The 130,939-nt window shown below is 35.8% G+C and overlaps 6 protein-coding genes and 1 pseudogene across 12 annotated transcripts; 1 reads left to right on the forward strand and 6 right to left on the reverse strand.

Annotated features, from left to right (window-relative positions):
* Nucleotides 1-8,268: 8,268 nt before the first annotated feature.
* Nucleotides 8,269-9,498, reverse strand: LOC148690956 (UPF0481 protein At3g47200-like; annotated as a pseudogene).
* Nucleotides 9,499-14,322: 4,824 nt separating this feature from the next.
* LOC148690957 (UPF0481 protein At3g47200-like) lies at nucleotides 14,323-15,896 on the reverse strand. Its single transcript, XM_088685057.1, has 2 exons — nucleotides 15,059-15,896; nucleotides 14,323-14,411 (listed from the first exon to the last, which is right to left on the reverse strand). Exons 1-2 carry the CDS (start codon nucleotides 15,894-15,896, stop codon nucleotides 14,323-14,325), a joined length of 927 nt encoding a protein of 308 aa, XP_088541183.1.
* Nucleotides 15,897-39,171: 23,275 nt separating this feature from the next.
* Nucleotides 39,172-43,382, reverse strand: LOC148690958 (UPF0481 protein At3g47200-like). Its single transcript, XM_088685058.1, has 2 exons — nucleotides 42,981-43,382; nucleotides 39,172-40,676 (listed from the first exon to the last, which is right to left on the reverse strand). Exons 1-2 carry the CDS (start codon nucleotides 43,380-43,382, stop codon nucleotides 39,396-39,398), a joined length of 1,683 nt encoding a protein of 560 aa, XP_088541184.1. The 3' UTR covers nucleotides 39,172-39,395.
* Nucleotides 43,383-60,432: 17,050 nt separating this feature from the next.
* On the reverse strand, nucleotides 60,433-63,976 carry LOC148690959 (uncharacterized). 5 transcript variants are annotated; one of them, XM_088685188.1, is made up of 5 exons: nucleotides 63,854-63,976; nucleotides 63,592-63,728; nucleotides 62,323-62,394; nucleotides 61,814-61,871; nucleotides 60,433-60,792 (listed from the first exon to the last, which is right to left on the reverse strand). In XM_088685188.1, exons 2-5 carry the CDS (start codon nucleotides 63,719-63,721, stop codon nucleotides 60,537-60,539), a joined length of 516 nt encoding a protein of 171 aa, XP_088541314.1. In that variant the 5' UTR covers nucleotides 63,722-63,728; nucleotides 63,854-63,976; the 3' UTR covers nucleotides 60,433-60,536. The 5 variants fall into 5 exon arrangements, with proteins under 5 accessions (XP_088541314.1, XP_088541315.1, XP_088541313.1 ...); XM_088685189.1 differs by having other exon boundaries at nucleotides 63,859-63,877; XM_088685187.1 differs by lacking the exon at nucleotides 61,814-61,871 and having other exon boundaries at nucleotides 60,433-61,016; nucleotides 63,651-63,728; nucleotides 63,854-63,869.
* Nucleotides 63,977-65,877: 1,901 nt separating this feature from the next.
* On the reverse strand, nucleotides 65,878-72,731 carry LOC148690960 (UPF0481 protein At3g47200-like). Its single transcript, XM_088685059.1, has 3 exons — nucleotides 72,714-72,731; nucleotides 72,153-72,221; nucleotides 65,878-67,152 (listed from the first exon to the last, which is right to left on the reverse strand). The coding sequence occupies exons 1-3, from the start codon at nucleotides 72,729-72,731 to the stop codon at nucleotides 65,893-65,895; spliced, it is 1,347 nt and encodes a 448-aa protein (XP_088541185.1). The 3' UTR covers nucleotides 65,878-65,892.
* A 16,815-nt stretch (nucleotides 72,732-89,546) lies between these two features.
* On the forward strand, nucleotides 89,547-91,695 carry LOC148690961 (uncharacterized). Its single transcript, XM_088686830.1, has 2 exons — nucleotides 89,547-91,074; nucleotides 91,248-91,695. Exons 1-2 carry the CDS (start codon nucleotides 90,327-90,329, stop codon nucleotides 91,289-91,291), a joined length of 792 nt encoding a protein of 263 aa, XP_088542956.1. The 5' UTR covers nucleotides 89,547-90,326; the 3' UTR covers nucleotides 91,292-91,695.
* Nucleotides 91,696-99,496: 7,801 nt separating this feature from the next.
* LOC148690962 (UPF0481 protein At3g47200-like) lies at nucleotides 99,497-104,067 on the reverse strand. 3 transcript variants are annotated; one of them, XM_088686869.1, is made up of 4 exons: nucleotides 103,858-103,982; nucleotides 103,373-103,453; nucleotides 99,837-101,053; nucleotides 99,497-99,798 (listed from the first exon to the last, which is right to left on the reverse strand). In XM_088686869.1, exons 2-4 carry the CDS (start codon nucleotides 103,412-103,414, stop codon nucleotides 99,768-99,770), a joined length of 1,290 nt encoding a protein of 429 aa, XP_088542995.1. In that variant the 5' UTR covers nucleotides 103,415-103,453; nucleotides 103,858-103,982; the 3' UTR covers nucleotides 99,497-99,767. The 3 variants fall into 3 exon arrangements, with proteins under 3 accessions (XP_088542995.1, XP_088542992.1, XP_088542994.1); XM_088686866.1 differs by having other exon boundaries at nucleotides 99,497-101,053; nucleotides 103,858-104,067; XM_088686868.1 differs by having other exon boundaries at nucleotides 99,497-101,053; nucleotides 103,854-103,960.
* Between the last annotated feature and the right edge of the window lie 26,872 nt (nucleotides 104,068-130,939).

Raw genomic sequence — 130,939 nt, forward strand, 5'->3', positions numbered from 1 at the left:
TTGAAAGCCTAAGGTACCTTACAATCACAAGACCTGATATAGTTTATGGTGTTGGACTCGTGAGTCGATACATGGAAACACCAAGGGAGTCTCATTGGCTGGCCGCCAAGAGAATTTTGAGGTACATAAGAGGTACTCTAAACTATGGTCTATTTTATAATTTTGGTGAAGATGCAAAATTATTTGGTTATTCAGATAATGATTGGGGAGGTGACCAAGATGAAAGGAAAAGCACAACTGGCTATGTGTTTTTTCTAGGATCAACAGCTTTCTCATGGACTTCAAAGAAGCAATCAATTGTTGCTTTGTCATCATGTGAAGCCGAGTATGTTGCTGTAGCCTCAACCGTGTGTGAGGCAATTTGGTTAAGAAATCTGTTGAAGTCAGTGTGTCATCCACAAGTGGAATCGACTGTGATTCATGTAGATAACGTGTCTGCAATCAAACTTGCAAAGAATCCTGTTCAACATGGAAGGAGCAAGCACATTGATACCAGGTTCCATTTTCTAAGGGACCATGTGAAGCAAAAGACAATTGAACTTGTCTACTGTCACACCAAGAAACAAGTGGCAGACATCTTCACAAAGCCATTGCCAATTGAAACATTCCGGCTACTGCGTGAAATGCTAGGAATGAAGGCGTTTTGATTTGAGGAGGTGTGTTGGAAATTCAACTCAAAACAAGTTGGTGCTAGCCATTGTTGAAAAACAATGTCAAAGTTAGGCATGGAAAGTTAGGCAATATTAGGTATGGTTGAATAAAAATTATTAGGTGCAATTAATGTGTTTTGTGTGGTAATAAATAATCTTAGTTTAATCATTTGGTTTGCTATAAATACCCAAGTTCTCAAGCATTGTAAATCATCCCATCCAAATCCCACTTCCAATTGTGAAGAAGCTTGTAAGCTTTCTTATTCCAATAGTTTGTAAACCTTTTCATATATCAAAGTTCAAGTGTTTTGCCAAAGCTTGTTGCTTCCCTCCTTTCTCTATTTCTTTCTTTGTCCAATTTTATTTGAGAGTGCAAAGAGAAAGAGGTGTGATAGAGTTTGTAAACTTATCACCCACATATTTTGGTATTGAGTTAGTAAACTGTCAAATACCAACATAAACGATAGTATATTCCAAAATTAGCAGGTTATAGAGAAATATAAATATTGTTTTCAAGGAATTAATATGATTGCAAATGTAATAGCTCCATATATAGTGAGATAGGAGAAATGATGGAAGACACACTGAAATTTTGAGGACCATAGGTTGAGAAGAGAATGAAGAGTCCATAGCATTGATCCATATATGGATATCTTGCACAGATCTTCAGTTCAAGCTCCAAACAAAGTATTAATTTATCAGCAATTGTGACATTCATTATTCCTAAAGAAGTTATTGATTCACAAATAAACAAATGAAAGTAATCGGAAAAGAAACGCTTACCACATGCTGGCTGAATTCGAGCTCAAAACGAACATGATATTTTCTCGGCGATGATTACAGAGAGATTGCTCCCTCGGACTTCTGTCCATCCCCTAAAAACAATGTCATGAACTTATTTATTGGATAAATGTGTGTGTACCCAAGAACTACACTGAAACAACCACAAAGATTCAAACTTCCACAGTAAATATGATTTGCAACTAATAAAAAAATAATCGACTCGAAATCAAATATAAACCCAAATGAATCTGAACCCACCAAGCAAAACTAAAAAACACCCTAAATAGACAATCAATCAAACAGAACCAAATGAAGGCTTAGTAGCTTCAAAAATTTCGTATTAAAGCCAATTATGAAGCACAAAACGTTACCTAAAATTGGAAAGAAAAAAAAAAGGTAAAAACGAAGCAAAAGTCGAATAAAAAGATATTGATAACTTTCTTTTCCACTTCAGATTTTTGGGTACTGTGGATTTCTACGTACAAACCAATAATATCAATCCAATTTTTCCTGTGTATTTATAGTAATTTCAGCCCAAAAAGCGACATACCAAACCAGCATCCATAGCGTACTCATAAGAATATATAACTTCTGTAGCTAAGAGCAGTTCCATCGGGAGGTGGTTAGGTCGGCAGTCAGCCAAAACAAGGCTGGCACTCAACCAATCCACTCCAGCCCGTTCCATTGCCTGGCACCCAGCCAAAGTTGGTCTCCAGGCCAGCCCAAAATTGACAGACCTTGAGACCGGTCCATTTGCGTTGTTGCGCCTGGCGCATGGCGCGTGGGCGTGAGTAGCAGACAACAAAATCAGAGGCGGGGCCCAACGGCGCAGGAGCACTAACATCTCCCTCGGGTGGGCGACGTGGCCCAATTTCTGCCTTTGGATTTCCAACGCCTAGTTATTCTAAACCGTTGGATTTTCAACGGTAAAAAAAATTTGGATTTTCCAGGAGAGAAGGAGAGAGAACAAGAGTGAGAGATGAGATGAGAGCAGAGAGGGGGCTCCCCTTCTGAGATCAGTGAATGGAAATAACCGGAAAAAACACAGCTTCTCCTTCCCTTTTCACGATGATAACACGCGTCCCTTCGAATTTTTTATTTTTTTACAGTGATGGCATGGCCGTAAATAAACTGAAATTCCCCCAATCAATGTTCAGTTGAACTGAGAGAGGGAGAGAGAGTCGGGACTCCGGAGAGAGAAAGAGGGAAAGAAAAGGCGGTGGCAATTTTGTAAATACAGTGAAATGATCACGAGGACTGCAGCACCCGCAACGATAAAAAGTAGAGAGCATGGAGATTGAAAGCGTGTTGTTTCAACATTGCCTTCCACTTCTGTGTTATGCATTGATGTCTTTAATAAGATCGTGAAGAGATTTCTTCAGAACAATTTACTTCTTCGGATTAATAAGGTTTGTTAACCTCGTCCCTCTCAAGCATTGAGTTTCAACTATTACATTTTTGAACAAACAATTCCATATCCTTGAGAGTGATGCTTAAAGCAACATTTTTAATGGAAATGTTCACATCGTGGGGGAAAAAACAAGAAACATGATACAAGTTCGCATTTTTTTCTTTAAACATACATAAGCATAGGCCCATGAACATCAAATTGGTACGACATAAGAAGCTATGCAAACTCTGTACTCTCTCAAAGACTAGCAAGACTTCTAGGATTCGGAGAGAGGATACAGCAAAGGAGAGACTAGCGGATCCTCTAGAGAACGACACACTTGCGGTTGTTGATGCCTAAGCAATAGATTTAATAGAGCAGATAGTTTGTATGAAAGTGAATATGAGGAGAATAACAGCAGGGACAGAAGAAATAGTGAACCAAGGCGTGATAGCATAAGTTTGTAGGAACACGTGGAAAATTTCCTTAAATTTGTGCCAGGGACTTGTTGTTGGAAATTCAACTCAAAACAAGTTGGTGCTAGCCATTGTTGAAAAACAATGTCAAAGTTAGGCAATATTAGGTATGGTTGAATAAAAATTATTAGGTGCAATTAATGTGTTTTGTGTGGTAATAAATAATCTTAGTTTAATCATTTGGTTTGCTATAAATACCCAAGTTCTCAAGCATTGTAAATCATCCCATCCAAATCCCACTTCCAATTGTGAAGAAGCTTGTAAGCTTTCTTATTCCAATAGTTTGTAAACCTTTTTCATATATCAAAGTCCAAGTGTTTTGCCAAAGCTTGTTGTTTCCCTCCTTTCTCTATTTCTTTCTTTGTCCAATTTTATTTGAGAGTGCAAAGTGCAAGAGGTGTGATAGAGTTTGTAAACTTATCACCCACATATTTTGGTATTGAGTTAGTAAACTGTCAAATACCAACAATTGGTATCAGAGCCAGAATACCATTCTGGCAGGTGCAGCAGTTATGGCGTCCAACTTAGTGCAACTCCAAGTTCCCACATTGAAGAAAGAAAATTATGAAAGATGGTGCATCCAATTCAAAGCATTGTTTGGATCACAGGAGCTATGGGAAGTTGTCAGTAGTGGGTATGTTGTACCCACTGCCGAGCAAGAAGCCGTATATACTGCGGATCAAAGGAACACTCTCAAGGACTTACGAAAGAAGGACCAAAAGGCGCTGTATCTTCTATACCAGGGTTTGGAAGATTCAACGTTCGAGAAGGTTGCAGAAGCAACAACGAGCAAGCAAGTATGGGATACACTCAGTACAATCTACAAAGGAGTAGATCGAGTCAAGAAAGTGAGGTTACAATCACTTCGAGCAGATTTTGAAACTGCTCATATGAATGAAGGGGAGAGCATCTCCGACTATCACTCAAGGCTCATTGTGATAGTAAATCAGATGAGGAGAAATGGCGAGAGACTCGATGAAGTACGAGTTGTGGAGAAGATACTCCGGTCACTCACATCTAAGTTTGAGCATGTGGTGACTGCCATTGAGGAATCCAAGGATTTGGAGGTGATGAGCGCAGAAGAGCTACTAGGATCCCTCCTAGTTCACGAGCAACGCATTCAGAAGAATGCAAGTCCCACAACGCTAGAGCAAGCTTTGGAGTCAAAGTTGAATATTGACAAACCAAATAAAGGTCGTGGGCAGTGGAACTCACGTCGTGGGAGCTCATCCAACCGTAGCCGAGGACGAGCCCGAGGAAGAGGTCGAGGCTATGCACAAAATCAAGGTCAGTCTCAGGAGTGGAGATCTACTCGAGGAAAGGCGCATATCCAGTGTCACAACTGTAAGCAATATGGACATTATGCCAATGAATGTTCACATAAAAATGGTGAGCATGTCAACATGGCAGAATCAAGTGGAAATACTGATGAAGAACTTACAGTCTTACTAGCACACCATGATTCCAGTAGCCAACAAGATGTTTGGTATTTGGACTCTGGTGCAAGCAATCACATGTGTGGAAAGAAGGAGTTTTTTGCCGAACTCAAAAAAGGGGCCTATGGATCTGTAAGTCTTGGTGACTCCTCAAAGTTGCCAGTTGAAGGCAAAGGGAAGATCAAGATCATCCAGAATGATGGAAGAGAAGAATACATCTCCGATACCTACTACATACCAGGTATGAAAAGCAACATTCTGAGCATTGGTCAACTGCTCCAGAAAGGGTACATTATACATATGGAGAACATGCTTCTCACTCTCAGGAATGCAAGGAGAAAGCTTATTGCACGTGTTCGAATGTCAAAGAACCGGATGTTTCCGTTGAATTTGAACACAAAGATTGGAAGCTACAACATCAGTGTAATGGAAGATGAGTCATGGAAATGGAATCTTCGATTTGGCCATCTTAATTTCAATGGCCTAAAGTTGCTGTCAAGTGGAGGAATGGTTCGTGGTCTACCCCAGATTGAAGCCACACGCCAAGTATGTGAAGGTTGTGTGCTTGGCAAGCAAGCACGACTATCGTTCCCTGTTGGTGATACATGGAGAGCAAAGGCACCACTGCAGTTGGTGCACACAGATATATGTGGTCCATTGGATCCCATGTCTTATGGAGGTAATAGGTATTTTATTACCTTCATTGATGATTTCAGTAGAAAGACTTGGGTCTATTTTCTCAAGGAGAAGTCAGCTGCCCTAAAAATTTTCAAGGAGTTCAAGGCACTCACAGAGGCAGAAAGTAACCACAAGCTTGTGGCTGTGAGATCAGATAGAGGTGGAGAGTACACCTCCAATGCTTTCCAAGCATACTGCAAGAAGCAAGGAATTAGGCATCAACTTACTGCTGCCTATACCCCACAGCAAAATGGGATAGCCGAAAGAAAGAATCGAACCATCCTTGACATGACAAGGTCCATGCTTAAGGAGAAGAATTTGCCAAAAGAGTTATGGGCAGAAGCTGTAGCTTGTTCGATTTATTTGTTGAATCGATGTCCAACAAAGAGTGTCAAGAGGATGACACCACAAGAGGCTTGGAGTGGATACAAGCCGAATGTTACACACCTAAGAATTTTTGGGTGTGTTGCATATGCTCAAGTTCCAGAAGCCAAGAGGAGGAAACTTGATGATAGAGGTGAGAAGTGTGTGTTTGTGGGCTATAGTGAAGAGTCCAAGGCATACAAGCTCTACAACCCACTAACTGGCAAACTAGTGGTTAGTAGAGATGTCATCTTCAGTGAGGAAGAGACATGGACGTGGAACAACAAAGAAGTCAGTAAAGAGAAGATCGTCTCCACTGATTTTGAAGAACCAGAAGTTGTACCACCGATTGAGCAACAGCCTGCTCAAACAATCACAACAACTCCAGTGCACAGAATTGCAATGAGTGGTCCTACATCTAGTGAGGAAAGCAGCTCCTCAACTCCAGTGAGGTTAAGGAGTCTCACAGAGATTTATGGACAAGAAGAAGAAGAAGAAACCAACCTTTTCTGCTTGTATGCAGACCACGAGCCTTTCTCATTCAATGAAGCTGTGGAAGAAGATTGTTGGAAGAAAGCCATGGAAGAAGAGATCCATGCCATCGAGAAGAATGACACTTGGGAGCTGACAAAGCTCCCACCAAATCAGAAGGTTATTGGTGTCAAGTGGGTTTACAAGATCAAACGCACTGCAGATGGGAGTGTGGATCGATACAAATCAAGGCTTGTAGCAAAGGGCTACAAACAGAAGTATGGAGTGGACTATGATGAAGTCTATGCTCCAGTTGCGAGACTTGACACGGTAAGATTGCTAATCTCTCTTGCCGCACATCATAAATGGAAAATTTATCAACTAGATGTCAAGTCAGCCTTCCTTAATGGAGTACTTGAGGAAGAAGTGTACGTGGAACAACCGGAAGGCTTCCAAGTACAAGGAGAAGAAGATAAGGTGTATCGTTTGAAGAAGGCTTTGTACGGCCTCAAGCAAGCACCACGAGCTTGGAACTCAAGGATCGACAACTACCTTCACCAAAATGGATTTCAGAAATGTCCATACGAGCATTCAGTTTACATGAAGAATGGTGAAAAAGGGGAGTTCTTAATTATTTGTCTCTATGTAGATGATTTATTGTTTACAGGAAACAATGAGGCAATGTTCCATGAGTTCAAGCAATCCATGTTCAGTGAATTCGAGATGACTGACAATGGATTAATGTCATACTTTCTTGGCATAGAAGTGAAGCAAGAAAGTGATGGTATCTACATCTCTCAACAAAGGTACATGAGAGACATATTGAAGAAGTTCAATATGGACAAGTGCAACACTGTCAATACCCCAGTCGCAACTGGATTGAAGCTGTCCAAAGGAGGAGAGGGTGAGTTTGTAAACTCAACAGTGTACAAAAGCCTCGTTGGAAGCCTAAGGTACCTTACAATCACAAGACCTGATATAGTTTATGGTGTTGGACTCGTGAGTCGATACATGGAAACACCAAGGGAGTCTCATTGGCTGGCCGCCAAGAGAATTTTGAGGTACATAAGAGGTACTCTAAACTATGGTCTATTTTATAATTTTGGTGAAGATGCAAAATTATTTGGTTATTCAGATAGTGATTGGGGAGGTGACCAAGATGAAAGGAAAAGCACAACTGGCTATGTGTTTTTTCTAGGATCAACAGCTTTCTCATGGACTTCAAAGAAGCAATCAATTGTTGCTTTGTCATCATGTGAAGCCGAGTATGTTGCTGTAGCCTCAACCGTGTGTGAGGCAATTTGGTTAAGAAATCTGTTGAAGTCAGTGTGTCATCCACAAGTAGAATCGACTGTGATTCACGTAGATAACGTGTCTGCAATCAAACTTGCAAAGAATCCTGTTCAACATGGAAGGAGCAAGCACATTGATACCAGGTTCCATTTTCTAAGGGACCATGTGAAGCAAATGACAATTGAACTTGTCTACTGTCACACCAAGGAACAAGTGGCAGACATCTTCACAAAGCCATTGCCAATTGAAACATTCCGGCTACTGCGTGAAATGCTAGGAATGAAGGCGTTTTGATTTGAGGAGGTGTGTTGGAAATTCAACTCAAAACAAGTTGGTGCTAGCCATTGTTGAAAAACAATGTCAAAGTTAGGCAATATTAGGTATGGTTGAATAAAAATTATTAGGTGCAATTAATGTGTTTTGTGTGGTAATAAATAATCTTAGTTTAATCATTTGGTTTGCTATAAATACCCAAGTTCTCAAGCATTGTAAATCATCCCATCCAAATCCCACTTCCAATTGTGAAGAAGCTTGTAAGCTTTCTTATTCCAATAGTTTGTAAACCTTTTTCATATATCAAAGTCCAAGTGTTTTGCCAAAGCTTGTTGCTTCCCTCCTTTCTCTATTTCTTTCTTTGTCCAATTTTATTTGAGAGTGCAAAGTGCAAGAGGTGTGATAGAGTTTGTAAACTTATCACCCACATATTTTGGTATTGAGTTAGTAAACTGTCAAATACCAACACTTGTGCGGTATTTTATCAGGTTTTCACAAAGACAGGCATAATACCAGTTGTCAACTATCATCCCGGTGCCAAGGTCATGAAGCAAAGTAGATATCTTCTGGGTATCACCTAGCCAATTTTCAATAATTCCCTTCTCAACAAGCAATTCCACATCCTTTGAGGTTTTCGCGAGCTTCATAAGGAAAACATAATTAGTAGCTAGATCCTCCTCTCTGTGATGGCATTGTTCAAAAGCAAGGAGATTTCTGAATGTCAGATCTGTGGAATCGTCCACTGTTAACTTCGGAATTTCGAGGATCCCCCCACAAGAATTTTATGTCAAATAAGCTGCTGTCTTTTCCTACCTTAAACTTGACTCCAGCCTGGAGTAGCTCTGTCACGTTGGCTGTGATGTTGGCTTTGTCTGTGGTTTCGGGTGTGTCTGTGGTGTTGGGTGTGTACCCAGACGTCAGAAAGATGAGCGAGATAAGCACACTAGGATCCGGTGGCACCAAGTGGTTTTGGGTGTGTCTGTAGTTTCGGGTGAGGCTGTGGTTTTAGGTTTCTTTTTTGGTTCCAACGGTAGGTATAGAATTCTTATCAGATCAACAAAATGTTGTACTTCTACTCCAGAAGAACATATCTTGTCAATTTTCGCTTTCTTCCCTTCTGTATCGCTTTGGAAAAGATTGTAGGAAATTTGAAGTAACGAAGGCAGCTGATGTGTAGAAGGTAAAAGTGTGAAAAGACCTTGAAGAATGAAGAATGGCAGCTGATTTTCAAGCAACTTCAAATCTCGAGACACATCCCATATCATCGTAGGTTTGCTGAATACGTAATCATATTCGTCCTCTCGATAATTGGAGTAATGAAACCTCAGTAAGAAATCAATGACGAAGGCGGCATCCACTGAAACAATTCTTACAAATTCATCCTTGTCAAACACAATGGGTTCTGCATAAAAACCTCGCAACCTTTCCTCTTGGTCCTGTATCTTTTGTATATAATCAAACAATCTTACCCCGGTTTGACTTAGAAAATGTCGTAGGTACCTTATTTTGTGCTCTTCCATGGCTTTTAAGGGTTCCTCGCCATGGTGAAGTGGGCCTATAGAGACTACATGGGGTGTATATGCTTTCTCATTTACTTGCCGTAGTCGCTCAGGAACTCTGTAGATACACCGCTCACGGGACAGGTCAGACAAGTTATCCAACTGGTTTTCTATGTCACGTGCCATTTTACAGGCTATCTATATCTGCATTGATTCAAATATTTTATTAGGCACACAATCAACTAAGATACTTCGAGCAAACTTTTGTAAGAAACAAAAAAATACCCAGCCAAATGCCTTCGGAGTTATTGTGGAATGTTGCCACTAAATATTCATATGAACCCTGATTGTATGTGGTTCAATATCCTAATAGATATGATATTGAGTTTTTACCCATATGTCTTGGGTCGAAACTCCCTTCTTTCCTGAATTATTGTAAGATTTTCGAATTATCCTCATGCTCTTAATAATAATAAAATTAATACAAAAAAAAAAAGATTTCATATTGACCCTGACGAGGCATGGACAAGTAGAAAAGGGAATCGAACTCAAAATCTTGTGAGAATGAGTGCCGTGATAATTTTTTTAGTGTTAATAACAGTACTTCCCATCAAAAATGGAAAAAAAAAAATGAAGTGACTTCGCATTTGCTTTGTATATGGAAAACAAACAAGTTTGTACAGTTAATTTGCCTCCCATATATAACCAAGAAAACTCAATAATATTACTTGCTCTCCTTTGGTATATGAAAAATAAATTTTCTTTTAACAATAGCACAATGATAGGCTGCCTATATATAACCATTTTTTCTTCAATATGTTTTTGTAGAAGGTGTTTACTTGGCTTAATTAAATTAATGTCATGATTCATGCAGCTACCTAACCTTATCTTTCTTCGCACTGATGGCTGTTGTCCTGGTTATGAAAATTCCCAGTTCCTTAAAAAAAAAAAACCATAAGTGGTTGATACTAATTCTTCAATTAATAGGATGATGATCCTCACCGGATACTTTTTGTGGAAATTTAGGAAATCCTTACATCTTAGTCGTTCATCGTACATTGTACGGTCAGTTTTCGTTAGGTACTATTTTTGTTTAATTTTAAATAAAGAAATTCAAAATGATTTCTAATCGCACAATGTACGATGAACGGCTAGGATATGAGGATACCTAGAATCCCCACAATTTGAATCCAGATAGAATCCAAATCCCAATTAATATAGTGAGTTTGACATAATGTAGATTTGGAAGAGTCTCGAAATTGTGCTAGCCAAATTTATCTCAATTTAAAAAAGTAATCGTTGAAACTACGACATAAGAAGCTACGTACACATTAATTTAAAAAAATGATTTCCGCACGATTGTTTGAATCTAAGACCAGAAGATATAAAAGTGCAGAAGACATAAGGATCTACAAAACTCACTTCCCTTTATTTACAACACACACTTGAATGAAAGTCATTACAAGTAGACACTGCTTCCCTATCAAATATAAAATCACACTCTTCAATACTTGATTTTGTTGAAACATCTATTACACTCACTTCAAGGAAACCTTAGATTGCTAATGCAAACTCTGCACTCTCTCAAAGACTAGCAAATGGATGCACTTATGCCTAATTCTTTTTGACTTGATGAGAGGCCTTTGGCCTATAAAAGGAGGTGTAGGCATAACTCAAAAACAACAAGGAAGAAAGAAAAATAGCAAGAAGCCATTCGGCATAGAGAAGAATTTTCTCAAATTGTCTTGCTTTGTATTTTTGGTTTTCTCTTTCTATTGTAAGTGTGAGAGTTTGGGTTATTCGGGTCTTTGGGAAATTGAGTGATAAACACTATTGTATGTTCTCATTGATTATAGTGGAATACTCCGTCGTCTCCAAACTGGATGTAGGCATTGCCGAACCAGTATAAATCTTGGTGTTCTTGTTGGTATTGTTCCATTTATCTTTTGTCAGTTATTGTGGTTTATTTTCACTCACACTTGGTTGACGCTTCCGCACAACAAGTGGTATCAGAGCCTAGTTTTTCGACTAGGCGTTCTCGTGGGAGTGAAAAATTTGCTGGCGCTACAGTCCTGTGAATAGTGCCGAGTAGATGGGTGGAGATAAAGATGAATCTGTGAAGGGGAAGGAGTCGGCATCGTCTTCGTCGGCATCTACATCCAATAGACATCAAATTGCTACTACAAGGTTAGAGGTTGATCAATTCAATGGCTCTAATAATTTTGGTATGTGGCAATGTGAAGTTATGGATGTGTTGTATCAACAAGAGTTGGATATGGTTCTGGAAGATAAACCAGAAGATATTGATGACAAGCAGTGGACACGAATTAATCTTCATGCTTGTGCTGCTATTCGATCGTTCCTTGATAAGGAGTTGAAATACCCGTATATGAAAGAAACTTCTGCTAAGGAGTTATGGACAAAATTGGAGGAGAAGTATATGACCAAGAGCGCAGAAAATCGGCTCTTCTTGAAGAAGCGACTCTTCCGATTTCAGTATCGTCCAGGTATTACTATGCACGAACACCTCAATGATTATAATAAAATACTTGCTGATTTAGCAAACCTTGATGTGAAAATTCCTGACGAGGATAAGGCACTATGTTTGTTAAATTCATTGCCTGATGATTATGATCATTTGACAGCTACTTTGTTGTATGGAAAATCCGAGGTGAAACTTGATGAGGTGTCTGCGGCATTGGTGAATCATGAGTGTCGTAAGAAGGAACTGAAGACTCACAATTCACAAACCGAGGCATTTGTTGCAAGGGGTCGAACAGAGGAAAGAAAATCTGGGAAGCGGGGAAAATCTCGTTCAAAGTCACGAGGGAAGTTTCCTGCTAAAGATGAATGTGCCTTTTGTCGCCAAAAGGGTCATTGGAAGAAAGACTGCCCCAAATTGAAGAACAAAGAGAAGGAGAAAGCGGGTTCTGAAGCAAATATTGCAAAATCTGGAGATGATGATTTTGAGTTTGCTTTGGCTAGTTCATCTGCTGATGGTCACTCCAAGGAGTGGATTTTGGATTCAGGTTGCACCTATCATATGTGTCCCATTCGAGAATGGTTTTCTAATTTCGAGGAGCTGGATGGTGGAGTTGTTTTGATGGGTAATGATAATGCCTGCAAAACCCAAGGGATAGGCAAAATCTGTTTGAAGATGCATGATGGAACAGTCAGAGAATTAAGTGATGTTCGGTATGTACCAGATATGAAGAAAAATCTTATCTCACTGGGTGCATTGGAATCCAAGGGTCTCAAGATCACCATGAAGGGTGGAGTTCTTAAAGCTGTTTATGGGGCACTAGTGGTGATGAAAGGTACAAGATGAAATAACTTGTATTTCTTGCAGGGGAGTACAGTTATTGGTGAAGCAGCTATCACCGAAGCTGCTGACGCAGATAGCACAGACACCACGAGGTTATGGCATATGCGTCTTGGGCATGCTGGTGAAAAAGCGTTGCAAGGATTGGTGAAGCAAGGCTTATTGAAAGGTGCAAAGGCATGCAAATTGGAATTCTGTGAGCATTGTGTGTTGGGTAAGCAAACTAGAGTAAAATTTGGCACTGCTATTCACCACACTAAAGGCATTCTTGATTATGTTCACACTGATGTTTGGGGACCTTCCAAGAATGCATCTTGGGGAGGTAGCCATTATTTTGTCTCTTTTGTTGATGACTTCTCTAGAAGAATATGGGTGTACATCATGAAGCGTAAAGAAGAAGTCTTGAAGATATTCCTGAAGTGGAAAAAGATGATTGAAACGCAAAGCGGTCGAAAGATCAAGACTCTCAGATCAGACAATGGGGGTGAATATAAGTCTGATCCTTTCTTGAAATTTTGTCAAGATAAGGGTATTGTGAGGCACTTCACGGTTAGGGAGACACCGCAACAGAATGGGGTGGCGGAGCGCATGAACCGTACTTTGCTTGAGAAAGTTCGGTGTATGTTGTCTAATGCTGGATTAGGCAAGGCATTTTGGGCTGAGGCACTCACTTATGCAAGCCATCTCATTAATCGATTGCCAGCTGCTGCGAATGAGGGCAAAACGCCCATGGAGGTATGGTCTGGTAAATCTTGTACTGATTACAAGTTTTTACATATATTTGGTTGTCCTGCTTACTATTATGTCAGAGAAAGCAAGTTGGATCCAAGAGCAAAGAAAGCTCTATTTATGGGCTTTAGCACTGGCGTGAAGGGATACCGACTCTGGTGTCCAGATGAGAAGAAATTTGTTGTAAGCAAAGATGTGACCTTTGATGAGGCTGCTATGGTTAATCAGAACAAGCATGAAGGTGAAACTGAAACAACCGAGACCATGAGTAGCTCAAAGCAGGTGGAGTTACTGAAGACTCCAGTTGTTCCAGTAAGGTCTGATGTTACAAACACTAGTCCTACAGTTAATCATGATGATGAGGACGAGGATGATGAAGAAGAGGCACCTACCCAAGAGCCTCCACAACAACAAGACTATATTGCAACCAGAAGATCGAGAAGGGAAATTCGAAAGCCTGCTCGATTTACTGATATTGTGGCATACGCACTTCCCGTTATTGAAGATGATATTCCATCCACCTACAAAGAAGCTGTCATGAGTTCAGAGTACGAGTTGTGGAAGAAATCTATGGATGAGGAGATGAAATCTCTTCATAAAAATAAGACTTGGAAGCTGGTTCAGTTACCAAAGGGGAAGAAAGAAATTGGTTGTAAATGGGTGTATGCCAAAAAGATGGAATCTTTGGGAAAAGACAATGTAAGATTCAAAGCCAGATTGGTAGCTAAAGGCTATGCTCAGAAAGAAGGCATTGACTACAATGAGGTATTTTCTCCTGTAGTAAAACATCTTATATTCGTATTCTGTTGGCTTTGGTTGTGCAGTTTGATCTTGAGTTGGCCCAACTTGATGTCAAGACTGCGTTCTTACATGGTGATTTGGAGGAAGAGATTTATATGTCTCAGCCAGAAGGTTTTAAGGTTGCTGGAAAGGAAAATTGGGTTTGCAAATTGGAAAAATCATTGTATGGCTTGAAGCAGTCTCCAAGACAATGGTACAAGCGATTTGATCGATTTACGATCGGGCTTAAGTTGCTCAAGTTTAAGCACTGCTTAGACTTGATTGGCATTTGTAAAATTTGTTGATTGCCCCATAGGGGAGTGGGAGACGACTATTGGGAATTCTAATTAGAGGGTTTGCGCCAAGGTGGAGATTGTTGAATATTGGCTCAAACAAAGTAGTCTAAAACCAACAAATGATGTTGGCTACTTTTGTGGTCAAAATTGATGGTTGCGATGCTACATGTGGGAAACAAAAAATGGATGCTCTTATGCCTAATTTGTGGTCAAAGAATGGATGCACTTATGCCTAATTCTTTTTGACTTGATGAGAGGCCTTTGGCCTATAAAAGGAGGTGTAGGCATAACTCAAAAACAACAAGGAAGAAAGAAAAATAGCAAGAAGCCATTCGGCATAGAGAAGAATTTTCTCAAATTGTCTTGCTTTGTATTTTTGGTTTTCTCTTCCTATTGTAAGTGTGAGAGTTTGGGTTATTCGGGTCTTTGGGAAATTGAGTGATAAACACTACTGTATGTTCTCATTGATTATAGTGGAATACTCCGTCGTCTCCAAACTGGATGTAGGCATTGCCGAACCAGTATAAATCTTGGTGTTCTTGTTGGTATTGTTCCATTTATCTTTTGTCAGTTATTGTGGTTTATTTTCACTCACACTTGGTTGACGCTTCCGCACAACATCCCCTCGTGAATTTTATGTCAAATAAACTGCTGTCTTTTCCTACCTCAAACTTGACTCCAGCCTGGAGTAGCTCTGTCACGTTGGGAGTGGCTCTGATGATCCGTCTGTCAATTGGGCGTAGCTCTGTCACGTTGGGAGTAGCTCTGGTTATAGGTTTCTTTTCTGGTTCCAACGGCAGGTATAGAATTCTTATCAGATCAACAAAATGTTGTACTCCAGAAGAACATATCTTGTCAATTTTCTCTTTTTTCCCTTCTGTATCGATTTCGCTTTGGAAAAGAAAGTAGGAAATTTCAAGTAACGGAGGCAGCTGAAGTTGAAGTTGAGGAGGAATAAGTTTGAAAAGATCTTGAAGAATGAAGAATGGCAGCTGATTTTCAAGCAACTTCAAATCTCGAGACACATCCCATATCATCATAGGTTTGCTGAATACGTAATCATATTCGCCATCTCCATAATTGGAGTAATGAAACCTCAATAAGAAATCAATGATGAAGGCGGCATCCACTAAAACAATTCTCACAAATTCGTCCGTGCCAAACACAATGGGTTCTGCATAAAAACCTCGCAACCTTTCCTCTTGGTCCTGTATCTTTTGTATGCAATCAGACAATCCTACCCCGGTTCGAGATAGAAAATGTCGTAGGTACCTTATTTTGTGCTCTTCCATGGCTTTTAAGGGTTCCTCGCCATGGTGAAGTGGGCCTATAGAGACTACATGGGGTGTATATGCTTTCTCATTTACTTGCCGTAGTCGCTCAGGAACTCTGTAGATACACCCCTCAGGGGACAGGTCAGACAAGTTATCCAACATGTTTTTTATGTCACGTGCCATTTTACAGGCTATCTATATCTGCATTGATTCAAATATTTCATTAGGCACACAATCAACTAAGATACTTCGTGCAAATTTTGTAAGAAACATAAAAAAACCCCGCCAAATGCCTTCGGAGTTATTGTGGAATGTTGCTACTAAATATTTATATGAACCCTGGTTGCATGTGGTTTAATATCCTAGTAGATTTAGTATTGAGTTTTTACCTATATGTCTCGGGTCGAAACTCCCTGCTTCCCTGAATTATTGTAAGAGTTTCAAATTCTCCTACTTCTCTTAATAATAATAAAATTAATAAAAAAAAAGTTTTCATATTAACCCTGACGAGCCATGGACAAGTAGGAAAGGGAATCGAACTCAAAATCTTGTGAGAATGAGTGCCGTGATAATTATTTTAATGTCAATAACAGTACTTCCCATCGAAAATGGAAAAAAAAAAAAATGAAGTGAGTTTGCATCTGCTTTGTATATGGAAAACAAACAAGTTTGTACAGTTAATTTGCCTTCCATAGATAACTAAGAAAACTCAATAATATTACTTGCTCTCTGCTCTGGTATTTGAAAAATAAATTTTATTTTAACAATAGCACAATGATAGGCTGCCTCTATATAACCATTTTTTCTTCAATATGTTTTTGTAGAAGGTGTTTACTTGGCTTAATTAAATTAATGTCATGATTCATGTAGCTACCTAACCTTTTCTTTCTTTGCACTGATGGTTGTTTGTCCTGGTTACGAAAATTCCCTGTTCCTAAAAAAAAAAAAAAAAAAAAAAAAACCAAAAGTGGTTGATACTAATTCTCCAATTAATAGGATGACGATCCTCAACGGATACTTTTTGTGGAAATTTAGAGAATCCTCAAATTTTAGTCGTTCATCGTATATCGTGCGGTCAGTTTTCATTAAGTACTATTTTTGTTTAATTTTAAATAAAAAAATTCAAAATGATTTCTGACCTCACAATGTACGATGAACGATTAGGATATGAGGATTCCTAGGATCTCCACAATTCGAATCCAGATAGAATCCAAATCCCATTTAATATAGTGAGTCTCACATAACGTAGATTTGGAAGAGTCTTGAAATTGTGCTAACCAGATTTATCTCAATTACTGTGCTTAATTAATTTAGCCTTTTAGCTGTACTTTTTTGTTTAAACCCTTCCACTAATGCAAATTGCTTTCCAACTCCTATACACCAAACTCTGTATTAATCCCTAATAACTAAAAAATATGACTTTAACCCCTCAAATTTAATTTTTTTCATATAAAACCCGACATAATTTTTTTATTAAAAAAAACCCAATGAGTAGGATCCACCTAAGTGAATTCATTAATTATATATTACTTTACACATTTTACATTTTTTGATGCTTAAAATACCCCTATTGCATATTTGATGTGCACAATTAATTCTATGCATATTGTAAGGAGAGAGTGAATGATTTCGCAAAAAGAAAAATAAGACCTTAATGTTAAAAAATTCATTGCATATTAGTATCAAATATGAGAATTGTTGGCTTAATTCTATGTATCTGACATTATGAGTTCTTGTACATATATTTTTACCAAAAGCAAAAAAAAAAAAAAAAAAAAAAACCTAATATATGTAATAATACCTATAAAAAAAAAAGTAACTTACCTACCATGTACAAAAATGTTATTTGATTCAAAATGTGTATAAATATATATATATATATATATATATATATATATATATATATCTATGTGTGTGTATTTATATAATTAGACCATATTAATTTACCTACCTACTATTTGAAATGTTCATTTCCAATGATGCAAAATATTGTATACCAACAACAAAATATTGCATAAACTTAGGAATTGGATCATGCTTTTGATTTTATCTTTACCTACAAACAATCATATACATATTACTTTATATATTTTTACCAAAACAGAAAAAAAGGTCCCTAATAGGCTAATATATGTAATAATACATGAAAAATAATTTACCTACCATGTATACAAAAATATTATTTGATTCAAAATATACAATCTAGGTTTTCTCAAAAAAAAATCTATATATATATAATCTTGGTGTAGTGTATATATATATATATATTTTATATAATTGGAACAAATTAATTTACCTACCTACAAATTAATTTCCAATAATTTACGTACAAAAAATTATAGCCCGTGTGTAGTGTAATATCTTTTTTTTTCACCAATACATGGAGAATAATTTACCCATAACAAGAAGAAATGTAATTTGATGTATTATATTGAAAAATATTATGTCATACCTATATTTATACAACAATAAAATGTGCCTAATATGTGTAACAATACATTAAAAATAATTTACCTACAAGTTAAAGAAGTGTTATTTGACTCAAAATATATAATATGAATTTAGTATAATTTTTTTTAATAATTCGAACAAATTAATTTACTTCCCAATTAATGCAAAACACACACACACACACACATATATATATATATATATATCACAAAAAGGTAAATTTTTGGTATGATATGAATACAATTAATGCAATACAACAATTTATATATTTTATTTCACTTTTTCTACAACTTTAAATTATGAATAAATTTAGGGATTTGGGAAAGTGGCATGGGTGTAAATAAATTGTATTAGTAGGTCAATAATGTTCTGATGTGGCTGCAGATTTTAAATTTGGGCTTTTATTGAACGTTTATATGTAGATGAGTTTTTATCTAGGAATCATGAGTGGGCCAAAATCTAAAGCACCCTAATTATAATTAGCTTAGTATGTAGTACTACATTGATAATGGAATCGTAAGTTCAACGCTACTCTAAATTTGCAAAATGTTATGAACCCAACTTTTAACACCTATTTTGTTCCTTATTGTAAATAAAGTTGCAAATAAATTTCTATATGCATGTAAATAGTTACTATCGTATATAGATGTAATACTTTCCACATGTTTTAAACGGTTTAAAAAGCCGAAGCATCTATACGTTCTATAGTGTAAAAATATTTCTCTTTCTCATGACGCTTACTAGGGTCTTAACCTTATACGATTTGAAGTGCTCCCAGACCCAACTACATTTACCGTCTAAGAGATGAGAATCGCTTACACGAACCTCTTCACTTTCAATTTCAGCCTCACTTTTGGCTAGCGTCGTTGTTTTTCCCAAATTCCTTGGCTACTCCATGGGGTCCGAAGCCTGCAGCAAACAATCACACCATAAGTTTGAGACCATTGATATATTATACCTAACTGGTTGATTGAAGACAATATTAATGCATGGTTGTACTTAAAACAATGAATACGTGCAAACATAGCAATGGAGAAGAAACAAGCCAGATGAAAGGAAGAAAAAAGATATAAATTGGAAAATGAGTTGTCATTGGTACTAACAATAAGTCATCTAACACGGTTTGAAGTGAAATTTATTCCTTTAAAAATGAGTGCGTGATAATTTTTTAAAGTGTTAATAATAACAGTACTTCCAATCAAAAATGAAAAAATAACAAATAAAAAATGAATTTTGCACTTGTTTTGTATACCAGAAAACAAGCAAATTTGTACGGTCAATTTGCCTCTTCTAGATGACTAAGAAAACTCAATACATATTGCTCCTCTGGTAATTGAAAATTAAATTTTCTTTTAACAATAGCGCGATGATAGGCTAGCTATATATAAGCATTTCTTCTTCAATATGTTTTTGCAAAACGTGTTTAATGGGCCACATTAAATTAATGTCGTGATTCATATAGCTAACTGCCCTTGTCTTTACTTAACTATAAACATAAGTTGTTGATACTAATTCTTCAATTAATGTAGTGATAGTCAGATAGAACGTAGATTTGGAAAAGTCTCGATATTTGATATTGTGCTAGCCAAATTTATCTCACTTACTAGAGAAAAAAGCCTCACATAAGTTTTTCTTCACTTACTATGCTTGATTAATTTAGTTTTTTTTCCTAACTGATATTGTTAATGAGAGAAAATTTTAAACGACTCAAACTATAGATGAAGAAAAAAATCTTTCACTTAATGCGCATTAATAATTGTTGCAAGATGGGCTAAGAGCTAGTTTGAGATTGCCGTGATTTTTTTTAAACTTCTTCTGTTGTACGATGAGAATAAACAGCTGTGAAAAAACATGTGAGTGTGTGGTAAACTATAGTGCTAAAAATGCTTTTAGCAAAAAAAGAGATGAGAAGAGGATTGTCAATATGAAAGTTTCATTAATTGAAACTGACACACCCCGACCGAGATCAGGGCGTGCTGGCCGTCACACGAAGGTGACGTAGCCAGGTGCGCGTGCGGAAGCTAATGAGATAGTAATATAAAAGTACGAATAATTAAAAACTAGCTTACAAAGTACTAAAACAAGTGCTAGCGTATGTGAGACACAATTTCAGAGCAAGTCTACAGCAGTCAAAAGGGAAAGATGCGACATAAATACACCCGAAGGTGACCCTACAATGGTGAGTGTCTGTCAGAAATGCCGAGACGCCCTCTGGGAAAAACCACCGAACCTGCTAGACCACTAGAACCTGGAGGGGCGCAAAAACAAAAGCGTGAGTGGGCAAAAACAAAGCTCTTCGAAAACTCTTTAGCAAAATACATTCTAACCCCTCGCCGTAAAACCTGTATACTTCCCAGAAAATGAACATATATACGTATGTATAGATATGCCAATCATGCTCCAAAATATGCCATTCATGCTCGAGAATATGCCATAACAGGATCTCATAATCAAATGTAAATGCTCAAGCGTAATTCACATCAATAACATATAATCTGGCAGCCGGGAGTCACCTAACGTGACCTGTACGGCTGCATATAGAGCTCCAATCTCAACTCAATAACTGAATTTGCACACGAGTCGGAACCACCTAACGTGGTCTGTACGACAGGACTGGGTGTAATATATACGCTCTAGTGCTACGATCACGTGAAGACTGTGCGAATAATCGCGGGTCACCTACGAGTCGGAACCACCTAATGTGGTCTGTACGACAAGACTATGCACCTACTTGGATCCAAGCTGAGCGTGTGGTGCGGGTGAACATCACGTGAAGGACTCTGCCCCTCTCTGGGCGGGAGCACTAACACCGGGGGTGCAGATTATGAGCTCTCTAAGCATTTCAAACTACTACTGCATAACAACATGAATACCACTTACCTGGCACTTACCTGTGCGTCCACAGCACCAAATACACATATATATATGTATGCCACTACTAATACATGCGATGATGCGTAAACGACATTCATATGATGCATGGCATAAAACAAATAACCTTTTCTATTTAATTTCTGGGAATATAAATGTATATAGGTATATACGGAAAACAAAAGCCCACTCACTGATAAGTGGAAGGGTCGTAGCCCCCCTGCCTCGAGTGTGCACGCTCGTCCTCGGAATACGAATCACCTATACGCGAAATAGCTACGAAAACGTTAATTTAAAATCACATAACCAACTTCTCGTAATAACTTCTCATACATTGCTCAAATTGGACAAATGAATATACCAACGTGCTCTACACAACCTCAGGATCACACCCATATTTTTAGAATAATTTTTGGACCCCGCACGCGCCCCCACGCGCCGTCCAAGGCACGGACCTACGCGCCCCCCACGCGCGGCCACGTGCCATGCACACTGACGGTGTCAACTGACGCCGTCAGGAATATTCCGTTAAACTGACGGAATATTCCGTTAAACTTAACTGACGCCGTCACTGCCGTTAGGAATATTCCGTTAAACTTAACGGAATATTCCCCTTTCTTCTCCGGCGAGACTCCGGCGCCGGCGACGGCACCGGAAAACTAGGAAAATTTCAAACTTAGTTTTCTCCTTCGTTTTTCAACCATTTTTCACGATCTTTATACCAAAATGAAGCTTAGGACTAGTAGAATCACGATAGGCTAGTTTTAAGGCCTAAAAATTAAGGAATTATACCTGCAACAACGATCCAAGTTCGGCCAACTTTGAACAGGACGATCCCGACGTCCAAACTCGTCCAACGAAACACTCCCAAGCTCCTGGGAACCTCACAAACACAACTACAAGCTTAGAATCTCCTAAAACAAGCTAGATTAGGTTTGCATGAACAGTGCTCAAATCGGCCATGGTGATATCGACGTGAAAATGGTAGTTTCCTTACCTGAAAATGGTACCTCTGAACTCCTCTCAGCCTCACGAGCACGAGGGTGGTCTTCGTTTCTTGATTGGTGAAGGTTTGAGTAGGTTTGTGTGTGTTGTCCGTGTGTAGAAGAAGGAAGAAGAAGAACTCGGGGAGAGAGAGAGAGAGAGAGAGAGAGAGAGAGAGAGAGAGAAAGACAAAGAGTGAGGGAATGAGGGAGGGAATCCCGGGAAAGTGATAGTGTGTGTGTGTGTGTGGGTGTGATCCAATACATTCCACACCACACCAAACAACCAATAACGTGACAAAAACGATCTAGGGGTAAAATCGTAAATTCACACGTACGTTTCGTTAGTTTCGGGACGGGATGTTACAACCTACCCACCTTAATAGAATTTCATCCCGAAATTCAAAATAACTAAATACACCCCTAATGGTCAAAGAACAATCTAGGATACAAATCCCTCATTCGACCCTCTGTCTCCCATGTAGCTTCTTCAACCGAGTGATTCCTCCACAAAACTTTCACTAATTTCACCGTTTTGTTCCTCAGAACCTTCTCTTTCCAATCTAAGATCGTTAACGGTTCCTCGTCGTACGTCAAATCTGGATTAATCTCCAACGGTTGAGGAGGTATCACATGCGACGAATCAGCAACATAATGTCGGAGCATAGACACGTGAAAAACGTTATGCACTTTAGCCAACTCCGGAGGCAACTCCAACCTGTAAGCTACCTCACCAACTCGTTATGTGACCATGTATGGTCCAATGTACCTGGGACTCAACTTCCCCTTCTTTCCAAACCGCACGACACCTCTCCACGGTGAAAGCTTCAAAAATACCCAATCTCCAACCTCATACACTCTGTCCGTAGCATGCCGATCTGCTAAACTTTTCTGTCTGTCCTGAGCTGCTTTCAGGTTAGACCTAATTACCTGAACATTTTGAGTAGTCTCCTCGACAATCTCCGGACCCACTAAGACTCTTTCGCCAACCTCTGACCAACATAACGGAGTGCGACAAGATCTACCATATAAAGCTTCAAATGGCGCCATGCCAATGCTCGAATGGAAACTGTTGTTGTAAGCAAATTCCATCAAATCTAACCGCTGGTGCCAAGCATCACTGAACTGTAACACCGATGCTCGCAGCATATCTTCCAAGGTCTGAATAGTTCTCTCGGACTGTCCGTCCGTCTGTGGATGATATGCCGTACTGTAAAGTAGTCTCGTACCCAAAGCTTCCTGAAAAGCTACCCAAAACTTTGATGTGAATCGTGGATCACGATCTGAGACGATACTTACAGGGACACCATGGTACTTCACAACCTTTGAGATAAACAATTCCGCTAACCGGCTCAAAGAGTACTTCTCTCTCACTGGAATAAAATGTGCCGACTTAGTGAGCCGATCAACGATCACCCAAATGCCATCAAAGCCATTATGTGTACGCGGCAACTTGTACACAAAATCCATAGTGATATTTTCCCATTTCCACTCTGGAACGGGAAGCGGTTGCAACAATCCAAACGGCTTCTTTCTTTCTGCTTTAACCTACTGACAAACAGTACAATTGCTCACATACTCAGCTATCTCCCTTTTTATACCCGGCCAATAATAAAATGGTCGAATGGTATGATACATTTTAGTTGCCCCTGGGTGCATGGCATAAGCCGAGATATGTGCTTCATCGAGAATTTCCTTCTTCAATTCCCCATTACTAGGCACGAACATTCTACCCTCTAACATCAACATGCCATCAGAATCACGAACTCTGAGATCTCGCCTCCTTCCTTGATCTCGAGCTCGAATTAGTTCTTGAATCTGTTCATCAGCTACTTGAGCTTCAAGCACCCGATCAACTAAGATTGGCCTAACTTGAAAATTAGCAAGTAACGCCACTTCTTGATCTTCTGCTTCTAACCTTACTCCCGTAGCGCGCAAGTCCACCAAAAGAGGAATACAACTAGCGTACAACGCATTGATACGGCCCTGTGACTTCCTGCTAAGTGCATCGGCTACTACGTTCGCACGACCAGGGTGATAATCAATCGTGCAATCGTAATCGCTGAGCAACTCCAACCTCCTCCGTTGACGAAGATTAAGTTCCTTCTGGGTAAAGAGATACTGAAGACTCTTGTGATCTGTGAAGATCCTACACTTCTCTCCGTAAAGATAATGTCTCCACAACTTCAACGCAAAGATGATAGCAGCCAACTCCAAATCATGTGTAGGGTAATTCATCTCATGGGGTTTCAACTGCCGCGAAGCATAAACAATCACCCTACCATGCTGCATCAATACACATCCCAGACCATTCAAGGAAGCATCGCTATAAACCTCGAAATCACCACTATCGTCCGGGAGTGCCAAAACAGGTGCATGAGTGAGACAATGCTTCAACTGCTGGAAACTTTGCTCACACTTATCATTCCACTCAAACTTAACGTCTTTCCTTGTTAACCTCGTCAGTGGCAAGGCAATTACCGAAAAATCCTTAACGAATCTCCGATAATATCCCGCCAAACCAATGAAACTTCTCACCTCAGTAACGGTTCGTGGTTGCTCCCAACTCTCCACAGCTGCAACCTTCTGAGGATCAACCAGAATACCTTGAGCAGAAATGATGTGTCCCAAAAACGCGACTTGATCTAACCAGAATTGACACTTGCTAAACTTAGCATACAATTGGTGTTCTCTCAACCTCTTCAACACCAAAGTAAGATGTCGAACATGCTCCGCTTTGGACTTAGAATACACCAGAATATCGTCAATGAAGACAATAACAAATCTATCCAAGTAAGGCTGGAATGCCCGGTTCATTAAATCCATAAAAGCTGCTGGTGCATTCGTCAACCCAAATGGCATAACCAAAAATTCGTAATGATCGTAACGAGTCCTGAACGCCATCTTAGGAATATCATCCCTACTAATCTTCAGCTGATAGTACCCAGACCTCAAGTCTATCTTAGAAAATACACAAGCACCTCTCAGCTGATCAAACAAATCGTCGATACGAGGCAATGGATAACGGTTTTTAATCGTCACCCGATTCAATTGTCTGTAGTCGATACACAGCCTCAAAGTCCCATCTTTCTTCCTCACAAACAACACTGGAGCGCCCCAAGGTGAAGTACTAGGCTGAATGAATCCCTTATCCACTAATTCCTGTAACTGCACTTTCAATTCCCTTAACTCAGCGGGAGCCATACGATAAGGAGTTAATGAAATAGGATTTGTACCTGGAAGCAACTCAACAGTGAACTCCACATCTCGATCTGGGGGTAAACCAGGTAAATCCTCAGGAAAAACATCAGGGAAGTGTCTAATCACTCTCACATCCTCAATTCTGCTAGGAACGGTCTCCTCTAGTACTACATGAGCTAGATACCCCTGACAACCTTTAGACAACAACTTCTTCGCTCGCAAAGCCGAAACAACGCTGTGTTTTACCCCACTCTGCTCACCCACAAAAGTAACCTCAGGTAATCCAGGACGGTGAAACGTAACTACTTTCCCGTAATAATCAATGTTGGCACGATAGAAGTGCAACCAATCTGTGCCCAAAATCACATCAAAATCGACAATATCTAACGGAATAAGATCAGCGGGCATAACAACACCCTCTAATATCACTGGACATCCTGGGTACATACAATCTACAACACATCTCTCTCCTCTAGGCATAGCGAACTCTAAATCGTACCCTAGAGGTGTGGGGCGAGGTTGCGTTACTTGAGCAAATGTATGAGAAATAACGGAATGTGTAGCTCCACAATCAATTAAGACTCTAGCAAAATAACCAAGAATGTTTAACGTACCCATAATCAAGTCCGGGTTGTTCTGAGCATCCTACAGGGAAATATTGTGAATACGCCCCTGGCCCTGCTGTCGTCCGCCGCGACCTCTGCTCGCTTGAACACCGCGACCTTGAGCTCCATGCCCCTGACTGGGCTGACCCAACTATCTCGAAGACCCTGCACTACTAGTGGCAATCTCACCCTGTTGATACTGTCCTCCTTAGTACCATTGAGAACCACCCGTTGGAGCTGGAGGATACGGCATGTAGTTGCTGGAATACGGGGGATAACCACCTTGTGAATACGGGTCCTGGGGGTACTGATATTGTCCCGGAGCATAGGGAACAGCATCACCCTGATAGTGGTAGGCACCACCTCTACCTGCTTGACCATAATTACTCGAACCCTGGATTTGCCGAATCGGTGCAGGTGGCAGCATAAAGGTCTGATGCGGCTTCTGCTGCTGACCCTGAGGACAATTCACAGCTATATGTCCCATCTGCCCACATGTGTAACAACCACCTCCGCCACGCCTGCACTCGCCGAAATGTCGGTTATTACACCTACGGCAAACTGGGGGTCGGTTTCGGCCACCATCACCTTGTCTCTGGCCTCGAGCACCTCCATAAAACTTACCTCCTCGTCCCTGTCTAGAGGTACTGAAACCACCACTAGACGAACTTGAACTAATACCACCCCTCTTGAAGTTTTGAGTCTGGCGAGGCCCAAGCGACATTTGACCTTTTCCTTTGTCATCTTTCTTTTCATCACTGTCACTCGACATATTCTCTGAGTCCTCTATCCTCAACAGTATCTCGTAAAAATCCTGGTAGGACTCACAGTGAGTAGTAGTCGCCATAGAACGCCATCTTTTCCTAGTGCCTAAACGGAAACGACAAAGCATCTCCGCCGGATTACCAGCGACGTCAGGATAGTAACGAGACAGATCAGTGAACTTACGATAATACTCGTTAGCCGTCATCTTTCGCTGTTTCAACTCGGTGAATTCCTGTTTTTTACGATCAATATACTCAGGGGGTACAAATCTCCTCTGAAACACGTCCTTGAAAACATTCCAATCAGTCCTCTGAGCTGGAGTCAACCTACGAAGCTCCTGTTCCCACCAGGCTGCAGACTCCATCTCCAGAAACCATGAGGTTGTCTCAACCCACCTCTCCATAGGAAGGTTCCCCTGGTTATGCAACACACGGAAAGTCTTCTCTATGTGTTCCAACCAACGCTCTGCGCCTTCGTGACCCTCACTACCTTTAAACTTATCCAACTTCAGATTATACATAGTCTCCAGAGGAGTCCTCTGGGGAGGGCGCATCACTGTCTGAAGGGCTGTAGCAATAACTTCCCCCAACTGAGTAAGATCGGGGAAACTAGGCTCATCAGAGCGACGTGGTTCCCGACGAGGCGGCATGATTCTGACAGAAGACACCAACTATTAGAATACTCACAAAGACACAGGACTGCCAAACCTAGGCTCTGATACCAAACTGACCCACCCCGACCGAGATCAGGGCGTTCTGGCCGTCACACGAAGGTGACGTAGCCAGGTGCGCGTGCGGAAGCTAATGAGATAGTAATATAAAAGTACGAATAATTAAAAACTAGCTTACAAAGTACTAAAACAAGTGCTAGCGTATGTGAGGCACAATTTCAGAGCAAGTCTACAGCAGTCAAAAGGGAAAGATGCGACATAAATACACCCGAATGTGACCCTACAATGGTGAGTGTCTGTCAGAAATGCCGGGACGCCCTCTGGGAAAAACCACCGAACCTGCTAGACCACTAGAACCTGGAGGGGCGCAAAAACAAAAGCGTGAGTGGGCAAAAACAAAGCTCTTCGAAAACTCTTTAGCAAAATACATTCTAACCCCTCGCCGTAAAACCTGTATACTTCCCAGAAAATGAACATATATACGTATGTATAGATATGCCAATCATGCTCCAAAATATGCCATTCATGCTCGAGAATATGCCACAACAGGATCTCATAATCAAATGTAAATGCTCAAGCGTAATTCACATCAATAACATATAATCTGGCAGCCGGGAGTCACCTAACGTGACCTGTACGGCTGCATATAGAGCTCCAATCTCAACTCAATAACTGAATCTGCACATGAGTCGGAACCACCTAACGTGGTCTGTACGACAGGACTGGGTGTAATATATACGCTCTAGTGCTACGATCACGTGAAGACTGTGCGAATAATCGCGGGTCACCTACGAGTCGGAACCACCTAATGTGGTCTGTACGACAAGACTATGCACCTACTTGGATCCAAGCTGAGCGTGTGGTGCGGGTGAACATCACGGGAAGGACTCTGCCCCTCTCTGGGCGGGAGCACTAACACCGGGGGTGCAGATTATGAGCTCTCTAAGCATTTCAAACTACTACTGCATAACAACATGAATACCACTTACCTGGCACTTACCTGTGCGTCCACAGCACCAAATACACATATATATATGTATGCCACTACTAATACATGCGATGATACGCTCGTCCTCGGAATACGAATCACCTATACGCGAAATAGCTACGAAAACGTTAATTTAAAAGCACATAACCAACTTCTCGTAATAACTTCTCATACATTGCTCAAATTGGACAAATGAATATACCAACGTGCTCTACACAACCTCAGGATCACACCCATATTTTTAGAATAATTTTTGGACCCCGCACGCGCCCCCACGCGCCGTCCAAGGCACGGACCTACGCTCCCCCCACGCGCGGCCACGTGCCATGCACACTGACGGTGTCAACTGACGCCGTCAGGAATATTCCTTTAAACTGACGGAATATTCCGTTAAACTTAACTGACGCCGTCACTGCCGTTAGGAATATTCCGTTAAACTTAACGGAATATTCCCCTTTCTTCTCCGGCGAGACTCCGGCGCCGGCGACGGCACCGGAAAACTAGGAAAATTTCAAACTTAGTTTTCTCCTTCGTTTTTCAACCATTTTTCACGATCTTTATACCAAAATGAAGCTTAGGACTAATAGAATCACGATAGGCTAGTTTTAAGGCCTAAAAATTAAGGAATTATACCTGCAACAACGATCCAAGTTCGGCCAACTTTGAACAGGACGATCCCGACGTCCAAACTCGTCCAACGAAACACTCCTAAGCTCCTGGGAACCTCACAAACACAACTACAAGCTTAGAATCTCCTAAAACAAGCTAGATTAGGTTTGCATGAACAGTGCTCAAATCGGCCATGGTGATATCGACGTGAAAATGGTAGTTTCCTTACCTGAAAATGGTACCTCTGAACTCCTCTCAGCCTCACGAGCACGAGGGTGGTCTTCGTTTCTTGATTGGTGAAGGTTTGAGTAGGTTTGTGTGTGTTGTCCGTGTGTAGAAGAAGGAAGAAGAAGAACTCGGGGAGAGAGAGAGAGAGAGAGAGAGAGAGAGAGAGAGACAAAGAGTGAGGGAATGAGGGAGGGAATCCCGGGAAAGTGATAGTGTGTGTGTGTGTGTGGGTGTGATCCAATACATTCCACACCACACCAAACAACCAATAACGTGACAAAAACGATCTAGGGGTAAAATCGTAAATTCACACGTACGTTTCGTTAGTTTCGGGACGGGATGTTACAGAAACTGCTCACCTGCATCTATTAAAAAAAAAGCGTTTTAGAAGCATGGGTAAAGTTGCTTCTACTTTTTGCTACCCCAAAATAAGAGCCTAATAAAAAAAATATTAGTACGTTGTTACAAATATCAAACGTCCAACGATATTCAAATTGAAGAGAGTTTTTTTTTTTTTTTTTTTTCAAAATTGTAGAGCCTAATAAAAATTCATAATAATTAATGGCTAAGTGTGAAAAATGTAAAAGAAGAAGAAGAAGAAGGTAAATTACACAAAATTACCTCAACTATGGACCGCACTACAATCTCGTACCTCATGTTTTAAACGTTGCAATGTCATACCTCAACTTATGAATTTATTGAAATATCATACCTCCGTTAGTGATTCCGTCAAATTGGACGTTAAGTAATGATTTGGCAAATGAAGGGGCCATATATTTGTTGACGTGACAGTCAACTTGTGCCATTAAAAAAATAAAAAAATAAATCATTTAAAAAAATAATTTTTTATGTCAAAAATTAAATTTAAAATGGTGGGCCCCACCCATTCAAATCACAAAATCCACCGTCTTCTCCGACTTGCCCTCTGCCCTCGCCGACCTCCCTTCTTACCGTCTTCACGTACGGCAAGCTCAGAGTCAGCTTCTTCTCCTGCATTACTCTCCAAATCCTTGCACTCTTACACCATTCTCTTCCACGCCTCCGTTTAAACGAAACCCTGAATTCAAACCTGAAACCAAACCCTTAATTGAAATTATTCTTCTCTCCCACTCCACTCTCAGATTCAATCCCAAATCCAACACCAAACCATTCCCCAAACTCTCCCTCAAACCCTCTGCGTCACTCTCACCATAAACCCCCAAACCCGAATCCCCAAAACCCATCTCATCCTCCAATTCCTTGAAGCAGGTATCGGTGTTTTCTGGGTATTCGAGATCACGGCCACGACAGGAGATGGAGTTCAAGGTCTCCTGTGAAAACCTGACGGAAAGCAGGGAAAAAAAATAGAAACTTTTCAAAAACTTCATGGTGGTCGGTGGAGAAAGCTTGAGAATTTGGGTGAATTTGAAGAAATTAAATTATGCAGTGGGTTTTTTTTATGGTTAAGGTTTTGTTTAGCTAGTTCCACTCTTTTTTTAATGATAGATTTAGTGTAAGGTAGGTGGATATTTGCAGTGGGATTTTGGGGCGGTCGGAGATTGAGAGGGGAGATCAGCGAAGGCGAAGTGCAGTTGGAGAAGACAATGAATTTCGTGATTTGAAGGGAGTGGGGCCACTCTTTTTTATGTCATTTTTTGACATAAAAATTTATTTTTTAAAACGATTTATTTTTTTTAATTTTTAATGGCATGAGTTGGCTGCCACGTTAGGAAATATCTGGGCCCTCCAATTTGCCAAATCATCACTTAACTGCTAATTTGACGGAATCATTAATGGAGGTCTGACATTGCAACGAATTCATAAGTTGAGGCATGATATTGCAATGTTTAAAACATGAGGCATGAAATTGTTGTGCGATCCATAGTTTAAGTAGTTTTATGTAATTTACCCAAAAAAATAATATACAATCGTTCGTAATGACAAGTTTTTACAATTTTCATAAAAGGGTCAACCCTGAAATTCAGCACCATAATCCATAAATCCTGGATTTATATTTAACCATTAATTATCATTTACGCTCTATTGTTCTCATTAGATTTTGTTTTTCAGATTTTTTTTTTTTTGAAAAAAATGATCTTTTTAACGAATGTAGAAAAATGAACGGTTCGGGACGTCATCCTGAACGCCATCCTCTTCTCCAACTCTCATTCGTCGATCTGAACGCCATCCTCTTCTCCAAATTCTCCGCAACATCAATCAGCAAGTGATTTCGACAAAAATATTAGTCAACCTGAAACAGATTGGCCATGGGTGTCGATGACAAGGGATAAGAGACATGGGTGGTTGGGCAGACGAAGAACCTTTGGTGGATCTGCCATTGCATCAAAAAAAGTGAAACAAAGGCATGGAGATGGTCGCTGGAGAAGATGAGAGAGCCTTTGGTGAATCGAACCTAAAACTTCTTACTTACAAGTGAAGATGAATCCTTCGTAACCATTGGCTGATGACAACAATCAATAACAGTGTGACATCAACTAGACTACGTCAAATGGCAATAATGGTGCCTTCACATGGAGATAGACGAACTTTCATTTGACGAACATATATAATTGGGGGCCATGAGGCCAATAATTGTAGAACATAGGCATACTGCATTAGTAGCGAGTTGTTGGATATTTGATTTGTGGGTTGAGGTACGAAAGTTTGAAATGTTTCAAGAGGAAGAAAGAATGTGTCACTGTGCATCGAAACCTTTTTAAACTTTATTTGTTCCATCATTTAGTGCGCAATAGGAATATGTAAATAAGTCTTTTACATGCAATGAAATTCAAAGTTAATTCATTGTTCAACAATGTTATTCACTACCAAGGTAGAGCCAAACACAAAAAGAGATGGAGAAAGATACTCAAGTATGTCTAGTAACTAACTCTAGAAAGTGTGTTCCTTCTTAGATCTCAATCTTCCAGTCAAAACATGCAAGAGAAGAGACCAACAAAATTCTAATGAAAGTTAAAATAAGACCTGTTTCCATAACTACCTAGTCTACCTTTCCTTATAAATTCCAATTTCCAACTACCATTCATACATAAAAAAAAAAACTAAAGTCTTCAAGAAACCAAAAAATACATAAATTGAAAAGACAAACAAAATAGAAAATGCAGTCTTGTACAAGTAGATTTTTGTTTACAAAAATTAAACAAGTAGATTTCGTTTTATATATTTTTGAGGAGCGCATTTAATCATAATTTCTTCTATCTACCCTCATATTTTTCCAGGGCTATAAACCTAGGGGTAATACAAGGGAGATTAAACTTTTAACCAAATGTTCTAAACCAAATGATGTAGTTGTTGATAATTGGATTTTAATTTAAGTGTTGATTAACATGTTTATTTCTTATTGGTGATACATCATTTGGTTTGCAAATGTGGTTTAAAAATTTGGCCTCCCTAGCATTACCCAAACTTATTTGGTGCAAAAAAATAATGCATGAGTTCAGTGGCGATGCCATAAATAGTCGGGAGAAGCACGAAATTTAAAACGGTAAAAGGTCTCAGGAAAAATGTAGGCCACCAAATCCTTTTAGACAATAGACAACATTAATGTTATTTGTTCATAATGTATCAATATCAACAAGTTACAATTGCTGTCAACGAGTTTTCATGTCATAAAAAAGTGCATAAATAGGGTTTTTTTTTTTTTTTTTTTTTTTAACATGCGAGAGGCATTTTTTAAATCACGGGCACTATATAATACTTTTCGAATGAATTGAATGATACTCTACATGAAATTAATGTCGTGATTCATATATCTACCTACCCTTAATGTGAATCGAATAATACCTACCCTTATCTTTCCTTCAATGATAGCTTGGTTGATAACTTGCAAGACTCTTTACTTGTTTTTGCCACATTAACGCAAGACTCTATTACTTTCTTGCATGTAAAGTCCACATTAAATTAATATCGTGATTCTTATAGCTACCTACCCTTATATTTCCTTGACTATTAACAAAAGTGGTTGATACTAATTTTCCAATTAATGTAGTGAGTTTGACAGAACGTGGATTTGGAAGAGTCTCGATATTGTACTAGCCAGATTTTTCTTCCTTATTGTCCTTGATTAATTTAGCATTCTCATAACTGATAATGTTAAATAGAGAAATGTTTAAAACACTCAGATTATACAAGAAAAAAAAAATCTCTCACTTATAGTGAAATAATAATTGCACAGAGATGAGCTTACTGACCTCTAAGGATGAGAGCGATGAGAGAAAATCTAGTCAACAGGATTTGCCCTAGACAATGTTTGTGGTGGAATGGACGAGCAACCTTGCAAAGACAACCATATAAGCAAGGGTTGTGCTATCCACACATCCATTTTTACTTTTCACACACTTGTTAATTTATGTTCTTAATCTTCTTCAATTCATCCGATCCGACGGCCGAAATCCAAAAAGGTGTAGGAAAAGTAAAAATGAGTGTGTGGATATCACATCCCTATAAGCAAGGGTACTTTAGGCATTTCCTATCATCACCTCTATTATTCATATCTTTTATATTTTTCTTTCTATTTCAGCAAGCAAATAATGAAATGGTCTTGTTTTACATGTACACACTCTTCTTAATGTTCTACTATCGATTCAAATCGATTGAAAAATATTAGAAAAGATAAATTAATAGAATATGTGTAGAAGGTAAAAATAATGTGCAGATAGTACCACACATAATGAAATTATTCTATTATTGCTAGTTTTCCAATAATTTAAGGTACTACTATTAGATTTATTTAAACAAACCATAACGGTCAACCAGTTCTCAAGTTGGGATTTGAATTCCATCCGGATCCAAATTGTGAGGATCTTAGGGATCCTCACATTCTAACCGTTCATCGTATTGCACATTGCGCGGTCATAAATCATTTTGAATTTTTTTATTTAAAATTAAACACAAATAATATCTAATAAAAACTGACTATACGATATATAATAAATTATTAAGATGTAAGCATCCCTAAAATTTCCACAAAAAGAATCAGGAGAGGATACTCATCCCTCAAGTTGTGCACAAATTGATGGAATGTGATAATTTCTACTAATTAATAAATGGAAGTGTTATTGGCACTCCAAAAATCTCATTTTACACTCCTCACAAGTGTATTTTTCTTTCCAAATATAGAAAGTTTGGAGTGTAGAATGAGATTTTTGAAGTCCCAATAACAATTCCCTTAATAAAACATTCATTGTCAACCAAAATCCTATTAAATTACCAGTTTAACCCTCTAATTAAAATAGAATATGAATAAGAAATATAGGGTAGAAATGTAATTTCACTCAACCAAATTTTGCTGTTTTTTTTCTTTTCAAAGCTTCACCTACATGTAATTCTAACGTATCTCTAATTTAAAAAAAAATAAAAAAATAAAAAAAAATAAAAAAAACTTCGCACTCTCACATTCTCCATCACTCTCTTTCTCTCTCCTTCTATTTCAAAAACAAAAATAAAAAATTTTCTCATACACTTTGTGTGTGCCTATATGCTAGTATTCATAATAACCTTTCAGTGAAGGTTTTTGAGTGGCTGAAAGATTTACACGTGTTGGAAGCTTTATGGTTCGGGGTTTTGGCATTCTATAAACATGAATCCTTCTTAGCCTTTGGCTGCCGACAACAATAAATAGCATAATGACATCAACAAGGTTACATCATCTGGCATGTGAAGATAGAAGAACTTTTAAATAGAGGACATTTATAATGGGTCCCATGAGGCCAATAATTATGGAACACATGTATACTACACTGATAGCAAGTTAATTTGTTGGTTAAGGCTTAAATACGAAAGTTGAAATGTTTCAAGAGGAAGAAAGAATGCTTCAATGTACATAGAACTTTGTTACTTAGTACTATAATTTATTGATCTTAGATTTGATTCTCGCTAAAGATGAATTAAAATCATATTATTGTTAGCCTATATATGAGGCTGAACGCACTCCCTCTGAGTGTAGATATTATTGTCTGTTAAAAAAAATATATGCATAATTTTTTTTAGACTTTATTTGCTCCATATTTAGAGCGCAATAGGAATGTTTGGGCTAAAAATAAACAGTTGGGCCTGTCCAAGGCTCAACTCACTGATATTTGTCTAAAAACTTAGTAGGTATTCAATTTATGCAGCAAATGAACAATGTGTGGCCCAAAATTCAAAAATACTTTATGACGTGGCGATTATGGGCGGCAAAAATCCTCCTTCACACAGAGGAAGTAGTGTTCAATCGAGTTTTATAGAAGAAAAGTACATTTTCAATCCCAATTTGGTATTTTGATAGGATAAAATATCACGCTCCGATCTCGACATACATTCAAAATCGATACATGACGTCACCACATACTTGCTCATGTTTCATGCCTCACCACTGAGACATGACTAAAGCACAAGTCAATAATTTAATTACGCAATGACTTTCCTTGTTACATCGTAGATGCACCTAACCTCTATTGTTAGACTACCTACATACCCAAGAGGGGATCAAGTCACTCTTAGTTCACCCTTCTTTTGAGCTCTGAAATTCTCAAGGAATATTAACTGACAAAATCATAGAGTTGCAAAACCACTCGTTAAGAGCTAAACGAGCATGCCTCACTAGAACCGTATGAGAACAAGAATTGTCGTTTCATCATTCAGCTTTACCACACTATTCCCCCACACAATTCCACAATCACAACAAAAATCAATTTAACTACTCAATGATATGCTACATTTAACTACTTTAATCAATCAACGCGATCATGTATCATTTCACGTAATTGCTTGAGAAGGCATATGTATGCCCGTGTAGACAGATACTGCAGAAGTTTCGCTCACAAACCTTCCAACTCCACTATCAAACCGATAACACCTTTAGCATTTCGCTTATGCGCATTTTCCCATAAAGCATCTGTTTTAGTTTTGTTAGTCCATTTCTCTCTTTGCTGCAGATGTTGGATGTTAGACTCTAATCCAATGGCTTATTAGTCCATGTAGTTAATAAGGATTGATGTGGAATATAAGTATGATTAGGGTTTAGTTATAAGCTATAACTTGGACCCCAAGTAAAGTATATAATCCGGTTATAATTGGAGAATAAGGGCTCTTGATACTATCCTATTAGAACTGAGATTTGGTAGATTGTATCCTTGTACAATAAGGAATTATAGTGCATGATTATGGGAATGTGCACTAGGGTTGTAGTAGTATAAATACCAAGGGAAGGTCCCTGCATACACTACTGAAACATATACTTAGATAATTCCTCACAGGTTCGAGTAATACAGTCGTGGTGAGTGTGCAGAAGACCCTCCTCTAAGTTCTAGGTGCTTTGGTGTGCTTGCTGCAGCTTCAATCCTTGCCGTGCATGGAAGGATGTCTTCACAAGGTTAGTGCAATGGTGTTTTAATATTACATGAACGTTTTAAGACTAACAGCAGAGCCTTCAATTATTTATAATAAAAACAAGTTAAAGGGGTATTTTATATAAAATAGGCAGCCTATAAGTGAAAGGAAAAGAATGAAATTTACCTTGTAACCTAGGTATATCAGAAAAGCAACTGTGCATACTTCCATGCGTCTTTTGTAGTTGTTTCCCCTCCCATGGGTGTAAATGGACCCAAGAGTAGTTTATATTCACAAATCTTTGCTTGGGGGAAGAGAAGGGAAAATAAGGGAAAACAAATGGATCTATTTTGTGAGATCCAAACAAACCGACACATGGTCAGTAAGGGAAATACAACACAAAATGAAGTCAAGAATATGTCCACAACCTAAGACTAAAATCAAAGATGACTACCCTAAATTTAACTAAATTAGAAAGAATAGAACAGTTAAGCGAAAAAGATAAAGGGGGGAAGAGAGCTCAAGAAAATGCAAACTCTCAAATTTGAAACTAAGTGAGCTGAAACTCCAAGCAACTAAAGCAATCATTGTATAATTTTTTATGCAATAACCATTAGGAGATGTTTCAAATTACTAAAGCAATCATTGTATAATTTTTTTATGCAATAACCATTAGGAGATGTTTCAAATTTGAAACATCTCCTAATGTGTAAATCCTATTTGACTATGTTTGACTAATAAAACGATGAAATGGAAGCCTTTTAAAGTGAAGGCATGCGGCTTCATATGAAAAAGAAAAGAATATGCCAAATATATATCCGGGCAAACTAGTTGCCAAGGAAAATTTCATAGAGAGGCACGTACATCAGCAATCAAGATGATCATATACTGTTCTCGCCAAATACTCCGTTCTAGTGATCTTGTAGAATCTATGCGGGCAATGGTTGTGCCACATAGTTCTTAACCACTCCTACTAAATAGTTCTTAACTCCCATTGACCTAGCGAGGCATTGTGAGCAATCGCCATCTATCCTCCATTGAAACGTGTACATGTATGCGCACACAATGGTAATTTTTGGATGCAACGCATAGAAAGGTAATTTTTTGTCACAATGAGAATTCAACAAGATTTGAAATTTATTGATACAGCTTCAAACAACACCACCAAAACCAAACCTTTCAAGTGTTCTTATACGGACAATGTGCCGGCCTCAAGCTCATGAACATAAACTCAAACTTAGAACAACCCGAATACGAATACGAATACGAATTTAGTTCGTAACTCCCATTTCCCTTGGGAATTTCGATCACTCACTGCCAATTTCCTCCAGTGTAATTCATACTTACATGTGCATACAAAGTTAACTTCTTTCACAATGGTAATCCAACAAAAAATGGAAACTTAGGGATGCCAGCTTCAAACAACTTTTACTAAATTCACCTGACTCCTACCCACCACAAATTCTCAGGAAAATTCATTTCTCTGACTGAAATTCAAAACCCAATTCATAATACCTCTTAAAATTCATCACCCAAAACTTAATCAGCAAATTAAACTACAACTAATCAGCATATTACAATCAATACTTCCAAGAAAAAAAAAAGAAACTAACAAAATTAATCAGAGAAATGTAATCCACCTGAAGTCCCATATGAACCCTGATTGTATGTGGTTCAATATCCTAATAGATATGATATTGAGTTTTTACCCATATGTTTTGGGTCGAAACTCCCTTCTTTTATGAATTATTGTAAGATTTTCGAATTATCCTCATGCTTTTAATAATAATAAAATTAATACAAAAATAAAAAAGTTTTCATATTGACCCTGACGAGGCATGGACAAGTAGAAAAGGGAATCGAACTCAAAATCTTGCGAGAATGAGTGCCGTGATAATTTTTTTAGTGTTAATAACAGTACTTCCCATCGAAAATGGAAAAAAAAAAATGAAGTGACTTCGCATTTGCTTTGTATATGGAAAACAAACAAGTTTGTACAGTTAATTTGGCTCCCATATATAACCAAGAAAACTCAATAATATTACTTGCTCTCCTTTGGTATATGAAAAATAAATTTTCTTTTAACAATAGCACAATGATAGGCTGCCTATATATAACCATTTTTTCTTCAATATGTTTTTGTAGAAGGTGTTTACTTGGCTTAATTAAATTAATGTCATGATTCATGCAGCTACCTAACCTTATCTTTCTTCGTACTGATGGCTGTTGTCCTGGTTATGAAAATTCTCAGTTCCTTAAAAAAAAAAAAAAAAAAAACCATAAGTGGTTGATACCAATTCTTCAATTAATAGGATGATGATCCTCACCGGATACTTTTTGTGAAAATTTAGGAAATCCTTACATCTTAGTCGTTTATCGTACATTGTACGGTCATTTTTCGTTAGGCACTATTTTTGTTTAATTTTAAATAAAAAAATTCAAAATGATTCTAACCGCACAATGTACGATGAACGGCTAGGATATGAGGATACCTAGAATCCCCACAATTTGAATCCAGATAAAATCCAAATCCCAATTAATATAGTGAGTTTGACATAATGTAGATTTGGAAGAGTCTCGAAATTGTGCTAGCCAAATTTATCTCAATTTAAAAAAGTAATAGCTGAAACTACGACATAAGAAGCTACGTACACATTAATTTTAAAAAATGATTTCCGCACGATTGTTTGAATCTAAGACCAGAAGATATAAAAGTGCAGAAGACATAAGGATCTACAAAACTCACTTCCCTTTATTTACAAAACACACTTAAATGAAAGTCATTACAAGTAGACACTCCTTCCCTATCAAATATAAAATCACACTCTTCAATACTTGATTTTGTTGGAACATCTATTACACTCACTTCAAGGAAACCTTAGATTGCTAATGCAAACTCTGCACTCTCTCAAAGACTAGCAAGACTTATAGGATTCGGAGAGAGGATACAGCGAAGGAGAGACTAGCGGATCCTCTGGAGAATGAGAGACTTGCGGTTGTTGATGCCTAAGCAATTGATTTAACAGAGCATATAGTTTGTATGAGAGTGAGTATGAGGAGAATAACAGCAGGGACAGAAGAAATAATGAACCAAGGCGTGATAGCATAAGTTTGTAGGAACACGTGGAAATTTTCCTTAAATTTGTGCCAGGGACTTGTGCGGTATTTTATCAGGTTTTCACAAAGAGAGGCATAATACCAGTCGTCAACTGTCATCCCGGTGCCAAGGTCATGAAGCAAAGTAGATATCTTCTGGGTATCACCTAGCCAATTTTCAATAATTCCCTTCTCAACAAGCAATTGCACATCCTCTGGGGTTTTCGCGAGACGCTTCATAAGGAAAAAATAATAAGCTAGGTAATGCTCCTCTCTGTGATGGCATTGTTCAAAAGCAAGGATATTTCTGAATACCAGATCTGTGGAATCGTCCACTGTTAACTTCGGAATTTCGAGGATCCCCCTCGTGAATTTTATGTCAAATAAACTGCTGCCTTTTCCTACCTCAAACTTGACTCCAGCCGGGAGTAGCTCTGTCACGTTGGGAGTGGCTCTCATGATGTGTCTGTCTCTGGGTATAGGTTTCTTTACTGGTTCCAACGGCAGGTATAGAATTCTTATCAGATCAACAAAATGTTGTACTTCTACTCTAGAAGAACATATCTTGTCAATTTTCTCTTTTTTCCCCACGCTATCGATTACGCTTTGGAAAAAAATGTAGGAAATTTGAAGTAACGAAGGCAGCTGAAGTTCAAGTTGAGGAGGAATAAGTTCGAAAAGATCTTGAAGAATGAAGAATGGCAGCTGATTTTCAAGCAACTTCAAATCTCGAGACACATCCCATACGATCGTAGGTTTGCTGAATACGTAATCATATTTGTCATCTCGATAATTGGAGCCATAAAACCTCAATAAGAAATCAATGATGAAGGCGGCATCCACTGAAACAATTCTTACAAATTCGTCCTTGTCAAACACAATGGGTTCTGCATAAGAACCTCGCAACCTTTCCTCTTGGTCCTGTATCTTTTGTATGCAATCAGACAATCCTACCCCGGTTTGACGTAGAAAATGTCGTAGGTACCTTAATTTGTGCTCTTCCATGGCTTCTAAGGCTTTATTGCCATGGTGAAGTGGACCTATAGAGACTACTTGAGGTGTATATGCTTTCTCATTTCCTTGCCGTAGTCGCTCAGGAACTCTATAGATACACCCCTCACTGGACAGGTCAGACAAGTTATCCAACTGGTTTTCTATGTCATGTGCCATTTTATAGGCTGACATCTTTATCTGCATTGATTCAAATATTTCATTAGGCACACAATCAACTAAGATACTTCGAGCAAACTTTGTAAGAAACATAAAAAAACCCCGCCAAATGCCTTCGGAGTTATTGTGGAATGTTGCTACTAAATATTCATATGAACCTTGGTTGCATGTGGTTCAATATCCTAGTAGATTTAGTATTGGGTTTTTACTTATATGTCTCGGGTCGAAACTCTCTGCTCCCCTGAATTATTGTAAGAGTTTCAAATTCTCCTACTTCTCTTAATAATAATAAAATTAATAAAAAAAAAATGTTTTCATATTAACCCTGACGAGCCATGGAGAAGTAGGAAAGGGAATCGAACTCAAAATCTTGTGAGAATGAGTGCCGTGATAATTATTTTAATGTCAATAACAGTACTTCCCATCGAAAATGGAAAAAAAATAAAAATGAAGTGAGTTTGCATCTGCTTTGTATATGGAAAACAAACAAGTTTGTACAGTTAATTTGCCTTCCATAGATAACTAAGAAAACTCAATAATATTACTTGCTCTCTGCTCTGGTATTTGAAAAATAAATTTTCTTTTAACAAAAGCACAATGATAGGCTGCCTATATATAACCATTTTTTCTTCAATATGTTTTTGTAGAAGGTGTTTACTTGGCTTAATTAAATTAATGTCATGATTCATGTAGCTACCTAACCTTTTCTTTCTTTGCACTGATGGTTGTTTGTCCTGGTTACGAAAATTCCCTGTTCCTAAAAAAAAAAAAAAAAAAACCATAAGTGGTTGATACTAATTCTCCAATTAATAGGATGACGATCCTCAACAGATACTTTTTGTGGAAATTTAGAGAATCCTCACATTTTAGTCGTTCATTGTATATCGTGCGGTCAGTTTTCATTAGGTACTATTTTTGTTTAATTTTAAATAAAAAAATTCAAAATGATTTTTGACCTTACAATGTACGATGAACGATTAGGATATGAAGATTCCTAGGATCTCCACAATTCAAATTCAGATAGAATCCAAATCCCATTTAATATAGTGAGTCTCACATAACGTAGATTTGGAAGAGTCTTGAAATTGTGCTAACCAGATTTATCTCAATTACTGTGCTTAATTAATTTAGCCTTTTAGCTGTACTTTTTTGTTTAAACCCTTCCACTAATGCAAATTGCTTTCCAACTCATATACACCAAACTCTGTATTAATCCCTAATAACTAAAAAAAAATGACTTAACCCCTCAAATTTAATTGTTTTCATATAAAACCCGACATAATTTTTTTACTAAAAATAATCCAATGAGTAGGATCCACCACCTAAGTGAATTCATTAATTATATATTACTTTACACATTTTACATTTTTTTGATGCCTAAAATGCCCCTATTGCATATTTGATGTGCACAATTAATTCTATGCATATTGTAAGGAGAGAGTGAATGATTTCGCAAAAAGAAAAATAAGACCTTAATGTTAAAAAATTCATTGCATATTAATATCAAATATGAGAATTGTTGGCTTAATTCTATGTATCTGGCATTATGAGTTCATGTACATATATTTTTACCAAAAAAAAAAAAAAAAAAAAAAAAACCTAATATATGTAATAATACATATAAAAAAAAAAGTAACTTACCTACCATGTACAAAAATGTTATTTGATTCAAAATGTGTATAAATAAATATATATATATATATATATATGTGTGTGTATTTATATAATTAGACCATATTAATTTACCTACCTACTATTTGAAATGTTCATTTCCAATGATGCAAAATATTGTATACCAACAACAAAATATTGCATAAACTTAGGAATTGGATCATGCTTTTGATTTTATCTTTTTACCTACAAACAATCATATACATATTACTTTATATATTTTTACCAAAAAAAAAAAAGGTCCCTAATAGGCTAATATATGTAATAATACATGAAAAATAATTTACCTACCATGTATACAAAAATATTATTTGATTCAAAATATATAATCTAGGTTTTCTCAAAAAAAAAAAATCTATATATATATATATATATATATATTTTATATAATTGGAACAAATTAATTTACCTACCTTCATATTAATTTCCAATAATTTACGTACAAAAAATTATACCCCGTGTGTTGTGTAATATCTTTTTTTTTCCACCAATACATGGAGAATAATTTACCCATAACAAGAAGAAATGTAATTTGATGTATTATATTGAAAAATATTATGTCATGCCTATATTTATACAACAATAAAACGTGCCTAATATGTGTAACAATACATTAAATTGTCATCTCGATACGATCGTAGGTTTGCTGAATACGTAATCATATTTGTCATCTCGATAATTGGAGTCATGAAACCTCAATAAGAAATCAATGATGAAGGCGGCATCCACTGAAACAATTCTTACAAATTCGTCCTTGTCAAACACAATGGGTTCTGCATAAGAACCTCGCAACCTTTCCTCTTGGTCCTGTATCTTTTGTACGCAATCAGACAATCCTACCCCGGTTTGACGTAGAAAATGTCGTAGGTACCTTAATTTGTGCTCTTCCATGGCTTTTAAGGCTTCATTGCCATGGTGAAGTGGACCTATAGAGACTACTTGAGGTGTATATGCTTTCTCATTTCCTTGCCGTAGTCGCTTAGGAACTCTATAGATACACCCCTCACTGGACAGGTTAGACAAGTTATCCAACTGGTTTTCTATGTCATGTGCCATTTTATAGGCTGACCTCTTTATCTGCATTGATTCAAATATTTCATTAGGCACACAATCAACTAAGATACTTCGAGCAAACTTTTGTAAGAAACATAAAAAAACCCCGCCAAATGCCTTCGGAGTTATTGTGGAATGTTGCTACTAAATATTCATATGAACCTTGGTTGCATGTGGTTCAATATCCTAGTAGATTTAGTATTGGGTTTTTACCTATATGTCTCGGGTCGAAACTCCCTGCTCCCCTGAATTATTGTAAGAGTTTCAAATTCTCCTACTTCTCTTAATAATAATAAAATTAATAAAAAAAAATGTTTTCATATTAACCCTGACGAGCCATGGACAAGTAGGAAAGGGAATCGAACTCAAAATCTTGTGAGAATGAGTACCGTGATAATTATTTTAATGTCAATAACAGTACTTCCCATCGAAAATGGAAAAAAAATAAAAATGAAGTGAGTTTGCATCTGCTTTGTATATGGAAAACAAACAAGTTTGTACAGTTAATTTGCCTTCCATAGATAACTAAGAAAACTCAATAATATTACTTGCTCTCTGCTCTGGTATTTAAAAATAAATTTTCTTTTAACAATAGCACAATGATAGGCTGCCTATATATAACCATTTTTTCTTCAATATGTTTTTGTAGAAGGTGTTTACTTGGCTTAATTAAATTAATGTCATGATTCATGTAGCTACCTAACCCTTTCTTTCTTTGCACTGATGGTTGTTTGTCCTGGTTACGAAAATTCCCTGTTCCTAAAAAAAAAAAAAAAAAAACCATAAGTGGTTGATACTAATTCTCCAATTAATAGGATGACGATCCTCAACAGATACTTTTTGTGGAAATTTAGAGAATCCTCACATTTTAGTCGTTCATCGTATATCGTGCGGTCAGTTTTCGTTAGGTACTATTTTTGTTTAATTTTAAATAAAAAAATTCAAAATGATTTCTGACCTCACAATGTACGATGAACAATTAGGATATGAGGATTCCTAGAATCCCCACAATTCGAATCCAGATAGAATCCAAATCCCATTTAATATAGTGAGTCTCACATAACGTAGATTTGGAAGAGTCTTGAAATTGTGCTAACCAGATTTATCTCAATTACTGTGCTTAATTAATTTAGCCTTTTAGCTGTACTTTTTTGTTTAAACCCTTCCACTAATGCAAATTGCTTTCCAACTCCTATACACCAAACTCTGTATTAATCCCTAGTAACTAAAAAATATGACTTAACCCCTCAAATTTAATTTTTTTCATATAAAACCCGACATAATTTTTTTACTAAAAAAAACCCAATGAGTAGGATCCACCTAAGTGAATTCATTAATTATTTATTACTTTACACATTTTACATTTTTTTTATGCCTAAAATACCCCTATTACATATTTGATGTGCACAATTAATTCTATGCATATTGTAAGGAGAGAGTGAATGATTTCGCAAAAAGAAAAATAAGACCTTAATGTTAAAAAATTCATTGCATATTAATATCAAATATGAGAATTGTTGGCTTAATTCTATGTATTTGGCATTATGAGTTCATGTACATATATTTTTACCTACCTACTATTTGAAATGTTCATTTCCAATGATGCAAAATATTGTATACCAACAACAAAATATAGCATAAACTTAGGAATTGGATCATGCTTTTGATTTTATCTTTTTACCTACAAACAATCATATACATATTACTTTATATATTTTTACCAAAAAAAAAAAGGTCCCTAATAGGCTAATATATGTAATAATACATGAAAAATAATTTACCTACCATGTATACAAAAATATTATTTGATTCAAAATATATAATCTGGGTTTTCTGAAAAAAAAAAAATATATATATATATATATATATATAAAATCTTGGTGTAGTGTGTGTGTATACAAATTAATTTACCTACCTACAAATTAATTTCCAATAATTTACGTACAAAAAATTATACCCCGTGTGTAGTGTAATATCTTTTTTTTTCACCAAAACATGGAGAATAATTTACCCATAACAAGAAGAAATGTAATTTGATGTATTATATTGAAAAATATTATGTCATACCTATATTTATACAACAATAAAACGTGCCTAATATGTGTAACAATACATTAAAAATAATTTACCTACAAGTTAAAGAAGTGTTATTTGATTCAAAATATATAATATAAATTTAGTATAATTTTTTTTTATAATTCGAACAAATTAATTTACTTCCCAATTAATGCAAAACACACACAAACACACACACACACACACACACACACACACATATATATATATATATATATATATCACAAAAAGGTAAATTTTTGGTATGATATGGATACAATTAATGCAATACAACAATTTATATATCTTATTTCACTTTTTCTACTACTTTAAATTAGGAATAAATTTAGGGATTTGGGAAGGTGGTGTTAGAATATAATATTGTAAACCTTAGTTAGTTAGTTAGTTAGAGACATTGCTCTCTCTATATATACATCATTGTAATAACTTCTTGAGTAAGAAATCAATACAACAAATTCTGCAATTCATCTCTCTAAAACCTCTTCTCTCTCTCTCCCTCTCTAGTTCTTGAAACCTTAATCATTTCTCAATCTCTCTCTACATTAACATGGTATCAGAGCCATTAAAGCTTGATCAGCTTCTTTGATCCTTTCTTTTTGCTTCCGCTACATGAAATTCTTTCTTCTTCTGTCTTGTGGGTATATCAAGATTACCCAGTTCTTCATTCTTCGCTCTGAAAGATTGTGCACACCAAGTGTTTGAGTCTTTTCCTCAGACAAATTTCTCTACAATTTTTCCGAAATGGTAACTGCGAATCAACTTCAAATCTTGCAATCACCAATCACTGGATTGATTTCATCTGTTTCCATGTCTGTTACTATGAAATTGGATGAGACCAACTATCTACAATGGCATTTTCAGATGCAGTTGATGCTTGAAGTCCATGGAATTATCGGGTTCGTTGACGGATCAAATCTCTGTCCTGCTCAGTTTTCTTCTAGTTCTTCAAGAGATTCAGAGGTAACATCTGGTACTTCATCTTCAAGAACTGAAACTGATGAGTACAAAGTCTGGAAAATGCATGATCATTCCTTGATGTTGTTACTTACTGCAACACTTTCTTCATCCGCTATTTCCTGTGTGATTGGTAGCAAGAGTTTTCAAGAGATGTGGGTTCATATTCAAAACCAGTTTTTCTTACCAAGTACAAAAACTAGTATAATCAAATTACAAACTGATCTTTACACCATTAAGAAGGGATCAAATTCAATTTCCCAGTATCTTCAAAGAATTAAAGAAGCAAGGGATGGACTTTCTATTCTTGGTGTCATATTTGCTGATGAAGACTTTGTGATCATTGCATTGAATGGACTCCCTCCAAACTACAACACATTTAAATGTGTACTCAGAGGGCGTGAGAGTATCATTTCACTAACGGATTTTCGTGCACAATTGCTCGCTGAGGAAGCCATTGTGGATTGTGCTCTTGTTGAATATGAGACAAAAGGTTCTTTCTTTCCTCTCTTTAGCTCTCAATTTCATGTTGGCTTCAATGGTGGTTATTATGCTCAATCCAATTTTAGTTCATGCCAGTCAAGCTATGGTAATAATGTTGATAGTTATAATGGAATTCTTGGCTCACCTCCATCTCTATATCCTAGTTCCCTGCCACTTAATTCCACAACAGAAGCTTCTATCAGTGCTCCAAAGCAGAACAATTGTGATAAACCAATTATAATGAAACCCGAGGAGCAGCCAGCTCGTTCTGTTGGTGCAGAAAGTTCACAAACTAGCGGATCAGCTAAATTACCAACATCTTGTGAATCAACCCAGTTACTAGAAGTGCAAGGACTATCTATACTGCATTTTTCGACTAGGATTCATCTGTTACATCAGTTTGCTCAGGTTCTTGCAGACCTGTCACAGGGAAAGTACAATGCAAAACTATTTTTAGACTCGTTTTTGGTTCAACTTGTTGTTTTGGCCATATGGGAGAAATCTATTCAAATTGCTGCACATGCGTTCAGAGGATCTTATGTATTTCGCTTGTGCAATGTTGGAGATATATTTGATATTCAAGTAGGATACCATATGGGCATTTGTGATAAGGGTGGCGGCACCAGGTCTATGTTGATTTGGCTATTATGGTACACATGATATAGCATCAATCTCACTCTCCAATTGTAAGGAATACTGCACTAATGTTCTTTGCCAATCTGACTGCTTCAACCTCATGATTGGGTGCCCCAATCTTGAGTTTGAGGGGGGATGTTAGAATATAATATTGTAAACCTTAGTTAGTTAGTTAGTTAGAGACATTGCTCTCTCTATATATACATCATTGTAATAACTTTTTGAGTAAGAAATCAATACAACAGATTCTGCAATTCATCTCTCTAAAACCTCTTCTCTCTCTCTCCCTCTCTAGTTCTTGAAACCTTAATCATTTCTCAATCTCTCTCTACATTAACAGGTGGCATGGGTGTAAATAAATTGTATCAGTAGGTCAATAATGTTCTGATGCGGCTGCAGATTTTAAATTTGGGCTTTTATTGAACGTTTATGTGTAGATGGGTTTTTATCTAGGAATCATGAGTTGTAAGGGCCAAAATCTAAAGCACCCTTAAAAAGTATGACTTTAACCCCTCAAATTTAATTTTTTTCATATAAAAACCGACATAATTTTTTTACTAAAAAAAAAACCCAATGATTAGGATCCACCTAAGTGAATTCATTAATTATATATTACTTTACACATTTTACATTTTTTTAGATGCCTAAAATACCCCTATTGCATATTTGATGTGCACAATTAATTCTATGCATATTGTAAGGAGAGAGTGAATGATTTCGCAAAAAGAAAAATAAGACCTTAATGTTAAAAAATTCATTGCATATTAATATCAAATATGAGAATTGTTGGCTTAATTCTATGTATTTGGCATTATGAGTTCATGTACATATATTTTTACCAAAAAAAAAAAAAAAAAAAAAAAACCCTAATATATGTAATAATAAATATAAAAAAAAAAGTAACTTACCTACCATGTACAAAAATGTTATTTGATTCAAAATGTGTATAAATATATATATATATATATATATATATATCTATGTGTGTGTATTTATATAATTAGACCATATTAATTTACCTACCTACTATTTGAAATGTTCATTTCCAATGATGCAAAATATTGTATACCAACAACAAAATATTGCATAAACTTAGGAATTGGATCATGCTTTTGATTTTATCTTTTTACCTACAAACAATCATATACATATTACTTTATATATTTTTACCAAAAAAAAAAAAGGTCCCTAATAGGCTAATATATGTAATAATACATGAAAAATAATTTACCTACCATGTATAACAAAATATTATTTGATTCAAAATATATAATCTGGGTTTTCTCAACAAAAAAAAATCTATATATATATATATATATATATATATAAAATCTTGGTGTAGTATGTATAGATATATATATATATATATATATATATTATATAATTAGAACAAATTAATTTACCTACCTACAAATTAATTTCCAATAATTTACGTACAAAAAATTATACCCCGTGTGTAGTGTAATATCTTCTTTTTTTTTCACCAATACATGGAGAATAATTTACCCATAACAAGAAGAAATGTAATTTGATGTATTATATTGAAAAATATTATGTCATACCTATATTTATACAACAATAAAACGTGCCTAATATGTGTAACAATACATTAAAAATAATTTACCTACAAATTAAAGAAGTGTTATTTGATTCAAAATATATAATATGAATTTAGTATAATTTTTTTTTATAATTTGAACAAATTAATTTACTTCCCAATTAATGCAAAACACACACACACACACACACACATATATATATATATATCACAAAAAGGTAAATTTTTGGTATGATTTGGATACAATTAATGCAATACAACAATTTATATATCTTATTTCACTTTTTCTACAACTTTAAATTAGGAATAAATTTAGGGATTTGGGAAAGTGGCATGGGTGTAAATAAATTGTATCAGTAGGTCAATAATGTTCTGATGTGGCTGCAGATTTTAAATTTGGGCTCTTATTGAACGTTTATGTGTAGATGGGTTTTTATCTAGGAATCATGAGTTGTAAGGGCCAAAATCTAAAGCACCCTAATTATAATTAGCTTAGTATGTAGTACTACATTGATAATGGAATCGTAATTTCAACGCTACTCTAAATTTGCAAAATGTTATGAACCCAACTTTTAACACCTATTTTGTTCCTTATTGTAAATAAAGTTGCAAATAAATTTCTATATGCATGTAAATAGTTACTATCCTATATGGATGTAATACTTTCCACATGTTTTAAACGGTTTAAAAGGCCGAAGCATCTATACGTTCTTTAGTGTAAAAATATTTCTCTTTCTCATGACGCTTACTAGGGTCTTAACCTTATACGATTTGAAGTTCTCCCAAACCCAACTACATTTACCGTCTAAGAGATGAGAATCGCTTACACGAACCTCTTCACTTTCAATTTCAGCCTCACTTTTGGCCAGCGTCGTTGTTTTTCCCAAATTCCTTGGCTACTCCATGGGGTCCGAAGCCTGCAGCAAACAATCACACCATAAGTTTGACACCATTGATATATTATACCTAACTGGTTGATTGAAGACAATATTAATGCATGGTTGTACTTAAAACAATGAATACGTGCAAACATAGCAATGGAGAAGAAACAAGCCAGATGAAAGGAAGAAAAAAGATATAAATTGGAAAATGAGTTGTCATTGGTACTAACAATAAGTCATCTAACACGGTTTGAAGTGAAATTTATTCCTTTAAAAATGAGTGCGTGATAATTTTTTAAAGTGTTAATAATAACAGTACTTCCAATCAAAAATGAAAAAATAAAAAATAAAAAATGAATTTTGCACTTGTTTTGTATACCAGAAAACAAGCAAATTTGTACGTACGGTCAATTGGCCTCTTCTAGATGACTAAGAAAACTCAATACATATTGCTCCTCTGGTAATTGAAAATTAAATTTTCTTTTAACAATAGCGCGATGATAGGCTAGCTATATATAAGCATTTCTTCTTCAATATGTTTTTGCAAAACGTGTTTAATGGGCCACATTAAATTAATGTCGTGATTCATATAGCTAACTGCCCTTGTCTTTACTTAACTATAAACATAAGTTGTTGATACTAATTCTTCAATTAATGTAGTGATAGTCAGATAGAACGTAGATTTGGAAAAGTCTCGATATTTGATATTGTGCTAGCCAAATTTATCTCACTTACTAGAGAAAAAAGCCTCACACAAGTTTTTCTTCACTTACTATGCTTGATTAATTTAGTTTTTTTTCATAACTGATATTGTTAATGAGATAAAATTTTAAACGACTCAAACTATAGATGAAGAAAAAAATCTTTCACTTAATGCGCATTAATAATTGTTGCAAGATGGGCTAAGAGCTAGTTTGAGATTGCCGTGATTTTTTTTAAACTTCTTCTGTTGTACGGTACGATGAGAATAAACAGCTGTGAAAAAACATGTGAGTGTTTGGTAAACTATAGTGCTAAAAATGCTTTTAGCAAAAAAAGAGATGAGAAGAGGATTGTCAATATGAAAGTTTCATTAATTGAAACTGCTCACCTGCATCTATTAAAAAAAAAGCATTTTAGAAGCATGGGTAAAGTTGCTTCTACTTTTTGCTACCCCAAAATAAGAGCCTAATAAAAAAAATATCAGTACGTTGTTACAAAATATCAAACGTCCAACGATATTCATAATAATTAATGTCTAAGTGCGAAAAATGTAAAAAAAGAAGAAGAAGAAGGTAAATTACACAAAACTATCTCAACTATGAACCGCACTACAATCTCGTACCTCATGTTTTAAACGTTGCAATGTCATACCTCAACTTATGAATTTATTGAAATATCATACCTCCGTTAGTGATTCCGTCAAATTGAACGTTAAGTAATGATTTGGCAAATGAAGGGGCCATATATTTGTTGATGTGACAGTCAACTTGTGCCATTAAAAAAATAAAAAAATAAATCATTTAAAAAAATAATTTTTTAAGTCAAAAATTAACTTTAAAATGGTGGGCCCCACCCGTTCAAATCACAAAATCCACCGTCTTCTCCGACTTGCCCTCCGCCCTCGCCGACCTCCCTTCTCACCGTCTTCACGTACGGCAAGCTCGGAGCCAGCTTCTTCTCCTGCATTACTCTCCAAATCCTTGCACTCTTACACCATTCTCTTCCACGCCTCCGTTCAAACGAAACCCTGAATTCAAACCTGAAACCAAACGCTTAATTGAAATTATTCTTCTCTCCCACTCCACTCTCAAATTCAATCCCAAATCCAACACCAAACCATTCCCCAAACTCTCCCTCAAACCCTCTGCGTCACTTTCACCATAAACCCCCAAACCCGAATCCCCAAAACCCATCTCATCCTCCAATTCCTTGAAGCGGATATCTGTGTTTTCTGGGTATTCGAGATCACAGCCGCGACAGGAGGTGGAGTTCAAGGTCTCCTGTGAAAACCTGACGGAAAGCAGGGAAAAAAAAAAGAAACTTTTCAAAAACCTCATGGTGGTCGGTGGAGAAAGCTTGAGAATTTGGGTGAATTTGAAGAAATTAAGTTATGCAGTGGGTGTTTTTTATGGTTAAGGTTTTGTTTAGCTGGTTCCACTCTTTTTTTAATGATAGATTTAGTGTAAGGTAGGTGGATATCTGCAGTGGGGTTTTGGGGCGGTCGGAGATTGAGAGGGGAGATCGGCGAGGGCGAAGTGCAGTTGGAGAAGACAATGAATTTCGTGCTTTGAAGGGAGTGGGGCCACTCTTTTTTATTTCATTTTTTGACATAAAAATTTATTTTTTAAAACGATTTATTTTTTTTGAATTTTTAATGGCATGAGTTGGCTGCCACGTCAGGAAATATCTGGGCCCTCCACTTTGCCAAATCATCACTTAACTGCTAATTTGACGGAATCATTAATGGAGGTCTGACATTGCAACGAATTCATAAGTTAAGACATGATATTGCAATGTTTAAAACATGAGGCATGAAATTGTTGTGCGATCCATAGTTTAAGTAGTTTAATGTAATTTACCCAAAAAAATAATATACAATCGTTCGTAATGACAAGTTTTTACAAATTTCATAAAAAGGTCAACCCTGAAATTCAGCACCATAATCCATAAATCCTGGATTTATATTTAACCATTAATTATCATTTACGCTCTATTCTTTTAATTAGATTTTGTTTTTCAGATTTTTTTTTTTTTGAAAAAAATGATCTTTTTAACGAATGTAGAAAAATGAACGGTTCGGGACGTCATCCTGAACGCCATCCTCTTCTCCAACTCTCATTCGTCGATCTGAACGCCATCCTCTTCTCCAAATTCTCCGCAACATCAATCAGCAAGTGATTTCGACAAAAATATTAGTCAACCTGAAACAGATTGGCCATGGCCCATGGGTGTCGATGACAAGGGATAAGAGACATGGGTGGTTGGGCAGACGAAGAACCTTTGGTGGATCTGCCATTGCATCAACAAAAGTGAAACAAAGGCATGGAGATGGTCGCTGGAGAAGATGAGAGAGCGGGCGGGGCAAGGAAAGAAGATGGAGAAAAAGATAGGTGTTTGGTCTCAGGTATAAAATGTGTTCGTTTACAGAGATGGCAAAATATTGGAAGAGAATTAAATGACATGTGTTCTAAAACTATTAGGCCAGATTAAATGGTCAGTAAATTGGGTACTCCCAAGTGAGTACCTAAGTATAACGCTTTTTAATGTGCTTTGGAATTTTACCATGGCAATAATGCTCCCTTCGTCTGGCAATAATGGTCCCTACACGTGGAGATAGACGAATTTTCATTTAACAGGCATTTATAATTGGGGGCCATGAGGCGAATAATTGCAGAAGAGGTATGCTGCACTTGTAGCAAGTTGTTGGATATTTAATTTGTGGATTACGAGGAATTTTATGATGACAAGTTCATTGTGAGGTTTAACTCATTGTCACACTTTATTAGTATAGGTAATATTATTTGTTAATTTTTTTTTAAAAAAAAAATTCATCCCCTTTGAGTATATTTTTATTTTTCGCTATATATTTATTTTATTTTTTTTTGAGCAAAGAATATTATCTACACTAAGAAGGAAGGAAGAGCTTAAGCCTCAGAAAGGACTAGCAATAATATAGCTCAAATTCATCTTCGATAAGAATCGAACCTAAAACTTCTTACTTACAAGTGAAGATGAATCCTTCGTAACCATTGGCTGATGACAACAATCAATAACAGTGTGACATCAACTAGACTACGTCAAATGGCAATAATGGTGCCTTCACATGGAGATAGACGAACTTTCATTTGACGAACATATATAATTGGGGGCCATGAGGCCAATAATTGTAGAACATAGGCATACTGCATTAGTAGCGAGTTGTTGGATATGTGATTTGTGGGTTGAGGTACGAAAGTATGAAATGTTTCAAGAGGAAGAAAGAATGTGTCACTGTGCATCGAAAACTTTTTAAACTTTATTTGTTCCATCATTTAGTGCGCAATAGGAATATGTAAATAAGTCTTTTACATGCAATGAAATTCAAAGTTAATTCATTGTTCAACAATGTTATTCACTACCAAGGTTGAGCCAAACACAAAAACAGATAGAGAAAGATACTCAAGTATGTCTAGTAACTAACTCTAGAAAGTGTGTTCCTTCTTAGATCTCAATCTTCCAGTCAAAACATGCAAGAGAAGAGACCAACAAAATTCTAATGAAAGTTAAAATAAGACCTGTTTCCATAACTACCTAGTCTACCTTTCCTTATAAATTCCAATTTCCAACTACCATTCATACATAAAAAAAAAAAACTAAAATCTTCAAGAAACCAAAAAATACATAAATTGAAAAGACAAACAAAAAAGAAAATGCAGTCTTGTACAAGTAGATTTTTGTTTACAAAAATTAAACAAGTAGATTTCGTTTTATATATTTTTGAGGAGCGCATTTAATCATAATTTCTTCTATCTACCCTCATATTTTTCCAGGGCTATAAACCTAGGGGTAATACAAGGGAGATTAAACTTTTAACCAAATGTTCTAAACCAAATGATGTAGTTGTTGATAATTGGATTTTAATTTAAGTGTTGATTAACGTGTTTATTTCTTATTGGTGATACATCATTTGGTTTGCAAATGTGGTTTAAAAATTTGGCCTCCCTAGCATTACCCAAACTTATTTGGTGCAAAAAAATAATGCATGAGTTCAGTGGCGATGCCATAAATAGTCGGGAGAAGCACGAAATTTAAAACGGTAAAAGGTCTCAGGAAAAATGTAGGCAACCAAATCCTTTTAGACAATAGACAACATTAATGTCATTTGTTCATAATGTATCAATATAAACAAGTTACAATTGCTGTCAACGAGTTTTCATGTCATAAAAAAGTGCATAAATAGGTTTTTTTTTTTTTTTTTTAACATACGAGAGGCATTTTTTAAATCACGGGCACTATATAATACTTTTCGAATGAATTGAATGATACTTTACATGAAATTAATGTCGTGATTCATATATCTACCTACCCTTAATGTGAATCGAATAATACCTACCCTTATCTTTCCTTCAATGATAGCTTGGTTGATAACTTGCAAGACTCTTTACTTGTTTTTGCCACATTAACGCAAGACTCTATTACTTTCTTGCATGTAAAGTCCACATTAAATTAATATTGTGATTCTTATAGCTACCTACCCTTATATTTCCTTGACTATTAACAAAAGTGGTTGATAATAATTTTCCAATTAATGTAGTGAGTTTGACAGAACGTGGATTTGGAAGAGTCTCGATATTGTACTAGCCAGATTTTTCTTCCTTATTGTGCTTGATTAATTTAGCATTCTCATAACTGATAATGTTAAATAGAGAAATGTTTAAAACACTCAGATTATACAAGAAAAAAAAAATCTCTCACTTATAGTGAAATAATAATTGCACAGAGATGAGCTTACTGACCTCTAAGGATGAGAGCGATGAGAGAAAATCTAGTCAACAGGATTTGCCCTAGACAATGTTTGTGGTGGAATGGACGAGCAACCTTGCAAAGACAACCATATAAGCATGGGTTGTGCTATCCACACATCCATTTTTACTTTTCACACACTCGTTAATTTATGTTCTTAATCTTCTTCAATTCATCCGATCCGACGGCTGAAATCCAAAAAGGTGTGGGAAAAGTAAAAATGAGTGTGTGGATATCACACCCCTATAAGCAAGGGTACTTTAGGCATTTCCTATCATCACCTCTATTATTCATATCTTTTATATTTTTCTTTCTATTTCAGCAAGCAAATAATGAAATGGTCTTGTTTTACATCTACACACTCTTCTTAATGTTCTACTATCGATTCAAATCGATTGAAAAATATTAGAAAAGATAAATTAATAGAATATGTGTAGAAGGTAAAAATAATGTGCAGATAGTACCACACATAATGAAATTATTCTATTATTGCTAGTTTTCCAATAATTTAAGGTACTACTATTAGATTTATTTAAACAAACTATAACGGTCAACCAGTTCTCAAGTTGGAATTTGAATTCCATCCGGATCCAAATTGTGAGGATCTTAGGGATCCTCACATTCTAACCGTTCATCGTATTGCACATTGCGTGGTCATAAATCATTTTGAATTTTTTTATTTAAAATTAAACACAAATAATATCTAATAAAAACGGACTGTACGATATATAATAAATTATTAAGATGTAAGCATCCCTAAAATTTCCACAAAAAGAATCAGGAGAGGATACTCATCCCTCAAGTTGTGCACAAATTGATGGAATGTGATAATTTCTACTAATTAATAAATGGAAGTGTTATTGGCACTCCAAAAATCTCATTCTACACTCCTCACAAGTGTATTTTTCTTTCCAAATATAGAAAGTTTGGAGTGTAGAATGAGATTTTTGAAGTCCCAATAACAATTCCCTTAATAAAACATTCATTGTCAACCAAAATCCTATGAAATTACCAGTTTAACCCTCTAATTAAAATAGAATATGAATAAGAAATATAGGATAGAAATGTAATTTCACTCAACGAAATTTTGCTGTTTTTTTTTCAAAGCTTCACCTACATGTAATTCTAACGTATCTCTAATTTAAAAAAATAAAAAAATAAAAAATAAAAATAAAAAAAACTTCGCACTCTCACATTCTCCATCACTCTCCTTCTATTTCAAAAACAAAAATAAAAAAAATTTTGAGTGGCTGAAAGATTTACACGTGTTGGAAGCTTTATGGTTCGGGGTTTTGGCATTCTATAAACATGAATCCTTCTTAGCCTTTGGCTGCCGACAACAATAAATAGAATAATGACATCAACAAGGTTACGTCATTTGGCATGTAAAGATAGAAGAACTTTTAAATAGAGGACATATATAATGGGTCCCATAAGGCCAATAATTATAGAACACGTGTATACTACACTGATAGCAAGTCAATTTGTTGGTTAAGGCTTAAATACGAAAGTTGAAATGTTTCAAGAGGAAGAAAGAATGCTTCAATGTACATAGAACCTTGTTACTTAGTACTATAATTTATTGATCTTAGATTTGATTCTCGCTAAAGATGAATTAAAATTATATTATTGCTAGCCTATATATGAGGCTGAACGTACTCCCCCAACATTTGAGTCTAGATATTATTGTCTGTTAAAAAAAAATATATGCATAATTTTTGTTAGACTTTATTTGCTCCATATTTAGAGCGCAATAGGAATGTTTGGGCTAAAAATAAACAGTTGGGCCTGTCCAAGGCCCAACTCACTGATATTTGTCTAAAAACTTAGTAGGTATTCAATTTGTGCAGCAAATGAACAGTGTGTGGCCCAAAATTCAAAAATACTTTATGACGTGGCGATTGTGGGCGGCAAAAATCCTCCTTCACACAGAGGAAGTAGTGTTCAATCGAGTTTTATAGAAGAAAAGTACATTTTCAATCCCAATTTGGTATTTTGATAGGATAAAATATCACGCTCCGATCTCGACATACATTCAAAATCGATACATGACGTCACCACATACTTGCTCATGTTTCATGCCTCACCACTGAGACATGACTAAAGCACAAGTCAATAATTTAATTACGCAATGACTTTCCTTGTTACATCGTAGATGCACCTAACCTCTATTGTTAGACTACCTACATACCCAATAGGGGATCAAGTCACTCTTAGTTCACCCTTCTTTTGAGCTCTGAAATTCTCAAGGAATATTAACTGACAAAATCATAGAGTTGCAAAACCACTCGTTAAGAGCTAAACAAGCATGCCTCACTAGAACCGTATGAGAACAAGAATTGTCGTTTCATCATTCAGCTTTACCACACTATTCCCCCACACAATTCCACAATCACAACAAAAATCAATTTAACGACTCAATGATACGCTACATTTAACTACTTTAATCAATCAACGCGATCATGTATCATTTCACGTAATTGCTTGAGAAGGCATATGTATGCCCGTGTAGACAGATACTGCAGAAGTTTCGCTCACAAACCTTCCAACTCCACTATCAAACCGATAACACCTTTAGCATTTCGCTTATGCGCATTTTCCCATAAAGCATATGTTTTAGTTTTGTTAGTCCATTTCTCTCTTTGCTGCAGATGTTGGATGTTAGACTCTAATCCAATGGCTTATTAGTCCATGTAGTTAATAAGGATTGATGTGGAATGTAAGTATGATTAGGGTTTAGTTATAAGCTATAACTTGGACTCCAAGTAAAGTATATAATCCGGTTATAATTGGAGAATAAGGGCTCTTGGTACTATCCTATTAGAACTGAGATTTGGTAGATTGTATCCTTGTACAATAAGGAATTATAGTGCATGATTATGGGAATGTGCACTAGGGTTGTAGTAGTATAAATACCAAGGGAAGGTCCCTGCATACACTACCGAAACATATACTTAGATAATTCCCCACAGGTTCGAGTAATACAGTCGTGGTGAGTGTGCAGAAGACCCTCCTCTAAGTTCTAGGTGCTTAATTTGGTGTGCTTGCTGCAGCTTCAATCCTTGCCGTGCATGGAAGGATGTCTTCACAAGGTTAGTGCAATGGTGTTTTAATATTACATGAACGTTTTAAGACTAACAGCAGAGCCTTCAATTATTTATAATAAAAACAAGTTAAAGGGGTATTTTATATAAAATAGGCAGCCTATAAGTGAAAGGAAAAGAATGAAATTTACCTTGTAACCTAGGTATATCAGAAAAGCAACTGTGCATACTTCCATGCGTCTTTTGTAGTTGTTTCCCCTCCCATGGGTGTAAATGGACCCAAGAGTAGTTTATATTCACAAATCTTTGCTTGGGGGAAGAGAAGGGAAAATAAGGGAAAACAAATGGATCTATTTTGTGAGATCCAAACAAACCGACACATGGTCAGTAAGGGAAATACAACACAAAATGAAGTCAAGAATATGTCCACAACCTAAGACTAAAATCAGAGATGACTACCCTAAATTTAACTAAATTAGAAAGAATAGAACAGTTAAGAGAAAAAGATAAAGGGGGAAGAGAGCTCAAGAAAATGCAAACTCTCAAATTTGAAACTAAGTGAGCTGAAACTCCAAGCAACTAAAGCAATCATTGTATAATTTTTTATGCAATAACCATTAGGAAATGTTTCAAATTACTAAAGCAATCATTGTATAATTTTTTTATGCAATAACCATTAGGAGATGTTTCAAATTTGAAACATCTCCTAATGTGTAAATCCTATGTGACTCTGTTTGACTAATAAAACGATGAAATGGAAGCCTTTTAAAGTGAAGGCATGCGGCTTCATATGAAAAAGAAAAGAATATGCCAAATATATATCCGGACAAACTAGTTGCCAAAGAAAATTTCATAGAGAGGCACGTACATCAGCAATCAAGATGATCATATACTGTTCTCGCCAAATACTCCGTTCTAGTGATCTTGTAGAATCTATGCGGGCAATGGTTGTGCCACATAGTTCTTAACCACTCCTACTAAATAGTTCTTAACTCCCATTGACCTAGCGAGGCATTGTGAGCAATCGCCATCTATCCTCCATTGAAACGTGTACATGTATGCGCACACAATGGTAATTTTTGGATGCAACGCATAGAAAGGTAATTTTTTGTCACAATGAGAATTCAACAAGATTTGAAATTTATTGATACAGCTTCAAACAACACCACCAAAACCAAACCTTTCAAGTGTTCTTATACGGACAATGTGCCGACCTCAAGCTCATGAACATAAACTCAAACTTAGAACAACCCGAATACGAATACGAATACGAATTTAGTTCGTAACTCCCATTTCCCTTGGGAATTTCGATCACTCACTGCCAATTTCCTCCAGTGTAATTCATACTTACATGTGCATACAAAGTTAACTTCTTTCACAATGGTAATCCAACAAAAAATGGAAACTTAGGGATGCCAGCTTCAAACAACTTTTACTAAATTCACCTGACTCCTACCACTAGTACAAAAAATACTTTGGGTGACGTAGGTCCTTCGTCGCGCAAAGTCAAAAAAACGTCGCGCGACAGGCATCGCGCCACGCCTGTGAAAGAAGGTTTTGCGTGACGAAGAAGTTACATGCGTCACGCAAAGTGTCTTTGCGTGACGTAGTAACCTGCGTCACGCAAAGTGGGTTGGCGTGACCAAGGTGTGCGTCACGCAAAGTGGGTTGGCGTGACGTAGGATGCGTCACGCAGAGTGTGTTGGCGTGACGTAGGATGCGTCACGCAAAGTGGGTTGGCGTCACTCAAAGACAGTTTGCGTGACACATACCTACGTCACGCAAACCCACTTTGCGTGACCTATGGAACCTTTTCGTCGCGCAAACTTTTTATGTTTTAATTTTTTTTTATTTTTTTTGACAAAAATATTTTGGATTTATTAATATTTTGGATTTAATTTTTAATAAATATTGTAATTATTCTAAACAATAAACAATAAACCAAGAAAAAGTTTAATTATAAACCATATGAAAATGTGCATACAAGATGTCTAAACAAAAAAAGAAAAAACTACAACAAGTAGTCTTCTAGGTTTGAAAACTACTGGGTATCGGGTAGGTGAGGTGGCTGGGAGGTCGAAGGTGGAGTAAGATCAGGTGCTGGCAGCTGGATTTGGAGACCGGACACCGCTAAGGCCTGTACAATCATACTCATCTGGGCCCTCATCTGCTCGTTCTCAGCCTTTATATGCTCGCTCTGGGCCCTCATCTGCTCGCTCTGGGCCTTTATCTGCTCGTCCTGGGCTGCAAGCTGACCTTTTAGGGTTGTCACTTCCTCCTTCAGGGTGTTGACCTCTCTTGTGGTCGATTTGGAAGAAGAGGCACCCGTCTCACGAACCCGCGCCTTCCCCATACCCCGAACAACCTTGCCATGACGACGACCGTACTTTTGATCCAGGACCTCAGTCATGATCTGAAAACCTACATCCTCGGGTAAAGTGACGTCCTCCATCGGGGTTTCCGGGAGAAGTTGCGATGTTGCTTCTTGGAGAACAGCATCGCCCTTTTCCACCATAGTAGCCTGTAATAATAAAGAAAAAACATATAATGGTTAATAACAAAATATATATAATATTTGAACGATTCATAAATATAAGAATAATAACAATTACATCTACTTACATGAAGCTGCTCAGCGATCTCATTGCCAGGTCGAACGTAAACGTCCTTGAACACGTCGATCTCAGGGAACTTAGAACCCTCCTAAAAAAAAAAACATTAGAACACGTCAATCTAAAGTTAGTCAATTCTAAAAACTTCACATATCACACATCACATATCATACCTTTTTTATTGTCTTTATACCGATCACCAACAACCTTTATATATTTTTACTCAATCTTTGAAGGTGAATTTTTATAAAAACCTGCAATCATGACCAAAAAAGAATTAATATCACAAAGAAAAAAATTGCAGCCTTGAATATTTATAACATCAAGAGAAGGACCACACAAAGATAAGATTGATCAACAAAGATACATTTGTCCACCAAAGTCCAATAAAATACATTCAGAAAAGCTGTTCAGTTTTTACACTTATTGATCAAATGGACTTTAAAAACGAATTCAAATGAACTAAACGGAAAAGAATAACAAAAATTATTGTAAAAAAAAAAAAAAGAATTTAAGCATATTAAGACCATGCACTGACTAACTCTTTGACTAAATCATCAACACTCTAAATACGGCAAGTAGAGGTGTAAAGTAGAGGATCCCATAATCGTCCCAATGTTAATTTCATGAGTAGTTTACGAAGACATGTGAGGACAATAATTACTTTGTCAACTGATTTAAACAATGAGATTCCAAAAAAGACAACCCCGTAGGAGACACACTATAGTTTCTGCCCACCACAGAGCTTAATCTCTGTCCACACACTATCCATACCCCTTACTGAATCAAAACCCCTAAATCGAACTGATCACAAATATAAACAGAATTTGTTTTTGACAACCGTAAAGTAGTTTAACTAGAACGCAAAGTAGTATAACTAGAACAAAAGATTAGCTAAAATAGCAAGAATCAACTTGTTTTGAGAGGTGTAGAAGTTTATCAAGCTTTCTCTCATAAAGATAAAGTCAACTTTGAAACCCGTCAAGATTACAGGTTACAATCATACAATATATTCCTTTTTCTCGAAAGGATTTTTGCGAATACGATACACTACATGATTTATTTAGTGAGTTTGTATTGTTGTATTCAATAATTAACTTATCTAACTTTAGGAAACCAAAAGAACCTGACTAAACGAATTGTGCATAATTCTTCTCCATATATATATATATATATATATATATATATAATATGCAAAGAATATCGAAAACACACCTGCATAACTGACAGTAAGAGCACAGAAGATAGCCATTTGAACATTTGAACATATCAGAATAACCGCAGCTACTGCAAACATAAATTCAAATCAATGTTAACAAAGCAACTCTAGATGCTATTTTATAAAAACTATGAATAGCTTGCATCGGAGTTGATATGATTGATGAATTATGGAAGCGAGAAAGACGGGGGGGGAGGGAACTACACAGCTAGAGGATGATAAATACAAGAAATGTTCGGGAGAAAGCAAATGAGAGTAAAAATTACTAAACAAAAACTGCCGGCCACCCAAAAAGTAAGAGATAGTGCAAAATTTGGAGCTCCTAGAATACATGATGTGATAATCTCTCAAGGTAGACAATCCTTGAGCAAAATACTAGGTTAAAAAGGCCAAGAGGGCCCTGGATGGAAACCTACCCTCCCCATTCAGGGTACAGCTTCTCTGATTGTACCTTTCAGACTTCAGACCTCAGAAAAGATCTCTGAACACAAGAAAACAAAAACTAAAGTGGCCATAGTGCTATCCTTGTATGTACAAAGCCTAGGTTAAGTACAGAACAGAGAAGATAGAACACATCGTCGTAACTCACAGAGAGGAACGTCTGAGCCCATGGAAAATCCAAAAAAAAATTAAAAAAAATAAAAAAACCATAGCATTGGAGACTCTGTCACACTTTTAAGGTTCCTAGGAGTCTAGTATGGTAGAGCAAACATGCGGACATGAATATTAAAATATATATATATATATATATATATATATATATATAAACTGCTAAGATTATCTCCACTTAGGAGCTCCTGCTTAGCAGTTTATGCAGTTTATAGATCATTAGAACTCCACAGAGTCTTCGTCCATACCAGAGTATGAACCGCTTTATATACTCTTTAATTTTTATTGTAAACCAATATCAAGCTAAATGCAAAACATTTACCCCATTTAAGAGTTCCCCAAATTAAAGGATACCTTGATAATTTTATACTTGCTCACATGTACACCATTCTAAGTGCAACAAACAACATAACACCACAAATGTTAAATGGAGTTTTCGCCATTTTGCATTGTCTACGTTACTATGTATATTATACACGCATAGCAAGATCTAAAGAAGGGTGAAAAAGGAATTAACTTGGAAAACTCAAGAAGTTCGTGGCATTTTCGACTAGTAACAAGCTCAATCCTTACTTATGTAGAAGAGAATGCTAAGTAAACAGAACAAATGCACAAGAGAATACTGCTACTGCCCAAACACAGGGTCAACAACTCACCACATTGAGCAAAACGAATTAAGCACTGCCGAACTATTGGGTATTGGTCCAGTCCCCACCTTTCACTACAGAACTTAAAAACATCCCACAGTGCCAAACAAGATATCAATCCAACAAGAGCCAGTGGCATCTGATATCTGTAATCAAATAAAATATACACAAAAATATCAGATAGGATGAGGGGAAAAACACTGACAGTTATTAAACCACAACCTGCCAAAGAGGAAAAGCTAAAATGTACAGACAAAGGAAAGAGTAATACATTACTTATTTTATTTAACAGGACCCCCAACAGGATCAGACTCATCATACAGGACACAATTAAGGCTATCTTGCCCACGCCCTTTCACCCTCTAGCATTAAGATGAATTATGAAAAGGAGCACAGCTGTAGCTTTACCTTTCATCTCCCCTTCACTGGAAAAGTGAAGATTGAATGAGATTACATTCCCTCCACCAAAGATGTTTTGCGCGACCTAAGTGCACGTGCGTCGCGCAAAGCTGTTTTGCGCAACTCACGTAGCCCTGCGTCACGCAAAGTCAACAGAAAAAGTGGTAAAACTTACTTGCTTTAGCGCCAAAATCTTGCGGGACGCACAAAACGTCGCGCAAATGGCCTTTGCGCGACTGCACTTTGCGCGACGAAGATTGGCGTCGCGCAATACTGTTTTGCGCGACGTAAGTGCACGTGCATTTAGCTGCGTCGCGCAAGTTTTCGTCGCGCAAACATGTTTTTGTACTAGTGTACCCACCACAAATTCTCAGGAAAATTCATTTCTCTGACTGAAATTCAAAACCCAATTCATAATACCTCTTAAAATTCACTTAAAATTCATCACCCAAGACTTAATCAGCAAATTAAACTACAACTAATCAGCATATTACAATCAATACTTCCAAGAAAAAAAAAAGAAACTAACAAAATTAATCAGAGAAATGTAATCCACCTGAAGTCCCATATGAACCCTGATTGTATGTGGTTCAATATCCTAATAGATATGATATTGAGTTTTTACCCATATGTTTTGGGTCGAAACTCCCTTCTTTCGTGAATTATTGTAAGATTTTCGAATTATCTTCATGCTCTTAATAATAATAAAATTAATACAAAAAAAAAAGTTTTCATATTGAACCTGACGAGGCATGGACAAGTAGAAAAGGGAATCGAACTCAAAATCTTGTGAGAATGAGTGCCGTGATAATTTTTTTAGTGTTAATAACAGTACTTCCCATCAAAAATGGAAAAAAAAAAATGAAGTGACTTCGCATTTGCTTTGTATATGGAAAACAAACAAGTTTGTACAGTTAATTTGCCTCCCATATATAACCAAGAAAACTCAATAATATTACTTGCTCTCCTTTGGTATATGAAAAATAAATTTTCTTTTAACAATAGCACAATGATAGGCTGCCTATATATAACCATTTTTTCTTCAATATGTTTTTGTAGAAGGTGTTTACAACTTAATTAAATTAATGTCATGATTCATGCAGCTACCTAACCTTATCTTTCTTCGCACTGATGGCTGTTGTCCTGGTTATGAAAATTCCCAGTTCCTTAAAAAAAAAAAACCATAAGTGGTTGATACTAATTCTTCAATTAATAGGATGATGATCCTCACCAGATACTTTTTGTGGAAATTTAGGAAATCCTTACATCTTAGTCGTTCATCGTACATTGTACGGTCAGTTTTCGTTAGGTACTATTTTTGTTTAATTTTAAATAAAAAAATTCAAAATGATTTCTAACCGCACAATGTAAGTTGAACGGCTAGGATATGAGGATACTTAGAATCCCCACAATTTGAATCCAGATAAAATCCAAGTCCCAATTAATATAGTGAGTTTGACATAATGTAGATTTGGAAGAGTCTCGAAATTGTGCTAGCCAAATTTATCTCAATTTAAAAAAGTAATAGTTGAAACTACGACATAAGAAGATACGTACAAATTAATTTAAAAAAATGATTTCCGCACGATTGTTTGAATCTAAGACCAGAAGATATAAAAGTGCAGAAGACATAAGGATCTACAAAACTCACTTCCCTTTATTTACAACACACACTTGAATGAAAGTCATTACAAGTAGACACTGCTTACCTATCAAATATAAAATCACACTCTTCAATACTTGATTTTGTTGGAACATCTATTACACTCACTTCAAGGAAACCTTAGATTGCTAATGCAAACTCTGCACTCTCTCAAAGACTAGCAAGACTTATAGGATTCGGAGAGAGGATACAGCGAAGGAGAGACTAGCGGATTCTCTGGATAATGAGAGACTTGCGGTTGTTGATGCCTAAGCAATAGATTTAATAGAGCAGAAAGTTTGTATGAGAGTGAGTATGAGGAGAATAACAGCGGGGACAGAAGAAATAATGAACCAAGGCGTGATAGCATAAGTTTGTAGGAACACGTGGAAATTTTCCTTAAATTTGTGCCAGGGACTTGTGCGGTATTTTATCAGGTTTTCACAAAGAGGGGCATAATACCAGTCGTCAACTATCATCCCGGTGCCAAGGTCATGAAGCAAAGTAGATATCTTCTGGGTATCACCTAGCCAATTTTCAATAATTCCCTTCTCAACAAGCAATTGTACATCCTCTGGGGTTTTCGCGAGACGCTTCATAAGGAAAACATAATTAGCTAGGTAATGCTCCTCTCTGTGATGGCATTGTTCAAAAGCAAGGATATTTCTGAATACCAGATCTGTGGAATCGTCCACTGTTAACTTCGGAATTTCGAGGATCCCCCACGTGAATTTTATGTCAAATAAACTGCTGTCTTTTCCTACCTCAAACTTGACTCCAGCCTGGAGTAGCTCTGTCACGTTGGGAGTGGCTCTCATGATGTGTCTGTCTCTGGTTATAGGTTTCTTTTCTGGTTCCAATGGCAGGTATAGAATTCTTATCAGATCAACAAAATGTCGTACTTCTACTCCAGAAGAACATATCTTCTCAAATTTCTCCTCTTTCCCTTCTTGGAAAAAATGGTAGGAAATTTCAAGTAACGAAGGCAGCTGATGTGAAGAAGGTAAAAGCGTGAAAAGATCTTGAAGAATGAAGAATGGCAGCTGATTTTCAAGCAACTTCAAATCTCGACACACATCCCATACGATCGTAGGGTTGCTGAATACGTAGTCATATTCGTCATCTCGATAATTGGAGAAATGAAACCTCAATAAGAAATCAATGACGAAGGCGGCATCCACTGAAACAATTCTTACAAATTCGTCCTTGTCAAACAAATTGGGTTCTGCATAAAAACCTCGCAACCTTTCCTCTTGGTCCTGTATCTTTTGTATGCAATCAGACAATCTTACCTTTCTTTTCCTTAGAAAATGGCGCAGGTACCTTAATTTGTGCTCTTCCATGGCTTGTAAGGCTTTATTGCCATGGTGAAGTGGGCCTATAGAGACTACTTGAGGTGTATATGCTTTCTTATTTACTTGCCGTAGTCGCTCAGGAACTCTATAGATACACCCCTTAGGGGACAGGTCAGACAACTTATCCAACTGGTTTTCTATGTCATGTGCCATTTTATAGGCTGACATCTTTATCTGCATTGATTCAAATATTTCATTAGGCACACAATCAACTAAGATACTTCGAGCAAACTTTTGTAAGAAACATAAAAAAACCCCGCCAAATGCCTTCGGAGTTATTGTGGAATGTTGCTACTAAATATTCATATGAACCCTGGTTGCATGTGGTTCAATATCCTAGTAGATTTAGTATTGGGTTTTTACCTATATGTCTCGGGTCGAAACTCCCTACTCCCCTATATTATTGTAAGAGTTTCAAATTCTCCTACTTCTCTTAATAATAATAAAATTAATAAAAAAAAAAGTTTTCATATTAACCCTGACGAGCCATGGACAAGTAGGAAAGGGAATCGAACTCAAAATCTTGTGAGAATGAGTGCCGTGATAATTATTTTAATGTCAATAACAGTACTTCCCATCGAAAATGGAAAAAAAAATAAAAATGAAGTGAGTTTGCATCTGCTTTGTATATGGAAAACAAACAAGTTTGTACAGTTAATTTGCCTTCCATAGATAACTAAGAAAACTCAATAATATTACTTGCTCTCCTTTGGTATATGAAAAATAAATTTTCTTTTAACAATAGCACAATGATAGGCTGCCTATATATAACCATTTTTTCTTCAATATGTTTTTGTAGAAGGTGTTTACTTGGCTTAATTAAATTAATGTCATGATTCATGTTGCTACCTAACCTTTTCTTTCTTTGCACTGATGGTTGTTTGTCCTGGATATGAAAATTCCCTGTTCCTAAAAAAAAAAACAAAAAAAAAACCATAAGTGGTTGATGCTAATTCTCCAATTAATAGGATGACGATCCTCAACGGATACTTTTTGTGGAAATTTAGAGAATCCTCACATTTTAGTCGTTCATCATATATCGTGCGGTCAGTTTTCGTTAGGTACTATTTTTGTTTAATTTTAAATAAAAAAATTCAAAATGATTTCTGACCTTACAATGTACGATGAACGATTAGGATATGAGAATTCCTAGAAACCCCACAATTCGAATCTAGATAGAATCCAAATCCCATTTAATATAGTGAGTCTCACATAACGTAGATTTGGAAGAGTCTTGAAATTGTGCTAACCAGATTTATCTCAATTACTGTGCTTAATTAATTTAGCCTTTTAGCTGTACTTTTTTGTTTAAACCCTTCCACTAATGCAAATTGCTTTCCAACTCCTATACACCAAACTCTGTATTAATCCCTAATAACTAAAAAATATGACTTTAACCCCTCAAATTTAATTTTTTTCATATAAAACCCGACATAATTTTTTTACTAAAAAAAACCAAATGATTAGGATCCACCTAAGTGAATTCATTAATTATATATTACTTTACACATTTTACATTTTTTAGATGCCTAAAATACCCCTATTGCATATTTGATGTGCACAATTAATTCTATGCATATTGTAAGGAGAGAGTGAATGATTTCGCAAAAAGAAAAATAAGACCTTAATGTTAAAAAATTCATTGCATATTAATATCAAATATGATAATTGTTGGCTTAATTCTATGTATTTGGCATTATGAGTTCATGTACATATACTTTTACCAAAAAAAAAAAAAAAAAAAAAAACCTAATATATGTAATAATACGTATAAAAAAAAGTAACTTACCTACCATGTACAAAAATGTTATTTGATTCAAAATGTGTATAAATATATATATATATATATATATATATATATATATATATATATGTGTGTGTATTTATATAATTAGACCATATTAATTTACCTACCTACTATTTGAAATGTTCATTTCCAATGATGCAAAATATTGTATACCAACAACAAAATATTGCATAAACTTAGGAATTGGATCATGCTTTTGATTTTATCTTTTTACCTACAAACAATCATATACATATTACTTTATATATTTTTACCAAAAAAAAAAAAAAAGTCCCTAATAGGCTAATATATGTAATAATACATGAAAAATAATTTACCTACCATGTATACAAAAATATTATTTGATTCAAAATATATAATCTGGGTTTTCTCAAAAAAAAAAAAATCTATATATATATATATATATATATAATCTTGGTGTAGTGTGTGTATATATATATATATATTTTATATAATTGGAACAAATTAATTTACCTACCTACAAATTAATTTCCAATAATTTACGTACAAAAAATTATACCCCGTGTGTAGTGTAATATCTTTTTTTTTTCACCAATAGATGGAGAATAATTTACCCATAACAAGAAGAAATGTAATTTGATGTATTATATTGAAAAATATTATGTCATACCTATATTTATACAACAATAAAACGTGCCTAATATGTGTAACAATACATTAAAAATAATTTACCTACAAGTTAAAGAAGTGTTATTTGATTCAAAATATATAATATGAATTTAGTATAATTTTTTTTTATAATTCGAACAAATTAATTTACTTCCCAATTAATGCAAAACACACACACACACACACGCACTAAAGGAAAAATTTTGTCCTAGCTAAGAACATGTAAGAACATTTGAATACATATGCAAACTAATAACACTTTAAAGTAGGCATGCATTCAAAAACAATTCATAAAACCCATGACTTTCAAAGCCTAGTATATGGTGAACCATAAGACTCTTTAACAATATTAAAGAGAATAAGAATTTAGAGATTCTTTACCCTTGAAGCTCATCCTTGATTACACAAGGGATCCACCCAAGTGGAGGGCCTTCAAGTCACCTCCTTGCTCCTTGGATCTTCCTTGTGATTTCCTCCCTTTTAGTGCTCCTTTTCTTCTTTGAGGATTTGAGGATTTGTTCTCCAAAACACCAAAGGTTTGGTGTCTCTAAGTCTCCACACCAAAGATGTAGTGTGAAGATGAAATGGATGACTTAGGGAAGAAAAGATTGCTAGATGTTCCTCCCCTAAGTGGCCGGCCTCTATGTAGAAAATGAGAGAAAATGTTTCACCCAAATTCTATTAGAAAACCCTAATGAGAAACAAAGCTATAAAGATGACTTTATACTTCATCTCTTAGGTTAGTGGCAAACTTGCAATTAAGCAAAAATTCCCACTACCCTTGATATGGCCGGCCATATGTTGTTATTGGGCTTAATTGCCCATTTTGTTTTAGTTGTCATACAACTTAAACATAATGGGCCTTGTGGACCAAAACGTTTTTGTGCCCCGAAGCCCAAAACTAACTTAAACGCCCAATACGAACGTTTCGTATAATTAATTAACTATTTAATTAATCTTGACCATTCTTCAATTAAACCATTTAATTGCTTATCCATTTCATATAATTTCTTCACTTATATCCTTACTCGGTGTACGATCCATTAGGTTCCAATTAGCGAGGTAGTTGGCGATGTTACTCTTAACGATCGATTGTGAATTGAAACCACATTTCAATTCTCCCTTAAAATTAGTGTTTGCTAATCTTTAGGGCTTCCACAAACCATGGGTGACGCCTAGCAGCATGTCATGGTTACCCAAGCTAAGTAGAAGTGGTTGGAGAACCTATCCAGTTACAACTACAATGCAATACGGTCCTTCTCTAATACAATACTCTTAATCACATTGTTTAAGTGATAGTTTGTTTCATGTCTACTATCCAATGTGATACTTCTCTATATGATTCAATTGAATAAGATTTGGAACAAGCTTCCTTAGTCATATTCATATGCTTTGGCCAAAGACTCTCTAATCATATCTTAGAGTATTCTCCTTCCACTATGGAAGGTTAGAGATCCCTTGTTGTGCATTCATATGCCTACATGACTAGATAGCTTGACCCCAACAATGCCGTGGACACTCCAATGGAATGCCGTTGACATAATCAAAGATCAAGGACCTAACCATTAGACATCAATGATGCCTCAGGTCAAAGGACTACTTTGCATATTGCAACTATTGAGTTCTCACATGACATGTATGTTCGAACTCTCGTTTGATCGTTGTTCAGTGTACTCGATTACTCTTTCGAGCACCTATGTGTTTGCCTTAGTGTCCAACACCAAATGACTTGAGACTAGTTCATACTCACGCTTGAGTCGACATAACACATACTAACCTTAGCGGATTGTCAATGCCCAATTGGCAATCCTATGGCTAGGAACGTTTTAGGAATGAACATAAGAGAAAGGTCTCGTTAATTTAACTAACTTAAATCACTTGTCTCTTAGATCAAATACATTCCTTGGATTCCCTTATTGCTTAAACACAAGATACTATAAATAGTGATTAACAATAAGCTTTGCCCTCTATTAAACATATAAAAGTTTAACACAATAAGTATTCCAAAAAGCTATTACATCAAATGAGTGGCTTTGTGGGCATACTTCCAACACACACACACACACACACATATATATATATATATATATATATATATATATATATATATATATATATCACAAAAAGGTAAATTTTTGGTATGATATGGATACAATTAATGCAATACAACAATTTATATATCTTATTTCACTTTTTCTACAACTTTAAATTAGGAATAAATTTAGGTACTTGGGAAAGTGGCATGGGTGTAAATAAATTGTATCAGTAGGTCAATAATGTTCTGATGTGGCTGCAGATTTTAAATTTGGGCTTTTATTGAACGTTTATGTGTAGATGGGTTTTTATCTAGGAATCATGAGTTGTAAGGGCCAAAATCTAAAGCACCCTAATTATAATTAGCTTAGTATGTAGTACTACATTGATAATGGAATCGTAAGTTCAACGCCACTCTAAATTTGCAAAATGTTATGAACCCAACTTTTAACACCTATTTTGTTCCTTATTGTAAATAAAGTTGCAAATAAATTTTCTATATGCATGTAAATAGTTACTATCGTATATAGATGTAATACTTTCCACATGTTTTAAACGGTTTAAAAAGTCGAAGCATCTATACGTGCTTTAGTGTAAAAATATTTCTCTTTCTCATGACGCTTACTAGGGTCTTAACCTTATACGATTTGAAGTGCTCCCAAACCCAACTACATTTACCGTCTAAGAGATGAGAATCGCTTACACGAACCTCTTCACTTTCAATTTCAGCCTCACTCTTGGCCAGCGTCGTTGTTTTTCCCAAATTCCTTGGCTACTCCATGAGGCCCGAAGCCTGCAGCAAACAATCAAACCATAAGTTTGACACCATTGATATATTATACCTAACTGGTTGATTGAAGACAACATTAATGCATGGTTGTACTTAAAACAATGAATACGTGCAAACATAGCAATGGAGAAGAAACAAGTCAGATGAAAGGAAGAAAAAAGATATAAATTGGAAAATGAGTTGTCATTGGTACTAACAATAAGTCATCTAACACGGTTTGAAGTGAAATTTATTCCTTTAAAAATGAGTGCGTGATAATTTTTTAAAGTGTTAATAATAACAGTACTTCCAATCAAAAATGAAAAAATAAAAAATAAAAAATGAATTTTGCACTTGTTTTGTATACCAGAAAACAAGCAAATTTGTACGGTCAATTTGCCTCTTCGACAAAAAAATTAGTCAACCTGTAACAGATTGACCATGGGTGTCGATGACAAGGGATAATAGACATGGGTTGTTGGGCAGACGAAGAACCTTTGGTGGATCTGCCATTGCATCAACAAAAGTGAAGCAAAGGCATGGAGATGGTCGCTGGAGAAGATGAGAGAGCGGGCGGGGCAAGGAAAGAAGATGGAGAAAAAGAGAGGTGTTTGGTCTCAGGTATAAAATGTGTTTGTTTACAGAGATTAGGGGTGGGCATAAAAACCGCCAAACCGCAAAACCGCATCGAACCGTAAGAAAAAAAAACCGAAAAAAACCGTGTTGACCGGAAAAGTCAACTTTGAGTGAAAAACCGAACCGAACCGAACCGTTCAAACCGGTTCCGGTTCCGGTTTCGAATGACCAAGAACCGGCCGAACCGAACCGAGCCGTTTTATTAATAATAAATAAATAAATTATATATACACACACATGTCATGGTATAATAGGTTGAAAAATTGTGTACAGGAGCTGCTGCTTCTTGCTTGCTCTCTGAAGTCTAAAAACTTGCAATTTGTTTCATCATTTTTTTGTTTGTTGACTGATTGACCAGTGCATATGTATTTTAGTTGTCTTTTTTTGTTGACTTGGTGCCACTACCAAAGACATTTGCATTAAAAAAGATGTGTTGTATGCAACTTTATGTAATCAGTTTTAGAAGATGTATTTGAATGCATAATGATTTGGTGTTCAAATAATTTATTATTATGAACCGTAAACCGGCAAGAACCGAATCGGAACCGGTGTAGACCGAACCGTAATGTTCTAGTCATAAATTTAAGTGGAACCGCACCGAATCGAACCGTTAATATATTTCGGTTCCGGTTCCAATTTAGGGGTGGAACCGCACCGAACCGCACCGTGTCCACCCCTAACAGAGATGGCAAAATATTGGAAGAGAATTAAATGACATGTGTTCTAAAATTATTGGGCCAGATTAAATGGTCAGTAAATTGGGTACTCCCAAGTGAGTACGTAAGTATAGTCCTTTTTAATGTGCTTTGGAATTTTACTATGGCAATAATGCTCCCTTCATCTGGCAATAATGGTCCCTACACGTGGAGATAGACGAATTTTCATTTAACAGACATTTATAATTGGGGGCCATGAGGCGAATAATTGCAGAAGAGGTATACTGCACTTGTAGCAAGTTGTTGGATATTTAATTTGTGGATCATGAGGAATTTTATGATGATAAGTTTATTGTGAGGTTTAACTCACTGTCACACTTTATTAGTATAAATAATATTATTTGTTAATTTTTTTTAAAAAAGAAATTCATCCCCTTTGAGTATATTTTTATTTTTTGCTATATATTATATTAATTTTCTTTTTGTTGAACAAAGGATATTATCTACACTAAGAAGGAAGGAAGGGCTTAAGCCTCAGAAGGGACTAGCAATAATGTAGTTTAAATTCATCTTTAATGAGAATCGAACCTAAAACTTCTCACTTACAAGTGAAAATGAATCCTTCTTAACCATTGGTTGATGACAACAATCAATAACAGTGTGACATCAACTAGACAACGTCAAATGGCTGTAATGGTGCCTTCATGTGGAGATAGACGAACTTTCATTTGACGAACATATATAATTGGGGGCCATGAGGCCAATAATTGTAGAACATAGGCATACTGCATTAGTAGCGAGTTGTTGGATATTTGATTTGTGGGTTGAGGTACGAAAGTTTGAAATGTTTCAAGAGGAAGAAAGAATGTGTCACTGTGCATCGAAACCTTTTTAAACTTTATTTGTTCCATCATTTAGTGCGCAATAGGAATATGTAAATAAGTCTTTTACATGCAATGAAATTCAAAGTTAATTCATTGTTCAACAATGTTATTCACTACCAAGGTTGAGCCAAACACAAAAACAGATAGAGAAAGATACTCAAGTATGTCTAGTAACTAACTCTAGAAAGTGTGTTCCTTCTTAGATCTCAATCTTCCAGTCAAAACATGCAAGAGAAGAGACCAACAAAATTCTAATGAAAGTTAAAATAAGACCTGTTTCCATAACTACCTAGTCTACCTTTCCTTATAAATTCCAATTTCCAACTACCATTCATACATAAAAAAAAAAAACTAAAATCTTCAAGAAACCAAAAAATACATAAATTGAAAAGACAAACAAAAAAGAAAATGCAGTCTTGTACAAGTAGATTTTTGTTTACAAAAATTAAACAAGTAGATTTCGTTTTATATATTTTTGAGGAGCGCATTTAATCATAATTTCTTCTATCTACCCTCATATTTTTCCAGGGCTATAAACCTAGGGGTAATACAAGGGAGATTAAACTTTTAACCAAATGTTCTAAACCAAATGATGTAGTTGTTGACAATTGGATTTTAATTTAAGTGTTGATTAACGTGTTTATTTCTTATTGGTGATACATCATTTGGTTTGCAATGTGGTTTAAAAATTTGGCCTCCCTAGCATTACCCAAACTTATTTGGTGCAAAAAAATAATGCATGAGTTCAGTGGCGATGCCATAAATAGTCGGGAGAAGCACGAAATTTAAAACGGTAAAAGGTCTCAGGAAAAATGTAGGCAACCAAATCCTTATAGACAATAGACAACATTAATGTCATTTGTTCATAATGTATCAATATAAACAAGTTACAATTGTTGTCAACGAGTTTTCATGTCATAAAAAAGTGCATAAATAGGTTTTTTTTTTTTTTTTAACATACGAGAGGCATTTTTTAAATCACAGGCACTATATAATACTTTTCGAATGAATTGAATGATACTTTACATGAAATTAATGTCGTGATTCATATATCTACCTACCCTTAATGTGAATCGAATAATACCTACCCTTATCTTTCCTTCAATGATAGCTTGGTTGATAACTTGCAAGACTCTTTACTTGTTTTTGCCACATTAACGCAAGACTCTATTACTTTCTTGCATGTAAAGTCCACATTAAATTAATATCGTGATTCTTATAGCTACCTACCCTTATATTTCCTTGACTATTAACAAAAGTGGTTGATAATAATTTTCCAATTAATGTAGTGAGTTTGACAGAACGTGGATTTGGAAGAGTCTCGATATTGTACTAGCCAGATTTTTCTTCCTTATTGTGCTTGATTAATTTAGCATTCTCATAACTGATAATGTTAAATAGAGAAATGTTTAAAACACTCAGATTATACAAGAAAAAAAAAATCTCTCACTTATAGTGAAATAATAATTGCACAGAGATGAGCTTACTGACCTCTAAGGATGAGAGCGATGAGAGAAAATCTAGTCAATAGGATTTGCCCTAGACAATGTTTGTGGTGGAATGGACGAGCAACCTTGCAAAGACAACCATATAAGCATGGGTTGTGCTATCCACACATCCATTTTTACTTTTCACACACTCGTTAATTTATGTTCTTAATCTTCTTCAATTCATCCGATCCGACGACTGAAATCCAAAAAGGTGTGGGAAAAGTAAAAATGAGTGTGTGGATATCACACCCCTATAAGCAAGGGTACTTTAGGCATTTCCTATCATCACCTCTATTATTCATATCTTTTATATTTTTCTTTCTATTTCAGCAAGCAAATAATGAAATGGTCTTGTTTTACATCTACACACTCTTCTTAATGTTCTACTATCGATTCAAATCGATTGAAAAATATTAGAAAAGATAAATTAATAGAATATGTGTAGAAGGTAAAAATAATGTGCAGATAGTACCACACATAATGAAATTATTCTATTATTGCTAGTTTTCCAATAATTTAAGGTACTACTATTAGATTTATTTAAACAAACTATAACGGTCAACCGGTTCTCAAGTTGGGATTTGAATTCCATCCAGATCCAAATTGTGAGGATCTTAGGGATCCTCACATTCTAACCGTTCATCGTATTGCACATTGCATGGTCATAAATCATTTTGAATTTTTTATTTAAAATTAAACACAAATAATATCTAATAAAAACTGACTGTACGATATATAATAAATTATTAAGATGTAAGCGTCCCTAAAATTTCCACAAAAAGAATCAGGAGAGGATACTCATCCCTCAAGTTGTGCACAAATCGATGGAATGTGATAATTTCTACTAATTAATAAATGGAAGTGTTATTGACACTCCAAAAATCTCATTCTACACTCCTCACAAGTGTATTTTTCTTTCCAAATATAGAAAGTTTGGAGTGTAGAATGAGATTTTTGAAGTCCCAATAACAATTCCCTTAATAAAACATTCATTGTCAACCAAAATCCTATGAAATTACCAGTTTAACCCTCTAATTAAAACAGAATATGAATAAGAAATATATGGTAGAAATGTAATTTCACTCAACGAAATTTTGCTGTTTTTTTTTCAAAGCTTCACCTACATGTAATTCTAACGTATCTCTAATTAAAAAAAATAAATAAATAAAAATAAATAAAAAAAACTTCGCACTCTCACATTCTCCATCACTCTCCTTCTATTTCAAAAACAAAAATAAAAAATTTTCTCATACACTTTGTGTGTGCCTATATGCTAGTATTCATAATAACCTTTCAGTGAAGGTTTTTGAGTGGCTGAAAGATTTACACGTGTTGGAAGCTTTATGGTTCGGGGTTTTGGCATTCTATAAACATGAATCCTTCTTAGCCTTTGGTTGCCGACAACAATAAATAGCCTAATGACATCAACAAGGTTACGTCATCTGGCATGTGAAGATAAAAGAACTTTTAAATAGAGGACATATATAATGGGTCCCATAAGGCCAATAATTATAGAACACGTGTATACTACACTAATAGCAAGTCAATTTGTTGGTTAAGGCTTAAATACGAAAGTTGAAATGTTTCTAGAGGAAGAAAGAATGCTTCAATGTACATAGAACTTTGTTACTTAGTACTATAATTTATTGATCTTAGATTTGATTCTCGTTAAAGATAAATTAAAATCATATTATTGCTAGCCTATATATGAGGCTGAACGCACTCCCCCAACATCTGAGTGTAGATATTATTGTCTGTTAAAAAAAAATATATGCATAATTTTTTTTAGACTTTATTTGCCCCATATTTAGAGCGCAATAGGAATGTTTGGGCTAAAAATAAACAGTTGGGCCTGTCCAAGGCCCAACTCACTGATATTTGTCTAAAAACTTAGTAGGTATTCAATTTGTGCAGTAAATGAATAGTGTGTGGCCCAAAATTCAAAAATACTTTATGACGTGGCGATTGTGGGCGGCAAAAATCCTCCTTCACACAGAGGAAGTAGTGTTCAATCGAGTTTTATAGAAGAAAAGTACATTTTCAATCCCAATTTGGTATTTTGATAGGATAAAATATCACGCTCCGATCTCGACATACATTCAAAATCAATACATGACGTCACCACATACTTGCTCATGTTTCATGCCTCACCACTGAGACATGACTAAAGCACAAGTCAATAATTTAATTACGCAATGACTTTCCTTGTTACATCGTAGATGCACCTAACCTCTATTGTTAGACTACCTACATACCCAAGAGGAGATCAAGTCACTCTTAGTTCACCCTTCTTTTGAGCTCTGAAATTCTCAAGGAATATTAACGGACAAAATCATAGAGTTGCAAAACCACTCGTTAAGAGCTAAACGAGCATGCCTCACTAGAACCGTATGAGAACAAGAATTGTCGTTTCATCATTCAGCTTTACCACACTATTCCCCCACACAATTCCACAATCACAACAAAAATCAATTTAACGACTCAATGATACGCTACATTTAACTACTTTAATCAATCAAAGCGATCATGTATCATTTCACGTAATTGCTTGAGAAGGCATATGTATGCCCGTGTAGACAGATACTGCAGAAGTTTCGCTCACAAACCTTCCAACTCCACTATCAAACCGATAACACCTTTAGCGTTTCGCTTATGCGCATTTTCCCATAAAGCATCTGTTTTAGTTTTGTTAGTCCATTTCTCTCTTTGCTGCAGATGTTGGATGTTAGACTCTAATCCAATGGCTTATTAGTCCATGTAGTTAATAAGGATTGATGTGGAATGTAAGTATGATTAGGGTTTAGTTATAAGCTATAACTTGGACTCCAAGTAAAGTATATAATCCGGTTATAATTGGAGAATAAGGGCTCTTGGTACTATCCTATTAGAACTGAGATTTGGTAGATTGTATCCTTGTACAATAAGGAATTATAGTGCATGATTATGGGAATGTGCACTAGGGTTGTAGTAGTATAAATACCAAGGGAAGGTCCCTGCATACACTACCGAAACATATACTTAGATAATTCCCCACACGTTCGAGTAATACAGTCGTGGTGAGTGTGCAGAAGACCCTCCTCTAAGTTCTAGGTGCTTTGGTGTGCTTGCTGCAGCTTCAATCCTTGCCGTGCATGGAAGGATGTCTTCACAAGGTTAGTGCAATGGTGTTTTAATATTACATGAACGTTTTAAGACTAACAGCAGAGCCTTCAATTATTTATAATAAAAACAAGTTAAAGGGGTATTTTATATAAAATAGGCAGCCTATAAGTGAAAGGAAAAGAATGAAATTTACCTTGTAACCTAGGTATATCAGAAAAGCAACTGTGCATACTTCCATGCGTCTTTTGTAGTTGTTTCCCCTCCCATGGGTGTAAATGGACCCAAGAGTAGTTTATATTCACAAATCTTTGCTTGGGGGAAGAGAAGGGAAAATAAGGGAAAACAAATGGATCTATTTTGTGAGATCCAAACAAACCGACACATGGTCATCAGTAAGGGAAATACAACACAAAATGAAGTCAAGAATATGTCCACAACCTAAGACTAAAATCAGAGATGACTACCCTAAATTTAACTAAATTAGAAAGAATAGAACAGTTAAGAGAAAAAGATAAAGGGGGAAGAGAGCTCAAGAAAATGCAAACTCTCAAATTTGAAACTAAGTGAGCTGAAACTCCAAGCAACTAAAGCAATCATTGTATAATTTTTTATGCAATAACCATTAGGAGATGTTTCAAATTACTAAAGCAATCATTGTATAATTTTTTTATGCAATAACCATTAGGAGATGTTTCAAATTTGAAACATCTCCTAATGTGTAAATCCTATTTGACTCTGTTTGACTAATAAAACGATGAAATGGAAGCCTTTTAAAGTGAAGGCATGCGGCTTCATATGAAAAAGAAAAGAATATGCCAAATATATATCCGGGCAAACTAGTTGCCAAGGAAAATTTCATAGAGAGGCACGTACATCAGCAATCAAGATGATCATATACCGTTCTCGCCAAATACTCCGTTCTAGTGATCTTGTAAAATCTATGCGGGCAATGGTTGTGCCACATAGTTCTTAACCACTCCTACTAAATAGTTCTTAACTCCCATTGACCTAGCGAGGTATTGTGAGCAATCGCCATCTGTCCTCCATTGAAACGTGTACATGTATGCGCACACAATGGTAATTTTTGGATGCAACGCATAGAAAGGTAATTTTTTGTCACAATGAGAATTCAACAAGATTTGAAATTTATTGATACAGCTTCAAACAACACCACCAAAGCCAAACCTTTCAAGTGTTCTTATACGGACAATGTGCCGACCTCAAGCTCATGAACATAAACTCAAACTTAGAACAACCCGAATACAAATACGAATACGAATTTAGTTCGTAACTCCCATTTCCCTTGGGAATTTCGATCACTCACTGCCAATTTCCTCCAGTGTAATTCATACTTACATGTGCATACAAAGTTAACTTCTTTCACAATGGTAATCCAACAAAAAATGGAAACTTAGGGATGCCAGCTTCAAACAACTTTTACTAAATTCACCTGACTCCTACCCACCACAAATTCTCAGGAAAATTCATTTCTCTGACTGAAATTCAAAACCCAATTCATAATACCTCTTAAAATTCACTTAAAATTCATCACCCAAAACTTAATCAGCAAATTAAACTACAACTAATCAGCATATTACAATCAATACTTCCAAGAAAACAAAAAGAAATTAACAAAATTAATCAGAGAAATGTAATCCACCTGAAGTCCCAGAGAGCTCCAGAAGTGAAAGCAGAATAAGAAAAGCTCAGAGCAATTTGGAACTAAAAATTGCTGAGGAGAGGAAGAGACTGATCCGTAATTTGGCCGAAACGACGAGATTTACCGTCGTTTTCGCAACGCGACTTACAATCTTCCGCCACGGCCGGTGATTGTTTGGATCGCGAGCTCGTCCAATCGGAAAAAGGAACCCACGGGGAAAATAAAATGACGTCACGCGTCGCGAGGTGATTGGTAGGGTTAGTGCAGCGTGCGGGTGAGGTTAGTGTTGTCGAAAGCCAATTAACCGGATTAATTTAATATTAAATTTAAATTATTAAATTAATTAATATTAAATATAAATGGTAGACGCTCAGGATTAGGTTACTATTATTTCTTTTTTTTGCTTTTGTGTTAAGTGTATTTATTTTTCTTAATAAATGATTTGCTACAAAAGGATTTTTTTTAGTGAACGTGTCACAATTAATTACTTCTATTTTTGTTTCTATTTATTTTTTGTAAAAACAAAGAAATAAATTCTATTTTCTCGCCTATTTACTACAGCGACGAAGAATCAAATTATCACTATATTTATTCCTTTTTCTACTTCTTCTTCACACTTTTCTTCATAAATGTACTCGGAATACAGCTAACACATTATATATCAATATTATTAAATATAAGTTGAGTTTTTATAATTATAAATAATTTTTGAAATTCACATAACTTGTTAAATTTTTATTTGAAAAAACACAATAAAATATATATTTTTTAAAAAAAATAAACATTTCCGGTACTGTTCATTTTTAACGAAAAACCACATTTATACATTTTTCTGGTACTATTCACTAAACCTTTAAAAAGGGCTTTTTATTAAAAGGGAATTTTTTTTTTTTTTACTTTTCGTTAGTTTTCCTTTTTTTTTTTTTTGTGTATTTCTTTTATTATTTGAAAATTTAATGGGAGAGGATAATTTTAAAATTATAAATGTTTCATTATTTTTACCTTCTTCACTTATACATGTAGATGAAAAAAATTTCCTTTTTTTTTTTTTTTTTTTTACAATAGTAAAGTATTTTTCTGTTTTTTATTCAAAGCAACAACCGAAAGTAATATCCATTAAGTTAGTTATTTTGGAATTGGGTAATGTTATGGCGACTAAATTTGCAAAATAAAGTTTTGAAAATTAAAGGACATAGACCTTGATGATTGGTTTATTAGTTAGACGTTGATAAACGAGTTCATTCTTATCGGTGACACATCATTTAATTTGCAAATTTAGTCTCCCTAACATTACCCTTTGAAATTACTGTTTTAATCCTAACTAATTGATTTAATATTTTGAATTGAGAAATTTTGTTTGAACTCATATACCCTATTTCTACACCCAACTTACTCTCTACAATCTACACCCATATTATTTTTAATTAAATACTAATTAATATCTCTTTAAATCCAAATTTACTACGTGAACTAACATCACTAACCCAATTCAAAATGTAAATTTATCTTGACACCCATTTAGAAAATAAAATCTCAAATTGAATAATTTGGTGATGTTTCTACTTGTTTATTGGAATTATGAAAGCGTTCTGGAGTTTGACTTCTATGAACAAGTTGAATAATTTGGTGAAGTTTCTACTTGTTTATGAATCTTCCATGTACTAATAATAATTTCTTTTTTAGTTTCCCTTTCAGATTGTATGGCTTGAATTTGAGGAACTGTTGTATTTGTTGAGAAGATTAGATGCACGGCAATGACAAAAAAGTTAAAACAAACTTCAAAGTAATTAAAAGTATATCTAGGAAGAATATTAGAGTTTTTTTTTTTTGGTCGAATTTGAAAGAACATTAGGTTAAAAGGGTGAAATTCTTCATCCTCATCAACTCAATGTCATTGTTACTCCTTTGTATACTTCTCCATACATATCTTAGTAAAAAGGAGAAAACAAGAAGAAGAAAATAATATTTGCCAAAACTGCATGGAAGGATGAGAGAAACATGGAATTATAATATTTGCCAAAAATGCATGAAAGAGATAGAAAAGGATCCTCTCGCCAAATCTATTTTCTAGGGATCAGGGGGATCTTGTAATCATGTCCGTTCATCGTACATTATGCGGTTAGTTTTCGTTAGGTGCTATTTATATTTAATTTACAATTTAAAATTTAAAATAATTTCTAACCACACAATGTATGATGAACGGACATGATTATAAGATCCCTAGATCTCCAAGAAAAGGATCCAGCGAGGATCTTTTTTCCGAAAGAGATGAGGCAAGTCTATATGCCTAACCTTTGAGGAAACCAAATTGGCAGGGGAAACCAAAATTCATGAAAGGATGAGAGAGACAACGAATTATAAGATTTGCCTAAACCTTCTAGGAAACCAAATTGGCAGGGGAGGTTTCGCCACCATATATGATGCGAAACTCAAAAACCCATCTTCTCAACTTCTAGCGTTGATAGATGTGAATTGAAACCCAAAACCCATATTCTCCACTAAAAAAAAAGCTTGTTTTTCTCTATAAGAGTTTTTAGGGTTTTAGCTAGAATGAAGGTAGGATAAACATTGTATGATGGTAGGGTTTAATTTTTGGGATGGCTTTATTGATAAATATTAGTTTTATTGTTAATTATATTTGTACTTGATGGTAATTATGCAATAAGGAAAAAAACAATTCACATTTAAAGCTTAAAATTAGATGTAGAAAGAGGTTATATGAGTCCAAATAAAATTTCTCTTTTGAATTGGGAAGTGTTATTGACACTCCAAAAATCTCATTCTACACTCCTCGTAAGTGTATTTTTCTTTCCTAATATAGAAAGTTTGGAGTGTAGAATGAGATTTTTGAAATACTAATTAATAACAATTCCCTTTGAATTTTACTATTAAAAAAAGAACAATTGTTGGTATCATAAATGCTTTATTAGTTGACAGATATATATATATATATATATATATATATATATATTTATATATATCCATTTTCGTTAAGGTTATGAAAGATATGTTTTGGTAACAAAACCATATTTAATATCTGTAGTCGGAAGAAATCGAACTGGAACTCAAAAAAATAAAAACTCGAAAAACTGTCGCTGAGTTTCGTTGGCTGTGATTGCGTGCTCCCATGGCGCCCTCCAAGCTCGCCATTCCCACGATCTTTCTTGCCCTAATTTTCTCCCAGATTCGGGCTGAAATTCCAATTCCGGAATGGGGGCGAGCCGTGCCCTCCCCAGGTTCATTTCTTTCGTCTTCTGCGAATCCTAGGGTTTATTGGGTGAAATTTGTGATTTTTCAAGTGTTTGTGGATTCGATTTTGTCCCTCCGTTTTGGCGCCATCCAAACAGATGTTACTTAAGTTAGAGATCCTTTGGTTTTTCAAATGGGAAGTGTTTGTAATTCTTTCCATTTATAATATTGTGTTTATGTTTTGGAATCTAAGTAATACTGCCAATTAGCTGGGCTCTGATGCTTACTTGTACAGCCTTGACTTTTTAATTTCTATAATTTTAATCAGAGAGATAAAGATGCGTAATTGTTTAGTTACTCTGTGAGTAGAAACAACATCGATATTAGTTAAATTTCGATTTTGAGCATTTTCAAGTGTTGTTTCGGTTTTCCTGGCTGACGGTTTGTGTTTCTTTAATGTTGAATTTAACCACGTAACAGGGAAGAATGAACCCGATAGCATTTCTCCATTCCAATGTGAAAATCAAGTCTCTACGTTAGGCATATTTGCATGGAAATTCGGGGATGCAGCTTCAAACAACTTTTACCAAATTCACGTGACTCCTACCAACCACAAATTCTCATGAAAATTCATTTCTCTCACTGAAATTCAAAACCCAATTCATAATACCTCTCCAAATTCAAATAAAATTCATCACCCAAAACTTAAATCAGCAAATTAAACTACAACTAATCAGCAAATTACAATAAAAAAATTGAAATTAACAAAATTAATCAGACAAATGTAATCCACCTCAAGTCGCAGAGAGCTCCGGAAGCGAAAGCAGAATAAGAAAAACTCAGAGCAATTTGAAACTGAAAATTGCCGAGGAGAAGAAGAGACTGATAGGTAATTTCGTCGAAACGACGAGATTTACTGTTGTTTTCGTGATGTTGACTTTAGAATCTTCTGCAATGGCCAGTGACTGCTGGATGCAGGGATAAGTTCAAAAATTCGAAAATCGAATAAAATCGGATCGTATACCGAACCAAAATAAAAAAACCAAAAATTCAAAAAAAAATCGAACGGAATCAAACTTTAATGATTCAATTTCGGTTTTGGAGGTTCAGAAACCGAATCAAACCGAATTCCTTTACACTTTATGAATGAATGCTCATAATGTTTTTTTTGTGAAAATTTATTACCAAGTTTGAAACTAAGCATTGAGATTTTTGAAGGAGCATACTTGGTTTAATTAGAGAGTATATCCCATTGGTTATAGAAGTTAGTTTTGGAAGGCTTTGGAGCTTGAAAGAACTTCTCCATTTGTTTGCTTTTGGAGTTGATACGTTGGTCATTTTTCTTTGCAATTGAGGTCGTTTATAAAATAGAATTGGTTTATATGATCTTGTATATATATAAATATCTTCTCACTTTCTCCATTTTCTTATTATTAGTCTACCAATGCAAGCCTTTTTTATAAATTCCATGTTAAAAAAAGGTCAAGTTTTATGAAAAAATAAAATAAAAACCAAAACCGAACCGAACAAAATCAAACCGAATAAAACGAAAGAAAATCAAACTGAACCGAATGAAACCGAATACACCCTAGTTGGATCGCGAGCTCGTCCAGTTGGAAACAAAACCTGCGGGGAAAATAAAATGAGGGTTACGCGTCGCGAGGTGATTGGTGGGGTTACTGCAGTGAATGGGTGAGGTGAGTGTGGTCGACATCTAACCAACGGGAAGGCGCGCACAATAAAGGAATGTAGGTGGGCGTTGGATCGAGTGCTGGGGAAGAATCGTGGCCGTGGAATTTCTACCGCCTTCTGCAAGTTCTGGGGGTTTATTGGATGAAAATTGTGATTTGTCAAGTGTTTGTCGGTTTAATTTTCCCCTCGGTTTTCTGACCATCGAATCAGATGTTACTAAAGCTGGAGATCCTTTGGATTTTAAATTGGGAAGTGTTTGTAATTCTTTCCGTTTATAATATTGTGTTTATGTCTTGGAATCCAAGTAATACTGCCAATTGGCTGAGCTCTGATGCTTACTTGTACAGCTTTGATTTTTCAATTTTTATAATTTTAATGAGAGCAATAAAGATGCTTAATTGTTTAGTTACTTTGGGAGTAGAAACAACATCGATATTAGTCGGACGTCGATTTAAGTGTTTTTGAGTGCTGTTTGGGTTTTCCTGGCTGACGGTTTGTGTTTCTTTAATGTTGAAGAATCCGAAATAACAAAGATCACTGAACTTATAAAAGAGAGGGAGAAAGTAATTCAACAGAACTCGGCTAGAATCTCTTCGGTGGAACTCCAACTAAAAAAGAACAATAAGTTTATAAAAGAGGAGGAGAAAGTAATTCAACAGAACTCGGATAGAATTTCTTCCTTGCGGACTGAAATCGAATCTCTCCAGGTTAGGCATATTTGCATGCAATGCCAGAAAACCAATTACCCAATCTGTTTTTCAATGACAGTTAGGTTATCTGCATATTGATTTCTATCTATGTTTCTGTATTTTAGAAAAACGGATGTTGGGAAGGCTCATGCACGTGCTGATGAACTAGAGAAAAAGGTTAGATACAATGAAGTGGACTATTTTACTTAAGGTTCTAAAAGACGCTAGGCGCTAGTCGGACAGCGAGTTGGGACCTAGCGCTTAGGCAGCTAGGCGGGGCCTAGGCGGGCGTCTAGGCGGACTAGGCGGATTTAATTAAATCTATTATATTTCATGTAAACAAGTGTATATTTATACTTAAAATATATATAATTTCATCATAAACTAAAAAATAGAATGACACATATTATGAAGTATTGGAATATAATGAAAACATGGGAAACAAGAATATAATGTGTGCTCATTTAAGTATTCGACAAGTCTCTTATAATTTATTGAAAAAAAAAAGATGCAAAATAAAAGTTATCTATTTTCTGCCTAAGTGGGTCTGGGCGGGTACCTAGGCGGTCTAGGCAGGCGCCTCAAGTAGGTCTATGGGCCCTTCCTTAATTTTCAAATGCCTAGGCATTAATCGGGGCGGTGACCAGTGATTTTCCTATGTGAAAACCACTACATTCTTGTTGCCAAAAAAAGAGAATACTACTGAATTGTCAGTTCATTCTCCTATGCAGGTTAATGAACATAAAAAAGAATTACAGTTGCAACGTAAGGAGAAAGAGGACTTGAAAGCCCGGTTAAATGAAGCTAAGTGAAGATCAATGATTTGCGTTTAGAAGTAGAGAATGCGAGTTATTTTTTGTCAATCATAGTGAAAGTCCTTTGTGATTTTAATTATAAGAACAAAACATTGTTTTGCATTGGATTTAAGTGTTAAGTAAAGAATGATTGTAAGGGAATAAAAAGGATACTAAAAGTTGTGTTATTTAACTCAACTCTGTCAATCAATCACTGTTTAGTTTTTGGTTTTGTATTTTGGACAAGGATTGTCTATCCTCCTACTTCCGGTGCCCTCATGTTTTGGAAAAGGATTGTCTGTCAATCAATCACTGTTTAGTAATATAAAATGTTGAGGGCACCGGAAGTAGGAGGGCAGACAATCCTTGTCCTTGTATTTTTGTGACTATGTAGATATTGTCAATTCGTTTCATGTCCTTTTTGTGATGAGTCATCTATTCGTTTCCCCAAAAATAAGTTTTTGATGTGAATTCGTTTCATTCACCTATGCGGGTTTGTGAACTTGAAAAGGAATTACAATCGCTACGTAATGAGAAAGAGGACTTGAAAGTCAGGGTAAATGAAGCTGAGGTGGAGATTGATGAGTTGCATTTAAAAGTAGAGAATGTGAGTTATTTTTTACCATTCGGAAGAAAAGTTATTTTGTAGCTGAATGTGCTCATAGTGAAAGTCCTTTGTGATTTTAATTATAAGGACAAAGCATTGTTTTGCATTGGATTTAAGTGTCATTGTAAGGAATAAAAAGGATACTAAAAGTTGTGTTATTTAACTCAACTCTGCCAATCAATCACTGTTTTGTTTTGGTTTGTATTTTTGTGATTTTGCAGATATTGTCAATTCGTTTTATGTCATTTTTGTGATGAGTCATATGTTCGTTTCCCCATAAATAAGTTTTTGATGTAAATTCGTTTCATTCACCTATGCAGGTTAATGAACTTGAAAATGAATTACAATCACAATGTAATTAGAAAGAGGACTTGAAAGACCGAGTAAATGAAGCTGAGAAAAAGATCGATGATTTGCTTTCAAAAATAGAGAATGTGAGTCTTTTTTTTTTTGTCATTTTAACTGTCTCCCATTGTTTTTCTATATTCTTTGAATTCAAAAAAAACACTCAAGTGAGTTTCTTAAGAACATAAAATTTTACCCGTCTCCCCATGCTCTTGAAGTTGAAGTGGCTGAGGTAACTTTTAAGTCTCGGCGGTAGCGCATTTTTCTAGATGGGGGTTGGTGTTTATGCTCAGTCTATGTGTATAAATTTGTCTTTAGGTGGAAATGTGGAAGGCAATTTTTGAAGCTACTCTAAAAGAAAAAGTGTTAAATGATTTATTAAGTTGCATGAATTATCTTTCTCACATTTTAACCGTCTCTCAATGTTTGTTTATATTCTTTCTGAGGTAAATGTAAATTCAGAAAAATCAGCCAAGTGAGTTTCTTAAGAACATAGAATTTGAAGGTTTTGTTTAAGCTTGTCATAGGATTAAGGTTCATTCTATGTAGGTTAATGAACTTGAAAGGGAATTACAATCGCAACGTAATGAGAATGAGGACTTGAAAGCCCGGGTAAATGAAGCTGAGAAGAAGTGGATGATTTGCTTTCAAAAATAAAGAATGTGAGTGTCCTTTTCTTTGTCATTTTAACCGTCTCCCAGTGTTTGTCTATATTATTTCTGAGGTAGTTGTGAATTTAGAAAAATCCGTCAAGTAAGTTTCTTAAGAACATAGAATTTGAAGGTGTTGTTTAAGCTTGTCATAGAATAGGTTCTTTAAAGTTCGTTTTGTAATCGTCTTCAGTAATTTAGATAACTCATCCGTCAATGGTTCAGTTGGAATCTGAAAGCGATGTGAAAGCTTGGTTTGCTTATTTTTTTTCAGTTCGCACATATGCTCTTTTTTTCGTTTTTCTGGTCTCTATATATCATATGGTTTCCACATCTGTCCCTTATGTTATTTATGATATTCGAAGTAGTGTGCTGATTAGATTCAGAAGGTATTACAATTAATTGCTGTATGGTCACTTGAAGAACCTGATACCTCACTCCTACAATATTCTCTTTTACTTAATTTACCGAGTTTTGTTGTCCTTCAATAACTGACGAGTTCCTTCAAATTCTGGTAGTGTATGCTACTGTCAGGTACAAATTATTTCAACGGTTGATTGTGTTAGAGTATAGTGTTTTAACATTGTGACACTTGTCACAATCTTACTATAGTTAGTTAGTTAGCTGTTATATGTAACAGTATATATAAGAACTCATCATGTAATTACTGGAATCATCAAGAAATATAACAGATTGTTCTTCTCTCTCTAACTTCTCTCTAGTCTCTCTTTCTTTCTCCTCTGTTCTTGATTCAGTATACAAGATTACAGTATATGTTAATCATTTGATATAGGTTAACATGGTATCAGAGCCATTGTTGCTTACGCTTGAAGATACGATCCTCTGTTGCTTCCGCCTTCTCTGATTCGGATTGGTTTCTTTTTCTTTTTCGATCCGACTTCATCTTCTCCTATTTCTCCTTTCTGCAATTTCTAGGGTTTCCTATCGTTCTTTTGCTCTTCTTTGGTACGTGCTCAATTCTGCACACCTTGTGTTTGTTGTATTGTCTCACTGACAAGTTGATCTTGAATTCACGATGGTGACTGCTTCACAACTACAACTCCTTCAATCTCCGATTACGGGCTTGATTTCCTCCATTTCTACGTCGGTTAATGTCAAGCTTGATGATTCGAACTATCTCAATTGGCACTTCCAGATGCAACTTTTGCTTGATAGCAATGGCATCATGGGGTATGTTGATGGTTCGATTGCCTGTCCATCTCAATATGCTTCGTCATCCGGTGAATCTGGTATCTCTTCTTCTTCTCTGAATGATGAATACATAGTATGGAAAATGCATGACCGAGCTATTATGCAATTGATTACTGCCACTTTATCTCCTATTGCCATGTCTTGTGCGATTGGTAGTACTAGCTCCAAGGATCTGTGGTTTAGGTTAAAGGAACAATTCTCAACTGTTTCTCGGACTAGCATCTTTCAGATGAAATCCAATTTGCAAACCATTAAAAAGGGGTCCGATTCGATTTCTCAATATCTTCATCGCATTAAGGAAGCTTGAGACTATTTGTCTGCTGCTGGGGTCTTTTTTGCGGATGAAGACATTGTTATTCTTGCTTTGAATGGTTTACCTGCTGAGTATAACACTTTCAGGTGTGTTATCAGGGGGCGTGAAAGTGTGATTTCACTGAAAGATTTTCGGTCACAGTTACTTGCAGAGGAAATCATTGTTGACAATTCAGTTCATAATCCTCTTATGACAGCTATGGTTGCTAATACAGGTTCCACTTACACAAAAGGGGCTTCGGTTCAGTCTCAGGGTTTTTCTCCTCATCATGGTCAATCTCAGGTAGCCCCTGGAGGTTTTAGACCCTATAATGGGAACAAGAACAAGGGCAAAGGTCGTTTCAATCAGGGCTCGAGATTTTATAATTCTAGACCAGTGTTTTCCCCCATGGCACATATACTTTCTCACTCTAATCCTGGAGTTCTTGGTCCATCTCCTGGTCAACAGTTTGGTCGTCCTTCTGCACCTATGCCTCACATTTGTCAGTTGTGCAATTCTGAGGGACATACTGCCCCATTCTGTGGAGCCTCTTCACATGAGCCAACAAAATGTCACATTTGTGGTCGAAGTAACCATACAACTTGGTATTGCTTCCATAATGAGAAGGGTCCCAATTACATGGGAATGCATAACCCTTCTTCTGTTTTTCCACAGTCCTCATATGTTATGCAACCACCGCCTGTTCAGTATAATTCCTATCAAGCTCCTCCTCAGCATTCCTCATTCACACCTTCTCAGTTTCATGCACCGCAACCCCCTATGCAAGCCATGCACATAGTGCACAACTCTGCATCTCAGTCATCAAGTTCTTCAGGTCCTTCTCAAGTGTGGCTCACGAACTCTGGGGCCACAAATCATATGACAGCTGATTTGACTAATCTGTACCTGGCATCACCATATCCATCAAGTGAAACAATTCACACTGCAAATGGGGAAGGTTTGAAAGTATCTCATGTTGGTCATTCTACTATTCATACATCAGTTTCTCCAATCAAATTGAACTCTGTGCTCTGTGTTCCTCAATTAACTCAGAACCTGTTGTCTGTACATCGCATTTGCCTTGACAATAATTGCTGGCTTATATTTGATGCTTTTTGTTTTTGGATTCAGGACAAAACCACAGGGAGGATCCTCTACAAAGGCTTGTGCAGTAATGGGCTGTATCCTATCCACTCTTTGTCCACTTCCAATTTCCAGAAGAATAATCAAGCTAAGGCCTTTCTTGGACAACTTGTTCAATCTGATCTGTGGCACCATAGGTTAGGTCATCCAACAAATACAGTTGTCTCTCTGATGTTGCATAAATCTAATGTACCTGCTCCCAAATCCTCATTACCTATGCTATGTCATACATGTCTAGAAGGCAAATTTAGCAAGCTCCCTTTTCCAAAGCATGTCAATAAGTCAGTCATTCCTTTTGAAACTATTCATACAGATTTGTGGGGTCCTGCACCATGTATATCAGTGGATGGTTATAGATATTACACCATCTTTATAGATGAATGTACCAGATACTGCTGGATTTTCCCTTTAATAAACAAGTCTGATTTGTTCTCTACGTTTGTTGCTTTTCATTCCTTTGTTGTTACTCAGTTTTCTGCCTCAATTAAAATTCTTCAATCTGATGGGGGGGAGAGTATACCAGCCTCAAATTGAAACATTTTCTTCTTGACAAAGGCATTTCACATCAATTATCTTGTCCCTATAACCCTGAACAAAATGGGGTAGCTGAAAGGAAGCATAGACATATCATTGAAACCACTATCACACTGCTCCAAACAGCCAAGTTGCCACATCAGTTCTAGTCTTATGCTTGTCAAACAGCCACCTATCTCATCAATCGAATGCCTACTGCTGTACTTCATAACAAATCTCCTTTTGAGATCCTATTTGGGACATATCCAATGCTTACACATCTTCGAATTTTTGGATGTGCTTGTTTTCCCCTTCTCAAACCCTATAATAGTACTAAACTACAAGCAAAAACCACAAAGTGTGTGTTTCTAGGGTATGCCACAAAATATAAAGGTTATCTGTGCTATCATGTGTCTACAAAGAAAGTGTTTGTTTCTAGGCATGTTATCTTTGATGAACAACATTTTCCCTACACAGATTTATTGACTGCATCTTCCAACACAGTTTCAACTGCACATAGAGTTGTCTGTCCATCTCCCAGTTTCAATTGTCATGCCCCTATAGTTACTCCCGAAAATAGAATTGTCTCATTTATCCCAGAATCACCTCATCAACCTTCTGCCTTGGATTTACCTGAAGTCTCTCCAAGTTCTCAGTCCATTACTGCTCCAATCCAAGTCTCTTCTCAGATCCCTGTGGTACCTGATATCAGTTCCAATTCTGCATCGGAAATACCTGTTTTTAATCCTGATACTCTGTCAGTAGTTTTGCCCATTCCTCCACTTAATTTGCATCCTATGCAAACCCGAAGCAAAAGTGGGATTTTCAAAAAGAAGGCTCTCTTAGCCAGTGTTCAGGATTCTGGGGGCACTGATCTATCCTTGGTTGAACCAGCTAGTTATAAGTCTGCCATCAAAGTACCTGTGTGGTTAGCAGCCATGAAAGAAGAAGTTAATGCTTTACATGCTCAAGGCACTTGGAGTCTAGTTCACTTACCAGCAAACAAGAACCTGGTTGGATGTAAATGGATTTTCAAGATTAAGAGACACTCAGATGGGTCTATTGCAAGACACAAAGCCCGGTTAGTTGCTAAGGGCTTCAATCAAGAACCCGGATTGGATTATGGGGAGACTTTTAGCCCTGTAGTGAAACCTACTACAGTACGGTTAGTTCTTGCTCTTGCTGCTCAGTTTAATTGGCCTCTTCGCCAGTTGGATGTTAAAAATGCGTTTTTGCATGGCCTTCTACAAGAGGAGGTCTACATGTCTCAACCTCCAGGTTTTGAAGAACCAAATCATCATTCTCTCGTGTGTAAGCTGCATAAATCTCTCGATGGTCTCAAACAGGCTCCTCGGGCCTGGAATGACCGCTTTACTCAGTTTCTTCCTTCTTTGGGATTTGAGACCACATATTCTGACTCATCTCTGTTTGTTAAGCATGTTGGTCATGAAATTGTGGTGTTGCTTCTCTATGTGGATGACATCATTATAACTGGCAATGCTTCTGGTGCAATTACACAGGTTATTAGTGCTCTCACCACTGAGTTTGATATCAAGGACTTAGGCTTACTCCACTACTTCTTAGGGATTCAAATCACTAAGACTGCACATGGTTTGTTCCTGTCACAAACCAAATATGTTGAGGATTTGTTGGTTAAATCTGAAATGATTGAAGCCAAACCGTGTGATACCCCTTGTCTTCCTTACAACAGGTTACTGAAGGAGGATGGGGAACCTTATTCCAATCCTACGTTGTATCGAAGTCTTGTAGGAGCTCTTCAATACTTGACTTTCACACGGCCTGACATTGCTTTTTCTGTGCACCAAGTGTGTCAGTTCATGCAGAATCCAATGGTGTCCCATTTTACTGCGGTTAAACGCATATTACGATATCTGAAGGGCACAATGCAGTTTGGTATATCATATACTAAAGGCGATTTGCAGTTGAAGGCTTTTAGTGATGCTGATTGGGCAGGGGACCCTAATGACAGGCGATCTACTACTGGTTTGGTGGTCTTTTTGGGTAATAGTCCGATTTCCTGGTCCTCTAAGAAGCAACACACTGTTTCTCGATCCTCAACCGAAGCTGAGTACCGAGCTTTATCGTTTACATCTGCTGAGTTGGATTGGATCAAACAGTTGTTAGTTTTTCTGCACATTCCCTTACCTAGTGTGCCTGTCCTCTTTTGTGACAATCTGTCAGCCATTGCCTTGTCTTTCAACCCTGTCCAGCATCAAAAGACCAAGCACATCGAAGTCGACGTCCATTTTGTTCGCGAAAGGGTCTCACAGAAACAACTATCAGTGCAATTTGTGTCTTCTCAAGAGCAGTTTGCCGATATTCTTACCAAGGGCTTGAGTGGTCCTCTTTTCCGAACTCATTGCCGCAATCTCATGCTTGGTTCATCACCGCATGTTCTTGAGGGGGGATGTTAGAGTATAGTGTTTTAACATTGTGACACTTGTCACAATCTTACTATAGTTAGTTAGTTAGCTGTTATATGTAACAGTATATATAAGAACTCATCATGTAATTACTGGAATCATCAAGAAATATAACAGATTGTTCTTCTCTCTCTAACTTCTCTCTAGTCTCTCTTTCTTTCTCCTCTGTTCTTGATTCAGTATACAAGATTACAGTATATGTTAATCATTTGATATAGGTTAACAGATTGCTACAAGTTCGTTTATTATTCCTTCGTTTTCCATTTTCTTTTTCTTCTCCATTTACTGACGATAATCATCAACTGTTTTGACCAATTAATTCATCGTAACATAAGATGACATATATGTTCGATCTGCTATCTTATAGTGACTGCGTTGAACAGTCTACAGTTCGTATGTTACTTGCTGTTGAAGACTGTTACTGCATGTTGTGAATGAATTACGGTTTCTTTTTTATTCCTTTTCATGTTCTTGCCATGGTGCATGCACCCTTAGCCTAAGCCATTCACCGAACCAGCTATAGTAGTTTATTAAACTTTGTAATCAATATTTCTTCAAGGTTCAAGGGACAGTAAAAGATTTGCTGAAGAGGCATGTACTGACACTCTTGCTACAAGGGAGATGGAGTGGTTTGCGGTGCGTGTAATGAAACCAATCTTGCATTTCTTTGTTTGTTCTGTTTTCTTTCTTTGAATTTTATGTTTGATCGCCTTATTTAGTCGCAATTAAAATGTTGCAGGCCTCGGCTTGTTGGCTCTGCTCATTATAATTCTGTTCAGAATTTTCTCGACTTTTTTGGTTAGTTATTTATACGTGCTTATGCATGCACACCGCATTCTCTAAACGATAAGTAACCCTAACATATTTCTGTTTGCTGATTGCGATTTTGAGCGTCATTATGCAGTACAAACACTAAAAAACCTGGTCCAGGTACCAACCATGCGAGTCGGAAGGAGAAGTAAGCTGCTACTGGCTTTGTTTACATGTCCTTCTTCTGTGGATGATTGAATGATCTGTGTAAAATGTTTGAAACTATTATGCACTAGTTAAACGTTAAGATAACTTAGATAAGTCGACGAGTTGGTGTTGTGCAATGTGGGCAGCTTTTACTTATATTGTTGAAAGGAGTGTTCTAGTTTATTTTTTAGTGTATTCAGAATATAGACCGACAAACTACATATCAATATCATTGTATATAAGTGGGGTTTCGATCATAAATAGTCTTTGAATTTACATGACTCACTATTTTGATATTTGAATTTCAAAATCAATCTTTGAAATTAACTACCCCACATTAATTTAATTCATGATGGTAATTTTTGCTAAATGTTTTTTTTTTTGAACAAACGATATTATCTACGCTAATGAGATGAGGAGTGAGTTAAACCTTAGAATTGGCTAACAATAATGTGGTTCAAATTTACATTTGGCAAGAATCGAATATAAGATTTCTCACTTACCAGTGAAAAAGAATATCACTAGACTGTAGTACTAAATGATTTGCTAAATGTTATGTTGATATGTCCAATAATTTGGTGCCGTGTTTTAAAAATATTAAAATTATTTGTTGTTCTAAAATTTATTTTTATATAATGCAAGCGGGACGTGGCACCAAATTATATAATGTTCTTAGATGATTCCTTTATTTAATCATCTACCCCGACTTTTTCAAGCAAAAATATACTTCAATATATGCCCCTTCAAAAACTAACGATTAGAATTTCGATCATATTCTATTGCTCTTTCAAAGTTTCAAGCATATGCCACCATCTTTTTTGAATTCCACTCGTTGAATAAATAGTCATTCTGTCAAGAGATGACCAAAAAAGTTTTATCTTTCTAACCTAATGCAAAGGTCGCTAACATAGTTCTAGAAAACTTGGTTTGCTTTATTAATCACCAGTATTGTCTTTTTGTTAGTATTTGTCAAACGATCAAAAAAATATATTACGACTAAACAAATTGAAGGTCTTGCAACAAAAAACTTATTTCTACCTTGACTTTTGACAACAAAAATTACTTCAATTTATGATCTTTTGAAAACTAATAATGGGATTTTCGATGATATTCTATTGCTATTTCAAGCATACCATCAACTGAGAATTCCTTTTGAATTCCACTCTTCGAATAACCTAAAATTCCTTTGAATTCCACTCGTTAAATCATCAGCACTACCTTTTCGTTAGTACTTGCCAAACAGTCAAAAAGTTATATGTACGAATCAACTAGTTTAATGAAGGTCTAGGAACAAACATCCAATCTTCTACCTCAACTCTTTGCAGCAAAAAACATTTCAATTACGCTTTTTCAGAAACCCAATATACTTTTTATGATATTCTTTTGTTGTTTCAAGCATGACATCAATAGAGGATTTCTTTTGTTGAGAAAAATGAAAGGCATATATGTGGAGGAATTTATATCATCTATTTGCCTTTATATCAAAGGGTTAATACAAATAATTTTTTTAATAATTGTGACCCTATAGTTTGTTTATTTCTGATAACATTTTTGTAATAAAAATAAATTAAAATTTCCAGCCAAAAAAGTTTAAAATTAAACAATTCAACAAATTTTTACTTATATAAAAGTGGAAATTACATATCTCTTTCAAACGCAACACATTAAATATTTCTATTATTAGCCTATGCATATGCTAGTTGGGTTTTGTCTGTAAAATTATACAAAATTGATTTTTTTTAACAAACGATTTATTTACATTAAGGATGAGAGGGTGGGCTAAACCTTACAATATGCTAGCAATAATGTGGTTCAAATTCTCTTTTGGCGAAAATCGAACCTAAGATCTCTCACTTACAAGTAAAAAGAAATACCGCAATAATACTAAGTGGCATACAATTTTGATTTTAAATTAGAATAAAATATTTTCCCCTTTTTTGCTAATAATAAAATCTTTTTCTTTTTTCAAATTCAAGTAACAAATGAAAGTAACATCTTGTTTTGAAATTATTATTTTAATTCTAACTAATTACATTTTTTTTTTTTTGGAGATTGTAGTGAAAAAAAAAAATGGTATACTTTATTAGTTGACAGCTATTCATTTTTAAAGGATATGTAATAATTGTAGTCGGAAGAAATCGAACTCGAATTCAAAAAAAAAAAAAAAAAAAACTCGAAAAACTGTCGCTGTTAGAGTTTTGTTGGCTGTGATTGCATGCTCCTATGGCGGCCTCCAAGCTCGCGATTCTCTCAGTCATTCTTGCCCTAATTCTCTCCCAGATTCGGGCTGACGCTTCAGTCCCGGTGGAGGAAGACGAGCCAGTGAAGCTCCCCCGATCGGACGCCCCTGAACCGTCCGCTCTGAAGATCGAGTTGGATCAGCACAGGGCTAAGATCCACTCCCTAGGTTCGTTTCTATCGTCTTCTGCGAATTCTTTATTGGACGAAATTTGTGATTTTTCAAATGTTTGTGGATTCGATTTTATCCCTCGGTTTTCTCGCCATCCAAACAGATTTTACTAAATTTAGAGATCCCTTGGTTTTTCAATTGGGAAGTGTTTTAATTTCTTTCCATTTATAATTTTGTGTTTATGTTTTGGCATCCAAGTAATACTGCCAATTAGCTGAGCTCTGGTGCTTACTTGTAAAGCTTTGATTTTTCAATTTTTATAATTTTAGTCAGAGCAATAAAGATGCTTAATTGTTTAGTTTGTGAGTAGAAACAACATCGATGTTAGTCGAATTTGATTTCGAGCATTTTAAGTGATTTGAGCGTTGTTTGGGTTTGTGTTTCCTGGCTGGTGGTTTGTGTTTCTTTGATGTCGAAGAATTAGACGCCGGTGAGAAGATTAAGGAACTGAAAAAGAAGAATGAGCTTATAGAAGTGAAGGAGGAAGTAATTCAAGGGAACTCGGATAGCATTTCTTCGTTGCAGGGTGAAATCGAGTCTCTCCAGGTTAGGCACATTTGCATGAAATGCCAGAAAACCCAATTCATAAAACCTCTCAAAATTCACATAAAATTTATCACTCAAAACTTAATCAGCAAATTAAACTACAACTAATCAGCAAATTACAATCAATAATATTCCAAGAAAAGACGAAATTAACAAAATTAATCAGAGAAATATAAACCACCTGAAGTCCCAGAGAGCTCCGTTAGCGAAAGCAGAGAGAAGAAGAAAAGCTCAGAGCAATTTGGAACAGAAAATTGTTGAGGAGAAGAAGAACCTGATGGGCAATTTCGTGGAAACGACAGACTTTTGTTTTCGTGACGCGACTTAAGAGTCTTCCGCCAGCGCTACTGCCTGTGACCGTTCGATCACAAACGTTTTGCGATCCAAAAGCCCCTTCAACTGTTTTTGCATGATTAATTTGCATTTTTACTAAAAATTGATTTTAAATTTTTTTTTTTAAAACACTTCTCATATGAGTTATATGTAAATGACGTTTTTATCATAAATAGTCTTTGAAACTTACATGACTCTTTATTTGGATTCTTGAATTTCAAAATCAATCAATGTATTTTCTAAAATTAACTATTGCACATTAATTCGATTCATGATGTTAATTTTTGTTAAAGTTCTGTTGGCATGTCCAATAATTTGGTGCCACAAATATTTAAAATTATTTGAATTTCTAAAATTTATAAAATATAAAAGTTTATTGTCATAAAATAAACTTACATAGGATTATGGTCTGATGGTATTCCTCTTCACTTGTAAATGAAATGTTTAAGTTCGATTTTCATCAAAGACGAGTTTAAATCACATTATTACTAGCTTATTGTGAGACTAATAACAGGTGATGCCAAAAGAAAGAGATTAGACACCCTGTTTGAATGGAAGTGATCGCGAGGACTGCAGCAACCACAACAATAAGGTGGTGAGCATGGAGATTGCAAGAGATTGTTTCAACATTGCCTTCCACTTCTGCGTTATGCATTGATGTCTTCACTAAGATCAGTAAAGAGATTTCTTCGGAACAGTTACTTCCTCGGATTAATAACGTTCGTTAACCTCGTCCCTGTCAAGCTTTGAGTTTCAACAATCGGATTTTTGAACAAGCAATTCCATATCCTTGCGAGTGATGCTTAAAGCAACATTTTAATGGAAAAGTTCATTTCGTGTGGCAAAAAAAAACAACAAACATGATACAATTACTCTTCTTTTTCTTCAAACATACAAAGACATAAGCATAGGTCCATGAACATCAAATTGGTACGACATAAGAAGCTATATACGGATTAATTTAGGAAAGTTATTTTCTCACCATGGGTTGAATCTAAGGCCAAAAAATATAGAAGTGTAGAGGAGAAAAGGTGTACGGAAATCACTTCTCTTTATTTACAACACACTTCAACAAAAGTCATTACAAGTAGACGCTGTTTCCCTCTCAAATATAAAATCACACTCTTCAATACTTTATTTTGTTGGAACATCTATTACACTCACTTCAAGGAAACCTGAAATTGAAAAGCAAACTGTGTACTCTCTCAAAGACTAGGCTAGACTTCTAAGGATACGGCGAAGGAGGGACTGGCGGATCCTCCGGAGAAGGAGAGACTTGCGGTCGTTGATGCTTAAGGGACAGATTTAATAGAGTACACTGTTTGTACGACAGTGAGTCCGAGGAGAATAACAGCCGCAGCTACAGACATAAAGGCCCAAGGCGTGTTAAAATAATCTTGTTTCAAAATTACCATCCATCGGCGCCAGGACACTATGCTGTATTCTGTCAGTCTTTTACAAAGAGGGGCATAATACCAGTCGTCAACTTTCATCCCGGTGCCAAGGTCATGAAGCAAAGTAGATATCTTCCGGGTATCACCTAGCCAATTGTCAATAATTCCTTTCTCAACAAGCAATTGCACATCCATTGAGCCTTTCACGAGACGCTTCATAAGGAAAACATAATTAGCTAGGTAATCCTCTTCTCTGTGATGGCATTGTTCAAAAGCAAGGAGATTTCTGAGTTTCATTTCTGTCGTATCGTCCACTCTAAACTTTGGAATTTTGAGGATCCCACCCGAGAATTGTATGTCCAATAAGCTGCTATCTGTTCCTACCTCAAACTTGACTCCAGCCTGGAGTAGCTCTGTCACGTTGGGTGTGGCTGTGATGTTGGGTTTGTCTGTGGTTTTGGGTGTGTCTGTAGTTTTGGGTGTGGCTCTGGTCTTAGGTTTCTTTTCTGGTTCCAACGGTAGGTATAGAATTCTTATCAGATCAACAAAATGTTTTACTTCTACTCCAGAAGAACGTATCTCCTCAAATTTCTCTTTTTTCCCCTCGCTATCGATTTCGGCTTGGAACAATTTGTAGGAAATGTCAAGTAACGAAGAGTACTGGTGATGTAGAGGAGGAATAAGTTTGAAAAGATCTTGAAGAATGAAGAATGGCAGTTGATTTTCAAGCAACTTCAAATCTCGAAACACATCGTCTATCATCGTAGGGTTACTGAATATGTAATCATCTTCTTCCTTTCGATAATCGAGGTAACGAAACCTCAATAATAAATCAATGACGAAGGCGGCATCCACTGAAACAATTCTTACAAATTCATCCTTGTCAATGGGTTCTGCATAAAAACCTTGCAATCTTTTCTCTTTGTCCTGTATCTTTTGTATATACTCAGACAAGCCTACTTTGTTTCGTTTTAAAAAATGATGCAGGTACCTTAATTTGTGCTCTTCCATTGCTTTTAAGCTTTTGTTGCCATGGTGAAGTGGGCCTATAGAGACTACTTGAGGTGTATATGCTTTCTCATTTACTTGCCGTAGTCGCTCAGGAACTCTATAGATACACCGGTTTTTGGACAGGACAGACAAGTTAACCAGCTGGTTTTCTATGTCATGTTCCATTTTAACGTCTGAGATCGTTCCCTGCATTGATTCAAATATTTCATTAGGCACACAATCAACTAAGATACTTCGAGCAAACTTTTGTAAGAAACCAAAAAAAACCCCGCCTAATGCCTTCGGAGTTATTGTGGAATGTTGCTACTAAATATTCATATAAACCCTGATTGCACGCGATCCAATATCTTAGTGGATGAGAGATTTTTCAGTGTGACCGGAACAAGGAGAGATACACTACGTGTCACTATATAAATGATATGATATGTGTGTTAAAAAGTTAATAACTTAAAAAATAAAAATTTCTACCATTTATATAAAAACACGTGGCGTACGACCCATGTTTCGGTCACAATGAAAAATTTCTGCTAGTGGATTTTTATCAATATGTCTCTTGTTCGAAATTCCTCATTCCATGAATTATTATAAGAGTTTCGAATTCTCCTTATTCTCTTAATAATAATAAAATTAATAAAAAAAAGGTTTTCATATGAACCCTGAGGAGCCATGGACAAGTAGGTAAGGGAATCAAACTCAAAATCTTATGGGAATGAGTGTTGTGATAATTTTTTAGTGTCAATAACAGTACTTCTCATAAAAAAATAGAATTAAAATGAAGTGAGTTTATATCTGCTTTGTATATAGAAAACAAACAAGTTTGTACAGTTAATTTGCCTCATGTAAATAATTAAGAAAACTCAATAATATTACTTGCTATCCTCTGGTATATGAAAAATAAATTTTCTTTTAACAATAGCATAATGATACTGGGTATATATAACCATTTTTTTTTTCAGTATGTTTTTGCAGAAGGTGTTTACTTGGCCAAATTAAATTAATTTCATGACTCATGTAGCTAACTACCCTTATCTTTCCTTAACTATAAACATAGGTGGTTGATACTAATTCTCCGATTAATATAGTGAGTTTGACATAACGTGGATTTGGAAGAGTCTCGATATTGTGCTAGTCAGATTTATCTCACTTACTGTGCGTGATTAATTTAACCTTTTAGCCATACTTTTTTTGTTTAAACGTGATTAATTTAACCTTTTAGCTATACTTCTTTGTTTAAACCCTTCCACTTCTGCAACTGGAATGAATTGCTTTCCAACTCCTATACACCAAACTCTATGTGTATTTTACTCATTACAATTAGCTTAGGATGTAATTTTACTTTGATAATGGAATCATAAGTTCAACACCTCTAAATTTGCAAAAGTTTATGAACCCCGCTTTTGACACCTATTTTGTTCTTTATTGTAAATAGAGCTGTAAATAAATTTTCACCTGCATGTAAATAGTTTCTATCGTATATATGTCTAGTACTTTTCACATGTTTTATACCGTTTAAAAACCCGTAGCATCTACATGTTCTTTAGCGTACAAAGATTTCTTTTTCTCATGACGCTTACTAGCTAGGGTCTTAGGCCATCTCCAACTGAGGACTAGCCAGAGGGCTCGTTTTAGCCCTCTGGCCCTCCAAGATATTAATATTTTAATGAACAGTATAGGGTCATATTTGCCTCCATCTCCAACTGAGGGCCAAAGGGCCATAGGGCTCGTTTTAACCATGTTACAAAAAATCATCTCTAACCGAGGGCCAAATGGCCAAACATAATTTATTTTTTTTTAAACTACAACTTAAATTCAAATTCAACGGCTAAGTGGCGTCAGCTACCTGTGGGATTTGAACCAAATTTTGTAAAATAGAAGTTATAGGGAAAAAAAATAGAATTTAAAAAAATAATGAACCAAATTTTGTAAAATAGAAGTTATAGGAAAAAAATAGAATTTAAAAAAAATATGAAACAAATTTTGTAAAATATAAGTTATAGGAAGTTATAAAAAAAATAGAAAAAAAAAAGCTTTAAATTCATATATATAAAAAATAAAAAAAATACAAACAAAAAATGAATACATCGGCTAGCTGACTCAGCTAGCCATTGTATTCAAAATTTTCATATTATTCGTGTCGGTTATAATCGATACGATTGCAATTAATCAAAATTATTCCTGTGTAGCCGTTACTATTCGTGTCGGTTATAACCGACACTATTGCGATAAACAAAATTATTCATGTTGGCTATATTCGACAGTTTTAAGCAAAATTTTGGTCGACCCGGGGCTGGCTGGCTGGCTGGAACGGACCAGCCCTTTGGCCCTTTGGCCCTTTTAGATTCTGTGGGGCCCACGAGCCCTTTGGCCTAGTCTTCGGTTGGAGACGGTTTTCGGGCTATTTTCGACTATTTGGACCCTTCAGTTGGAGATGGCCTTAACCTCATACAGTTTAAAGTGCTCTTAAACCCAACTACATTTACCATCTAAGAGATGAGAATCACTTACACGAGCTTCAATTTCAACAACCTGACTTTCAGTTGGCATCATTGTTTCCCTGATTCGTTGGCTCCTCCACGGGGTCGAAGCCTACAACAAAAAAGCATACCGTGAGTTTGACACCAGTCATATATACGCCTACGTGGTTGATTGAAGACAATATCAATGCGTGGTTCTACTTAATAGACATAAAACCAAAACATATATATATATACACAACCAAACTATTCAACTAAAAGATATTAAGAAGAAAGTTGCAGAGTTCCCTTAAACGGTAAGTATGAAACAAAAGGCTTCAAAACAATGGATGTGTGCAAACATAGCAATGGAGAATAAACAAGCCAGATGAAAGGGAAAAAAAAAAGATTATAATATGAAAAGTGAGTTGCTATTGGTACTAATAATAAGTTGTCTAACATGATTTGAAGAATGTGTGCGTGATAATTTTTTAATGTACGAAAACAAAAAAGAAAACGAAATGAATTCGCACTTACTTTGTATGTACGAAAACAAGCAAGTTTTTACGGTCAATTTGCCACTTGTAGATGACTAAGAAAACTCAATACATATTGCTCCTCTTGTAATTGAAAATTAAATTTTCTTTTACCTATAGCACAATAATAGGCAGCCTATATATAAGCATTTCTTCTTCAATATGTTTTTGCAGAACGTGTTTAATGGGTGACATTAAATTAATGTCGTGATTCATGCAGCTAACTGCCCTTGTCTTTCTTTAACTATAAACATAAGTGGTTGATATTAATTCTCCAATTAATGTAGTGACAATCTGACAGAACGTGGATTTGGAAAAGTCTCAATATTGTGCTAGCTTGATTTATTTCACTTACTATGCTCAATTAATTTAGTTTTCTCGTACCTTATAATATTAATGAGAGAAAAGTTTAAACTACTCAAACTAACGATGAAGAAAAAATTCTCTCACTTATTGCACAATAACAAGTGCTGGAAGATGGGCTAAGAGCTAGTTTAAGATTGTTGTAGTTTTTTTAAAACTGCTTTCATTGTGCTATGAAAATGAATAATTGTGAAAAAAAGCAGGTGAGTGTTTAGAAAACTATAGTGCTAAAAATGTTTTTAGCCAAAAAAGAGACAAGTGTAGGATTGTCAATATGAAAGTTTCATTAATTGAAACTATTCACTTGCTCCTATATATATATAAATAAAAAAAAAAGTGTTTATTTAGAAGTATAAATAGAACTGCTTCTATTTTTTGCTATTTTACACCCATAATTTTGAAAGGAAAAAAAAAACATTTTTTATTTTCAAACACAATTTTAGCCAATTATTATGATACGCCGGACCTTGAAAATCCTCCGATCACCAGGGTAAGCACATGCTGGCCGACACCTGAAGGTGACGAAGTCATACTAACATGCATGAGAACAATGAATAAATAAAAGTTACAAATTTAAATAGAATGAATATGCAAATGAGGAGCGTGTTCAGAACACACATCTATTCAGAGACACTAGAAAAGGAAATATAAAATTGAATAAACAAAGAGATGGGTCCTACACCGAGAGGACTCGCAGATGCCGTTTCGGAAGTGTTTTGATGCCGGGATTTGTACGTCTCGATTCTAAATTCTGAGAAGGCGCAAAACAAACATAAGTGAACCAAGTTGATATATAGATAGTACTAAAACAATTATCAACATACTAACCCCCAAAGTTTATGAAAACACAATAGCATAATATGTAGTAGGTTTTTCGAAAACCCTAGCATGCCATAAAACCTTCATAAAACAGATCTCGTATATAGTGTGCTAATTAGTGGTATCGGTATTAGTATCTCTTATCCCGAAGCCAGTATGTAAGTATCTCTTGGTTCGCAACCATATAACAAATACCTCCTACCAACCGTATATCTCCTTTGTCCCCAAGCCAGCTACAAATATCTACCTCGCTCGTAGACGGAACAATGACCAACTAGATACACACAAAATCATTGGACATAGTATTTCCAAACATAGGTACATATATCTCAAAGACAGCTTCACTGTATGTCGTCATCAATTAGATATACTATAAAGAAGTATGTAAAAGCATGTTAGTATATCGTCATCCATCATATATACTACAAAGAACATCAGTTTGATAAAATATGGTATTCCAAAATAAGCTCAGTATAACATGATAATCAATTTCTCATAAAATGTTTCACAAAACGTACTCAGTAAATCATGTTTTTTATGTATGCATTTCTACTAATAAAGCATGCAGTTTGGAAGGGGTCTACTCACAGTACTTTACCGTCAAAAAGCTGCGCAAACTAACGAAGACGAAAACCTCAATATATGCACCTAAGCACATAAAGGGTACAATTAATAAATCTATACTAAAATAATTGATTTTGGAAAAACGGACGTCAAAAACGGGTTCAAGATGTCGGAAAACATAAAAAGAGACCTCGGGTACGTTACGTGTCGCTGCAAGGTGGTAGCTCCGGAGGCTATGCGTCACCGTGGGTCACCGAAATAGTCGTCAAAAAAGTTGCTGGCGCCGCCGTGGACTGTGATGCGTGTACTCCACGCGCCGGAACCAGCAGGCACCCACGCACTAACCACGCGCGGTTGGGCTGTTGGGTTGGACCGGGTTTGGGCCTGGGTTCTTGGGCTTGGGTTCCTTGGGCCGAAGGCCCAATCTTGCATGGCCAAAATGCCTGGGTCCTTAGGGTTTTGGGTTTGGGTTCTCTCGGGCCTTGGGCTTGAAAGCTGGGCCCAAGGTAAGGGTTTTGGGGTTTAAACAGGCCGAAACCCTTAAGCTTTAGGATAAAGGGTTAAACGGGTTTTGGCTCAGGGTTTTGCAGGCTAGAGGTTTAGCGGGCCAAGGGCCCAATGATAGTCACGGCCCGAATGGCCTAGGTTTGGTGGGTCATGGGTTTTCAGGTGTGGGTCATGGGTTCTTAATGAAACAAAGGCCAGAGCTCGGGGAGCTCCAATCAATGTTGATTCAACACCCTAGCTTATGATCATACTACCAAATTGAAGATGGAGACGAAAATAAGAGTTTCGTACCTATCTCATGCCTCATGGTGGCTGGAATCAGCTGGACTTGAGCTCGTACACCCATGGCTCGCCGGACCTGGGTTCTCCGTTTCTGGGCTTCACCGTGCTTCACAACAACGAGGGAAAGAGATTGGAGGTTTGTGATAAAGGTGATGGGGTCTGCGATAAAGGTGATGGCGGTGTCTGGGTTCTCTGGGTCAGAGGGTGGTGTGGGTGTGTTGATCGAAGAAGGGAGTGAGATGGAGAATGAGCGAGAAAATGAGAGATCCGAGAGAACAGAGAAAATGACGGGGTGAGTTAGGGTAGTGCCACGTGGCAGTTAGGGAGAGTAAGAGGTTGAGTGTTTTGAGTTGGGTTGTTACAATCTGCCCCCATTAAAGAAAATTTCGTTGTGAAATTTGAAATAACTTGCTACACTGAAAAACTCGAAAACAGAGAGAAGAAATATACACACACACACATGTAATGAAGAAATCAAGTTAGAGCGGTTGCACAAAAGAGAAAATGCCATTCAGTCTCAATCGGGTTGCAGTGATTCCATCTTTCATGTCTCTAAGCTTACACCTTCTTCCTTCGTTAGTGTAAAGGTAGAAAACATACTTTATAAAGATGTAAAGTCAAAAACCTATAATGACGTAAAGTAAAAAATAAGTATGCAAAATACAATAACCTCAAAATAGATATTTACTAACGTATAGGTTGAAAACTCGTACTGAAAATCAAAATCAAAATCGAACCCAAGTACACATAACGTCACGTACTACGAGAAAAGTGTCTTTGGGTTGAGCCCCAACAATAACAAAATCGTAACCTGCTGTAAACGGGTTTACCTGCCCATTTGCTTAACGAACCTGACGAATAAGCTACCGATATCACAGTCTATAGCTCGCAATATTGATAACACATTGTTGTCTTGATAAACAAGTAGTAACTTCCCAAGGGTGCACGATTTCCCAAATCAAAAATTTGATCCTCCGAAAACTAGTTCGCAAAACTCCTCTGTTAACCAGTGTTGCCTGTAGAAACTACATCTCCATTTTTGCTTAGTTGCAGATTTTTAGTCAAACTCGTATTGACCGCGCTACTGTACTGTTCCAAAGTGCACCAATCAGATCTGATAATAGTGTTTCGACACCCACATACTCACAAACAAAAGGGTCATGGAATGAGGTAGTGGAAATATGTGTTGAGATGAACACATATCGTTGGAATGAACTACTAGAGTACAATGTGATGCCTATGAATTGTAGCAAGATAAAGTGAAATGACTATTCATTTTTGCGTGAAGATAGTGATTGGTGATGTAATCCGCTGACCACCTGCACTTCAACCCTTATCAATCTTTTACTAAAAGATGGCTCAACCTCACGCCCATGTGGAACTCTTCTCGGTAAGTCTGGTAAGTTTGTGAAAATGTTATGCTCCTAACGTTCCTGTCTGAAACAATAAGAATTGGGCGTGCGCTTCTGCCATGTCGATCTCTTGTGAAATCCTTATTGATTGAGGGAGAAACCATGTTGAGAAGGCTATAAGAACACTCAAGAATTTAGGGTCAAAACAAGTCCATCGAATCTAGAGTACAAGATTAAGGATACTTCGTATTTCACAACTTTCAATTTCCATTGGTCACAACCCCTTTTTGGAAATTGATGAGAATAGTGTCTGCTACCGAAGAATCTCCCTAAAAAAGTATTTAATCTAAACGAAGTCAATGCTCGCAGAATTGATGTGCAGCTAACAGTCGATGGCTAGGGAATTTGACTTCGTTGCTGGAGTAAGCAAGAAGGTTATTGATAGAACAATTGTCGGGAATTGTTCTAAGGATCCATACGAATTTCCTCGGTAGGAACGAGTCCGAGAACACTGAATCGATCCCACCAAACTACCACTTACTAAACTTCGTAACCATTAGCGCTTACTCGCTTCTCCAACACGCACTTCGAAAGTTTCGAGCAATTTCCATACAGATATGACTATGCCCGCCATTCTTAGAGAATGTATGTTGCAAAGTAACATCATTGTTTTCAAAACTCCAGTTGGTCTTAACTAACTCGTACCACTATGATTTTTCCATTTCCCAAAATTCCTATGTAGATTTGACTCCGCCCGCAATTCCTAGAGAATACATGTTGCATAGTGACATCACCATTTCGAATCTTCAATTGGTCTTAACCAGATTTCATCTCACTGAGATTTCTAATTCACGTCACTTCAATATACAACGGACTTTGCCCGTAATTCTCAAAGAATGCATGTTGCAGAACATCGGTCCCATGTTGAAAATCGTCCAACAACCAATTCATCACCTATGAGGCACAATCCCGACACGAATTTCTTCTTCTTCAAAAGAATGTGACTATTCATGCAGTATAAAGGTTGCACAACCGTGCCGATAGACAACAAATCTGGAAGCACTACTAGAGTACAAAGTGATTCCTATGTATACTCCGAACGACAAGGCTCTGATACCAAACTGACACGCCCGACCCTAAAAATGCTCCTATCACCAGGGTAGGCACGTGCTGGCCAACACCCGAAGGTGTCGAAGCCATACTAACATGCATGAGAACGATGAATAAATAAAAGTTACGAATTTAAATAGAAAGAATATGCAAATGAGTAACGTGTTCAATGCACACATTTATTTAGGGACACTAGAAAGGAAATATAAAATTAAATAAACAAAGAGATGGGTTCTACACTGAGAGGACTCGAAGATGCCTTTGCGGATGTGCTTTGATGCCAAGTTTGTACACCTTGATTCTAGATCTTAACGGGCTCAAAACAAACATGAGTGAACCAAGTTGATATATAGATAGTACTAAAATAGTTATCAACATGCTAACCCCCCAAGTTTATGAAAACACAATAGCATAATATGTAGTAGGTTTTCCGAAAACCCTATCATGCCATAAAACCTTCATAAAATAGATCTTGTATGTAGTGTGCTAACTAGTGGTATCAGTATTAGTATCTCTTAGCCTGAAGCCAGTATATAAGTGTCTCTTGGTCGGCAGCCATATAAAAAATACCTTTTGCCAACCGTATATCTCCCTCGGCCCCAAGCTAGCTACAAATATCTACCTCGCCCGTAGGCGGAACAGTGACCAACTAGATACGCACAAAATCATTGAACATAGTATTTCCAAACATAGGTACATATATCTCAAAGACATCTTCATAGTATGTCGTCATCCATCAGATATAATATAAAGAAGTGTGTAAAAGCATGCTCATAAATATTATATCGTCATCCATAAGATATACTACAAAGAACATCAGTTTGATAAAATATGGTATTCCAAAATAAGCTTAGTATAGCATGATAATCAATTTCTCATAAAACGTTTCACAAAACATACTCAGTAAATCATGATTTTCATGTATGCATTTTTACTAATAAAACATGTACTTTGGAAGGGGTCCACTCACAGTACTTTGTCATCTAAAAGCCACGCAAACTTGCGAAGACGAAAATGCCTCAATATATGCACCTAAGAACATAAAGGGTACAATAAATAAAACTATACTAAGACAATTGAATTTGGGAAAACGGACATCAAAAACGGGTTCAGGACGTCAAAAAACATAAAAAGGGACCTCGGGTACTGTCACGTGCCACCGCAAGGTGGCGGCTCCGGCGGCCACAAGTTGTCGTGGGTTGCCGAAACAGTCGCCCGAAAAGTCATTGGCAGTGCCGTGGACAGTGGCGTTGTACTCTATGTGCCAGTGCTGATAGGCACCCACGCGCATGTTCACGCGTGGTTGGACTGCTGGGTTGGACCGGGTTTGGGCCTGGGTTCAATAGGTTTGGGCTTGGGTTCCTTGGGCCAAATGCCCGATCTTGCAAGGTCCAAAGGCCTGGGTCCGTAGGGTTTTGGGTTCTCTCGGCCTTGGGCTGAAACCCCAGCCCAAGGTAAGGGTTTTGGGATTTAAATAGGCCGAAACCCTTAGACGTTGGGCTAAAGCGTTAAATGGGTTTGGGCTTAGGGTTTTGCGGACTGGAGGTTCAGCGGGCCAAGGGCCCAGTGCTGGTCATGGCCCGAAGAGCCTAGGTTTGGTGGGTCATGGGTTTCCGGGTGTGGGTCTTTTGACCCGGTTCTCAACAGAACGAAGGCCCGAGCTTGGGAAACTCTGATTGATGCCGATTCAGCACCCTAGCATACGATCCTACTACCAAATTGAAGATGGAGACGAAATGGAGAGTTTTGTACCTGTCTCGTGCCTCAGGTGGCCAAAATCGGCAAGACTTGAGCTCGCATACCTACGGCTCGCCGAACCTAGGTTCTCTGTTTCTGGGCTTCACCGTGCTTCACAACGACGAGGAAGAGAGATGAGAGGTCCGTAATGAAGGTGATGTTGACATCTGGGTTCTCTGGGTGAGAGGGTGGTATGGGTTTGTTAATTGGAGAAGGGAGTGAAAGGGAGAGTGAGTGAGAGATCCGAGAGAGAGAGAGAGAGATCGAGGAGAAAATAGAGAATGAAGGGTGAGTTAAGGTAGTGCCACGTGACAGTTAGGGAGAGTGAGAGGTTCAGTGTTTTAGGCTGGGTTGTTACATATTAAAAAAAAAAATTGCTTTTAGAAAAATTTAAGCAATTCCAAACCAGCTCTAACTGGCGTCTGGGGATGAGATCAATGAGAGAAAATCCATTTTGGAGGATTTGCCCTAGACAAACGAGCAACCTCAATTTGGCTTGCAAAGACACCTATATAAGCAAGGGTACTTTAGGCATTTCTTATCCTCTGCTTATCATTCAATTTTTTATATATTTCTTTCTATTAATGAAATGGTGGTATTATCTACACTTGGCGTTCCTCTCTCGTATTCCTTGTATCATATTGTTTTCGTGACATACTTGATATCTTAATGGGTCATGTCATGTAACAACCTGTTAAAATGAAGCAATAATAAGACCAGACTCAAACTCGACTGTTAATATTAACGAGTAAAATAACCTAACATGTACCCGTTAAAAAGAATAGATTTTTACTTCAATAAATAATCAAATGAAAACGTAATACTAAATTAGTATCTACACAACACATTATCACAAAAATATCACTTCAAAACGTAAAAACACATTTGTCTTTCAAGTATTACATACCCAAAAATAAGAGCCTAATAAAAAAACATTAGTGCATTATTCCAATATATCAAACGTCCAACGATATGCAAAGTGAAGAGCCTTTTTTTTCAAGATTGTGGAGTCTAATAAAAATTCATAATAATTAATGGCTAAGTGTGAAAAATGTAAAAAATAAAAAATAAAAAATAATATTCAATCGCTCGTGATGACAAGTCTTACAATTTTCATAAAAGGGTCAACTCTGAAATTTGGCTCCATAATCTACAAACCTTAGATTTACATTTAACCGTTGATCATTGTTTACGCTCTATTCTTCTCACTTGATTTTGTTTTTCAGATTATCTTTTTTTGAAAACATGACCTTTTAGCGGATGTAGAAAAATGAATGGTTTGGAACATTGATATCACGTTCAGATTTTTTACGGTTAGTGAAAATATTGCTCAAAGTTTATATATAAAATCTCAAGAAACATATAATATTGACTCATTATCTTAGTTAATCGTAAACATCGGAAAGTGATATCAACGATTTAAACAGTTCATTTTTTTGCATCCGCTAAAAGATTATGTTTTCAAAAAAGAAAACCTAAAAAACTAAATCCAGTGAGAAAAATAGAGTGTAAACGATGATCGGCGGCTAAATATAAATCTAGGGTTTGTGATTCCTACACAAAAATTGTAAAGCTTGTCATTATGAGCAATTGTGTGTGTGTGTGTGTGTGTGTGTATATATATATTTTTTTTTACATTTTTCATACTTCTACATTAATTATTATGAATTTTTCATAATTTTGTACTCAAACAAAAAAAATTATTCATGAGGGTTTGGAGGGTTCTAAAAATCCAAACGATGACGTAACTATCGTCTAAACGTAGAGAATGCAATCACCAACGTTTGTATATTCTTTTCACATTTTTCACATACTTTGAACTCCCCCTAAAAACACTATTCATGAGGGTTTCTAGGGTCTAAAAAATTCAAACGACGATATACCTAATGTCCAAGCATAGAGACTGAGATCACGAGCGTTTGCATACTTTTTTTCACATTGTTCACACTTGTAAATTAATTATTATGAAATTTTTAATGTGCTGGTATTTTTAAACTGTTTTGGTATTTTTAATGTGCTTTGGAATGTTACTATGGCAATAATTGTCCCTTCATCTGGCAATAATGGTCCATACACGTGGAGATAGACGAACTTTCATTCGACAGACATTTATAATTGGGGGCCATGAGGCCAAAAGCCAATAATTGTAGAACAGAGGTATACTGCACCAGTAGCAAGTCGTTGGATATTTAATTTGTGGGTTAAGAGGAATTTTATGGCCATGAGGCCAAAGGCCAATAATTGTAGAACAGAGGTATACTGCAGCAGTAGCAAGTCGTTGGATATTTAATTTGTGGGTTAAGAGGAATTTTATTATGCCAAGTCCATTGTAAGGTTTAGCTTACTTCCTTATTTTATTAGTGTAGATAATATTATTTGTTAAAAAATTAAAATTTTCATCATTTGATTATATTTTTAGTTTTAGATATATATTTAATTTAGACTTTCTTATCTCAAACATGAATCAAGATGAATCCTTCTTAACCATTGGCTGATGACAACAATCAATAACAGTGTGACATCACCTAAGTTATGTCATCTGGCAATAGTGGTCCTTTCACGTGGAGATAGATGAAGTTTCATTTGACGGACATATATAATTGGGGGACATGAGGCCAATAATTGCAGACCATAGGTATACTGCACTAGTCGTGATTCATGTAGCTAACTGCCCTTGTCTTTCCTTAACTATAAACGTAAGTGGTTGATACTAATTCTCCAATTAATGTAGTGACAATCTGACAGAACGTGGATTTGGAAAGGTCTCGATATTGTGCTAGCTTGATTTATCTCACTTACTATGTTCAATTAATTTAGTTTTCTCGTACTTTATAATGTTAATGAGAGAAAAGTTTAAACTACTCCAAAACTGTAGATGAAGAAAAAATTCTTTCACTTATTGCAATAATAAGTGCTGGAAGATGCGCTAAGAGCAAGTTTGAAATTGTTGCAGTTTTTTTAAAACTGTTTTTACTGTGCTATGAGAATAAATAACTACAAAAAAAGCAGGTAAGTATTTGATAAATTATAATGCTAAAAATGTTTTTAGCCAAAAAAGAGACAATGATAAGATTGTCAATATAAAAGTTTCATTAATTGAAACTATTCACCTGCTCCTATAAAAAAGTGTTTATTTAGAAATATGGGTATAACTACTTTTACTTTTTGTTATTTTACACCCATGATTTTGATAGGAAAAAGAATTATTTTTCATTTACCAAACATAATTTTAGCCAACTATTTAAAAAAGCTGCTTTTAGAAAAATTTAAGAAATTCCAAACCAGCTCTAATGTCACATCTCGGCATGGGGCGGATAACTTCCCGGGCCCGCTCCACCACCGTAGCACGATATTGTCCACTTTGGGCTTACCATTCCCTCACGGTTTTGTTTTTGGGAACTCACGAGCAACTTCACAGTGGGTCATCCATCCTGGGATTGTTCTAGCCCCCTTTTCGCTTAACTTCGGAGTTCCTACGGAACCCGAAGCCAGTGAGCTCCCAAAAGGCCTCGTGCTAGGTAGGGATGGGAATATACATTTAAGGATCACTCCCCTGGGCGATGTGGGATGTTACAATCCACCCCCCTTAAGGGTCCGACGTCCTCGTCGACACACACGCGACCATGGTTAGGCTCTGATACCAAAATTGTCACATCCCGGCCCGGGGCAGATCACTTCCCAGACCCGCTCCACCACCGTAGCACAATATTGTCCGCTTTGGGCTTACCATTCCCTCACGGTTTTGTTTTTGGGAACTCACGAGCAACTTCCCAATGGGTCACCCATCATGGGATTGCTCTAGCCCCCTTCTCGCTTAACTTCGGAGTTCTTACGGAACCCGAAGCCATTGAGCTCCCAAAAGGCCTCGTGCTAGGTAGGGATGAGAATATACATTTAAAGATCACTCCCCTGGGCGATGTGGGATGTTACATCTAACTAGTGTATGAGGATGAGGGCAATGAGAGAAAATCCAGTTTGAAGGATTTGCCCTAGACAAACGAGCAACCTCAATTTGGTTTGCAAAGGCAACTGTATAAGCAAGGGTACTTTAGGCATTTCCTATCCTCTACTTATCATTCAATCTTTTATATATTTCTTTCTATTAATGAAAGGGTGGTATTATCCAGACTTGGCATTCCTTTCGTGTTCCTCGTGTTCGTGTCGTTTTCGTGACATACTCAATATCTTAATGGGTCGTGTTGTGTAACAACCCGTTAAAATGAAGGGATAATAAGACCTGACTCGAACTCAATTGGTAATATTAACGGATAATATGACCTAACTCGTTACCCGTTAAAAAGAATAGATTTTTACTTCAATAAATAATCAAATGAAATCATAGTGCTAAATTAGTATCTACACAACACATTATCACATAAATATCACTTCAAAACATAAAAACATATTTATCTTTCAACTATTACATACCCAAAAATAAGAGCCTAATGAAAAAACATTAGTACATTAGTCCAATATATCAAACGTCCAATGATATGCAAAATGAAGAGCCTTTTTTTTCAAGATTGTGGAGCCTAATAAAAATTCATAATAATTAATGGCTAAGTGTGAAAATTGTAAAAAAAATAAAAAATAAAATACAATCGCTCGTAATGACAAGTTTTACAATTTTCATAAAGGGGTTAACTCTGAAATTCGGCACCATAATTCACAAACCCTAGGTTTATATTTAACCATCGATCATTGTTTATGCTCTATTATTCTCACTGGATTTTATTTTTTAGATTATCTTTTTTCGAAAACATGACCTTTTAGTGGATGTAGAAATATGAATGGTTTGTTGATATCACGCTCAGATTGTTTACGGTTAGTGAAAATATTGCTCAGAGTTTATAAAATCCCAAGAAACATATAATATCGACTCATTATCTTAGTTAATCGTAAACATTAGAACGTGATATCAATGATCTGAATTGTTCATTTTTTTGTATCAGCTAAAAGATCATGTTTTCAAAAAAGAAAATCTAAAAAACTAAATCCAGTGAGAAAAATAAAGCGTAAACGATGATCGGCAGCTAAATATATATCTTGGGTTTGGGATTATGGTGCCGAATTTCGAAGTTGACCCATTCACAAAAATTGTAAAGCTTGTCATTATGTGCGATTGTATATTATTATTATTATTTTTTATTTATTTATTTATTTACATTTTTCATACTTCTACATTAATTATTATGAATTTTTCTTAATTTTGTACTCAAACAAAAAAATTATTCATGGGGGTTTGGAGGGTTCTAAAAATCCAAACGAAGATGTAACTATCGTCTAAACATAGAGAATGCATTCACCAACGTTTGTATATTCTTTTCACATTTTTCGCATACTTTGAACTCCCCCTAAAAACACTATTCACGAGGGTTTGTATGTTCTTAAAAAATCAAACGACAATATGCCCAACGTCCAAGCCTACAGACTGAGATCACGAGCATTTACCTACTTTTTTTTCACATTGTTCACACTTGTAAATTAATTATTATGAAATTTTAATGTGCTGGTATTTTAAAACTGTTTTGGTATTTTTAATGTGCTTTGGAATGTTACTATGGCAATAATTGTCCCTTCATCTGGCAATAATGGTCTTTACACGTGGAGATAGACGAACTTTCATTTGATAGAAATTTATAATGGGGGCCCATGAGGCCAATAATTGAAGAACAGAGGTATACTACACCAGTAGCAAGTCGTTGGATATTTAATTTGCGGGTTAAGAGGAATTTTATTATGCAAAGCTTATCGTGAGATTTAACTCATTTTCTTTATTTAATTAAATTTTCATCTCGTTTAAGTATATTTTTACTTTTCGCTATATATTTAATTTAAATTTTCTTATCTCAAACATGAATCAAGATGAACCTTCTTAACCATTGGCTTATGACAACAATCAATAATAGTATGACATCACCTAGGTTAATTTCATCTGGCAATAGTCGTCCCTTCACGTGGCGATGGACGAAGTTTCAATTGACGTACATATATAATTGGGGGACATGAGGCTAATAACTGCAGAACATAGGTATAATGCACTAGTCGTGATTCATGTAGCTGACTGCCCTTGTCTTTCCTTAATTATAAACATATGTGGTTGATACTAATTCTTCAATTAATGTAGTGACAATATGACAGAACGTGGATTTGGAAAAGTCTCCATATTGTGATAGCTTGATTTATCTCACTTTCTATGCTCGATTAATTTAGTTTTCTCATACCTTATAATTTTAATGAGAGAAAAGTTTAAACTACTCAAACTGTAGATGAAGAAAAAATTCTTTCACTTATTGCAATAATAAGTGTTGGAAGATGGGCTGAAAGTTAGTTTGAGATTGTTGTAGTTTTTTTAGAATTACTTTTGTTGTGCTATGAGAATAAACATCTATGGAAAAAAAGCAAGTAAGTGTTTGGTAAACTATAGTGCTAAAAATGTATTTAGCCAAAAAAAAAAAAAAAACAAACAGAGACAAGGGTAGGATTGTCAATATGAAAGTTTAATTAGTTGAAATTTTCACTAGCTCCTATAAAAATTAAATAAAAAAAAGTGTTTATTTAGAAGTATGGACGGAACTGCTTCTACTTTTTGCTATTTTACACCCATGATTTTGAAAAGAAAAAAAAAATATTTTTCATTTACCAAACACAATTTTAGCCAACTATTTAAAAAAGCTACTTTTAGAAAAATTTAAGCAATTCCAAACTAACTCTAATTGGCGTCTGGGGATGAGAGCAATGAGAGAAAATCCAGTATAAAGGATTTGCCTTGGACAAACGAGCAACCTCAATTTGGCTTGCAAAGACAACTATATAAGCAAGGGTACTTTAGGCATTTCATATCCTATGCTTATCATTCAATCTTTTATATATTTCTTTCTATTAATGAAAGGGTGGTATTATCTAGATTTGGCGTTCCTCTCGTGTTCCTCGCGTTTGTGTTATTTTCGTGACATACTCGATATCTTAGTAGATCATGTCGTGTAACAACCCGTTAAATGAAGGGATAAAAAGACCTAACTCGAACTCGACTATTAATATTAATGGGTAATATGACCTAACCCGTTACCCGTTAAAAAGAATAGATTTTACTTCAATAAATAATCAAATGAAAACGTAATTCTAAATTAGTATATACACAACACATTATCACATAAATATCACTTCAAAACATAAAAAAACATTTGTCTTTCAACTATTACATACCTTAAAATAAGAGCCTAATGAAAAAACATTAGTACATTATTCCAATATATCAAACGTCCAACGATGTGTAAAATGAAGAGCCTGTTTTTTCAAAATTGTGGAGCCCAATAAAAATTCATAATAATTAATGTCTAAGTGTGAAAAATGTAAAAATAAAACATAATATACGATCCCTCGTAATGACAAGTTTTACAATTTTCATGAAGGGGTCAACTCTGAAATTCGGCACCATAATTCACAAACCCTAGATTTATATATAACCGTTGATCATTGTTTACACTCTATCCTTCTCTCTGGAATTTGTTTTTCAGTTTATCTTTTTTCGAAAACATGACCTTTTAGTGGATGTAGAAAAATGAATGGTTCTTAACGTTGATATCACATTCAGATTTTTACGATTTGTGAAAATGTTGCTCAAAGTTTATTAAATCTCAAGAAACATATAACATTGACTAATTATTTCAGTTAATCATAAACATCAGAACATGATATCAACGATATGAACCGTTCATTTTTTTTGCATCAGCTAAAAGATCATGTTTTCAAATAAGAAAATCTAAAAAATAAATCGGTGAGAAAAATAAAGTGTAAACAATGATAGGTATAAATCTAGGGTTGGGATTATGGTGCCGAATTTCGGAGTTGACCCCTTCATAATAATTGAAAAGCTTGTCATTGTAAGTGATTGTATTATTATTATTATTATTATTAATTTTACATTTTTCACACTTCTACATAAATTATTATGAATTTTTCTTAATTTTGTACTCAAACAAAAAAAAAATATTCATGAGGGTTTGGAGGGTTTTAAAAATCCAAACAACGATGTACTATCGTAAATGTAGAGAATGCAATCACCAATGTTTGTATATTCGTTTCACATTTTTCGCATACTTTGAACTCCCCTAAAAACACTATTCATAAGGGTTTGTAGGGTATTAAAAATTCAAACGACGATATACCCAACGTCCAAGCATAGACACTGAGATGACGAGCGTTTGCATAGTTTTTTTTCACATTGTTCACACTTGTAAATTAATTATTATGAAATTTTTCATGTGCTGGTATTTTTAAACTGTTTTTGTATTTTTAATGTGCTTTAGAATGTTACTATGGCAACAATTGTCCCTTCATCTAGCAATAATGGTCCATACACGTGGAGATAAACGAACTTTCATTTGACAAACATTTATAATGGGGGGCCATGAGGGCAATAATTGTAGAATTGAGGTACACTGCACCAGTAGCAAGTCGTTGGATATTTAATTTGTGGGTTAAGAGGAATTTTATTATGCCAAGCTCATTTTGAGGTTTAGCTCATTTTCCTGCTTTATTGGTGTAGATAATATTGTTTATTAAAAAAATTAATTATTCATCATGTTTGAGTATATTTTATTTTTTGATATATATTTAATTTAGACTTTCTTATCTCAAACATGAATCAAGATGAATCCTTCTTAACCATTGGCTGGTGACAATAATCAATAACAGTGTGACAAAACCTAGGTTAATTTCATCTGGCAATAGTCGTCCCTTCACGTGGAGATAGACGAGCTTTCATTTGATGAACATATGTAATTGGGGGACATGAGGCCAATAATTGTAGAACATAAGTATACTGCAGTAGTCGTGATTCATGTAGCTAATTAACTGCCATTGTGTTTCCTTAACTATAAACATAAGTCGTTGATACTGATTCTCCAATTAATGTAGTGATAATCTGACAGAACGTGGATTTGGAAAAGTCTTGATATTGTGCTAGCTTGATTTATTTCACTTACTATGCTCGATTAATTTAGTTTTTTAGTACCTTATAATGTTAATGAGAGAAAAGTTTAAACTACTCAAACTATAGATAAAGAAAAATTATCACCTATTGCGCAATAATAAGTGCTAGAAAATGGTCTAAGAGCTAGTTTGAGATTGTTGTAGTTTTTTTAAAACTGCTTTTGTTGTGCTATCAGAATAAACAACTGTGAAAAAAGCAAGTAAGTGTTTGATAAACTATAGTGCTAAAATTGTTTTTAGCCATAAAATAGACGAGGGTAGGATTGTCAATATGAAAGTTTCATTAATTGAAACTATTCACCTGCTCCTAAAAAAACAAAATAATAAATAAATAAATAAAAAAGTTTATTTAGAAGTATGGATAGAATTGCTTCTACATTTTGGTATTTTATACCCATGATTTTGCATGGGAAAAAAAAAACACTTTTATTTTTCTTTTACCAAACACAAGTTTCGCTAACTATTAAAAAAAAGCTGTTTTTAGAAAAATTTAAGCAATTCAAAACCAACTCTAACTGGCGTCTGTGGATGAGAGCATTGAGAGAAATTCCATTTTGAAGGATTTGCCCTAGACAAACGAGCAACCAAAATTTGGCTTGCAAAGACAACTATATAATCAAGGGTACTTTAGGCATTTCCTATCGTCTGCTTTTCATTCAATCTTTTATATAGTTTTTTCTATTAATGAAACAGGGGTATTATCTAGACTTGGAGTTCCTCCTGTGTTCCTCGTGCTCGTGTCGTTTTTGTAACATACTTGATATCTTAATGAGTCGTATAGGTTTAGCACACTCCCCTACTTCATTAGTGTAGATAATATTGTTTGTTAAAAAATAAAAAATAATTTTTCATCCCGTTTGATTATATTTTTATTTTTCGATATATATTTAATTTAGACTTTCTTATCTCAAAAATGAATCAAGATGAATCCTTCTTAACCATTTGTTGATGACAACAATCAATATTACCCAAACTTATTTGGTGCAGAAAAGTAATGCATGAGTTCAAGAGCGAAGTCAGAAATAGTCGGGAGAAGGGTGAAATTTAAAACGGTAAAAGGTCCTAGAAAAATATAGACAATCAAATTCTTTCTGATAGTATTAATGTAATTCATAATGTATAAATATAAACAAGTTATAATTATTGCCGACGAGTTTTTATATCATGAAAACGTCGCATAATAGACTTTTTTTTACATGCAAGAGGCCTTTTTTGAATCACGGGCACTACGTGATACTTTACTGTCAAATCGAATGATACTTTTCATGAAATTAATGTGATGATTCATATAGCTACCTACCCTTAATGTGAATCGAATAGTACCCACCCTTATCTTTCCTTGAATGATAGCTTGGTTGATGCCTTGCAAGACTCTTTACTTGTTTTTGCCACATTAACGCAGGAGACTTTTCTTTCTCGCATGTAAAGTTTCACGTAGTACTATTAGTAACTTGTTTTTGCAGAACGCGTCTAATGGGCCACATTATATTAATGTCGTGATTCATATAGATACCTACCTTTATCTTTTCTTGACTATTAACAAAAGTGGTTGATACTAATTCTCAAATTAATGTAGTGAGTTTGATAGAACGTGGATTTGGAAGAGTCTCATTATACTAGCCAGATTTATCTTCCTTACTGTAATCGATTAATTTAGTATTCTCATAACTAATAAAGTTAATTAGAGAAATGTTTAAAACACTTAGATTAATTATACAAGAAAAAAAAATCTCACTTATGGTGAAATAATACTTGCACGGAGATGAGGTTACTGGCCTCTAAGGATGAGAGCGATGAGAGCAATGAGAGCAAATCCAGTCAATAGGATTTGCCCTAGACAATGTTTGTGGTGCAATGAACGAGCAACCTCACTTTAGGCATTTCCTATCATCCACCTCTAGTATTCATATCTTTTATATTTTCCTTTCTATTTCAGCATGCAAATAATGAAATGGTTTTGTTATCCATACTTTTTTTTTACATCTACACACTCTTCTCAATTTTTTTATCATCGAATCGAATGAATTGAAAAAAAAATTAAAGAACATAAATTAACAAAATATGTGTAGAAGATAAAAATGGTTGTAGATAGTACCACACATTATGAAATTATCTATTATTGCTAATTTTCCAATAATTAACGTTGTACTGTTAGATTAATTTAAACAAACTATAACAGTCAACCAGTTCTCTCAAGTTGAGAATTGGATTTCATTCAGATTCAAATTGTGGAAATTCTAGCGATTCTCACATCTTAACCGTTCATCATATATTATGCGATCAAAAATCATTTTGAATTTTTTTTATTTAAAATTAAACATAAATAATATCTAACAAAAATTGACCGTACGATATACGATGAACTGTTAAGACGTGATCATAGAAGATCCGGAGAGGATCGTCACCCCTCAAGTTGTGCCCAAGTTGATGGAATGTGACAATATTTTCCGTGAAGCTTTTTGTGTGGATGGAAGATCACACGTGTTGGAAAGTTTATGGTTTGGGGTTTTAGCATTCTATAAACATGAATCCTTCTTACCCCTTGGCTGCCGACAACCATCAATAGCAGAATAACATCAACAAAGTTGTCATCTAGCGCGTGAAGATAGACGAACTTTCAAATAAAGCACATATATAATTGGAGGCCGTGAGGCCAACAATTATGGAACAGATGCATACTACACCGATTGCAAGTTGATGGATATTTAATTTGTTAGTTAAGGCTTAAATACGAAAGTTGAAATGTTTCAAGAGGGTGAAAGAATGCTTCAATGTGCATAGAACTTTGTTACTTAGTACTACGGTTTAGTGATATTTGATTCGATTCTCGTCAAACAAGAATTGAAACCATATTATTGTTAGGTAATTGTGAGGCTAAACTCACTTTTCGAATACGTAAATGTAAATACTATCGTTTGTTTAAAAAAATAATTGTGCATGGAACATTTTTTGGACTTTATTTGCCCAATTTTTAGTGCGCAATATGCATGTTTGGGCTAAAAATATACTCTTAGGCCTGTCCAAGGCCCAACACACTAATATTTGTCTAAAAACTTAGTAGGTATTCAATTTGTGCAGCAAATAAACCGTGCATGGCCCAAAATTCAAAAATACTTTATGACATGGTGATTGTGAGCAGCAAAAATCCTCTTTCACAAGGAAGTAGTGTTCAGTCAAGTTTTACAGAAAAAAAGTACTTTTTCAGTCCCAATTTCATAGTTTTGATAGGATAAAATATCGCCATCTATTCTTCATTGAAACGTGTACATGTATGCGCACACAATGGTAATTTTTGGATACAACGCATAGAAAGGTAATTTCGTTCACAATGAGAATTCAACAAGATTTGAAAGTTATTGATACAGCTTCAAACAACACCACCAACACCAAACCTTTCAAGTGTTCTTATACGGACAATGTGCCGACGTCAAGCTCATGAACATAAACTCAAACTTAGAACAACCCGAATACGAATTGCATAACAACTCATACGAATTTAGCTCATAACTCCCATTTTCCTTGGGAATTTCGATCACTCACTGCCAATTTCCTCCAGTGTAATTCATACTTACATGTGCATACAAAGTTAACTTCTTTCACAATGGTAATCCAACAAAAAATGGAAACTTAGGGATGCCAGCTTCAAACAACTTTTACTAAATTCACCTGCCTCCTACCCACCACAAATTCTCAGGAAAGTTCATTTCTCTGACTGAAATTCAAAACCCAAATCATAATACCTCTCAAAATTCACTTAAAATTCATCACCCAAAACTTAATCAGCAAATTACAATCAATACTTCCAAGAGAAAAAACGAAATTAACAAAATTAATCTGAGAAATGTAATCCACCTGAAGTCCCAGAGAGCTCCAGAAGCGAAAGCAGAATAAGAAAAGCTCAGAGCAATTTGGAACTGAAAATTGCTGAGGAGAAGAAGAGACTGATCCGTAATTTGGCCGAAACGACGAGATTTACCGTCGTTTTCGCGACGCGACTTAAAATCTTCCGCCACGCCCGGTGACTGTTTGGATCGCTAGATCGTCCAATCAGAAAAAGGAACCCGCGGGGAAAATAAAATGAGGTTACGCGTCGGGCGCAATAAAGGAAAGTGGTGGGCGTTGGATCATGTGCGGTGGGAGAATCGTGGCCGTTGAATGGGACATTAGCCGCCCGGGTAGGTGTTGAATTTTTAATTGGTCCTCTACTTAAAGAGTGACTTTTTTTACATTACGGGACGCTATACGCGGGATGTTACAACGCACACTCGCATCACACGGCAAAGTAGCTCTGATATCATTCTGTTACATCTCAATCTCAACTATGCCGTAGCACTATATTGTCTGTTTTGGGTTCCGGCCACGCTCTCATAGTTTTGTTTCTGGGAACTCACACGAGAACTTCCTAGTGGGTCACGCATCCTGGAATTGCTTTCGCCCAAACTCACTTAACTTCGGAGTTCCGATGGAATCCGAAACCAACAAGTTCCCAAAAGGCCTTGTGCTATATGGAGGTGAGCATGTACATATAAGGCACATCACCCCCTTTCCGTTGATCGATGTGAGATGTTACACTTTTACTTTAGATTAATCCATAATATATAATTTTCCTGCCGATTTCTTCTTTTGTCAAATGCCTTTTATTTATCATGGATGCTACATGCCAAAAGAAATATTGCTTTTTTACCCTTCATTCTTATTCATATTCTTTCATGGCGTACAGATTTTTTTTCATTATGTAAAGATATTTTCACAAGTATGGCATACCATGGAGAACGCACAGTGTTACATTTGTACTTGACCAAGTAATTCCAATCAAACTCAAATAATATAGTACGGCATTCAATAATTTTGACAACGTACTAGATAAAAAATTTTGCACTAGAAGACACTTCAATTTATTACTAGAAAATACCAACATAGTACACTTAAAATTATTACATAAAATAACAACATAGCACACTTAAATTTAACACAACACATTAATACACCAACATCATCAACGTTCACCTTCTTGGTACCATACATGTTCAACCAAATCCTTACGAAGTGTGTCATAACCTTGAGGAGCTTGAATTCTATTTAAACGTCTCATATACTCACTCAATGTGACCGTATCATGTCGGGTCTCATATGCGGTTGCAGTGAGATATTCAACATTTCTTGTCATAGCTCTCGTATGTGTTGGTTGGTCATCATCCACATCTTCATCTGAATCTTCTTCAATTTCGATGTACTCATCCTTCACAATCACGTTGTGCAAAATTATTCATGTCATCATGATTGAATGTAGGATCCCGATCGCTCTCTTCGCATCCTTCCTGTAAGACTCTTGCCTCTACGAAAATAATTTCTTCTTTGCACTATCAGGATGAGAAATTTTTTTTTACAAAGGTAGGCCAACTAGGATAAATATCATCAGTTAGGTAGTAACCTAGCTCATACATATTACCATTAACCTTGTACCTCAATTCTGGTGCCCATCCATTGACAACATCATCAAACAGAGGAGAAGATTAAAGAACGTTAATATCGTTGTTTGGTCCAGGAGCACCGAAGAATGCATGCCAAATCCATGTGTCGTAAGACGCCACAGCCTCGAGCACGATAGTTAGTGTGTTATGACGGCTCTTGAATTGGCTAACCCAAGTAGTAAGACAATTCTTCCACTTCTAATGCATACAATCGAGACTTCTTATCATGTTAGGGAAGCCTCTTTTCTCTGCCTTGCGTAGAAGCCTCTTCAAGTTTTCACCATTTGGCTTGCGAAGGTATGTGGCCCCATATATGACTTCAATTGCCTTACAGAAGCGCTTTAGGTTCTCAGTAGCAGTAATCTCCGCAAGTCGACAATATTCGTCAGTTGAGTCTGCAGAACACTCATTAGCTAGCATCTGAAACGCAGATGTAAGCTTCTGATGAGGTGATATACTTTGTTGGCCTACGACATCTATCTTCCTTGCAAAGTAGTGGTCATGATTGATAACTGCATTCAAGATGCTTTAAAAAAGCTCTCCCCTCATCTGAAACCGCCTCCGAAAATCATGTGCAGGATATCTCGGACTGTGAAATCTCATTCTTGGATTTCACTATTATAATCTACGTATTTGTATTACTGAGGTTTTATATTTGTTTTCGAGAATTTATATTAATTTATTTGAAATTAGGTTTATTTAAACAAGTTACGAAGAGTAAAGTTTGAAAAATTATTATTTACTCGTTGACCTTTCGAGGTCACAAGTAACATTTCTGAATAGATCTTAAAGTCACGAGCACATATGCAAAAGCCGTTTGTGAGTCCGAATTATAACGGTATAATTACGGATATTTGAAGTTGTTCTACTAAACTATAGTTTTTAAATTAGTTAAACCCCCACTATGTGGGAATTTGGGCCGAGGAGATGTGAGTAAATTCTGGGGACTAATCAGATTTGAAAAAGAAAGGTGAGGCAACAGCCAAAAAAAAAAAAAAAAAAAGGAAAAAGAAAAAGACGGATTTTCCCCCCTTCCATTTCGTCAACCCGAGCACCCACAAACCCGACTTTAACCTTGCCAAATTCCGGCCAATCTCCACCATTTTTCAGGCCATTCTCACCCCTCTTCCATTTGCAACTTATTCCACAACATCTCATCTACCATATTTGCTCAAATTCAAGGGTTTTTAAGGCCAATTTCAAGTAGAACCATACCAGATAACTCGGAGGTTCTCGACGGCGACTCGCCGTTCCGGTGAGTTTCACCACCCACCACCACCCTTAATCAACTTCCCTTGGACCCAGGAACAAGACCCAACTGGTGGTTAGGGCGTAGGAACACCGAGGAAGTCGAATTGACGAACACCCACCTTAGGGTTCCGACGGTTCGTGGCTAGTTTGGGGTGTTTCCCAGCCAAATTGACCTTGGCCGTAGGTATAAAGTTTACTCTACTTGTTGAGATCTTCATTCTTGTGAAATTTGAGAATTTTTGGAAAAAGTCAAATTTTCCTATATGTAACATTCGATTTATGAAATGCTGTTGGTTGAGTATATTTTCGATAAGGTCCGCCACTTGAATATTTTAACAATTGACAATCTTACCATTTAATTGACACCAAATTTTAGTATGCTATTGTAGATATGGTTTACAGACCTTAGGGTATTACTAGTGAAAATCTAGTGGGCCTATATTGGTTGATAGCGACTTGAATATATGAGACATGATTATTATCTTAATTTCTTATATTAGTATCAATTGTGATTAAGAATTGGTCTTATGAATATGATTTCTATTGAAATGTGATTTTTATATATTTAGCCATAGACCTATGCTTATTAAATAGGATTTGGCTTGTGCACTGATGATGTCTGGGACATATATATGTTTAATTATAATTATAATGAATGTTATGACAATTATGGGATTCAAAAATTGTTTGATAATTATTTGGATATGATTACCAACTGTATATCTAGTTGAACTTGGCATTTTACCTAGCATGAGATGGAGATGGAAGTCAGGAGATGAGTTAGGTACTTTATTAGATTCTTAGTAGAAATAGTAATTAAGGAAATTCCTTGTGTTGTGCTTCATCTGACTTGATGTTGGTTGATATGTGGAATCGATAGCATGTATGCGTATAATTATGTTTAATGTGTGATGATGAGATTGCATCACGTAGTTGTGGTACATGGATAGTCCTACTTGGTATATCCGCGATGGGTGATCACTGTCTGCACGATGAGTTTATGCCTATGGTCATGCTTGGTATATCTGCGATGGGGGACCATACGCATTCTAGAGGTGATGATGACTAGTTGTGCATGGTACATTTTTAGGCGATCATATTTGGTTTGGTTCCGTTGAGTGGCCCGAAACCCGAGGTTGTTGAATTTCGTAGAGTGGTCTAAAATCCCATTGTTTGGAGAAGTAGGCTTGGCCTAACTATGTCACTCCAGCCTTAGTTTTTTTTATATTTATATATATATATATATATATATATATATATATTTGTGTCAATGGTTTCGAGAATCTTGTGAATTGAGTTAGAAAAGATGTTGGATGTCTGAGTGACTCCTTCGGGATTTTCTATGATTCGATTATGATTTCATAAGGTATGAATTTAGAAGATATGAGAATAATTGTTATTACTTTGATCAATTAATTAATTAATGCGGCTCGAAAATGGTTTTGTGTTTTGTCGGCTCTTAAATATGATGTGTGTTGTGAATTGCGATATCATGATGAGACATAATGATTTATATGTTGGATGGGAGAGGAATCATGTTTTCATGAGGATTGGTTATGTAGCCTGAGTCCATGAATTACATGTTGTTAGGTTATATTGAATGATTGAGGAATCATATTGTTTTCTGCTTGAACTTACTGGAATAAACGTCTGATTTTGTGATAGTGAACTACGAATGGCTTGATCTATATTGAGGGTACGTAGGCAGTTTAACGAGGAGGTTATATGCAACCATAAGGTAAACGAAAAATTTCTTTGCAATTTGATTCTCAAATTGTGATTGCCATATTCCTGAGATGGGTTATGTAAGAGATACGAGTATTTGGGTGACGTCACGTGTCGATCCTAGAAGTATGTAGGGATCGGGGTGTGAAACGGATGCTCGATGAAATAATCTTTCATCATTCGGTCATGACACTCTTCTCTATCACACTGCACAAATGAACGCTCCGTGATAGAATCACGATAGCTAGATTTAGCATGGTGCTCATATTACATAAGTGAGTTTGCAAATTCGGCTTCTGCGTTGATTATTTCTACATCCTCATTGTCAAGGCTTGCTTGGTATTGTGCCATCTGCATTGCCCTACTATGCCTTCTTCTATCACCCATTGATGAGATATTTAGGATTTTTAGGAAACAAAAAAACACTTTGAAAGTTAAAAGATTGGTGAATATGTTGTGTGATGGTTTGATACTCAACCTATGTTTACATAGAGGATGATTGAAGGTTTCAGTTTCATGTGTGTAGATTTGTATTTCATGCGTTTCATGTGTTTCATGTGTTTTATATGTGTTCCGTGTGTGTCATGTGTTTCACCTATATTTTGTTGTGCTTCATCTCTATCATGTGTTTTGTATGTATTTTGTATGTGTTTTGTATGTATTTTGTATGTGTTTCGTGTGTGTCATGTGTTTCACATGTGTTCTATGTGTGCTTCATCTCTATCATGTGTTTTGTATGTCCTTCACATGAGTTTTGTATGTGCTTCACATGTGTTCTATGTGTCTTGTGTATTTCATGTATTTTGTATTTATACATCTCTATCATGATTTTCATATTCTTCCATAGTATTTCACAAGTTTCATATATCGATTTAGTGATTTTTCAGTATTTATCTAAATTTAAATATTTTTATATTAAAATGTTCACAAAATTAATTTACAATAGTCTACATAATTTTTTTTTTAAAGTTAATTTAAGAAAAAAATTAGCCTAAGTTCATTCTTTAATAATCTGGAGCTAAAATTTTAGACCAGAATGGTTGGAGCATAAAAGCTGTTTCTAGACTAAATGCTAAATTTTTTGGGCTAAAAATAGGGAATTTTAACTAAAAGTCTGCAGTACTGTTCATTTTAACAAAAAACCACATTTTTACACTAAAAAGTCAAACATGGTACTATCCAGTTTACCCTTTATTTTGTCCTTATCGTTAAAACTCAAAGTTTTCAAACTTTTTTCTAAAAATATTAACTTTTAGTCCAAGAGTTAAAAGATGGTCTAGTGACAATGGTCTTAGAAGATTCCTTTTTGAATCATCTACCCCGACTTTTTCAAGCAAAAAGACACTTTAATATACACTCTTCCAAAGAACTGACAGTGAGATTTTCATTGATATTGTATTGCTCTTTTAAGCATGTCATCAACAAGGGATTCTATTTTGAATTCCATTTGTTGAATATAGAGGTGTGATATCTACACATCTCATTTTACTTCTCATACATTCTTCTAATTTTCGGCCGTCGGATTAGAAAAATTAAAGAAGATCAACGGACAGAAATTAACAAGGGGTGTGTGAGAAGTAATTTGAGGTGTGTGGATAGCACATCCCTTGAATATAATAACTATTCTCTAACTTTCTCAAGGGATAACCTAAAAAGTTTTCTTTCCAAATACAAAGCAAAGGTTGCTAACATCTTTTCGGAAAAACCTGGTTTGCTTCATTAGCAGTTTTTTTGTTAGTATTTGCCTAACGGTCAAAAAAAAAAAAATTGTACGACTCAACAAGTTTATTGAAGGTCTTGCAACAAAAATCTTTTCTTTTACCCTGACTTTTTCCAGCCAAAAATACTTTAATTCACGCTCTTGCAAAAATAAATAATGGAATTTTTTATGATATTTTATTACTGCTGCAAGCATGCCATCAACATATAATTCTTTTTTAATTCAACTCGTTTAATATAATAGTCGTCATCTAATTTGGCTAAAAGATGACGTAAAAAGTTTATCTTTCCAAATTAAATGCAAATGTTTTTGAGAAACTTGGTTCTCTTTATAATTCACCAGCACCACCTTTTTGTTAGCTTGTGCCAAATAGTCAAAAAATTGCATTTGTGAATCAACTAGTTTAATGAAGGTCTTGCAACAAAAATCCTATCTTTTACCTCGACTTTTTGCAGCAAAAAAACACCTCAATTATGCTCTTTCAGAAACCGAGGGTGATATTTTTCATGATCTTTTGTTGTTTCAATCATGACATCGACTAAGGATTTTTTTTGTTTTTCGCATTCAATACCAGGTTTATTTTTAAATTTGAGAAAAATGAAAGTCATATATGTTGTTTCATAGAGGAATTTATATCAAAGGAAATTTAGGTTAATATAAATAATTTTTTTAATAATCATCTCACGCGTGTTATTTTATCCAACTTTGATTAATTTGTTGCTTTTTCAATTTTGGAAAAAATTAACCAAGGTTAGATGAAAGGTCACGTGGCAGATGATGAGTTATATGGTGAGCATACACCATAACTGTTTTGGTGTTAAAAAGTGCACCCGTTGTTTATATCTGGCAACAAATGAAAGTAATCTCTACTAATTAATAAAAACACTCATTGTCAATCAAAATCCTATGAAATTACTAGTTTAACCCTCTAATTAAAATAGAACATGAATAAGAAATATGGGGCAGAAATGTAATTTTACACAACCAAATTTTGCTTTTTTTTTTTTTTCCAAAGCCTCACTATATGTAATCATAACATATCTCTAATTAAAAATAAAAAATAAAAACTTCCCACTCCCACATTCTCTATCACTCCCTTCCTCTCCCCTTCTATTTCCAAAACAAAAATAAAAAATTTTCTCACACACTTTGTGTGTGCCCATATACTAGTATCCATTTAGTTAGTTG

The sequence above is a fragment of the Pyrus communis genome, chromosome 15 (genome assembly GCF_041283825.1).
Source record: "Pyrus communis isolate YQ-2024b chromosome 15, ASM4128382v1, whole genome shotgun sequence".
Taxonomy (NCBI): domain Eukaryota; kingdom Viridiplantae; phylum Streptophyta; class Magnoliopsida; order Rosales; family Rosaceae; genus Pyrus; species Pyrus communis.

Excerpts from the sequence above, each read along its gene's own strand:
- LOC148690961 (XM_088686830.1), top strand. The coding sequence starts at position 90,327 with ATGACAGCTATGGTTGCTAATACAGGTTCCACTTACACAAAAGGGGCT. Across the intron at positions 91,075-91,247 it reads TCACACTGCAAATGGGGAAG|GACAAAACCACAGGGAGGAT; the intron begins GTTTGAAAGTAT and ends TTTTGGATTCAG.
- LOC148690957 (XM_088685057.1), bottom strand. The coding sequence starts at position 15,896 with ATGGCACGTGACATAAAAAACATGTTGGATAACTTGTCTGACCTGTCC. Across the intron at positions 14,412-15,058 it reads CATAAAATTCACGAGGGGAT|TGCTTAAACTTGAGCAACTT; the intron begins GTTGTGCGGAAG and ends AAGTCTAAGCAG.
- LOC148690958 (XM_088685058.1), bottom strand. The coding sequence starts at position 43,382 with ATGGCACATGACATAGAAAACCAGTTGGATAACTTGTCTAACCTGTCC. Across the intron at positions 40,677-42,980 it reads GAGATGACAAATATGATTAC|ATAAAGATGTCAGCCTATAA; the intron begins GTATTCAGCAAA and ends GAATCAATGCAG.
- LOC148690962 (XM_088686866.1), bottom strand. The coding sequence starts at position 103,414 with ATGATGCCAACTGAAAGTCAGGTTGTTGAAATTGAAGCTCGT. Across the intron at positions 101,054-103,372 it reads TTGTTGAAATTGAAGCTCGT|GGAACGATCTCAGACGTTAA; the intron begins GTAAGTGATTCT and ends GAATCAATGCAG.
- LOC148690960 (XM_088685059.1), bottom strand. Across the intron at positions 67,153-72,152 it reads TTGAAAGTGAAGAGGTTCGT|ATAAAGATGTCAGCCTATAA; the intron begins GTAAGCGATTCT and ends GAATCAATGCAG.
- LOC148690959 (XM_088685187.1), bottom strand. The coding sequence starts at position 62,367 with ATGTTCAAATGGCTATCTTCTGTGCTCTTACTGTCAGTTATGCAG. Across the intron at positions 61,017-62,322 it reads TCTTACTGTCAGTTATGCAG|GCTACTATGGTGGAAAAGGG; the intron begins GTGTGTTTTCGA and ends TTATTATTACAG.